The sequence below is a fragment of the Elgaria multicarinata genome, chromosome 2 (assembly GCF_023053635.1).
Source record: "Elgaria multicarinata webbii isolate HBS135686 ecotype San Diego chromosome 2, rElgMul1.1.pri, whole genome shotgun sequence".
Taxonomy (NCBI): domain Eukaryota; kingdom Metazoa; phylum Chordata; class Lepidosauria; order Squamata; family Anguidae; genus Elgaria; species Elgaria multicarinata.
In genome coordinates this window covers 104,763,800-104,907,978 of record NC_086172.1, presented here as the reverse complement: position 1 = coordinate 104,907,978, position 144,179 = coordinate 104,763,800, and the positions used below count along the sequence as shown (strand labels likewise).

At 42.1% G+C, this 144,179-nt stretch overlaps 1 protein-coding gene across 2 annotated transcripts; it reads right to left on the bottom strand.

The window, feature by feature from the left end:
• Positions 1-83,179: 83,179 nt before the first annotated feature.
• KIF18A (kinesin family member 18A) lies at positions 83,180-136,973 on the bottom strand. 2 transcript variants are annotated; one of them, XM_063118789.1, is made up of 16 exons: positions 136,646-136,973; positions 135,777-135,934; positions 133,576-133,680; positions 128,288-128,398; positions 126,804-127,001; positions 124,194-124,370; positions 123,480-123,554; positions 123,078-123,187; positions 116,971-117,133; positions 114,799-114,963; positions 111,728-111,849; positions 109,018-109,256; positions 90,653-91,121; positions 87,991-88,095; positions 86,540-86,643; positions 83,180-83,293 (listed from the first exon to the last, which is right to left on the bottom strand). In XM_063118789.1, exons 1-16 carry the CDS (start codon positions 136,971-136,973, stop codon positions 83,184-83,186), a joined length of 2,739 nt encoding a protein of 912 aa, XP_062974859.1. In that variant the 3' UTR covers positions 83,180-83,183. The 2 variants fall into 2 exon arrangements, with proteins under 2 accessions (XP_062974859.1, XP_062974860.1); XM_063118790.1 differs by having other exon boundaries at positions 83,208-83,293; positions 86,540-86,638.
• Between the last annotated feature and the right edge of the window lie 7,206 nt (positions 136,974-144,179).

The following is a 144,179-nucleotide window of genomic DNA, read 5'->3' as shown; positions in this document are numbered from 1 at the left end:
AAGGGCAACTCTAGAAGGAGACATTCACATTGGGACCATGAAACTGGAGAATGGGGGATTAACCCTTTTCCTCAATTCCCTCAATTGGAATTATACTCCTAACAGTGCAATCCTATGCATGTCAACTCAAAAAATAAGCCCCATTGAGACAATGGGACCTATACTCAAGACAGTGTGTGTAGGATTGCAGCCTAAAGCTGCCTCGCAGAGGAAAACATAAAGGTACCATATGACATCGGCTAGGTTTGTGCCACAGGGCTATGATCCCAATCTGAATCCCGCCTCCGCCCCCAGATTACCTGAGTCACATCTGGTTTCTTTCTAAAATGGTGGGGCCCTGATTCTAAGGACTTGTGTAGTTACAGCATTGCAAGTTACATTGATGTACAGGTATTTGGGGGCTAGTGGGACAAGTCAGGTACATTTTTCAAAATCTCTTTATTCAGGTATATATTTATTTGTTTATTTATTACATTTACATACTGCCCCATAGCCGAAGCCCTCTGGGCAGTTTACAAAAATTAAAACAGTGAACATTAAAGACAAATATACAAAATTTAAAACCATAAAAAGCAGAAATACAGGCAATATCTATTGAAACAACTATTCTGGGGTCAGTTAAAAACTCAGCATATGCTGCTAAACGCTGTTAAATGCCTGGGAGAAGAGAAAAGTCTTGACCTGCCACTGAAAAGACAATTATGTTGGCGCTATGCGAGCCTCATTGGAGAGATCATTCCATAATTGGGGGGGGGGCACCATTGAAAAGGACCTCTCCCTTGTTGCTATCCTCCAAGCTTCCCTCGGAGCAGGCACCTGGAGGAGGGCCTTAGATGTTGAGCGTAGTGTATGGGTCAGTGCATGTCAGAAGAGGTGTTCCATCAGGTATTGTGGTCCCAAGCCGTGTAAAGCTTTGTAGGTTAAAACCAGCACCTTGAATTGGGCTCAGAAATGTACAGGCAGCCAATGCAAGTGCACCAGAGTAGGTATTATATGTTCAAACGTTCTGGTTCCAGTTATCAACTTGGCTGCTGCATTTTGCACAAGCTGCAGCTTCCAAATCATCTTCAAAGGCAGCCCCACATAGAGCACTACAGTAATATAACTTGGAGGTTACCAGAGCATAGACAACTGTAGCCAAGTTATCCCTGTCCAGATAGGGGCATAGCTGAGCCACCAACTGAAGTTGGTAGAAGGTACTCCGTGCCACCGAGGCCACCTGAGCCTCAAGGGACAGTGATGGTTCTAGGAGAACTCCCAAGCTACGAACCTGCTCCTTCAGAGGGAGTGCAACCCCATCCAGAACAGGTTGAACATCCCACTAACCAGTCAGAGGAACCACCCACTAACAGCATCTGTCTTGTCTGGATTGAGTTTCAGTTTATTAGCCCTTATCCAGTCCATTGTCACAGCCAGGCACCGGTTCAGCACATTCACAGCCTCACCTGTTGGAGATGAAAAGGAGAAGTAGAGCTGTGTGTCATTAGCGTACTGATGACAACTCACTCCAAAACTCCAGATGATCGCACCCAATGGTTTCATGTGAATGTTAAACATCATAGGTGACAAGACTGACCCCTGCAGAATCCCATACTGGAGAATCCACAGGGCAGAGCAATGTTCCCTGAGCACCACCTTCTGGAGCTGACCAGCCAAGTAGGAGCAGAACCACTGCAATGCAGTACCTCCCACTGCCACCTCAGCCAGTCACTCCAGAAGGATACCATGGTTGATGGTACTGAAAGCTGTTGAGAGACCAAGGAGAATCAACAGAGTAACACTCGCCCTGTCTTTCTCCCGACGTAGGTCATCATACAGGGTGACCAAGGCTGTTTCCATGCCAAAACCAGGCCTGAAACCCAACTGAAATGGACCCAGATAATCAGTCTCATCCAAGAGTGTCTGGAGCTGGCCCGCAACCACCCACTCAAAGACTTTGCCCAGGAATGGAACTTTTGCCACAGGCCTATAGTTGTTAAGATTTTTCAAGTCCAGGGAAATGAAAGTGTAAGGGGATAAAGATGGAAGGCAGTCCTCTTTCTCCCATCCCCCACTTTTTGTAAATTCTTGCATAAGAACTATCGTGCTGAATCAGAGTAAAAGCTTATCTAGTCCAGCATTAGGAACATCAGAAGAGCCCTACTGGATCAGACCAAGGGTCCATTTATCTCAGCATTCTGTTCACACAGTGGCCCACCAGCTGCCTGCTAGAAGTCCACAAGTAGGACATGAGAGCTATAACACCTCCCAGCTGTGTTCCCCAGCAACTGGTATACAGAGGCATCCTAATTAGTGGTGTGCCAAAACCCCACCTGCCCTTTTGCAACCTCTTTGTTTCCTTGTAAAAGAGACAGTTGTTTTTCTGCCTCTTCTGCAGGTATATCAAGAATTTCTCAGACATTTCTCAGGGCGCAGAGCTTCAGTGCTTACCTAACTGTAAGGAGGTGGCTGAGAAGTTTGTGTGTACTCTTTATATTACCATTTTATCCTCTTTTGTCCTTGCAGCCTCTCCAGCTGCTTCTGTTTTCTGAAAAGCTCCCTAGAAGTAAAGTGACCATGTGAAAAGGAGGACAGGGCTCCTGTATCTTTAACAGTTGTATTGAAAAGGGAATTTCTGCAGGTGTCATTTGTATATATGGAGAACCCGGTGAAATTCCCTCTTCATCACAACAGTTAAAGCTGCAGGTGCCCTGCCCTCTTTTAAAATGGTCGCTCTAGTATAGCTCCTGCAGCTTTAACTGCTGTAATAAAGAGGGAATTTCACTAGGTTCTCCATATATACAAATGACACCTGCTGAAATTCCCTTTTCTATGCAACTGTTAAAGATACAGGAGCCCTGTCCTCCTTTTCATATGGTCACCCTACCTAGAAGATTTAGCCAGATCTACACCAAGCAAGATATAACATGATGAACATAGTTTGAAAACAGTATATGAAACGTGTCGTGGGCTCTACCAATTGTCCATGCACTTCAGTACCGTTATAAAGCAGTAGCTTAGATCCTGCCCAGGACGTCCTCCCTTGGGGCTTTCCATGCTGGTGCCTGCAAGCAGAGCAAGCCATTTTTGGTTTTGTTTTCTTGTTAAAAGTCCTTTTAACAACTACAATAACTCCTCACTCAGCTTGATCCTGGATTTAGGAACTTTATCCTAAATTCTGACCATCCATGAGGGCTAAGATGGTTCCAGGCCCTGGGAATATAGACATTCCCCAACACTAACTTGATCATAAGCAAGTGGAAGGCAGGAGGGAATTCGTTTAGGCATTTTAAATCTGGTTTTATTGTCATTGTAAGACACTTTGAAAACATAGTTTTAGGGTGGCATATAGATGTTTCAAACAAACAAACAAACAAACTTGTCTGCCTGAATGTTTGAGGATCCATATAACAGCAAAAGTTATTTACCTATTCACTCCCATCAAGATTAGTGCTGTTGCTATTTCTTCTTCTCTTCCCTGCTCTTCCAATTACTTTTTGTTTTCATTCTCCACTTCATCCAAATTTTTATCAAAAGCTAATCATCATTTCTAAAGAGCTAGTCCATACACTCTGTATTCACCTATTAAACAAAAACAAAAAAAAGCAATAGCCAGATTCTAGCACCATACCAGTGCATTTGTTGCATTTCCAATGTAATATTTATCTCGTTAGAGTACAACACATATCCTACCTACAGATGCATTAGCAGTATTGTTACCATGGGAATAAAGATGACCTACAACACCATACATGATTCATACCTGAACAGCAATATTGATACTACCGCAGCCTCCTGTTACCATGATTACAATTTCAGTGGCACAAGTAAGTAAGTACATAATGACAAGATGGTAGTTTTGATATTATTGAAGACTACATGACTTCACTTCAGGAGTCATATTAAGTTTTATTCATGTGCTTGTAATGGGAGGACAATCAGCCTTACGACAGGTTATCAGCCTTTTTTAAAAAAACAAAACAAAACCCTTCCCTATGACAGTCACTTTATTTTGACAATATTCTCTGATATTAGCTCATTGTACTATACATTACAGAAAAGTGCCTTATGAAGGAGCAATTACCCAGAGTAAATGGATTTCTAAGCCAAGAAAGATAACAAGCACAGAGTGGTACATTTGCAAAATAAACCTAAAATCAAATAAGGATAAGAGGAAGTTGAATGATGTTCAAATAAAGCAGCCTTGTAGCTGCTTAATTAAAAAAAATGGTTTTTAGACTCCAGAGACTGTTTGCAGTATGGTTTAGTGGTTGCCAGTGCAGGTCAGCATAGGGTTTACTTGCAAAAAATCTTGATCTAGTTGACTTGATCTGTACTAGATACTTTTTGGTTCTAAAACAGCACACAGAATGAAAAAAATAGTCCATAGTGGAAAATACAACGTATTGGCTGACATAAACAAAACTTTCTGTAATATAAATATAATCATTTAAACATTAAAAGCCAGCATTTAATAGGCCTGAATTATTTAAATCCTATTTATAAATTAGTTTGCATTACCCAATGCCAGCTACAATTAACTTTTTAATCTACCACTCAAGATAAATAATAACAAGCTAAGTGATTCCTCAAATAGTAGATCTGGATCACAGTTATACTTCTTCAGTGTTGTCAGAGGTGTGTGTGTGTGTGTGTGTGTGTGTGTGTGTTTGTGTGTGTTAGTTTATAAAGGACCAGATACTTAAATATATTAATTTATTTTGTAAATGTTTTGCTTATTTTAATGTCATCAGACAATTGTCACTAGGGTACCAGATCAATGCCCTGAAAGGGTTTTGTTATGTTTAAGAATGGTACTTTTAAGCTACCAAGGAAGGTAATAGCATCTTATTTATTTATTACATTTTTATACCGCCCAATAGCCGAAGCTCTCTGGGCGGTTCACAAAAATTAAAACCATAATAAAACAACCAACAGGTTAAAAACACAAATACAAACTACAGTATAAAAAAGCACAACCTGGATAAAACCACGCAACAAAAATTGATATTTGATTAAAATACAGAATTAGAACAGTAAAATTTAAATTTAAGTTAAAATTAAGTGTTAAAATACTGAGAGAATAAAAAGGTATTCAGCTGGCAATGAAAGGAGTACAGTGTAGGCGCCAGGCGGACCTCTCTGGGGAGCTCATTCCACAGCCGGGGTGCCACAGCGGAGAAAGCCCTCCTCCTAGTAGCCACCTGCCTCACTTCCTTTGGCAGGGGCTAGTGGAGAAGGGCCCCTGTAGATGATCTTAAGGTCCGGGCAGGTACATATGGGAGGAGGCATTCCTTCAAATAACCTGGCCCCAAACTGTTTAGGGCTTTGAATGTCAATACCAGCACTTTGAATCAGGCCTGGACCTGGACTGGTAGCCAATGAAGTTGTAAAAGGACTGGCGTAATGTGGTCTCACCGGCCAGTCCCTGTTACAGATCTTTAGACAAGGTTTGGATATATAATAATTGGGAATCTTATAGGCACAGGACAACTTACCTTGAGTTAGCAGATTGGCCTTGATCAGAATTCCCCAACCTGATGCCCACCAGATGTTTTGAACTTCAACTCCCATCATCCCAGTCAGCATGGTCAATGGCCAGGAATGCTGGGAGTTGTAGTCCAAAACATCTGGAGGGCACCAGGTTAGGGAGGACTGATGTAGATGATCTGTTAAGTTTCATTCATCTTTGTGATTCCTTTCAGCTTATACCATTCTAAGTCTTTGCTGACATTCCGCTGATACAGGTCTAAATATGCATAGGATGAAATGGCAAGTCTTAATGGGGTTGTTTGTTAACCTGTTTGCATCTTTACTGAATACAAACGTTGTATATCTTCCTGCGTGTAGGGAGAAATAGGCTGGAAAAGGAAGAAAGTAATGCTACTCTTAATGCTTGCCCACTTGAAAATGGTTTCAGATAGTCACCAATGACAGGGCCATGTAAGATTGTGATATGTAAACAGTTCTGATTTATCCATTGAACACACATCATTCAGCTACTGTGTACCCTGTAGTAAGCTTATCAGTCAACAAGAGATGAAGAGTCACAATGTGCTTTACAAAGACTTTTTTGCAATGAAGATGCTCCCTGACTCTGGCCTTAGCTAGACAAGCGTTTATCCCAGGGCATCCACATGATGCATGGGGGATCTCGGGATCAGGGAGGGATCATCCCTCCCTGGCCCTGGGATACAGCCCTACACTTTGGGACTGCTTTTTCCGCAATCTCGGGCTGAGCCCAAGACCGCGGAGCGTGTGGCCTGTTTCCGTGGGCTTACCCGGCTCCGCGCAATTACTCGTGCAGAGCCAGGAGCCGCACACGAGGTGCAGCGCTCCTCAGGAGTGCTGCACCCATCGGGGGTAGGGTGGGGGGAGCAGGGTAATGACTTTATTTTTAAAAAAAGACTTACCTTTGCACATGAGCGTTTGTGAGCTTCATCTTCTTAAAAAAATTAAAAAATGGCGGGCGCAACGCCTATCTTCCGGAGGTCGCCGCGCCTTACGTGTAAACGAGGATGAGATCTCATGTTAATTGCAATGCAAAATCATGCCTCCTCCTTCTAGGATTATCCGGTAGGTCTAGCTAAGGCCTCTGTCAACTGGGGGCTCATCTACACCAAGCAGATATTCCACTATGAAAGTGGTATGAAAGTGGTATATAAAAGGCAGGAGCCACACTGCTTTATAATGGTATTGAAGTGCACTGACAACTGTTAGGGCCCATGATACATACCTTATCCTGCTTTCATACCAGTGTTATATCCTGCTTGGTGTAGTTGTGTCATGGGCCCCAACAGTTGTCAGTGCACTTCATTACCACTATAAAGCAGTAGTGTAGATCCTGCAGTGTACTTCAATACTGCTATAAAGCAGCAGTGTGGCGCCTGTCTTTTATATACCGCTTTCATACCACTTTGACAGTGGAATATCCTGCTTGGTGTAGATGAATCATAGAATCATAGAATAGCAGAGTTGGAAGGGGCCTACAAGGCCATCGAGTCCAACCCCCTGCTCAATGCAGGAATCCACCCTAAAGCATCCCTGACAGATGGTTGTCCAGCTGCCTCTTGAATGCCTCTAGTGTGGGAGAGCCCACAACCTCCCTAGGTAGCTGATTCCACTGTCGCACTGCTCTAACAGTCAGGAAGTTTGAGCCCTGGGTAAAGCTAATCTGTGGTGAGGGAAGCCTGCCCTTGCTGTATTTTATTGGGTGGTGGTGGTGGATAGACTGGACAACCTTTACAGTTGTAGGCCTGGGCACAGGTAGTATAATCCCATTGACTGCAGTGGAATTTAAGCACCCAAACCAAATGCAGGATTGCAGCCTTTGTCCCTGACAGCTCTAAAACTGTCAGGGACAAAGTTGTACGACTGAATCCATCAATTTAACTTTTAATGTTTAAATGTTGGTTTTAGAAATTATTGTAGAAAATGAGGTGTTTTTCTTTTTATTAAAAAGTATTTCAAATGTGATGTTGGTTATTTTTAATGCAGAAGAAGAAGAAGAAGAAGAAGAAGAAGAAGAAGAAGAAGAAGAAGAAGAAGAAGAAGAAGAAGAAGAAACCAAAAATGAAAAGAAAAGTTGATTGCAGGTCCAGAGATGGATGATAGCAAAAGCTAGGCTGGCTCAGTATGAACTACAGTTTATATTTATAAATTAAGAGCAGCACCTTCTGTAATTTAGGCCCACTTGTACTTTGACCAGCAGACAGACTGACATTCTATCCTCTTCATTAAGTTTGCATACAGTATATATTACCATAAGAAAAAAAGCCTACCAGAATACAGTTTACAGTCATCCACATGAAACAGGGTACACAGTAGTTGAATGATGTGTGTGAAATGGATAAATCAGAATTGTTTTGGTTCCTAGAAGAGTCACCTGTGTTCTGTTGTTCAGATATTTGATGGAAGAATGCCTTGTGTGTTTTGCTTATATAATATCACCAAACCTTGAGACCACGCTGATGTTTTGTTAGATAATCTTGGACCAGGACCTAATGGTCTTATGCCGCCACCCCTTTAGATGGCTATTTGAGTTTGTTGCTACTGCCCTAATGAAAAACACATTTACTTGGGAATAAGAACCACTTACAGAACTTGCAGAAATACAAACACACACACACACACACACACACAAAATCAGGAGCTTATGCTGGGCCTATTTGTCACTGCTCTGCGTGGTTATTTGGGGCCATCCTGGGTTGCAGCCAGTGTGGTGTAGCGGGTAGAGTGTTGGACTGGAAGTCGGGAGATCTGGGTTCTAGGCCTCTCTTGGCCATGGAAGCTCACTGAGTGACTTTGGGCCAGTCACACACTCTCAGCCCAACCTACCTCACAGGGTTGTTGTAAGGATAAAACCGGAGAGGAGGATGATTATGTACTGTGCCTTGGGTTCCTTGGGGGGGAAAGGCGGGATACAGATGCAATAAATAAATAAAAAGTAGACTTTGGTCCTGAAGTTCAGCCCTAGCTGCACCACTGTTCGTAACAAAGATGGCTGAGGTTCCTTACCCATAATTGTAGTGTGACATTTTTAAAAAAGTGTCTACTGAATAAAAAAATATTTTTATAAGAGTTGAATAATTTTATGACAGTGTATTGAACTTCATGGGAGTTATACCCAAATTTGTTTAAAAACTAAAAAAGTATGCAAACTTGGCTTTTATGTAGATATGTTAACAGCACATTACAGCTTAGCCAAAGCCGGTACTTCTGACAAATAACCCCAGATCACTTACCATTGCATGTAGCTTTTGTGGCATTGCTATTAGTTTTAAAAAATGTAATTAATCTCACCATCATTAATTTGCCTATTTTCTATGAGTACGATTTTCCCAGGTTGTAAAGTGTGAGAATTTCCAGGGGGCTGTCTATGCGCTCTTATGCGCTCTTATAGCCAATTAACCCTATATTGGCTGTGCAATGGTGCTGCATTGTTTAAATGACACAGCTACAACTCAGCAGGGTTTTACTTTTGCAACTGCAGTGTCCTTTTACCGCAGCTTTTCCTTTTGCTCTGATGCCACCATGTTGTTTCACCCATCTGTCCGTGGTGGCTTCAGCTCGGGGGCGTTCTTATGGGTGGTTCCCAGTGCAGTGTAAGCCCGGGAATGCAGGGCATTGGGCAGGGGATGGGCCCAATGGGGGGCAGGGGACGGGCTTGACAAGCGGGATGGCTGCCCAATAGTCTGTGCTCCCCCCTGCCACCTAGAGTATTGCGTCCAGTTCTGGGCTCCACAATTCAAGAAGGACGCAGACAAGCTTGAGTGTGTTCATAGGAGGGCAACAAGGATGATCAGGGGTCTCGAAACAAAGCCCTATGAAGAGAGACTGAAAGAACTGGGCATGTTTAGCCTGGAGAAGAGAAGATTGAGGGGAGACATGATAGCACTCTTCAAATACTTGTCACACAGAGGAGGGCCAGGATCTCTTCTCGATCCTCCCAGAGTGCAGGACATGGAATAACGGGCTCAAGTTAAAGGAAGCCAGGTTCCAGCTGGACATCAGGAAAAACTTCCTGACTGTTAGAGCAGTACGACAATGGAATCAGTTACCTAGGGAGGTTGTGGCCTCTCCCACACTAGAGGCCTTCAAGAGGCAGCTGGACAACCATCTGTCAGGGATGCTTTAGGGTGGATTCCTGCATTGAGCAGGGGGTTGGACTCGATGGCCTTGTAGGCCCCTTCCAACTCTGCTATTCTATGATTCTATGACTTAGCGTTCCTGCCCCGCAGTTGCGATGCTGTGGGGGTTGGGGGGGAAGCAGCTGCAAACCAGTGTTGTATAGACACTCCTCAGATTATCAAAGAACTGGTAACATTTTAAATAAACAGACTTTCTCCCCAGCCCTCTCTCTCTCCTACTCCCAAATTCAACTCCCAAATTCAAATCATGATGCCATTCCATTTTTTAAAAAATAAATAAAAGTACCCACGTCGATAGGAGTCATAGCAGTGTGTTCAGCATACGTTAACTGATTTAACCTTTGGTCTATGAAAAAAGAAGTAAGCAATGTTCTTATTTTGAGCACTAATTTCTCTATGTTTTACAATATATCTTAGAAACCTTTCTCTAGTAATGAGATATTGATTCATTGTGTTGGTTTCACCTCCTGGTATCAAATGAACCATCCAGAAGCAAGGGGTTGTTGTTTTCTGCTTGACCAGTGAGGTAATAGTAGGTAGATGTGAAATGAAACTTACTCACTGCTCCATCTTGCACTAGAATGTGGCATTTGTTTGTTTGTTTATAAACACCCATCAAAACAAATATTAGTAGGATGATTTAAGGTAAAAGCATAACGTGTTTAAAGTAAAAATTAAACACACACGGCATAAAAGAGATGTTATTATTAGTAGCATTATGATCATGATCATAATTCATTTATATAGCACCATCTATATCCATGACAGTTTACAGATTAGCATGTGGGGGAAAACAGAGCTCCCTTCCTTGAGGATTTTACAGCACACATTCTGACAGTAGAGAGATAACAGAGGGTGGGAGAATGAGAGAGGCCAAGGGCGTTACTAGACGAGGCTCTAGCGCGCGTTACCTTCCGCAGTCACGTCGAGGCTTCCAGATGACGTTCACGAGGATCTGCCGTTATCCTGCGGTGAAGCCTCTTTCTCCCGACTTTAAAAAAGTGAGTTTTAGGGCGCCTTTTCCTGCCGTCCCGCGGTAATTTGGAGTACGTGTGGGAGGATGTGAGGTCACTGCGGTCCGCACTGGGCAGGAAAAGGCGTGCTAAGGGGGAGTGGTCAGCGGCTTCGGTCAAGCCGCCTCCGCCATTTGCGCGCAGTCCGCCAGCTGGGGCAGCGCGGCGGAGCGGCTTTTTTTTTTTATTCCCCCAGTGACAGTTTGCGCAGAAACGGAGGAACGGAAAAGTGGCTAGTGTGCTGCTGGGGTGTGTGGGGGATGGGTGGGGGATGTGCGCCTGTTCTAGTGGGTTTTTTTTTATTTCCCCAGTGACAGTTTGCGCAGGACCGGAGGACCGGAAAAGTGGCTGGTGACTCCTTGCGGTGGGCAGCTACCGTGGCCGCATAATGGTGGTGCTGTACACTGCCTGTTAGTGTGGGTACCAGGCTGGCAGAGGGCAGAGCTGTTTGTGGGCTGCTGCCATGGCTACGGCCAGATGTGGGTTGGCTCCTTGGGATGGGGCACAGGGCACAGAGGCGGTCATCGCCGCCGACACCTCAGAGGCATGATGGGAGATGTAGGCACAGAGTGGCCATACAGACGATTGACCTCGGGTCATATGACACCCGCCACGACCCCCATCAGGAAGTGAGCGCATCAATGTTGACCCTCAACAGCACCAGCAGCACTTCAGCTGGCACTGGCACTGCCGCCGCTGCCGCCGCCAGGGCCAGCGGCGGCATCGCTGACGGCTGCGCAAGTTTGCGGTCTTTCGGACGTGCGCAAACCGTGCAGCGAGCGAAAAAAAAAAGCCGCGGCAATCAGGCCGGTGTGGCTGCGCAACCGTGCTCGCGGCGGCAGCAGCACAACCGGCGCAAACTTCCGCCACAAATCGAAGGCAGGTGTGGATCATGAGGCGTCACGGCTGAACGGGAAAAGCCGCTTTCACCGCTCCTCAACGACGGAACACCCGGTAGGTCTAGCAACGCCCCAAGAGTCACAGGGAATGGGCTTAAACCAATTCAGTTACATGTACAGTGGCTGCATTTCCATTTGAAGTATCATAAGTAATTTGGAAATTCTTTTTATCTAATCTTTATGATTTTTATTTATTGTATTTCATAGGCTTTGCTTTAACACATGGACTAAAACCTATTTGAGAGACCTTGATAACATTAACAATAGTAGAAAGTAATGGCCTGGTTTTCCCGTGGGATTAAATTTACTCTCAACCTGCATTAAGAAACTGGCCCCGATTCTCCTTAAGTACACAAGATATTTCAAATGTTCACCAGTTAACTACGTGATACATCTGCAATGCATTATCAAGAGAGCACCCACAATACAGAGTTCATTTGAAAATCCAGCTGGTGTTTAGAAACTGGTCTCTTATTGAAATACTAGAACTAGTGAATATAATAAAATCATTGAGTGCAGTAACCTGGACGGCTAGTAATAATATATTTATAGAGTCAAGCCCCTTCAGAAGTTAAACAAGAATCAGGTAAAGCCATCTATGACACAATTTGTCTAAACACAAGAGCAGAATTTAACAATAACTGATAGGAACCAAGATCCCCAAGCTCAGCTTCTTTCTATTTGTATATTGCTACCTAACTGTTGACAGAGTTAGGGGGTCTTCTCCCACACATCCTGATCCATTTCTCCTGATTTTACATCTAGAGCCTTGTTTCCAATTCCACCCCCACAGTAGGGATCCTGTGACTCAGAACTAAAACAGACAAGCTGAAACTCATTGTGTTATATCTCTTCCTGGGCTATACCTTTTCATATTACAGGTGTGTGTGAGTGTGGGGTGGGGTGAATGTTTGAATAATCTCTTACATAAAATACTCTAAAAGTAAGAGACTCTTCCCTGCATATCTCAGAGGGCCTGAGCAGCCAGGTGAGCCTCTCATGGCCATTGGCCTAAGTGTTTTGTCCCTAAGCATCGGTGTTGGCCATTGGTCGAGTTGCTCCTCTCCTACAGAGAGGAAGGGCAGGGCAGGTAGAAGGGCCTAGGCAAAGAGGAGCTAATACATCAAACAGAGGCCAAGGCTGCAATCTTCAACCTTTTGGGTCAGTGGGGAACATTTGGAATTTTGAAAGAATGTTGTGGGTCCTTTCACAAAATGGCTGCCATGTGGGGTGCTTGCCCGTTCATGAAATGGCTGCCATGGTGGGCATAGCTGGTCACAAAATACTCAGAAACACCCAAAAAGCCAAATATTGAGGCTAAAAGAAAATTAACTTGAGCAATAAACTAAGTACAACACAGAGGGGGATTCCAAACATCAAAAAACAACACCACTCTTATGAACTGAAATAAAGACGGTGCTGGAGGGCAGCATTTCACTTTGCAGCATGCCAGCCTCACAGCTAATTTTTTTGAATTAAAATTTAACATTAAGAAATAAAATAAAAACCAGAAGGCCCGGGAGCCTTGTGGGTGCCAAGAGAGGTGTCTACAGCACACTGTTGCCTATGAGCACCACATTGGAGACCCTGCTGTACCCATTTACCAGGTGGTGAGCCCCATTGAAATCAGTAGGACTTACAATTGAATACAGTTGTGCTTTTAGGAAAGATTTCCTAGATAGATCATCCTGAATGTACCCTAACTATACAATAATGTACACCTGCAGAGATGGGTTTGTGTGCTCCATTTTCCTGTGGAACACCACATATTAGCCACTGTTTGATTCATGGAGGTTTTAACATTATTATTTTTAAAATCGTCATTTTTAAAGATAAAGAGATGAAACTTTGTACCATGATAGGATTTAGGTAGAGCTTTAGCCACACCAAATTTGAAACAGATCCGTTCATCCATTGATTTTTTTAGGAATTTTTTAAAAAATGAGGTTTTAAAATTATTATTTTTTAAACTGTCATTTTTAAAGATAAAGAGCTGAAAGTTGGCACCATGATAGATTTTAGGTAGAGCTTTAGCCATGCCAAATTTGAAACAGATCTGGGGCCAGTAGCAAACCCTGTTAACAACAACAGCAGCTTGCAATGAGTGAAGATACAGTCAGAAAAGTTATTTGAGGGAAGGGGAGAATGTAACACACAGAGTATAGCAAAAGCTTCAAAGTACAGCAAAACCTACAAAAGTAGGAGTGTGAAGTTAATTTCAGATACATTGAATCTCTCACTTGTTCTTTATTTCAGTGATTTTAACATTAAGATGTTATGTAGAACAGATTTGTCTTAAATGTGTGCTGTAAAATCAGACATGTGACCAAGGCTATGTTCAGGTGGGCACGCCCCCTTGGTACTGGACATGCCCCCTTGGGGGCGACCATGTTGTCCTCCTTTTTGGTTTCCAAAATATGGTCACCCTAGTGTACCAGTTGCTGGTGAACACAAGCAGGAGGTAGCTATTGCATTCATGTCCTGCTAGTGAGCTTCCCAAGGGCATCTGGTTGGGCACTCTGTGAACGCTGGATGAGATGGGCGTTGGACTGATCAAGCATGGCTCTTCTTATGCATCCTAATACAGCATGGCAGATCCCAGATTGCTGTAGAAAACTCACTCTGCCACTATGTGACTTGCTGTCACTATGAGACTCTTGATTTAATGTGAAGAGAAAGTATCAGGGCCCCAAAGAGGGGGAAATATGGAGTTTTAATAGAACATTTTGTATTATTTTTATGTAGGGGTATAAACTTACTGATAATTAAAGCAAAAGATGTAACCTTTGAGGGCAGGCTATTGTGTAATACTGTAGCTTGGAAGAGACAATGAAAAGCCTTTTTAAATGTAGAGAGTGCTTTTTCTTCCGGTTTGTGTGCAAAGACAAGTTTTAAAAGTGTGATTCGTTTCACTATGAGTCATCTCTTGAACATTTGATGGATATGAATCAGATGACCTTCCTCTGGCAGCGTTTGCTGAAAAGAAACAAATGTTTCTGATTGTTTAGAAATCTTCAAAGACAGTTCTTACAGGCATCATGATCAACTTTACCATTTATTGCTTTTCCTTCCCTTCCACATCAACAGTGAAAAAGTAATACTCTGTGGCTTATCCCTCTGGGATGGAGCAAGATATTCTCTTAGTAGGGTTTTTTTTTTTTTTGGTCCTAGTCTGCAAGTAGAAAAACCAAGGGGAAGAATCAGCTATGTGGGTTGATATTTGTTGTGATGACAACTCTCACAAGAGAGGAAGAGTTGGGAACTCCATGTCGTTTTGAGAATTCTCAAGCAAAGAGATGTGACCCAAGTCCAGGTTGACTAAAGAATCGAGTTTGAACCTCAATGGCCTGAGCCAGCTTTGTCAAGAGTGCAGATGCTGAGAAGTCTTTCAACTGATGATGAATTATTTATTTTATTATTTTTTCTCTAAGGAGCCCAAGGCAGGGTACATAATCCTACTCGTCTCCATTTTATCCTCACAACAATCCTGTGAGGTAGGTTAGGTTGAGAGTTAGTGACTGACCCAAAGTCACTGACTGAGCTTCCATGGCTGAGTGGGGACTTGAACTTGGATCTCCAGGTCCCAGTCCAATATTCTAACCACTAAACCACATGGAATTAGTATGGAACCACGAATATTGCAGATCCCAAAAAATCTAACATTATTTAGTTTGGAACAAGGTAGCCAGAGGGCTTCAGCAGAAGGATTTCGAATATCCAGCCACTTGAACTTGGGGAAATCTAGGGTGGCCACTTACACATCCCCAAAAGAAGAAGAAATGTATCACCAAAAAAGAAGAAACTGATCTGCATAACATTTGTATATGCACAGTTATTGGTATAGGTGCAAATTTAGAAATAAAAACTATAATTTAAATAGAAATAGAAGACATATATCATAGTGGAGAAGATTGACCAGGTGACCTGTGTGCCTGCTCAGTTTGCTAATAGGTTCTAACTTTTGACAGCCCCTACTTTCCCTCGTTAGGGTTCTTTGACTTTAAACCAGACTTGGACTGGACACCTCTCCAAATCAAGGGCACCTTCAAATAGAGGACTGTCCTCTGTAAAGAAGGACATCTAGCCACCTCAGATGATTCCCCTAGCAAAGAAAACCTTGGCCAAAGCTGAGGGACAGAATGAAAACCTTACAGAAACTATAGATCCCTGAAAATTCCCCATTGTCTGAAAACCAAAAGCCTGCACTGAGCCAGGAGAAGTATGAGGCCTCTGCCCTCCTTAGGCCCAGTTTAAACATTCCTTTTGTAGCATGTTGGTCATCAAATTGCCACATGGATATAAGAAGTTTAAATGTTCTTCCATGCATATGAGAAAGTAGCCAAACACAGTGTTATCATTCTACCTTAGAGCCTGTTGTTGTGTTGGGTCCACATGGGAAGTGCATTTGAAGTTCTCACAGGCCAGTCTAACTATGTGGCTATGATTTTTAGCAGCAGCAAATGTCTAGGGGAACAGCGGTAAAACACAGTCTTTGTTTTAAAACCTGCACTGGTGCGAATGCATTTTATCAGGCTTTATTTATTTATTTATTTTTAAACAGTGTGATTATTCTAAGTATGACTACATCTAGATCCAACATCATCTTAACGTCTAGTAAATGGCATCATGACCTCCAACTTCTCCCATAACTACAGCACTATACTGTGGCTTGTGGTATTGACCTCTGTTGGGGTCCAGGACACACTTGCATTATAAACATAAGTGAAAAGGCACCCATCCCCTTTCAAACTCCTTCTCCTCCTCTTGCAGTTATGTTACGCATTAGTACGTGCATTTGCTCATGTGATGCTGCAGTGTATTCATCCATGTGTGCTCACAGAGGAGCGATTCTGGGGAGGGGGGAAATACCAGCACAGTCATGCCTCAGAGATGGAAGGGGTTCTTGCAAGCACATTCCACTTTTTTCTTACTCAGATTGTGAGGAATCTGGGTATTGCAGATTCAGGGTCAATATCTACTAATTGACCCTGAACAGAACATCTTCCTCCTTGAACTAGATACTGTATTTCAATAAGAAACTGACTCATCTGCAAGTTGTAACTATGGATTGGATCCAACTTAGTCATGAGTAGACCCATTGAAATGAAAAGGGCAAGTTAGTCATGGTTAAATTAAGTCACATTGATTTTGATGGGTCTGCTTTAAGCATGACTATATCTGGATCCAACCCATCTTATCGTCTAATAAAAGTCAGGACATATCTTCCAAAATACCAAATAGATTCTTAATCCCTTAAAGCGATTGAACTACTGGAGAATTGTACAATGGTGGATTTCCTAATTATTTTTTCAATTCATGCTTTTATATGAATTGGTGACAATAATCAGAATCGTTGAAAGAGCATACAGAGCTGTGTATGAATATTTTTTTTGGGGGGGGAATAACCTAGTATTTTTCACTGCTGCTGTTTGCTGAAATTGAAGTATAATTGTAGACATCAGTACTTACGATGGTTCTTGGCTCTATAGCAAAACTTGTGAATTATTATTATTATTATTATTATTATTATTATTATTATTATTATTTCTATAATGCCAAATAGATGAAGATGATTGGCTAATTGATTATCATATCAATACGGTGGAGAACATTGTTAATTTAAATTATAGCAGTATTTAATTCAAATTAACTGGTACGTTGCTTATTATCTTGAGCATATTTCAGTGCATCTCCATTCAGTAACTGAAATGTCCATCACAGAGAAATATGCAACGTATTTTTCTTGGATAGTTTCCTCTTGTTCTGGCTGACTCTGGCATTTGTGTCTGGTACCTAAATAACAGGAGTTTGTGTTTTATTAAGACTTAACAGTGGGGAGGGGAGTGATTCTTATCAGGATCATTATTTATTTATTTATGTATTTATTTAGAATATTTATATACCGCTCCCCATTGAAAATTTTTGGAGTAGTGTACAAGATAAAATGAAAATAAAAACAGAATAAAACAGTTAAATCAAGATCATAGAAGGAAGGAAAGGGATAAACCTCCCCTCCAGTGTACCAAAGTTATGACAAAAATCTATTCAACCTGTAAATGCTATTATATATGTAATTTTAAAACTTAATACAGACATGGTTGATACTGGGCTTGTTTAGCATCTCATCAATTTTGGTCCTCAGATAGAATACATAGCACAGTTTAGGAAAGGTACAAACAAGACGAGGTCAGGGCCAATGTGCTGAATAAGCAGTCAAAATCCCTGTAGAAGGCAAGGAGGACAGGATCTACACTACTGCTTTAAAACAGTTTATAATGGTATTGACAGCTGTTGGGGTCCAGGAAACACTCCATACAGAGCACCATCACATAGCAGGAGATCATGGCACATTACTTTTTTAAAGAAAAAAGTTGGATTTTGTGGGGTCTATTTGTGATGGGAAAATGAGTGGAAGGAGTGGGAGGTGCACAGGAGGCAGACAACATCGTCTAAAGGATGCACACACATCTGTAAGTGGGCAGTAGAAACCATGTGATAAAATACTCGTCTGATGAACCCCATACAGTTTTCAGACCATTTTCAAAGTGTTATATCCTGCTTGGTGTAGATCTGGCCAAGATTTCCTTTTAAAAAATGTAAGTGTTGTCTAAATGAATAGAATAAAAAGGAGCACAAACTCTGGGAAAACATATGCAAGTTAACAATAAAACAAACCAAAGAAGAGTTTGATAGCCTTCTTGCTAAACAACAACAAACTTTAGGACAAAAAATAAGAAGTTAACACAGAGAGAGAGGGGGGGGCCTTCCACACACAGTCTTCGGGGTGCCCCGAAAGTGCTTCAGGGCACCCCGAAACTCCTAGTGTAGCTACCTGGTCAGAAGAGATGGAGGAAGAGGTGGTGGCGGCGGCGGCAAAAAGTTCCCAGGGCTCGGCGGCTTCCTTGCCGCTGAGCCCAACTCCCCGCCGGCCTCCTCCTGCTGCCGGTGAAAGAGCCACCCGGGTTGGAGAGCTCAGTGGAAGAAGGCGGGCTCTTCTGCCGAGCTCTCCACCCCGGGTGGCTCTTTCGCCGGCAGCAGGCGGAGGCCGGCGGGGAGTTGGGCTCGGCAGCAAGGAAGCCACCGAGCCCTGGGAACTTTTCGCCACCGCCGCCGCCACCTCTTCCTCCGTCTCTTCTGACCAGGTAGCTACACTAGGAGTTTCGGGGCGCCCTGAAGCGCTTTCGGGGCACCCCGAAGACTGTGTGTGGAAGCCCCCAAAGAGAGAGAGAGAGAGAGAGAATGACTAGGGATAGATGTATCTCCCAATTTTGGTTTCTTTCAGTTTTACATTTTTCCAGTCTTACATTCATTTCATCTCAAACCTTAAGAATGTTTCCATCCTTAAGTTCAATTTGCCCTGAATTTTGCGATTCTTCCGACACACACACATGCATATGCATGAAAATTGGAAGACATTTTTGTCTGCATTTCTCCTACTAAATGCATTTTTATATGCAATTTTACCTAATATACACATTTTGCAAAGGATTTTCTTGGTATAATGCATTTTAACAGTATTGTTACTGATATACACATTTTCATATGGATGTTCCCTTAATATATGCATTTTTGTATGCATTTTTGATTGGAGAACTCCATTGAAAAATTTGGAGAAGTGCGATAGGACTTATAGGATAATGGAGTTTTAGTTGGCATATTGGTTCAAAGTGCAAAATTCCGTCAGTTCACATTAAAAGGTGAGCCAAACGAATTACTTCCCCTCCCTAAACATGAAGACAATCAGCCAGTGAAGCATTTGCACTGCTAAATGACAAATGCTGCTTATACACACTTACCTGGGAATAAGTCTCATTAAACTTACTGGAGCTTACTTCAGAGTAGACATGAATAGACACTGAAAGATGTGAAGACTATTGAAAGAGGATGGAATGATAGTAGGGAAGCTGGATTAACTATTTGCACTCATGTTCACTGAAAAAGAACATGGTCTCCACACTTAAACCACAATTTGGGGGAAGAATATCTGAAGAATTAAGTCAAATAAAGATGACAAGAGATGAAATTCCATGGCTGATAAATTAAAAATTCTTAAGTCACTGGGTCTAGATGACTTGCACCCAAGTGTTTTTAAAGAATTGAAGTGTGAAAATATTTATGTTTAACACAAATATGTATATAAGAAGGTTCTACACTTAAAGGCAGCCAAAAGTAATTTTAAATATATATTTTAAAGTATCTTTCTAAAATCACCCTCTTTTCTAAGGGACTAACAAGTTTTTAAAAAGGGTTCCAACGAAAGTCAAGAAAGAATTATTCTATTCACCTAATGTATGTCCTAGATAAATTGATTAAACTAATTATTATAACTTGATTATTAATCATATAGAAGTCTTGCTGTGAAAATGTTAATATAGCACTGTAAAGGGAACACCTAAACTTGCCCATAAATGTTCTGTAGTTGGAGGAGAGCAGTGACTGTGAAGAGCTCCAAAAGAATTTGGGGCAAAACTATTTTTTCTTCACATATATTTATTATTTATCAGTTTGATAAAGTGGACCAATCAATAAATCAATAAACAACATATGTGTAAAGCAAGAGAGAGGGAGAGAGAGGGAGAGAGAGAGAGAATGTGAAAACGAATAAACGTAGTGGAATTTAGTGTGGAACCATGATAGAGGTTTGAATGTTTTGAGTGAAAAAGATCTTGTGAAGAAGGATGAAAGTATTAAGAGCATGGATGGTATTAAATGAGTTACATTCTGTTGGGATCACCTCGTTATAGAAAGCATATTCACATTTTTAGTTCACAGAAGAAGTCAGAGGGAAGAAAAAGCCAGCCTAGAGGGCTCCATGTCCAAGATACTGTGAATACTAAGGATATGTCCACAGTACAAACGTTGCACATCAGTCCTACTTTGTTGGTCCCTGGTTGATGGCTGGTTGGCCACTCTGTGAACAGAGCACCAGACTAGATGGACCCTCCATCTGATCCAGCAGGGCTCTTCTTATGTTCAGTTTATCAATCCACACCCATAAAGAATCAGGGGCTTTTATAGACTGGTGAAGGTACTGAAAATTCTCAGTTTGGAATCCCTAGCTCCCTCACAGTTCTAACCTTCCCATGGGACAGCAAACAGTAGTTAAACTAGGTTAAGTCTTAGGGCCTTGCTAGACCTACCTTTAAATCCTGGAGTGTGGAGGGCTAGAAGTAGCATGGGCTGTTGCTCCCGTCCACACGTGACACGCGGCAGGGTAAAGGAAAGCCCCGTCACGTCGGCCATTTTTTTCTTCACTTAAAGGGGCCATGTGCGCAGGAGTGTACCAACAATAAGGTAAGTGTTTTCTTTAAAAAAAAAAGGGTTCCCCGCTCCCCCTGCCCCCGATTCCCCCCAGCGATGTCTGATCCCCCCATTGCCTGCCCGCCCAGCCTGTCCAATCCCCCCATCATCCGCCCACCTGCCCTGTCCGATCCCCCTCCCCACTGCCCACCTGCCCAGCCTGTCTGATCTTCCCCATCGCCCCTGGCTCCGCTCTTCCGCCCCATCTCTCCTGCTGGGTCCGCGCTTCCCCTCCTGGCCCCATCTACCCCCCCTGTGATTCCCCCCCGGCCCTGATCTCCCTCCCCCCGTGATTCCTCCCCCCTGGCCTGATGGGCACAATGCTCCTGTGGAGCGCTGTGCCCAGTATGCGGCTTCTCCTGGCTACTCACGAATAATCTGCATAGCCGGGAAAACCCGCAGAACTGGCTAGACCTTCCACAGCCCCGGGCTCAGCCCAGGGCTGCGGAAATACCAGGCCACAAACGGTGCTGGTTATCCTGGGCCAATGGAAGGTGTCAGCCTGGGCTACCCCTGGTCTAGCAAGGTATTACTGTGGAAGCCCATCACACATATCTTCCAGTGAATTCTATTGCGAAAACAAAGCTACAGAAATCATATTCAAAGATGTAAGGGATCAATTGAGATCTTTGTTTTGCTTAGCTAAGGACCAAAACAGACAATTCTTTAAATCTGAAGCATTTTATATTTTTACTTTAGAGCAGACCCAGGCCTCCTGATCCAAATTTTTAGGGAAAACAAAAACCCTCTACCTCTCTAGTATGGGAGGTAGTTTTTGTTTTGTTTTGTTTTTAAAAATCCAGATTGGGCTCCCTTCACCTGTTCCAGAGTAAACATAATAATAAAAAAGATGTAGCTGCTAGACACAGATTTAAAGAAATGTCTGTTTGGGCCCTGTATCTTTAGGATGCACATAATCTATCATGAGTACAAATAAGGCTAACTTATGGGAGGTACATAGCAGATGTGTTCCTTGGGAATATTACTTGCAATTTTCAAAAAGAAAAAAAGAAAAAAGGTAGGGACAGGAAACATGTTCTTTTAAAACAGTGACAATCTTTTAAGCCATGGCACAGCATCTCAAGGGAAGAAATGGAAGCTCCACCACATGGGATTGTGATAATTAAGTTAGACAAAGTACCGATGATAACAGTGCTGCAGGGAATGATCATGCATGTGTGCCTGAGAGAGAGAGAAAGAGAGAGGGAGGAAAACGAAGCACACTCTCATCTCTAAAAAGGGAAGAAGGCAAATATGTGTGCGGGGAGGGGGCAGGAGTGTTAACATTTACCTGAAGGAGGAGGAAGAGGAGTGAGAAATGTCAGCTGTGGCCCGATCCTTAGGAAATTGCCAGCGATTTTCAGCTGCCTGCCTGACCCGTGAGGTAACATCATTAGTTATTCATCTACGACAATTAGTGCTCTGGCAAATCCCAGACTGCCACTCTGTTATGCTCCCTCCCCTCCTTTAAGACAGATTCTAGCAGAGTCCCAGCATGTTGCTAGTCACTGATGAGGTCTCACAGGAAGCTGAGAAACGGAGCGCCATCAAGGAAAGGGGGGGTGGGGGAACGCATATACTACATAATTTATAGACCAAATAACACAGAGAGATCTCTTGGATTAAGATTCAGGAAATTCAGAAGAAACAATGTAGGCCATCAAGATAACAGATGAGACCATTGGCTCCTTCTATGTTTTAGACCCTTGAGTCCACTTTGCACATCGTCAGCCCGCTTCCCCCTCCCCTGGCAGGGCTGAATCATGCCGCAAAAGAGATGCGCTTTTCTCATAACTGCAGCTTAGATCATAGCTTTGGAAAGGAAGAAAGCCATGGCTTCATAAATAACAGGATCTGCCCTGTTAAGAAGTAGAAAGTGTGGTTTATATTAAATGGAAGCATTCATTCTTTACTGCAGAACGGACACGGTTGTGAGCAAATGTGAAATTTTCTTATTCCTAAAATATAAAGCACAACCGAATTGGCAGCCAAGGGAAGGAGGATTGGCCATCATCTATGGATTCAGCATTGCATGTGTGAAAAACCATAGGCCCAACACTTTGGAGCCCATCCATGCTTGTCAACTATACAGTATATTACCATTGTTTGGATAAGTCAAATTGCTATGGCTGTAGGCAAGGGGTGGACAACATACATGTGGCCCCTGCCAACTCCGAATTCTGCAGGGGGGAAAAGTGCTACAAAAAAGGTGGCACTTTTAGAATGGGGTCATATTTAGCTAGACCTAAAGCTGAATTTGACCCTTTTAGCACTCCATAACCAATATGGAGTGCCCAAAGGGTCTAATTTAGCTTGTGAACAAGCTAAGTTCAACCCTTTTAGTGCTACAAAGTACTATGAAGTGTTTGCTGCCAAATTTCAGTAGTGACCCCCCCCACATATTTTTTCAGGATGCCCCACAGATTCTGCAGTGCCCCATGGAATGTCCCCCATGGGGGTTTGTCCAGGATACAAAAATGACTCCCAGCCCGCCCACAGTTGCTCACTTCTGCTTAGGCCATAGCTGTCCATGTAGGACCAAGCCTGACCTGACTGTAATTGTTGGGATGCAATTAACATGCAGATTATTTGATATATAAAGAGCATCCAAGGAAAGGCCTGTGCAGCCTCAGGACTGTAGGGATGGGTGGAGAGGGAGAGTTTAATTCTCCCGTCCCCCTTCCCAAAGTCATGAGAAAAATTGCCTCTCTGAAGCTGCTATTTGCATTTCAATGGAAGCCACTACTGGTGACAATGGGTGCTTTCGAGAGGCTTAATTTTTATGAACTGCCTAGAGAGCTTTGGCAATAGCCCAATAGCCAAAATAGCCAAATAGGTATAGAAATGAAATGACTGCAATCCCGGACAGCCACATCACTGATTGAGAGAGGGGGCAGTGTTCAAATTATGTGAGGAAACATAGGGCCCCTCTAATGAAATCTGTAGTCTCCCTTATATTAGTCAATTATCTCTGTCCTCCCCATACCCTTCTAAAAACATTAGTTAAGGGTTGCATCCCTTTACACACAAAAATGTTTGATGCCTAGGAATAAAACAGTTGTTCTAAATCCTCCTTGAGAGTTTAAAAGTCTTGTGACCAATTTTTGTTTCATGTAGTAATGCCTTAATTAGGTATGGGTGAAACTGTCGGTTTCTGTAGATTTCAGTTACTCATTTTTGTAATCTTAAATTCAGTTGATCACAAACTTTGAGGATTTCCCCAAACTTCAGTTTGGTTCATTCTGAGAATTTTTTTTTAAAGTTTGCATGGAAAATCATATGCCTTTTGTATGCATTTCTCCCAATAGATACATTTTTAAATCTATATACCTAATATATACATTTTCCCTAATATAATGCATTTTGAACATTACTTTCGCTAATATATGCATTTTTGTGGGCACCTAACATACATATTTTTGTACATTTTTTAAAATTGGAAAACTCCTTTGTAAAATTCAGAGAAACACAAATTGCAAAAGTGTGAAATTAGGCAAGTTTGCATTAAAATGTGAACCAAATGAATTTTTCTCCCATCCCTACACTTAATAAACAAATAGACACAAACAACTCCCTTTTCTTTTATACTAACATGAACAACTCCACTCCTATAGAATCAATTCCCCATTTTCTGATTTCCCCTTTAATTGCACACAGTGTGTATTTCATGCTGAAATTGCCAGGACCATCCGAAATACTCTAGTGATAAGTAAAAGCATCACCTCAGTCAATTAAATGGATGGAAAACCAGACATGGGTAAAATGCTTAACCATTTCCCTTCAGAAAGTAAACCAATTTTAAATGAACCTTTATAGTACCTGGAGTTACCCTTTTTGAACTAGATTAGTAGCAGCTTTACTGCTTTTGTACTCAATATGGCTAAGCGCATAGGCTTTGTCAGTTGACACCAAGGTTACAAGAGAATTAATTTCCACTACCTCCAAGGATAACTCTCCAGTACCAACATGTAAGGGAGCTTGATCACAGACCTAGAGCCCCTGTACTGCAAGAGGCTTTCAATAATGTGCAGTCAATGTTCTTATTTGGAGGTGGATTGCTATTCCAAGGGGGGCAGGTTATGAAAACTTAAGCAAGGCCAAAGGAAATAGCAGGCAATGTGCCGGATTTCCCCCCAGATGCTTACTGGAGATGTGAGAATGTTTCCTGTTCCTTTGCAGCAAGTGGCAGAAATTATATAGGGTGGCCATGTGTTCTTTGTTGTTGTTGTTTTGTTTTTACAAAGGGCAGTCCTCTATTTGAAGGGCTGTCCTATCCAATTCCAGTTTAAGATAAAGGGCCATTAGAACTGTTGCTCATGAACAGTGTGCACTGTTCTACATTATATTCAAATGCCTACCAATGGAATTCTGGTGATTTTTTTTTCTAAAAAAAAAAGACCAACGATGTGTGTATATGTGTGGGGTTTTGAATGGAGAAGTAGTGGTGAAAGGCCTAATTAGCTCTTTCCCTCCCTGCAGTTCCTCCATTCCAAATCATAACCCAGTATCTTTTTTAGCTATGAAGGAAAGAACATGTATGGCAGGTGGGAAAAGGGCTAACAGCCTGTGCTGTTTCTCCAGTCAAAATCCTCCTGTTCTCCTGCTGCTTTTCTTATACAATAATCAGCATCAGTGCTCCATTTTCGGGAGCCATTGTGGTTTTTGTTTGCAAGGTTAACCATTGAAGCAATGGCAAGGCTCACATATGGGAGAATTCCATTTATGACCTCTATTGCAGTTTTAAGTGCGAAGTACCACAATCTGGAGAGAAGCATTTCCAATCACATTAAAATAACTTCTCATGATGATGATGATGATGATGATGATGATGATCTGTACAAGCTTTTAAACTTGAGGTGGGCAACTTGTGGCCTTTCAGTTTTAGCGTACAACTCCCATTATCTAATGGCTATGCTGTCTAGGGCTAATGAGAATTGTATGCCAAAATATCTGGAGGTCAACAAGTTGCCCACTCTCCACTTTAAACCTTTACCTGCTGTATTTGGGGCTTGTCTATACACCCTATTTAGCCCATTCTGCCTGTGCAGTGGCACTGAGTTCTTTATATGACGCAGCTGCCAACTTCGCAGCTGTATCGGGCTTCTCCCCACAAAAGTGCGCTTTCTCGCAGTGTCAATTTGCCACGATTTTTAAAGTCTTTCCAAGGTCACCATGCTCTTTCCTCCATCTGTTGGTGGTGGCCTCAGTTCGGGTTAAGGCTGTGGGTGTTCATGGTCCAAATACGCATGGGAAGGCAGGGCAGAGGGTGGGCTCGACGAACCAAATGGCCGCAAGCACTGTGGCTTTTCTGGCCGGATACCCACATGCATTCCTGCAATCAGGATTTATTATTCCCACCCCGCAGCTGTGATGCTGGGTTGTTGTTGTTGTTTTTTGTGAGAACCAAGCAGCAAAGTGGCATAATGAAAACACACTCACAGTAACTAATTCTACACCAGAGGGTATGACAAGATACACCTGTCTGCAGTTCCTGCATATATTATAAACTAGAGAATGCACACCAAGCATGCATGTATTCATGACTGTTAATTCTTCAACTCTTTAAACCAAAGTAATGGCCAACTTTGAATTAAAACATTTTGTGTGACTAAAGCTCATCAGTGCAGATAGTTCTGCACATTTGTTGTTGTTGTTTTGTTGTTTTTTAGTAAAAAAAAAATCTAAGGAATCATTGCATTGGTCAAGATAACAGTCTGGGATAGAATCCTAGATGGCTTTTTTTGTGCAATGAAGAGTTAACAGCCAGAATGCAAACAGCCAGAAAGAAACATAATATAGAATACAGAGAAGGAAGTGACACTGGAGATTGTATCAAATGCACTTAAGAGCAGGTTAGATCAGAGGACCCATCATGTTCCACAGTGCTGAATGTTTAATAACAGGAGCCTGAAACTTTGAAAGCATGAAGCAATCACAGCAAGCATCTTCCTGAGGTCAAGGAGTCAGTGTTTATGTCTTAGTTAGCTCTGGAGGATCTGTTTGGGGATTGGCAGTAACTTCACTGTTCAGGCCAAGGACATAATTTCTTTGGCCTTTTTCAACTAACATTGGCGATATTCAACTAACGTTGGCTATATTCCTTACACAGTTGAGAAGATCACTTTGATCCTTGTTTCTTTCATAACTGACTGGCACCTGCAGCTTCCATTCATTCCATCTATTAGCTATAGAATGACAATCAACCTTGCTGCCTGGGCTTCTGAGATAAGGTATTGTCAATGCTTTGAGGAAGTGCAATATCAATAGTATTATTTTAGTTAGTCCACATAACCGCTGAGAAGGTTCATGGATGTCCCAATCACCATGGAGGAATGTTGTGCTAAAACCATTGCAACACTGTACCCACTGTGTGTGTGTGTGTACAATGAATCTTGCACTTTTAGTTGAGTGCCAAAGTATCAAACTAGTAATATGTGATGCTCTTGTGTGAACATCCCCAAGGTGTTGACCAGTAAAAGCAGATTGAAACACATTTATTAAAACATTGCAATACTGATGCACTGTAACCATTCCTATCATCTGCTCTCCGATACCGTATTGCCACATATGCATAATTTATATTGTAAACTATTTACACATTTTTGACAGTTTTGTGTGGCAGGGGCTGAAATGCAGCATGAAGAGAACCATGCAAAGTATTGGCGTAACTCACTTTCTTTTTATTCTTATTCTTATGTATTGATATATCAGCAGATGTGGTGCTTTACAGCACAATATCAACAAAAGGCCTGCCGTTTCACTGAAGCACTTCCAGCCCAAGGGCAGAATCCATTCCCTTGTTGGTGCTGGAGACAACTGGCATGATGATCCATGAAGTCCCCTTTCCTCTTCCTCTTCCTCGAATCATAGAATAGCAGAGTTGGAAGGGGCCTACAAGGCCATCGAGTCCAACCCCCTGCTCAATGCAGGAATCCACCCTAAAGCATCCCTGACAGATGGTTGTCCAGCTGCCTCTTGAAGGCCTCTAGTGTGGGAGAGCCCACAACCTCCTTAGGTAACTGGTTCCATTGTCGTACTGCTCTAACAGTGAGGAAGTTTTCCTGATGCCCAGCCCTTGCTATTCATGCATTGTGCCATGCAGGGACTGTTGTGCTGGCCATATCTTTCAATGGTAAGCCTGTGCACACCTCCCATATATGTATCTACTTGTCACTTTCTTCTCCAGGGCACTAGGGGAAAAGACCCTGGGAGAAGAAAGACAACTTGATGTGTATATGGGAGGCATGCATGTGCTTCCCATTGAAAGTAATAATGTCCAGTGTGATGTGGTGTGCATGCATAGCTGTGAGCAAGCCACAAAAGGAGGAAAGAAGTCTCCATTACTGCCTAAGCCAATTCCTCTCATGCATGGAGCTTTGGGAATGGATTGTGTCCTTACTTTAGACTGTGTGCAGGTCGGGGGCATGACCAAGGGAGAGAAAGAAGACTATACTAGACCAACAAGGGTTGAATGTGAGCAAATGCAGTTACAGTTTCCAAGTGATCTCCATGATATATTTTAGATGCTTTGGTATTCTTAAAATAAAACAGTTGTAACAAAGGTAATATACTCTTCGTACCTACAGCATAGCCTGCATTGGATATAACTGTCATTTATTTTATTTTTTAAATTACTTTTTTATTGTGAATATCAACAAAACAGAACAACAACACCAAAGCATGAAAACAAAAAGAAAATACATTACATATACAGGAATATCTTCATTTTTCATCAGGTATACCAGTAATTGTTGTTGTTGTTGTTGTTGTTGTTGTTGTTTTAAAAGGTAGAGATTTATGTATAGGTTTCAAGAAAAGCAGACCAAATATCCATATACATATACAGTTGCAAGTTGTGCCTATATAACACCCATTCAAATGTTGAGAGCGTTGCTAAATTCTCAGTACATTGCATTATGGGAGGTGAGCATTTATCCTTCCAACATGATAATATAAGTCTTTTAGCTGTCATAAGGGCTGTGGAAATCCATTTGCGCTGATCATGTGTAGGAACCAAAAAAACTAGTAGGTAGTTTAGGGGGACATGCACATCAGTCCATATTAAAGATTATTTCAGCACAAAGTTTATCCTTATTATAACTTCCTCCCAAAAGGAGCAACTACTAGACTGTAGTACAAGAATGTACTACTACAAGAATGTTTTGTTTCCAATTCTTAAATCCAGGTTTCCGCATAAAGTCAATTTTGCGTGAGAGAATGGATCAAACTGTAATTGACGTGATACTATACACCATATCTCTCTAGCAGCCAAAATTGTAAGAGGGGGTTATTTATTCTAATATGTCAAGAACCAAGTGCCATCCATTTAGGAAGAGGTTCTAACCTAAATGGCTAGGGGCCAGGTTATTTGAAGGAATGCCTCCTCCAATATGTACCTGCCCGGACCTTAAGATCATCCACAGGGGTCCTTCTCCGTGAGCCCCTGCCAAAGGAAGTGAGGCAGGTGGCTACTAGGAGGAGGGCTTTCTCTGCTGTGGCACCACGGCTGTGGAATGAGCTCCCCAGAGAGGTTCACCTGGCACCTACACTGTATTCCTTTCATCGCCAGCTGGAGTCCTTTTTATTCTCTCAGTATTTTAACACCTAATTTAACTGAAATTTAAACTTTGCTGTTTTATTTCCATATTTTAATCTATATCAATTTCTGCTGTGTGGTTTTATCCTGATTGTGCTTTTTATATTGTATTTTGTATTTGTGTTTTTAGACTGTTGGTTGTTTTATTATGCTTTTCATGGGTTAAATTTTTGTGAACCTCCCAGAGAGCTTCGGCTATTGGGCAGTATAAAAATGTAATAAATAAATAAATAAATAAATAACTGTAAGAATCCCAAAACTGACCAGGGTGGCAAATCTGAGCATAACTTAGTTATGGTTATGGCATAACCATAACTTTGTTCAAGCCAATAGGTAGGCTCGGTGATACAAAACAAGGTCTGGAAATCCAAACCCACCTTCTTTAATTGGAAGTTGCATCCACTTCAAAGATATTTGAGGTGAGGAAGAACCCCAGAAGAATTTACAAAACAAAGCATTACGTTCTTGAAAATATTTGCCAGGTATAAGTAAAAAAATCCCATGTATAACATAGAGTATTTGAGGGGAAATATTCATCTTCAGTGTGTTAACTTTACCCCACAAGCTCAACTTTAACGGTACCCACCTATCTATGTCTTGTGCAATCTCACCAATCAGCTTATTCAAATTTATTTTAATCAATTGAGATATATCTCTCAGAATAAGTATTCCCAGATAGGTAATAAAATCAGGGCTCCATCAAAATTGACCATTAGCCAACACACTAGGAGATATGCTGTCTCCAATCAGCATCAACTCAGACTTTGACCAATTAATTGAATAACCAGACAGATCCCCGAAAGTATTAATCAATTTCATCAAAGCAGGAATAGACACCTGGAATTTAGAAATAAACAATAAAAGATCATCAGCGTAAAGAATAATTTTAAATTATAAATCAGCATGTACGAACCCGTGAATACTACTATTCTGTCTAATTGCGCAAGCCAGGGGTTCCAAAGATGATATCAATGGGGAAAGAGGACATCCTTGCCTAGTACCTCGCTCAACCACAAAGAAAACTGACAACCAATCATTAGTCATAACTTCTGCTGTTGGGGTGGAGTATAAAATTCTAACCCACTTCAAAAATTCTTTTAGAAAACCAAAATTACTCAGTGTAGCAAGCATAAACTTCCAATGAATTTTGTCGATGGCCTTCTCAGCAACCGAAGAGACAATGGCAGCCTGATCAGTTCTTTCTCTATTTAAAGCTATCAGATCCACAACTTTAATAAATCCCACTTGTCCTGGTCTGACCAGTGTTGTAATGACTTGTTGCAGTCTATTGGCTAAAATTGCCATTAATATTTTAATTATTAGGGAGATTGGTCGGTAGCACAGTTAGCGTGGTCCTTGCCATAAATGTCAATAGAAATGGCATTTTTCAAGAGTGCCGTGCATACAGCTGTGCAGAATAGTGTATGTTCTTAACCAGAGGCCCACAGGAGTATCAACTGGTGATAGGTAATGAGATCCATTGCCCCAGCATTGTCCCACTCTGCCTGCAGTACTGCAGGAAGGTGACAAGCCAAGAGCTAAAATCAAGAACATGTACAAGAGCCGCATTTTATAAAATGAAACGAAACAAACAAAAAGGTTGTAAGGTAAAACTGATCATATGGTTGACACTAGGTGAGTCAAGAACATGAACACCCAAGAACGAAAGCCAAAAAGCTACAGTGAAGCAGCTGTGGGGGTGGAGGTGGGGAAGGACGTTAAGGAAACAGGTAACTGGAGAGGTGCTGAATGCACAATGACGGTGTGATGACAGGCAAAGTGGTATTGCTTACCGTCACCCTAGCGCAGATTCCAGACCTAACAAGCAACAGTATACATAGAGTACATACGGCTTTGTTCAGTAATCTTTGCCTTTTGAGAGCCTTGGATGGAAGGTGCTAAAATACTGCTACCTGTCTGGCAATTGTTACTGGGACACACAAGCTCCGGATTATAATATACCTGTTCCATTTGTTTACTCCATGGCTGCCTGACATCAGACTGCTTTGGCATATTCTATCACAAAGCACAAGAGCCAGAAAGGAGCCTAGCCTGGCCTCCATGGGATGGGAAGCCTTGGGACTGAGTGGCCTGGGTTTAAGTCCTAACTCTGCTTTGGACTAGTTGTGTGGTCTTAAGCAAGTCACCATCTCCCATGGGGAATAGTACTGGCCTGCCTCACAGGGTGACGAAGGAGATTGGTAGTTGGCTTAGTTCTCAGGCAGGAAACCTGTATCTGGGCTGTACCAAATGACAAGTGAGGGGTTCATGCAATTGAATGTCGTCCATACAAAATATTTCCTAATCAAAGATTAAACTAGACTATAAACTTTCACCCTGATATGTGCTACACAATTCCTGTTTGATGTCAACAATTATGGACGTGTCCAGCACATGGTGATGGAAAGAATTAAGGATGGTTGTAGAAGGAGGAAAAGGTATAGAACCCCTGAGACATGAGCTCTCTCTTTCAATGGCCACTAATTCCTTGGAGTACAGTAATCTACTGACTTGCACAAATCTGGAAGCAGTAAAAAAATGAAAACAATAAAAACCACATAGCTTAGTTTTCATCATGTAAAATCTGTTGCCAGATGAAAACAAAATTTTAGCTTATGTTGTGTGTACTTAGGATCATAAAAACTCACGGAGGTATCATAAGATTATTCATCAAAGGGAAAATGTGTTGGAAACAAGGATAGACATAAACCACAAAATTTAGAAATGAAGGAAGGAATTTGAGTTAAATTGTCTTTGACCTGGTGTCTGGTGTATATATAATGTGGCAAACTGCACCAGTGTTAAAATACATTGTGATGTGCAAGATCAGGCAGATGTGGAACTGATATTTCTGAAAATAATGACATAAAAATCCAGCATCTAATGCCAGGAGAGAAATTTTCTTTGATTCCAACAAGTGTAACTGACAGTACATGATGCTCTTTTACTTGCAGTCATATCAAGTACAACAAATCTGTTGCACTAAGAGATCACATAATTGTAAGCAGCTACAGATTTCTGCTTAAGACTTATATGACACTGGATTCTCACTGCACTGAATCAGACCAATAGGACATCAGCAAATAGGATCTCAAATAGGATCTCAAATAGAGATCTGAATTCTTTGAGTCAAGATACCAAGGATTGGCCATGAGACCTTTGAAATGCACAGTACACACTCTACCACTGCACTGAGCCCATCTCTACCAAAGGAAGCCAGAGCCATCACACTTTCTTCACCAAATATTTTCGGGCAGTATCCTATTGAGCCAGTGCACCAACTGGAGCAACTGCTTGCACAACAGGAATTTTGCCGTTCAACAAGCAATGCAAAGTAAGTGGAAACACTTATTCCCAGAATAGGGCAGGTCCCCAGAGCTCACAGAAGGCAGCTCTGCTGACCTGTCCTGAGCTGGAAATGAGTGTTTCCCATTATTTCTGGGGTTACTTTTAGAACCACAAAATCCCCGTTGCACTAACACTTGCTCCTGCTGACACAAAAGGAACAGTGGGAGTGCAGCAGCAGTATAGGATACTGCCCAACAATCCCATGGGTTAGATCCAAATTTAGTCCTATTTAGAGTAGACCCACTTAAGGGCATAATCCTATGCAAGTTTAGACAGGAAAGAAGTCCTACAACTCTCAGCATGTCCCAGCCAGCAACTGTGCCCTTGAATTAATTAAATTAGCTCCCACTAATGTCTAAACATGACTAGATCTGGACCCAACCCCATGACTTGTTTGAGCGTAATTATCCCAAATCCAAAGTCTCTTTCATGAGGAAAAGAGCGTACCACAATCAGCCAACACATGTCAATCCTATATCAGACACAGGAAGCAAACAAGTAATTAATCTACAATCATTTAAAAAATATTAACCTTTTGTTTGAGGGAGGAAACCACACTAGCTTTTAACTGAGGAAGAAGGCACACTAATAATAATAATAATAATAATAATAATAATAATAATAATAATAATAATTTTATTTGTTACTCGCCTCTCCCTCCAGATCAAGATGTTAGATTTATTTATTTATTTATTTATTGCATTTCTATATTGCCCCATAGCCAAAGCTCTCTGGGCGGATTACAAAGATGAAAAAACAGTGTAACACAGTATACAAATTTAAAACACACACCCATACTTACATAAAACACACAAACTAACAGTATACACAGAGACAATATATATCTAAAAACGACATTGAGCAGTCAACCATAACCACAAGACAGATCCAGGATCAATTAATAACTCATCATATGCTGCCAAATGCCTGAGAAAAGAGAAAGGTCATAACCTGAGGCTGAAAAGTTAATAATGTTGGTGCCAGGCAAGCCTCATCAGAGAGATCATTCCACAGTTGGGGGAGCCACCCCTGAGAAGGTACTGAAGTACCCAGGTAGCTGATCTACAAGACCTTGATTTGAGAACTTAGATTTTATTGTAGTTTATCTTTACTTTTCTTGGTGGCCAAAATAGATTATGCTCACTACATTAATGAGACTCTGCAACAGCCTTCCCCAGTCTGTTGTTCCCAAGATGCTTTGGTCTTCAACTTTCTTCAGCCACAGCCAGCAAGGAATGCTGGGAGCTATGGCCCAAAACATCCAGAGGGAACCAGTTTGGGGAAAGCTGCTTTATAATGAACCACCCAGAGAGCTTTGGCTATTGGGTGGTATAAAAATGTAATAAATAAATAAATAAATAAATAAATAAATAAATAAATAAATAAATAAATAATAAAGCAAGAAGAACACTATTACTATCTCTCTTTAAAACTGAACAGCCATTATTATAATGCAAGCTTATTTCACTATGTAGTGCAGTGATAGTTGGCAAAGACCATCTAGACCACTTCAAAGGCATTCTGGAGGGACTGGACAGGTCATCTTTACCTGCAGGAGCACTTGTCTGTCTCTCTGTGAGCAGTAACTATCCATTTGGGTTGCTCTAAAGGCCAATATAATTATATTCCTTGATAAGTGCCCTTTCTGCAAAGCCCTCTGTCTTCCCCACATGTTTGGAACCAAATCCAATGATTCCCCCACCCCAGTGGAACCAAAGATCACACATTCAGCTGTGAATCTAACAAGAAATAGATGTATATACACATGTGAGCTGGCCTGAATCTTCATTATCTATCATTTCGGGCATGCTTTGTTCTTCTGCCTGATCTTTACTGTTGCTTCTAGCCAAGTCCATTTCCCCACCTTGGGTGGTATCCCACTAACCCCTCTAGCTGATGGAATAGCTTCCATCAATGGATTTCCCTTACTGCAGCCCCCCTCCCCACCCCTACCCATAGGGACCATCTGGAGCAGATGTGTGTGTGGGGGGGAACAGGGGTGAGAAGAGGAAGGGAAATGCCTGATGCTGAAGCCAAAGCCCACTTGTGAGATGTTAGTCCCTTCCCCCGCCCTATTCCTGAATTAACTATACTTTTCATGCCTTGACTCCTTGGCACACATTGGTTGCCTAACTCTCTCATCCTGTCATGATTCCCAGCCCTCCCACTGAGATATGAGACAATAAAAAGGTCTGCCATGAATTCCACAAAGCTTTATTCAGTAAATAGACATCTCTTCACACCTGAAGGGTGTGTGAACATTAGGAGCTATCTTCTAGCAGCTGCCTATCAACTAAATGGACACTTTCCTGACATGCCCAACAGGCTTTTAATGAACCCCTCCTTCAGGCACTTCACACTGTAACCTCTGCTGAGTGGCTAGCCTAGCAGGCCACCTCCTACCTCCTCTCAACTCTGCCCACTTGACCCTGTGGCAGACTCTGTGATCTGTCAATTCTGATGCTCCCTCCTCCTCTGAGTTCCCAGGGAGGGGAAAGATGATCTTTGTACCTGGGCTTTCCATTCAATAAGCTCCTGGGAAGATTACTCCTTAACAGCACCACATTGGTGCCACATTCCCCCAAACCCTGTGGTTTCCCTCCTGCAGGGTTGCACTTGGTAATCCCCATGCCAAAGAGGGAGTGTGGGGTTTCCAGCAGTCATTTGGGTACTGGAGCTGCCCCCCGCCCCCACTTCCTGACTTCCGGCGAACAATCGCTGGTCACCATCCTCCCAGAATGCCCCTTAGATCGACCACGGAGCTAAGTCAGACAACAGAAGAACCAGGGTGATCTTGCTCCCATTGAAAAAGTCAGAGTACATCCCCGACTTTTTAACTGTGCAGCTTTGAAAAAAAAGCCCTGTGGTGGTTGCGAATCTGAGGCTGCATCATATAACTGATGCCGCATCGATTCGCAGTCATGGCAGGGCTTTAAGCACATATAGACAGCCCCCTGGAGAGTCTTGGAGAATTTCCTCCCCTGCTTCCTGTCTTGGCTGATTTCCCTGATACACACCAGGGAGATGGAGCTCGATCATGTCACATCCTCACCCTGACCCTCCTGTGCTTTTTTTATGTACCTGCCTGTTAATTTCAGTATTGGACCAGTCTTGCTCAGGCACCCTGAACATTCCCTCTCTGAAAACATGTGCTTGGCAGCCATCTTATTGTTAGCTCATCTCTACGCTACATTTTAATCTATTTAAGACCCGGTCCAAGCCTCTGTAATTGCTGCATCCTTTCCAAAAGAAAACTAGAAGTCATAAAACTACTCCTACACATTGATGGAGCTTTTATGTCAGTTGTTTTTATCAGGTCCAGTATCCAGTGTGCTGCTTTAAACTGTTTTAAAATTTTGTATGTTAAAGATTATATATTATGTTTTTATTATCTTGTATTTGTGGCTTGTAATTTTTATTGGGTGGTAAAAAAAAAAGAATAATAATGATGTATGATGATGCTTGGGTGGTTCAGATATTTCCCCCATTTAGTGAGCCCCAGTTTCTACTCAAACTGACTAAGGCCTTAGCTAGACCTAAGGTTTATCCCGGTATGGTCCCGGGGTCATCCCTGTTCATGTAAATGACACACAGGGGATCCCGGGAGCAGGCAGGGACGACCCCGGGATAAACCTTAGGTCTAGCTAAGGCCAAAGTCTCATGTTCCTTGCATGGAATCAAGTCAGTGAAATACGTTTGAAACTGGTGGGTTATCAGCCTATTAATAGAGCACCTGCCATCATGCTTTCTGCGTCTCTTTTTTTTGCTGTTTTTCTTAATGAAAATACAAGTCATTAAGACTGAAAGCTTATGTTTCAGGTTATCAGCTGGAGAAGTGACACCAATCAAAAGTCCATTTTTCTCACATAGGTTGGAAAGACGAGGGAAAATATCAGTATGAAAACTAAAACCTCCTACATTCATGTTTATTTACAAAAGGGATGGGCAACATGCCCCCCCTTGCAATCCCCACAGCTGCTGCCCCCTGCTGAATTTCTGTGGCAGCAAAAAGGGCCAATTTAGCTTTAATACAAGCTAAACCGGCCCTGTTTTGCTGCTGCCACACCACCAAATTTCTTTGGGAAACCACCTGCCCCTCCTGCTGCCAAATTTCAGTAACCAATGAGACGGCATTGCACAATGCACGGTTGCCTGGAGGGGGGCTGAATTGGCCCCCAGACCTCCAGAAATTGCCCACTCCTGATTTACAATATAAACAACAGAGAGCTCTCAAAACATCATTTAAAGCTGACCATTGAAAAGGACACCTCTTAGTACCTTATTAAATGCAGCAAAAAGGGTTAAGCTCACTGTGCTGTTTGCAATGTGCAAGAAAATAAATATGCTACAGAGTGCTAACTGCAAAAGAAATGAGATAGTGCCTGTTTAGCTATCTGGATAGTATCAAATGCTAAGGTGTAGTAACTGGCAATCAATACCTGTAATTTGATGAGTGGGTAACTGTATCTTCCTGTCTGAATCTGATCAATTTTTTTTTCAATGTAGTTTAGTGGATTATTATTTTTTAAAGCAAACTTTTCATGTCTGTACAATTGCTATGGATTAACCAGTCAATCAATAAAAAAACATGCCATGGTTAATGAGGTTAGGCAGTGCAGTTTGGAAATAAATGAAGACCTTGCAATCATTTACGTAACAGCTGAACAGATTGTTTCTTGTTTGTTGGCTTTACATGCTAGCTCCCTCTACCAAAAAGTACCTGAAAGCAATAGAGAAAGTCACAGAACAGAAAAGAACTATGAAATAGTAACATATCACCCCAATATTGAAACAATAGTTTTCTGGGTTCAGTTCAAGATTTAATCGTTAAAGCTCTTAACAGTTTAGGGCCCAGATATCTGAGATCAGCAGGAGATGTCCTTTTGTGGATGCCCCTGCTTGCAGAGGCTTGATTATTAGGCACAAACTCACAAATGTCACTCCCAAACTCTGGAACACACTCCTTTGCGTAGTCAACCTCGAACTCATGGTTTATGCTTGAACATAAGAGCAACCATGCTGGGTCAGACCAAGAGTCCATCTAGTCCTGGCTAAGTGATGTTCAATTTGTTCTGGAGGGGGTTACACTCCCCCTAAAGGATCAGCTTCATAGTTTGGGGGGTGCTCTTGGATCCAGAACTGTCACTTTAAGCACAGGTGGCACAGAGCATCTTTTATCGGCTTAGGCTGATACATCAACTGCACCCTTATCTTGATAGAGATAACTAGGGATGTGCTCCGCTCCGATTAGGAGCGTAGAAGCAGTAGCGGATTGGCCTGCTCCGCCTTACCCAGAGGCGGAGTAGGAGCGGACCGCGGACCCCCTAGAAGCAAGGCGAAGAGAAGCGACCATTTTTCGGAGCTCCGAGTTCAGTCGGAGCGCTCCGGTCGCCATCTTGAAAACATTTCGCCATAGGATTGCATTGCGGCAAATAATCGCGCATAACTACGTTGTTTTTGAAGCTATCGTTCTGGAAATTCTTGTGCACAGAGAGTCGTGGATGGGGGTCATTTTGAGACCACTCTCACCTCTCTGCGTGCTGTGGTTCACGTGCAATATTTTTTTAAAAATCGGGTCAACCGCGGGGCTCAAACTGCGTTTCGGCTTTTCGCCCATAGGATTGCATTGAGGGAAAGAATCGGGGATAACTGGGGGGGGGTTTAAGCTATCGTTCTGAAAATTCTTGTGCACAGAGAGTCGTGGATGGGGGTCATTTTGAGACCACTCTCAACTTTCTGCATCGTACGGGTCGCGGGCTAGAAGTTTTTTAAAAATAGGGTCAACCGCGGGGCTCCGTTTCGGCTTTTCGCCCATAGGATTGCATTGAGGGAAAGAATCGGGGATAACTGGGGGGGGGTTTAAGCTATCGTTCTGAAAATTCTTGTGCACAGAGAGTCGTGGATGGGGGTCATTTTGAGACCACTCTCAACTTTCTGCGTGCTGTGGTTCACGTGCAATATTTTTTTAAAAATCGGGGTTTGGGTTTTTTTTTTTTATTATTATTATTTTTTTGGAAGCGATGACAGGCACATTCAACTCCCAATCCTGATGAGAATTCATCTCCTCAGAAAGCATCCTCCTCCAATCCCAGCGTTGGAGGGGGGACTAAGGCAGACCCACCCTGAGAACTTTCTGTTTTGTGTCTCTTTGTGGGTTGGCGTTCGTGGAGGGAACACTTACTTAGCTAGTGCTCCTGCTTTGGAGATAGATTAATTTAATATAGGTTTAGTTTGGCGCGTGTGTGTGTTTGTTTGCTTCTTTCTGACTTGTAGCTTAGTTTGCCCTGTGTTTTCCCCTTACTTTGATTTAATATAAACTTTATTTTTGAATTTTGGAGTGTGTGGTTGGGTTGGTTGCCCCCCCCCCTTCCCTGTATTAAAGCCTGACTGTTCTGCTTTTGTGAAAGCTTTCTTTTGAAAGCATACACACACTTTTTGTCCCATTTCCCTACATTTATATTCTTAAACATATTTTATTATATTCTTTCACATAGTCCATTAGTATATATTCTCATACATATTATATTAGTATTCATATTTTGTTCTTCTTATAGTAGTGGTTGGTTCTTTTTCCCCCTCCCCTCTCTTAAATCCTGATTGTGTTTCCTTCTATCTTCTATATACCAAATATACCAAAAAAATTGGATTCTCTTTTTCTTCTCTGTGTAACTTCGACGGAGTGGGCTGCTTTTGTCAAGTTCAACAGGCAGCCACAGATTGAGCATTTTGGGGAAAGCATACGCACACCATTTCCCTATTCTTAAACATATTATTATTATATTCTTTGACATAGTCTTAGTAGTCTATTAGTATACATTCTCATACATATTAGTAGTAGTATTCATATTTTGTTCTTCTTATAGTAGTGGTTGTCCCATTTCTTGTCCCATTTCCCTACATTTATTAGTAATATTCTAAAACATATTATTATATTCTTGTAGATATTCTTAGTAGTATATTCTCATACATATTAGTAGTAGTATATTTTATTGTTCTTGTCCCATTTCCCTACATTTAAACATATTATATTCTTCTTATACATATTCTTAGTAGTACCTTATACATAGTATTAGTAGTATTAATATTTTGTTAGTCATCATGAAAAGAGAAAGCAGGCGTGCTGAAAGCAGCAAGGCTCAGTCTGCCAGCAGGGCTTCCTCTCCTCCTGTGAAACTCAAACGGGCAACTCCTTGGCTGACTGCTCCAAAACAGAAGCAGGACAAGCAGCAGGCAGAGCCACTCTCTTCTGCAACTTGTGCCCGGCGTTCTCTTTTTGAGGGTGGGAATGGGAAAAGTGCCCGTTTGCAAGAGGCACGTGGCAGCAGTGCCATTAGAGGAGGAGGAGTATCCCCAACTCCTTCATTCTCCTTTCAGCCCACGAGCCCGCTGATGGACCTAGACGAGGTCCTCAGCACAGTGGAGGGGGGGGAGGAGGAGGAGGCGGTGGGCCTCCAGGATGTGGGGGCTGAGGAGGAGCAGCAGCAGGCCGAGGCTCTCTCCCCAGTCTCATCCCACACCCCTGTTTCTGTGGCAACACCAGAGAGCTCAGGCGGGCAATTGGTGGTGTCACCACAGAAACGAAAGACAAGCATCGTGTGGGACCACTTTGAGTTGGGAGCGGATCCCCGCTTTGCTGTCTGTCGCCACTGCAAACTCAGCCTAAGCAGGGGTTCATCGACAGGGCATTATGGAACCAGCAGCATGAAGATGCATCTTCATAGGCAGCACCAGGCGATCTTGCTGGGGAAAGAGGCGGGCAAGGCGACTGGTTCCAGGGGAAAGCCGAAGGCTGCTGCTGGCACTGCCACTCTAAGCTCTCCATCTCCCATCCCCACAAGGGTTAGGCAGGCAACCCTGCAGGACATGGGGTGGGGGAAGTATTGACCCACAAGATGGCGTTTTCCAATGCCCACCCAGGGTGCTACTGTGTTGGGGCATCTGCCGGGACTGACTCCTCCCCAATACTAGATCTATGACATGTCACTCTGCCTGCCCCTCTGCTAGCCTGTCCTCCTCGGTGACCGACTCGCTGGGATGGTTTGCGTTTGCAATGCGTGACTAACTGCAATGCTGGCTTAGAAACCAGCCATCACTTCCTTGTGCCCCCAGAAATGCCCGCAGCCTGCCTGCCTGCCTGCCCGCCTCCCCCGGGGTGCTGCTGTGGTGGGGCATCTGCCAGGACTGACTCCTCGCCTACTCTGCCTGCCTCTCTGCCCGCCTGGTGCCTGGTTTGCTCCCAATCGTCCTCCTCTGTGCCCCTCAAGGCGTAACTGCTGGCTTAGAAAGAAACAACCAGCCATCTTTGCCTCACTTTGCGCCCACTTATGGGTTGGTTTGCTATGCGTTAGTGCTCAAGCCATCCTTGCGGCACTACAATGCATGCTGCCTGCCTGCTTTCCATTGATGGTGCTATATAAATAAATAATAATAATAATAATAATTCTCCCCTTCCCGCCTTGCAGCGATGGTGTATGTGTCTTGCTTTGACTAAGGGGAGAAGTCCTTCCTGCGCTCACTTAGACTTTATCAAATTCAATAATCCCTTTTTCAAATGTGCCAGAAGATTTAGGGTTATCTCGTGGCATGTTGGGATTGCCTTGGAACTGGCCCCATTGAGCTGTCTGCAATTGCAACTTTAAATCCCTGACATACTGGAGTGTTCAAATTTCAAAAGTTCCCCTAACATCAGGGGATGATGGGATTGCCTTGAAACTTGGTGTCCATGGGGACACATGGGTAAGCTGTCATGGGACCAAAGGATAGGTTTCTAACGTGCAAATTGACGTAGTTGTAGAATGGGACTTGATTTGGGGTGAGTTAAAAAGTTTAAGCCGCGCCAAAAATCAGGGGATGATGGGATTTGCTTGCAACTTGGCGTGCATGTGGACACATGGATAAGCTCTCCTGGTGCCGAGTTTGAGGTTTCTAACATGCAAATTGACGGAGCTATCCCAAGGGGTGTGAATGGGGTGCCCGATTTTCATAAATTCCCCAAAAATCAGGGGATGATGGGATTGCCTTGAAACTTGGCGTGCATGTGGACACGTGGATAAGCTATCATGGTGCTGAGTTTGAGGTTTCTAACGTGCAAATTGACGTAGTTGTAGAATGGGACAATTTGGGGTGAGTTAAGCCATGCCAAAAATCAGGGGATGATGGGATTTGCTTGCAACTTGGCGTGCATGTGGACACATGGATAAGCTCTCCTGGTGCCGAGTTTGAGGTTTCTAACATGCAAATTGACGGAGCTATCCCAAGGGGTGTGAATGGGGTGCCCGATTTTCATAAATTCCCCAAAAATCAGGGGATGATGGGATTGCCTTGAAACTTGGCGTGCATGTGGACACGTGGATAAGCTATCATGGTGCTGAGTTTGAGGTTTCTAACGTGCAAATTGACGGAGCTATCTAAAGGGGTGTGAATTAGGGTTATGGGAGGTGCGTTAGAGGGTAGAGCCGCGCCAAAAATCAGGGGATGATGGGATTTGCTTGCAACTTGGCGTGCATGTGGACACATGGATAAGCTGCCCTGGTGCCGAGTTTGAGGTTTGTAACATGCAAATTGACGGAGCTATCCCAAGGGGTGTGAATGGGGTGCCCGATTTTCAAAAATTCGCCAAAAATCAGGGGATGATGGGATTGCCTTGAAACTTGGCGTGTGTGTGTATACGCCCATGAGGTGTCATGGTGCCAAACGTGAGGTTTCTAACTTCAACGGAAAAAAAGTTGTTTACTTTTTTAGCTTTCAATGCAAGCCTATGGGGGGGCAAAAACGGAGCTCCGGATCCGATCCGGAGCTCCGGGCGGAGCGGAGCGGAAGTGGGCGGAGCGGGGGCGGGGCGGAGCGACCCGCTCCGAAAAATGGCGGATCTGCAAGTGAAGCGGAGCGGGGGGTCCGTGCACACCCTAACCTAGCTACACTTATCCATGCTCTGGGAACGTCTCCTTTGGATTGCTACAATGTGTTATAAGCAGGGCTGCCTTTGAAAACGGTCTGGAAACTTCAGCTGGTCCAAAATAGGACAACAAGACTATTAACAGGAACGGGCAAGTATGATCATATTATGTCAATACTCTTTCATTTGCGCTGGCTGCCAGTCGATTTCCGGACCCAATTCAAAGTGCTGATACTAACATCCAAAGTCCTAAACTGCTTGGGGTCTGGGTATTTGAAGGAACGTGTCCTCCCATGTTCACCAACCAGGACCTTACAATCAGTTTCAGCAATCCTTCTCTGGGAGCCCCAACGAAGGAAGTGAGGTGGGTGACTACTAAGAAGAGGGCCTTTTCTGCAGTGGGGCCTCAGTTGTGGAATGAGCTTCCCAGAGAGGTTTGCCTGATGCTTACATAGTGCTCATTTTGGGCCAGGTGAAGACTCTTTTCAGTTTGTTTTATATGGTATTGTATTTCACATCTTTGCATTGTTGCTAGCTTCTGTTTGATTATGTTTATTTGGTAATTTTAAACTGAAAGAAATAAAGAAATAAAACCAGCCACTTGTAGAAAATCCACAAGTAGGGCATGAGTGCAACAGCATCCTCACATTCATGTTCTGCAGCAACTGGTGTATATATAGACATAGGTCTGGTTCAGACAACACACTAAACCATGCTGCTTAACCACAAAATGGTTAATGGAATGCTCCTTAACCATTTTGTGGTTAAGCAGCATGGTTTAGCGTGTTGTCTGAACCAGGCCATTCTGCCTCTAATTCTTGTAGCTTGGCCCCCTATATCCCTGCCTAGGCACTGAAATCTGCCTTGGAAATCCTGCTTCATCACCACCCATTGGGAGATCCTTTGGAACAGAGGGTGGGGACTGCAGGGCAGAGGAGAGAGAGGGGGGGAATCCCATGGCATGAGTGGACTTCTGCTCACACAGCATTGGCTCCTGTACATTGCTATCAGGTGTACTCTACTACAGCAACTCTCATGCTATATTCTATAATAGAGCATATCACTGTGTGTTATATATTAGTTGTGATTTTAGTACATCATAGTATATGCCATATACCATGTAGTATGCTTTTTCTTCTATGAGTACAGGGATTTGTACACATGGTAGCCACCATATGTTTCAGCTTCCCAAAATATATATTTCCAGCAGCAAAACAAACCCAGAACCCATTAATGCCCTACTTCATCCATTATGGCATGCACCTACTCTTTGATACATGGAAATCACATAAGAAACAGTCTTCTCATATTTCGCAATGGGCTTGTTTTAATGCTGAATGCTGACGAATATTAGTTCTTTAAGTAAATCTAGAATAGAGCTGTAATTTATGGCATGACTCTTAGATTGCAAATGGAAGCATTTAAAACAATTAAGTTTATATTCCATTATAGAACAAGCAAAACAACCTGATGGCATAATGCCTAGTAGATTAAAAAAAAACAACCCACATTCCTTTCAATTACTATATATGTCCCTTCTAGAATAAAATGAATACAAATCATTCAACTCGGGTTAATAAGATGTTTAATTTAGGTGATCCTTATGCTGTAACGAGAGAACCATTCCCAGTAAAATCTTTTACATTTGTGAATGTTTACTTCTCTAGGTCAGGCAGTCTTGACCATTGAATCTTGACATTGCATCTATTACATCTCTTTTGCTAACACTATGACTCATTAGAGCTGAAATATGGGGCGGTTTCCCCATCTTGCTTGCAGCCTTGGGAGCCTGAGAATGGCTTCTTCTGATGTTACATTTTGTGATGGTGAAACATAGGAAGTGGCCTTATGTCAACTTAGATCATTGGTCCATCTAGCTCAGCATTGCTGACAGTGGGACTGGGCAACACATAGGCTCCTGACACGCTGCCAAATTGGGCAGCATTGGCAACAAATATTATTTTTAAATCCTGGCTTTAGTGCAAAGGAACGCTAAAAGGGTACATTTGGCTAGAACCTGACTGTGTGCTCCCAAAATCTGGTGGCAACCCACCAATTTCTCCCCTACGGGGATGACCTATGGAGTGTGGCCCATGGGGAGAGGGGTCCATGTGTGTGTGAAAATGGCCCTCAGACCCCTCAAAGTTGCCTGCCCTTGACCTAGAGCATCATGGGCAGATTTCAGGATGATGATGATGATGATGATGATGATGATGATGATGATGATGATGATGATATGAGAACCTCTGGGTTCACCAACTGAAGCCAGGTATAAAATAGTAGTTTGTGGAGTGGGGCAGACATACATCTAGAAAATGGGATGAGGAATGTATAACCGTCCAGACATTGAGGGGAGTTGCAGTCTAAAAAACAAAATAGGTTTTAAAAAACTGATATGAAACAATGTTCTAAAATCAAATGGAGCTATACATACTAAAATAAAATCATATATCCATAGAAAATATAATTACCCTTTAAACAAATATATACACACTTAAAATAGTCTTCAAACATACAACTAACCCAAACACGTTTTGACCCACATGATCTTCATCAGTGGGAAAAATTTAAACAATTTTTTTTTGTCCCAACTACAAGAATTTCCATTAGGAACAAAAATTGGCTCCTATAAATCTTCTCTCTGTCTTTCTCTTTCAAGGATACACCAGAGAAAGCGGGGGACTTAGCGTCCCCTCCTGTCTCTGAGAAACATGACTCCCAAATTGTATCTGAAGCATAGATAAGGTCCTTAGTTGATGCAGGCCTTCAAAAGCATATGCACTTCACAGTGCTGTTGTAAAGGCTCCTCAGATTGTGATTCTATATGCAAAATGCACTGAACACTAGGACCTGATGGAATGTACCTCCCAACATGAACCTACCCACACAGTACATTCAGCATCTAAGCCCCCCCCCCACACTTCCAGGTGCCACCTCTGAGGGAGCTTGGAAGGTGGCAACAAGGGAGAGAGCCTTTTCAGTGGTGGCCCCCCCAATTACCGAATGATCTCCCCAACGAGATCACCAACATAAGTTATCTTTTTAGCGCCAGGTTAAGATCTTTCACTTCATCAAGTATTCAGCAGCATATGATGAGTTTTAATCAGGTCCTGAATTTGTGTTACGTTTGATTGTTTAAAAAAATATTTTAGATATATGTTGTCTCTGTGTCCGCAGTCTTGTTTTTTGTTTTTATGTAAATGATTTTACACTTTGTATAAAGTATTTTTAATGGTTTTTAATCTTGGTAAACTGCTTAGAGAGCTTTGGCTATGGGGCAGTATAGAAATATAATTAACAAAAACAACAACAGCTCATTGTTTCCACACAATAACGCTCTTAATTTCTTGGAAGAGTTGCTTTATTTCTTCAGTGCCACAACCTCAGGTAGATTCTTCACACCTAATTCTATATAGACAGGACAACCTGTCTTGAACAGTTTGTGAATAGAATTTTGAAGCAAACATTGGTAGTACTTAAAAACATGTCCACTTTAACTGTATGAAAATACATTCTATTTGGAAACAGAGTTTATGGAGTAGCAGACTCAGTCACATGATTCCCCCACTGCCCAGCTGGGATTCACCATACATTTTGGAATAAGAATGCTTGTTGAGAGCTCAGGTGCTCACATTCCATCAGTTCCTATGAATCTGAAAACATCCTCTCAGTGATTAAAATATGAATATTTTGGAAAAGAATTTCTGGGAAAAGACATCATATTGGTCAGTAAACACAATCCCACATTACACGTTTGGTTTCATTTACTGTTTCTTTAGACTACCCAGGATTTTGCTTCAACTTCAGATTAACTTACTTACTGGCAGTACTGCAGGTGTTCTCCCTGTCCCAATTCCAAGTGTAACATTAAATACACAATTGACTTTATGAGCCTTCCTCTTGTGTCATATCTAAAGAGCACATTTAGATGCTTGTAATTCAGTTGTTACAATGTTGGTCCCAAAGATTGTGAAAGAGAATCATAAGAACATCTGTTTTGAGGTTTAGACAAGCTTTCCAATTCATTGGGGCCTTTTCCATTCTAGAAAAGGTGAGCCTTATTTCAAAGTAAATTCAATGTCATATTGAATGCATTCATAGATATCACCTGCTTGAAGTCTCGAGTGCAGCAGAGTAGCAATGCTTCTACAATAAGTATTGATTTACAGCAGGTTAGGGAGAATGATGAGATGACTTGATGGAACAAAACATAAGACAAAGGGTTGCATCCAGACTTAGGCCTCATCTACACCAAGCAGGATATTCCACTATGAAAGTGGTATGAAAGCAGTATATAAAAAGCAGGAGCCACACTACTGTTTATAGTGGTATTGAAGTGCACTGACAACTGTTGGGGGCCATTGACACATACCATATACTGCTTTCATACCACTATATCCTGCTTGGTGTGGCTCCTGCTTTTTATATACCACTTTCATAGTGCAATATTCTGCTTGGTGTAGATTAGGCCAAGGCCTTTGCTAGACCTACAAGATATCCCAGGATGGAGGAAGGGTGATCTCGTGTTGTCAATAACACGAGATCCGCCCTCGTTTACACATATGGCGAGGCAACTCAAGAAGAGAGCTGTTGTGCCCGTTTTTTTAACTTTTAAAGGGGATGATGCGCATGAACGCTAATGCACTAAGGTAAGTTTTTTAAAAAAATAAATTGATTTTCCCGCTCCCCCCCACCCTGCCCCCGATGGGCGCAACACTCCTGGGGAGCGCTGTGCCCAGCTCCCGAGTCGTGCGGAGCCGGGAAAAGCTGCGAAAACAGGGCTCAGCCCGAGACCGTTGGAAAAAGCAGGCTAGAAGGGGTAGGCTATATCCCGCGGCCAGGGAGGGTTGAACGCTGCCTGTTCCCGGGATACCCTGTGCGTCATCTGGACACACAGGGATGATCCCAGGTATCACCCCGGGATATAGCCTGGTCTAGCAAAGTCCTACGTCATACTTATGGAAATCCAGTTAAATGAATGGAATTTGTTAGCTATGACAAATTTAACTCCCATTCATTTCAATGGGTCTCCCCTAAGTATGACAAGGGCAGGAACTACGCTACTGCTTTATAATGGTTTAGAATGGTATTGACAACTGTTGGGGCCCAGGACACTTCCATATACCATTTTCAAATCGCTTTCAAAGTATTATATCCTGCTTGGTGTAGATCTGGCCTAGGTCTGAGTGCAACCCATTGAGTCTTATGGCCAAAGCTTTTGTCAGCTAGAGTCTACCTCACAGGATGCATAAAAAAATCAGTTGCATGCAACTGAGGAAGTGGACTTTCATCCACCAAACGTATGCCAAATTAAATCTGTACCTCTTTAAAGTGCCACATTTGCTGCAACAGACTGACATGGCTACCCTCTGAAGGTCAGCAAGAGGAGGATGCTATGGCCAAGACAATGCTATATTTGTCTCTTTCTCCCCCCCCTTCTCCTCTTTCCCCTGTTATTTTCTCCAGAATCCTTAGATTATAGAGCCATACTTGTTGTGCTATGTTAAGGGTGAGCCAGATGAATTCATCCTGCCATTATATCCAGAAAATTGGGTGGGGGGAGTAGATTCTACAGTTTTTGTTCCGAAAATCGCTCTGAGGATCACACTGAAACTTGGCAGTGGACTAGAGGTTAGGTTGAGGATGGTCTGTGCTGGTTTGAGGCAGAAATGGTAAGAAATGGCTTATTTAGAGGAGTTCAAAGTTTTATGAGTGACCACCAGCAGTTTGACAAGTCTTGTCTGTTTTCTTTTCATAGACTTTGCTAGGGCTGATTTCTTTACGGGCTGATTTCTCTGTTTGTACAGCATATTTCAGACTTTATGTACTTCCATAGGATAAAAAGGGCTGAAAATCTGAATTTTAAAGAAAAACTACATTCGTGTTGCACTGCTACGAGGACACACGGCACATGCTAGACCTTTCCTGTAGTTGACACAACTGTTTATTGTGTTAGGTATGGGGAAGGTCTAGCATGTGCTGTGTGTCCTACTAGCAGTGCAACATGCTTATAGTTTTTCTTTAAAATTCAATTTCTCAGTCTGTTTTATCCTACAGAAATATAAGGACTGTCCCTGGGAATGCCCCAAATGATCCAGCAGGAGGGAGGGAGTATGCTGCGTTTGAGGGGTTATTTTGTTTTATTTTTTAATTGAATTGTAAGCTCCTGGAAGCAGCGATGTATCTTTATTAAATACAGGGATGGCATTACTTTATTTATTTATTTATTGCATTTCTACACCGCCCAATAGCCGGAGCTCTCTGGGCGGTTTACAAATTTAAGACAATTCAAATATAATACAACAGTATAAAACCATAATATAAAATACAATATAAAAGCTCAACCAGATAAAAACAGCAGCAATGCAAAAATACAAATTTAAAACACCAGTTAAAATTTATTTATAGACTGTTAAAATACTGGGAGATTAAAAAGGTCTTTAATAATGATTATTATTAAAATGATTATTATCATTATCATCAGCATCATCTCAATGAACACATTTTATAATGGTATTTATTGATTTATGGATCAAAATGCAAGAAAACTAGTGTTACTTATAAAGAGTTTTATAATTGTCTTTAAAGGGATTATAACATTAGAACTAAAGCAACTATCTTCAAACCACTTATTCTAGCGTGACCCTACTGCAGTTAAAGTAAGTCATTTTATTGCTCATTTTCTTTTCCTAGCAAGTTTAACAGCACAGCTATGCAAAATACACAAAACACCCCATGTACAAGGAAAACAACCATTAATATTGAAATAAATAATATAAACCACTACAGAGGTTCTTGGTACCCTGATACTTAATTAAATTGAAGAAATGGGGACCTCAGCAGCATTAACAAGTCATTAATCACAGCCCAGTGTAGATGCTGATTAGGATATGTATTATTTATGCAAATTCATTTTACATGAGAAAGTCCTTATAACAATGAGATAATCTTAATTAATATCATGTTTGGGACTGGGTAGATTTGTGTTAAGAGTATTTCGTTTTTAAAGGAAACAAAAGGAAACTGAAACACAAAATACTACATACCATCCAAAAAAAGGAGGGTGGGGGGAGAGAAAGTAAAATAGATCCCATCTCAGCCTAAATCTACAACTCAGTCAGTAGGGTTCTGCTCACAGAAGTATTACAGAAGTGTTGATAGAGTATTATAATAATTAGAGCCCTCTACCGATTAAAGAAATGCTAGTTCATCAATCATCTGCCCTTTACCCAATTAACTGATTAAATTTAAATACATTTGCATCTTACCAAAATCTCAATAGAGAAGCCTTTTCTGAGATAATTTAATAATTTAATAAATGGTACTGGCCAGTAATTTCCAGAGACAAAGTCCATCTTTAGTGCGCGCACGCACCCCCCCCCAACAGAACCCAAATAGTCTCATAAAACAAACATGTCTGCCTTAGCTCTGTCCCTCCAATTAATTAACTAAAGATTTAATGTATTCATCTATCAACTATACTGATTAAAATGTGAAGCCCCAATAAATAAAACAAGAATGAATTATGTACCCTCTGTTTTCAAGAGGGAAGGCATTCTACTCAGGGAAGGGTCAAGGGTAGTAATAGTTGGGCCCCTGCTGAGAGCCCATACCCAGCAGGGGCCCACTGACAAGAGCCCTCTGGAGTTGCTCCTCCTACTTGCAACCTGCTTGTTCACTTGCCTCTCACTCTGGCCCAGACAAAGTGCTGGTGATGAGGAGAATCAGTAGATGCCACTGCTTACTGGCTCTCTACCTGTCAAACAAGCAAGTGAAAGCAATGAGCATTAGCAGGTGATGACTATGATGGGGAGGAGACAGATTCACTGAGGGAGTGGGCCCACTGAGGGTGGCTTGTCCTAGGGCAATTCAAAACTTGCAGCGAGCAGTGAGTCTACTTCCCAGGCTCTGTCTGCCTAGAGTGTTTGAGAGCCCAACTTGGACTAGATGACTCCCATTTGCAGCATATTTTACGCTTCATGCCTGGAAACCCCTTTGGATACATTTGTTATAGCACACTTCCACAGTTGAAAATGGTGGCAAGCATCACCTAAATGGTCTTACCAGGGATCACTGCCCAAGACAGTCCTCCTCCATGGACATTTCTAAGACTCTACTCCTGCTATATGCTGTTCATTCATGTGTTCAGCACTAGCCCTGTCTTCCATTGATTTTAACTTCTTTTGGTTAAAGATATACTATGAAAACATAATTGGCCTCTAATGGATCTACAATTCAGAACATACCTTCCCAGTGGCAGTTGTAAAATGGCAGGTTGTGCATTGCATGGTGTTCATGCGCATGCATCCACATGGATATGAGTTAGCAACAAGATGTTTAACAAGAAGTTTAACTTCTATAGAGGCTGGGGAGTGAACTAAGCTGTGAAAATGGAATGCTCTAGCAACTCATACTAAGAAGGCATCCCTGGGCCAAAACAGGGAGGGAGATATACTAGGCCCAGCTACCTGAAAATAACGATTGTTGCTGAAAGCTGTGGGATCCTGTCTCTTGGAAGCAGATTTCTTGGACTTGGAAAAACAGCCAATACTAATATACCCTCCATGATTTTATACCAAGTCAGGAACTTCCATCTCTTTGATTACACAGTTGTTGCAGTTGTTATTCTTACATTATTATTTATTATATTTCTATACCGCCTCATAACTGAAGCTCTCTGGGCAGTTTCCAAAGACTAAAAACTTAAACGTTAAATGACAATAAAATACATTTAAATACAGTGTAAAAGTTTTTTTTACATAAAACACACAAACGAACAGTATACGCAAGGACAACATATATCTAAAAATAAAACCACCCCTCTCTTGACCCTAACAATTGGCAAACAGCTAAGCTCCCAATTCTTCCAATAGATACAATACAATGGTTAAAAACTCTGAACCTAGGAGTGCACAGTGACTTCCCTCCTTTCCCCTTCCCATAATCACTAATAAAACTCAATTATCTGGTGTTGCATTCTACCAAATGCCTAATGATAGGAGTCGGGATCTTGCAAAAATTAGGAATCTAAATTGAGGCAAAAAGTCAAAGAGGATGAGTGCAGGAACACACTTACCTGGGAATAAGTTCTATAGAATACAATGGAACCTACTTTTGCATTGACACACACAGAGATAAGATTGTAGAAGGTGCAACTTAGAGAAGAATCATATCCACCATATTTCTGCTGTTTAGGGCCACTAATTAAAAACAGAATATAGTAATAACTTCTGTATGTGCTTCTGTAATGGCAGAAAGGAATACGAGCTAGAATCTGAATGGTTGGTTTAACTTTTGTTTTTTGTATTTAATATATAACTTTAGCACAATGTTATTCTAAATCATTCAAAGCAGATGGCTATTTCAACAAATTCACTGCCTAAAAATTGATTTTTTAAAAATCATAATTGCAGTTAATATTGTTTGATTTTATAAGATGATGTCAAAATGACTCATTTTGAAAGTATATAGAAAGACAGACAAATCATCTACAGCAATAATGCCATTCCAAGTAAGAAGTGACAATTACTAAAAAAAAAAAAAAACACCACAAAAACACCTCTGTGAGGTGGGTGGGGTAATAAAGGAAGTGAATCATTTGAAAATGTTTGGGAGTTATATATGGTTCTTCTTACCCCAATTCCCCTTTAATAGGGGGAAATGTTAGGATTCCTACTCAATTTATTTCTTCTGTTGTTCAAGGAACTGTGACTAAGGCCTAATGAGCTATTGTGAAGCAGCATGAATCTTCAACTCACCCTCAGGTCACAATTAAACAAATATTATGAAAACACCATTAATTGGAAGCAAATCAAGCACATCTCACTGCACATGTATGAAGGAAGAGGTGGTTTTATTTAGAACTCTGTGACGACAGTTGGTAATGACTACAGCTTCCCAAAATGGATGGAAGAAACCACCCCATGACTCTCATGGGAGACAGGACTTTTGACTGCTTAGGATACTGGAAATTGTTTTCTAGGTCTGGTGATGATGTAGCGTTAGCTTCTGGCAACCCATGGTTTAGAAATTGAGAGCCAGTTTCACGAACAGGCATTTTCTTTCCTTCCCCCCTTCCCCTATCCGGAACAATTTCCCCACTGCCTTCCCTTTCCACAGCTAGCCATAAGTTCATGTTACATGAATGCACATGTGTTCACATGGCTGGTTCCCAATTTGGAAACCATGTTTTTCTGGGAACCCTGGGCCATATCATTGTTTTGATAAGAAAAAGTCAGGTTGCTAGGAGTCCTTCAAGATGTTTTATCTCAGGCTGCAGAACCTCAGGCCCAGGAGCCAAATCCATCAAGCCTGGAGTCCCAGTTTCCCAGATAGCCACACACCCCTTCCCCGAGACCCACACTCTTCCCACCAACAAGCAATTGTAAGATGGCTTTCCAGCTTTTCTGCAGTTCTTCCCATTTCTAAAAGGTTGAAATTCTTCTCTTATGGCTTAGTTATTGGCAGTAAGAGCTTTCCGCTAAAAATCGCTGATATTCTTGGTATTTTTGCCTCACCTCTTTGACCTTCTGTCCCACCCACCTCTGGAATTTGAGTCTCTGGCCAAAAGAGGTTTAACACCCCAGTTTTAGCTATACTTCTGGCTCACTCTTAAGTCTCACCCAGAAAGACCATTCTTATGCATACAGTGCTTTCTCCCTCACCTTTATGTCTATGTTTATGTAGATTCTGCAGAATTGTTCTGTATAGGAACAGAATACAGGTTTGGGTGCAGAACTCATAATTCTGAGAATCTCAGTTTTCATTCGAAAAACAAATTTGCAGCCCCCAAAACTACAAAGAAAAACATGGATGTACAAGGATAATGCTGAGAGAAATCGAATTTAAAAGAGAAGCAGTGCAGAATATGCAGGTGTCAATACTTCTCTGTGCTAGAGATGTACAGATTTTGTAAAATCTGTTCTGCCTGCATTTTGCAGATTGTAAGGTGCTTTTCATTGACAGAATTGGTTTTTTTTCCAATTTCCCACCAATACAACATATATGTTATGATGGGACAAGGGAGAGGGCTTTCTCTGTGGTGGCACCCCGACTGTGGAATGCCCTCCCCTTGGAGGCCCGATTGGCGCCAACATTGATTGCATTTCGATGCCAAGTAAAAACATGGCTTTTTAACAAAGCCTTTGATGGTTAAACTCACTGGCACATTGTTTTATCTGTTTTAACTGCATCTATCGCTTTTAAATTATATATTGTTTTAACTTGGATTATGGTTTAATTTGTTTTTAGCTGTGTATATTTATGGTTTTATACTGTATGTTTTTATCTGTAAGCCGCCCTGAGATCTTAGTGATGTAGGGCGGGATATAAATATTTTAAATAAATAAATAAATAAATAAATAAATAGGACTACTGACATTGTTTAGAATTGTAAAACCAATCAAACTGCCTGGGCTGCATGCAGAAAACAGAAAGTGAAACTCCACACATGCAACACGGATTTCCCAACTCCTCCTTTCTGCTGCAACCTCATGATCATTGACTGCTACTGCTCAAGGAACCCTCTATAATGATATGGAATAGAGTGCAGAGGGCTGAAACTGGGGGTGGGTGAAGTTGTTGGAAATCTGAGACCCCCTCTTGCATGAATGGAAATATACCATACACCCTCTCAGGAGGCTGTCTGGACCTTCCTATCCTGTTCACTGCCAATGTTAATGGAGGGCTGGTGAAAAAGAAAGCTCAGCTTATGGTACTGGATTTTGTCAGGGCAGCTGCTCCCTGTTTCTGGGTGGGATAATTCATTTGTCACAAGCGAAATTGGCAATTTTGAACATTGCCATGAACATCAACATGGGCTGACTGTCGATGTGTCAGATTGGCAAGTTCTTCATGAATGAATCCAATGGTCCATTCACTGCAGCCTTGGGTGGGTTGCCATAGAACTGTCTCTGAGCACTAGACATCACAGAATAGGTTCTAGATAGCTACACCTTAACACAAATCCAGAAGCATCTGGTGTCACTTCATTTCAAGCACTTTGCTCTTTGATAAAACAATGGGCCCTGGGCATTTGCTCCACATTTTTCTAAAGTGACTGTCCAAGGCCAATCAGCACAGAGTGACTCGGGTTTATTTAGTTGGGAGGCCATTCCCCTGAAGCAATTTTATGACATTTAAAAGTGGCCTTAGTGGGCCTCAAGGATGGTAAGATGGATATCATTCTTGTTCTGGCTTTTGTAAACCTGACTCCCCAAGGACTATGGAAGTCTACTTCATTATCCAGACAATTGTTTCATTATGAATATCTGTCTAGACATGAAAGAACACTACAAAACATTACTCATGGTCCAAGAGATACCATGACAAAGGAAAGAAAAATCACAGTGGCCTTATCTAACCCTTGCGCATGTGTGTGTATGTGTGTGTGTGTGTGTGTGTGTGTGTGTGTGTGTGTGTGTGTGAGTGTGAGAGAGAGAGAGAGAGAGAGAGAGAGAGAGAGGTGGGGAGGAGAGAAATAACCACTACCAGAATGGGAGAGATTCATCATAATTCTCCAAGCAGGGTAAGCATCATTTAAAAACACACAAAAATCATAGCTCTCAGTGGTAGAACACTTGCTTTACATGCAGTATATCCCAGGTAGAGCTAGGAAAGATTCCTGCCTGAAACCCTGGAGAGCCACTGCCAGTCAGTGTCAAAAATACTGGGCTAGATGGACCAATTATCTGACTCAGTAAGGCAGCTTCCTATGTTCCTAATGAAGACGGTAGATTTTAATTCTTCTAATTAGTTAATAATTACGGCAATTGATTTTTAAAGTAGGAAGAATCAGAACTAGGTGCCTTATTAGAGCAGTCAGCTGACCTCTTGTTTTCAATCTGCTGGTGAACAATAAGTCATAAATTAGAGGTAATGGTATATCATAAGTGGGAAACCATTATTACATTCTTCAAGTGGTAACATCAGTCACGTTCATGCTTTTAGCCTTCATCCTGTGCATTCGACAGGAATTGCAGCCTTGTTTGCCAGTAAGCCTTTGCTCATACAAACATTACTGAAATATTTTATAGAAACAGTTGTCAATATTTTTTTTTTCCTGGTGCGGTTCTCATTCCATCATGCACACCATTGTGCTGGTGTTATTGATAGCATGTCAGGATTTACATCATCTGTATGTATCTTTCTGCATAAGAAAAGCCAAGAAACAGATGACTGGGCAAACTCCCATTGAAGTGGTTATACATGTAAAATCGATCAATCGATCGATCAATCAATCAATAGAATCTAGATGTAGAGCAGGCTTGCAAAACTGGTGACCGAGTGACCTGAACACAGCCCATCAACCATGCATAAACAGCTTCCCTGCTTTTACATTTCAAAGCAGGAAGAACACATCGGAGGACATCCCAGGGTGGGATATGTTCAGCCCAATGTAGAGTTTTCCTGAAGTCTAACTCCATCTGCTATTTAAGAGAATGGATTATATTCTCAGGGCTGGTTTTCACTTGACTGTGACCTGTCTACCATGAATAGTAAGGCACAATAAGAGTGATAACACTCAACCACAAAAATTCACTTAGAAATGTAAAATAGACGCAATATATTAGAGATATAAATGATATGTACAACATATATATAGTTTGTAATCAATCTACAGAACAACTTCTCATAGCTGGTAGGTTCTGTAGATTGATTACAAACTGTATATATGTTGTATATATCACTTATATCTCTAATATATTGCGTCTATTTTACATTTCTAAGTGAATTTTTGTGGTTGAGTGTTATCACCCTTATTGTGCCTTGTTATTTTCAACCACAGCCTTCTATCTACTTTACCATGAATAGTAGACAGATGTGGGAGCCAGTGTGGTATAATGGTGAGAGTGTTTGACTGGGAGTTGGGAGATCTGGTTCTCATCCCCACTCAGCCATGGATGCTCACTGGGTGACTTTGGGCCAGTCACAGACTCACAGCCCAACCTACCTCACAGGGTTGCTGTTGTGATGATGAACTGGAGAGGACGATGATTACGTGTGCCGCCTTGGGTTCCTTGGAGGAAAAAAGGTGTGATATAAATTAGGGTGACCATATTTGGGAAACCAAAAAAGAGGACACCTAGTGTGTGTGTGTGTGGAAGCAGCTTTCTGAGTCCTGCAGAAAGTATGTTATTCCCCCACCACCTTAAAGAACCCGATTGGAGTGGAGGAGGGGAAAGGATTTCATTCTGCACCACCACCATCCACTCCAATTGGGGCCTTTTCTATAATGTCCACGAATGACCCACTTTCCCCTTTAAGACCTCAATTGGAACTCGGGGTGGGGGAATGATGTGCCTCAAGAAAGCATGTCATTCCCTCCTGCCATACTAATGGCAGCCTTAAAGGGGAAGGTGTGTCATTCCAGGACATTATTGAAAATTATAGAAAATCCCCCCTGACACTATGGAAAGAACAAAAACCAGGACAAATCCGGGGAAATCCTGACAGTTGGTCACCCTAATATAAATAAAATAAATAAATAAAACATGTGCAAGCATGTGCATGTACATGTGAGTGTGTTTCATCATTGGGTGGGGGTGGAGAGAGAGAACACTGTAGTGTTTGTATTTGTGTGGGTGGTGGAAAGAGAGAGAGAGAGAGAGAGATGCCTATTCACTTTTGATTTGATCCCACCAGCTGCTGACAAGCACCCCTGACTATTTTCCCCCAAGGGAATACGACCCTCTTGAAGGTTGTGTGTGAGGCACAACTAAGTCCATGATATCAGCCCCCTCACAGGTCTCAGCACAATGTAGGTTACAACTGTGTCACAGTTGTAAAACTATGTGAAACAGCAGGAAATAACCTATATGCAGAACAGGTCATTCAAGAAAGTGAACGAACCTGCCCCCCATTCAGGTCAAGTGGGCATTGCATGGTCCAAGAATCCAGAGGGTGGCCTCTCTAACCAACACCACTTTAAATCCACCATCTCGAACCTGAAAACTCTTTTTATATATCATTGCTTCAGCAACTTCACTCATTACAAAAGGGACTTTGGGTTAAGCTTTGGTGTTGCTGTTCCATTTAACACTTTGTTTTCTGCTATTCCTCTCCTCTGCTCCCAGCCCCTCCTCATTGCTTTTCCAGATCTCAGCAGAAGGAATGCTGAAAGTTTCTCATTGCTTTATGAATAAGAAACACATACATACATGCCCAAGGCAAAAACATCTGCTAAACAAGGGAGAACTATTTGGCAAGGTTTCCCGTAGTCACCCCTAGTAATAATGGCAGGTAATGCAGAGACTTTTAGAAAGTATGGGGATAAATCAACTAGATCAAAGGAGTGCTTTAATCATTAAGTATCAATTTCAACGACAGTGGCAATGGGAGAAAAGCTTATCAGCCTTACTAAAGAAAAATTACTCCACCAGAGTTATGCAGGAGCTAACATTGCTCTTCATGAGTAGTATATTACAAGAAATGACTGGAAACATATGGTTTGGCTGCACATTTGTGGGAGCATAAAGCATATAAAGAAATAGCAGATGTGACATAGCAAATCTCATCTAAATGTTCTCTTAGGCCTGATTCTCTTGTTACTTCACGGTTGTATTCCACACTGCTCTAGTAATAATGAGTACTGTACCTTGTCATCTCTATGCTTGGGACAGACTAAGCCCTCAGCACACGTAAATTAAGAAGGGCCATTCTACCTCTGGAAGTCATCTATCTGGGTAAAACATTTGGGCATGCCAAACTGATCTCCCCCTCTACTTTTACCTCAGGGGTGGCCCTCCATATGTTTTGGCCTACAACTCCCAGCATCCCTCACATTAGCTATACGGAAGGCCACAATGTCTGGAAGGCCACACGTTGTGCAGTTGGCCACACGTTTTATAGTTGCATGAGTTGGTCACAAGTTGTACAAGCTGTACACTTGTACCCATGTTTTACTTCCACATTCTTTCTCTTGTGTTTTGTCTCATATTTTAAAAAATCTGGTGTGAACTGCTTTGGGAGACAAGAGTCGTCTGAATAGTAGGGGGCGGAAAAGCAGGATTTAGTAGTAGTAGTAGTATATGATTAAACAATAATGTGACAGGTTGTGAGCTCTCCCAAACTAGAGGCATTCAAGAAGCAGCTGGACAACCATCTTTCAGGGATGCTTTAGGGTGGATTCCTGCATTGAGCAGGGGGTTGGACTCGATGACCTTGTAAGCCCCTTCCAACTCTGCTATTCTATGATTCTATGATTCTATAATGTGACATTAGTTTAATAACAGTAAATAAATTATCGTCTTCCTGAGTCACCTGAGCAGTGAATCTTTTCAGAGCCAACACTTACCTGGGTTTGGTTTCCTTTGGAAGGAGAGTTCACTGGAGGCTTATGGTTTTTTTGTTATAACACAAATACACAAGTTGATCATAGGTGGAGTCAATGAACAAACCACACCCCAAAAATGGCAAATGTATTGCCCCAGCAGATCCCCAGAAAGACATACCCCAAGATGCTCCCAGTCCTCCAAATGCTTTCAGCTTATAACTCTGTTTTCTCTCTCTCTCTCTCTCTCTCTCTCTGACCTTTCTCAAACCTTTGTTCCTGGTTACGTATGCACACATACATGTACACACACTTAGCTGCCCCCCTCCCTTCTCTTTGGGAAGGGGAAAGAATCAATTTCACCACTATCACTCTGACCTTATCTAGCCACCCATTCTGAGCCATTGTACTTTAATTTCCCTAACAAATGACTGGACCCTGGGCCACTGACTATTAAGTAGTCATTCTGGCCTCCTTAACCCACTCTTGTCTAAACCTCAGACTCCTTCCCAACTATCAAATGGTAATCCTAGAACACAATAATGTCTGAATGCCATTTTGTTCCTGGAGCCTGGGGAATACCATCTTTTACCCTGTCCCAGTAACACTGCTGCCAGCAACATTTAAAACAGGAAAACAATGGGGACTGGGGGGGGGGGATCTACACCACTGCTTTTAAAGCGCTTTAAAGCACTTTGAAAACGTTTTGAAAACTGTATATGCAGTGTGTCCTGGGCCCCAACAGTTGTCAAAACTGTTATAAATTTATTTATTTAATTACTGCTTTACTGCAGTAATTATTTAATTACTGCTTTAGCGTTTTAAAGTGCTTTAAAGCAGTAGTGTAGATCCCCCCAAGGATGGATGAACAGTAGGACCATATGGAAAGGAGGACAGGGCTCCTGTATCTTTAACAGGAGTATAGAAAAGGGAATTTCAGCAGGTGTTGTTTGTATGTATGCAGCACTTAGTGAAATTCCCTCTTCATCACAACAGTTAAAGCTGCAGGAACCCTGACCTCTTTTGTAACTGGTCATTCTAGCTATACTAAAAATCCCCAACAGTTAAAGCTGCATGCATACAAATTATCCCTGCTGAAATTCCCTTTTCTATACAACTGTTAAAGATACAGGAGCCCTGTCCTTCTTTCCATATGGTCACTGTAATGAATGAGCTACTTTGGCTACCAATAATGTCAAAGCCCCAGGGAGGGATGGTGCTAATATGGACAGAAACCGTATTATCTCCCTCTCCCTGATCTGAACAATCTTATTTATGGGCCAAACTAGATGTTCTTTTAATCATGCATAATGAAGTTATGTGTGATATGGTCCTTTACTCCAGTGTAAATGCATGCAAAGTGGATTTGGAGCAGGGCCGTGGTGCTCTGGGAGGTATGTGTGTTAAACCTTCCACCCCTTTTTCATCCTGAAATTCAACCCTTTTGGAGGCGTGGGGTTCAAAAAAGAAAAAATCTTCCATTAGTTCCTGTGGAGACTTTTTTTCTTGTTTTTCCTCTCTTGCAGGGGCGGGGGGGGGGGATTTCAAGATGAAATCAGACAGGGGAAAGGGGGCATGTATGCTTACCCTGCCATAAACAAGTCTATCTTTCATAGCTTTACTATGTGTGATTTGAAGAACTGTATGTTTGTCCTTTAGACAACTTTTAGGATAAGAGTTGTCAACTCATAGCCCACTAGATGTTGTTGTTCAGCAAACCCCATCATCCCTCACTATTGGCTACGCTGATGAGGGCTGATGGAAACTACAGTGGAACAAGATCAGGAGGGCTACCTGTTGCTCACCCTGCTTTAGTACCTGCTTCCGGCTGCATTCACATAAAGAAGTAACCATGTCACTAAATAATAGGCCCATTATAATATTGCTAAGAACTGCCTCCTTCTGTATGAACCTCCCAGAATTTGTGTTCATATCTGAAGCCCTCTTATGCGTCCCACACCCCTCAGAGAAGAGAGGTGGATGGGGACTTGAGACAGGGCCTTTTATGTAACAGCACCACACTTGTGGAATTCCCTTCCCAGGGAGGTTAGGTTGACTCCCTTATGATGGGCCTTTAGGCAGATGGTAAAAGCTACACTGCTCTGCTGAGCTTTCAGTGCTTAAAATTGCTGTTTGATTTTAGAGTGTTCTTGTTTTTCTGATTGTATTTTATCCAATTAGTTTACAGTTTTCTGCAATTGTTATTTCTCTTTAAATTCATTTTATGGTTGAAATATAAATCATCTCAAGTACTCGTTGAGTGGAGGGGCAATTAAAAATACATTCAATATATAGAATGAGAAAGAAAGAAAGAAAGAAAGAAAGAAAGAAAGAAAGAAAGAAAGAAAGAAAGAAAGAAAGAAAGAACGAACAGGACTTTAGTTGTCTGGCAGGGGGCTACTATTAACAATGGATTCTCCTGCTGTCGCCATGGTTTCAGTAAGCAAGATTTTTCAGCTTATTCAAAGGATGGTGACTGAATAGTCCAGCACTGGTTGTTTCAGCCTCAACTGTAAATTCCCTGAGGGCCAATTCATGCTACCAAACTGGCATGTTGAGATTGTACAACTGCTTCATCCCATACCTAGCACAGAGTTTAATTGGGTGCTTGCCCTAACATTAGGCAGAGTCAGATGCCTGCCACAGGTAGCAGGTTTGGAGCACTATCAAACAGCAGTAAATTATCAATTATTGAAGGAGGGTTTCCTGCAGGTCGGGGTGTTTTGTTTGTTAGTTTTTTGCCTCAGGTGCCAGAAAATCTTTGAAGAAAGCGAAGGGCTGTACCCAATCAGTTGTTCAAAAAAGGGGAAGGGTGAAAAACTATGCATCCGCTCCCCTCCTTTTTGTGCCAAAATGTAGGGGTTAAATCCAACATTTATGAGGGTTCAAGGGTGGCAGCTGCACAGGGATCACTCACACTTCCCAGTTCCACTTCCATCAGTGTAATGACACAGTTGGATAAAACCCATAGGGATCAGCCTTGAACTTACGGAACGGTGAGGTTTTAGATAGGGAGGAAGACTTTCTTCCAATTGGACAGCAAAGCAAAGTTAAAAGTGCGATAGATAGATAGATAGATAGATAGATAGATAGATGATAGATAGATGTGCTATTCACACATGAAGAAAGGGAGTGCTTTAGTTTCACCACCACCTTTGTCATATTCATCACCCTCTTGTGGAGAGTGACTTGTGGAGAGTGACTTTCTGAAGAGTGGAGTATATCAGTGAAGGCTTCCCACATGATCAAGAACACTGATTTTCCAACATTCCCATGGACAGAGGAGGTTCTCCTCTTCAGAAAGAGTAGAGAGGGATGAGTGTGGCAACCCAGAAACAGGGCTAGAGCACATCCTCTCCTCACACATTAACTTTTACCTCTTTTAGAATGTCTGAATAGAGCTACACAGATAGATGTGCATATGTGTGTGTACCAGGTACATTTTGAGCAAGCCCAAGACGTTTGTATACTGTTTGTGCATAGGATAATAAATATAATCAAGTTTTGCTTTATACAATAATAAAAGTAATTCAATTCTCTTTCAAATGTTGACTTCCTTTCTCTTAAACATATATAGATTGTGTTTTTTGCCAAATTAATAACTTATGCCTGGATTCTGAAAGGTACGGGCATTTTATCACACTCTCGCTACTGCCCACTCATGGTTTTTCATGTGTCCTTTAGATGGCACCGTCTGCCTCCCACATGCTTCCCACTCCATCTTGCCTTCTTTCCATCACAAAACAGACCCCCCTCCAAAAAAAATCTGACTTTTTGTGTGTGTTTGGGAGAAATGGCCCTGAATGGGTCACATGGTCTTTGTTTACTTTCACTTTCTTCTCTTGGAAGAAAGAGGAAGTATAGTGGGACAGGAGCGGGGGAAGAACTGTGACCCCCTCCCCCATCTGATGATGCTCTTTGACTCAGGGAATGTGCTCTACCTAGTGGAATTTTTCACTATTTTTTTTCTTCAAATATCTGACTCCCCTGTTATATTCCAGAGTGGTTTTGAAACTCCACTCCAACTCTCCAGTTTTTGCAGGGCAGAATGAGAGGGATGCTTGTTTGACAATAAAAAAATCCAAGGATAAATAATAATAATAACAACAACAACAACAACAACAACAACAACATTTATATACTACCCCATAGCCGAAGCTCTCTGGGCAGTTTACAGGATAAAGGCTCACTCTATCTCAATGACCCTGTTCAGATGACATGCTAAGCCATGGTGATTAAGCATTTTGAACTAAACATTATGTCGTGTGAACATGACTTAGCATGGTGGCTGCATAACCACAGCTTAAACTTGCTCAATAACACTTTACTGCAAAAAGGGTAACAGCCTAACCATGGCTGAACGTGTTGTTTGAACAGGCCCATAAACTAGTTTCTTGGTTCTTTTGATCTTGGCCTTGCATTTTTAGTCACAGGACAGGAGCAGAATATAGATACTCTGGGGTCTACTGATCACTACCTGCAGTTGACCTTAGCTTCAGCTGTTGTTTTATATGTGAGTGTGTTTTGTGAAGAGGGAGCTTATAGAAAATAATATTAAATTTTTGTAGATGTTTGGTAATCAAACAATTCAAAATAGCTACGGCTAATAATGCATTTTTTAAAAAGAAAAAAAACCTTTGCTCACTCAAGAGAAGTCATATTGATTGGGCAAAGAGGATGCTGTTGAAAAGCTGTGAGTCAGAGAAAAAGCACAGAGGATTTGTGTACCGATCAGGTCTCAAGCTGGTTTGTCAAAAGGTAAGGAAGAGTTAAAAGGAACACCAAGGATTAGCTTGCGTTTTTAAACAAATGAACACACACTCTTCTCAAAGCCTGTGTTCTGCTGTAGTGGAGCAGGAGATGGAGGGGGAAAGCTCTGCACTTTCGGCAGCAACAAAACGTGGTACATTGACAGACACCCATCCTCACCTCACCCAGGTTTGGTTAAAACAGAGTATTTTTTGCTCCTTCAATAATTGGTAACAGAGTTGAAATGAGAGGGGGGAAAAAACATAGCTCATTTGACACTGATTTGGTAGTCTTTGCCATTTTGAATCAAACACCAGAGGCAACTACAACATGAAGAGAACAGGTGGAAAAGGGTGCCTAGGGAAAAATGATTGTCTGAAGAAGAACAGCAAAATGGGTGGGTGGATGCGGAATAGTGCAAAATTATAGGCAAACATCAACAAAGAGATGATGCAGGGGGGTGTTCTCATTTAGTTTTTGTTTTAAGGGTCTTATTTTGAGAGGATGAGAGGGGTTAGATCCCACCACCACTTTCTGTTTCAGTTCACCTGCAATTAATCCTCAGGAGAACCAATGGGTTAGACCCAGAGTTGCCGTCTGCTAATAGAAGACCATGTCCACATGCAGAAGGCCTTTTTCTGACTTAGTGCAAAATCCTCATGTGAGAAAAGAGAACTGAAATCCAGAGGTGTCCTCAATGGTACCATTGTGTCCAGACTACAGGGCACTGATCCAGGACTCCACAGCCCAGAGAGGGCCCCAATGATAAACATAAATTTAAAACATAACTGTACAACATTAAAAACAAGACCGTTAAAATGGTAAAAACAATAAAACATTAAACAGCACTTTCAAATGTGCATTTCTTTCTTTTTTAAAATAAATACACATTTTCAGACTTTGGACAATGGGGAAATGTGCAGATTTTGCGAAATATGCACAGAACGCACATATGTAATGCACACTTCTCCAGCTCAAAATTAACTCTTCTCCCACCCACCCACAAAAAGGTCAAAAATGAGAATGTGCACCCTAAAAATGTGCTTCAAAATGATTTTCAGAGAATTTAGATGACCTTGAAAATAACTGGTTCTCCCATCCCTACTCTGCAGGAGGGATATAGCATTACCATATTCTGATCCCTCACCAGGCATGCTACTTTTCCCTTCTGGGAGAGGATGGAGGCAAAATAGGAATTGATCAGTTTCAAATTCTCTTTATTACCTGTTAACATTTCCCCAAACTGTACTGACCAGTAGGCCTACTGCTTTCTTCTTCTTCCTTTGAATATACTTGCAAAAGGCTGTGTGTGCGCGTGCGTGCGTGCTCATAGTATCCATTGGCAAACTCAGGTGGTTCTGTGTTTTAGCTTTCATGAGACTGTTCCTATGAATCTAGACTACTTATCAGTACTCATGATTGGTGACCTGTCTTTATGTATGTCATTAAAAAAAACCAGTTCATCACTAAGCCTTTTCTGCCCCCACACTGTACTTCTTAGATGTCTTCCATTTTTCTTTGTCATTGGAACTGTTTGTGATTGCACCTTTGGAAACTGCTTCTTCATGAACTCTCATCTGACTTAAGCCATAAGTAGATGGGGTGATATCCCAGGGCAATCCCCGGGATCAACCCTGTGTGTCCACATGACGTACAGGGGATCCTGGGAGCAGGGAGGGATGATCCCTCCCTTTCCCTGGGATCTCGCCTTACCCTTTGAGCCCGCTTTTTCTGTGGTCTTGGGATGATCCCGAGACTGCAGAACGTGTGTGCGGGCACAGAGCTCCTCAGGAGCTCTGCGCCCATCGGGGTGGGGTGGGGGGAGTGGAGGAAATTGTTAAAAATATTAAAAAATATACCTTTTGCGCACAAGTGTTTGTGTGCTCTGGTCCTTTAAGGAAACAAACGAACAAAATGGCGGGCACGATGTCCTCTCCCTCTGAGGTCATCATGCGCCCCGTGTAAACAGAGGGGGAGAGCTTGCAATAAAAATATCGTGAGATCCTCACCCCTCCGTCGTGCTAGACCAGGTAGGTCTAGCTGAGGCCTTAGGCTTCTTTCCCTGTATGTAGCCATAGAATCTTACCTGCTTATTAAAATAATCTTCCCTGAAATCCAAGATACATGTCTGACTACAGTCACCTTAAGCTTTTCCTAAGATCAAGAATTCCATAATTACGTAGTCTCATATGATCTTACGAGGAGATTAGAGAGAAAAAACAACTAATGGAGTATAAGTCTATCAATGGCTAATGTTCAAGATGATTATATATTATCTCCAGTATGCCTCTGAACTCAAATTGCTGAAGAACATAAACTGAGGGCTGGAGTCCATTGCATCCATGTCTTGCTATGCGATTCCTGTAGGTATCTGGTTGGTCACTATGAAAACAGGATGCTGGACTTGATTGGCCTTTGGTGTGATTCAGCATGGCTTTTCTTATGTTCATTTCCCCAAGGTTCCTGCTACTTTAATCTCATTGACCAGCTCTTCCCTATTAGTTATTACCAAGTCAAGGATAGTCAATGCCCTTGGTTGTTGTTTCCCCCCAACTTTCTGAAAAAGGAAGTTGTCCGCTTGGCATGCCAGGAATTTGTTGGAGATTCCATGCTTAGCTGAGTTTGTCTCCCAGCAGATAAAAGAATGGTAGTTGAAGTGCTCCATTGTGACTAATCCTTGATTCCCTGAAACATCTGTAATTTGTTTCAGAAAAGCACTATCCACACCCTCTTCTTGGGGTGGTAGTCTCTCATAGACTCTGACCACAATTATCCTGTTATTTTTGCCCAGATGCTCTCCACAAAACAAACTTGTTCATTCTGTAGAATTTCTGTGCAGGTGTACACATTTTTAACATCTAATTCTATTTCCCCCTCCCTTTTATTACATCTATTCTCTTTAAGCAAGTTATATCCTTCAATTGCTACATTTCAATCAATGGAAGCATCCCACCAAGTCTCAGTTACATTTATCAAGTCATATTTAAGCTCACCATATTTATTTCCCGTACTCTGTGCATTAGTTTATAGACATCAAAGCCTTGGATATTCTGCTCCGAAGTTTCTCCTACTGTTTTATTGGGGGATTTACTAGGCAGCTACACACACAGCTGCCTAGCAAATTTTTTTGTAGCACCCATCCCTATCTTAAGTGCTTATCTTTATACTTATCTTTGGGCTTTTGTCTCCATTCCCCACATGATTTTGTTTTAAACCTTCTTGATCAAGCTTGTCATGCTGACAAACATTTCCCCAAGTCAATGTGAGGTGCAATCCATGATGCAAGTCATCCTAGACCCTGTGGAAACACGCTACACACAGCACTCACCACATAATGTTTCTAGAAGTTTCCAGTGGCAACTGTGCATAAGCCAATGGGGTGTAGGAGAGCCATTATGTGTGGTCTAGTGGATAGTGTGTTAGACTTGGACTGACAAGACCTAGATTCATAATCCCTATTCAACCATGAAGCTTACTGGGTTACTTTGGGACACTCATTATCTCTCAATGTAATATGCTTGCAAAGGATAGCTTATTGTGATCATATGAAGGTGCAAGAAGAAAGAAAGTAGTAGTCCAGTTCATAGCCACTATGGGCATGGCTAGACGAGGGTAGTTGAAGGGGATGATCTCATGATTTTATGATCACGAGATCGTCCCCCTCTTCTAAACACAGCATGCGACATAACGCCCGCCATTTTGGATTTTTTGTTTTTAAAAGAAAAGGAGCACACGAGCGCTCAAATGACATGTAAGTTGTTGTTGTTGTTGTTGTTGTTGTTGTTGTTGTTTTTAAAAAACTTGCCCTCACCCCACCCCACCCCACCCCTGATGGGCACAGAGCTCCTGAGGAGTTCCATACCCCATGCCCGGTTCCTGGCTCCTTGCGTTTACTCATGAGGAGCTGGGACAAAACAGCGACAGTGGGCCACATGTTCCACAAGATCCTGAGACGGCGGAAAAATCAAAATTAATGGGAAGGGTGATATTCCAAGCCGGGGGGTGGGGATTGTCCCTCCCTGCTCCCAGGATGCCCTGTACGTCATGTGGACCCACAGGGACAATCCTGGTACGATCACTGGGATATCGCCCCATCTAGACATACCCTATGTGTGTGTGTGTGTTTTTGTTTGTTTGTTGTTTTGGTAAAGGAAATGATAAAAAGGCGAAGAAACTACTGACATAACAAGGAAGAGAAACCATAGGTAACATTAGCAGTTGTTAATGTTCTCACAATAGATGCCGAAGCTGAAGATAATCATAACCAAAGAGGTGACAGAACCTCCCAAACAAACAATGGCTTATTGATTGATTGTAACCCAATAAGAGCGAAGACTTCTTCTTTTTTAACAACCATTTGTCTTTGCAGCTTGCCACCCACAAAGGACTCCCACACAGCTCGTTACATAACTTCTAGACAGGATAAAGTAGGTACTGCTGATTTCTACTGCACATGAATCAAAATGCCAGCTCGCCTGTCCCCACCTACAAACCCCAGGGAAAGGTGCATCAGATGCTTTGTTTCCTTAGGAAATGTAATTAGCAGGGAAGTGCACACATACACTAAGAATGTTCATTTCCCTGAAACTGAAAGAACAAAGAGAATATCCCACCACCAGCTTGAAAGGTCCAGCAAAGGAGAACTTTTTTGACTTGAGTAGAGAAAAAGAGATGCTTTGTATCTACCTATAGCAACCAACATATTATTAGACTGTATAGGCTGGGCTAGCTGGCCTGCCACAAGATCTAAAAGACCCAAACGTTTTAGCATTCAAGCTTCATGGAAACAGAATAGAAATCCCAGGCGAGGAAGACTGCAAGCATAGGTTGAGCAGAAGAGGGTTTATTCATTAACATTCTCATGGAGGAATGAGAAATGCAAAATACTGTTCCAAATTTTCAACCCAACTGGTGGACTTTTGTTCCATTAAAAATCTATGTTGCTTTGTACAGCACATGCAAGACAAAGGTATGGCATAATGGGTACATATTTCTGCTCAGCATACCTCAAGAGTGTTGAACCTTTTTCTAGTGAATTCAATTTCAGAGAAGATCTTGGAGGGCACACCCCAGTAGTGGGTGGGGCAGAAGACTTTCCACTGGGGAATGGGGCATTCTTGGGTCATTTTGCGATCCAGAAAGAAAGAAAAAGTGGTGAGCGGGGAGGAGGTTGTGTGCTCACTCACTGCCACATGACCCTAACAAACTAAGTGTTGTTTAACCCATAATTCATCATTACGTGCAAATGGGGTTTAAGTATCGATCCCTGGATGTTCCTTATATCACAACTTATTCCCAACTTTGACCTCCATCCACTAGGCCAACTAATCTAATATATATATATGGAGAGAGAGAGAGAGAGAGAGAGAGAGGAGATTATGGTTACACTCTCTGGTTGATTACCCTTGTTTCTCTTTCAGGAAAACCAATGCGAGTGACTTCAGCCTCTATAGCACATTTCCATTACAGATAATTATTGTCTTTATTTAAGGACTCCCATTTCTCCGTAAAGTGCAGATATACCAAAGTCTCTCTTTGCCATTGGATCCTTCCTCAGCGGGGCAGAGGTGAGGAGGAAGGGTGTACTCCTTTCTTCCTCTTCCCAATGGCCACATTTATGAAGCAGGACACCACTTTAGCCTGCTGGGTGGTGAAGTACCAGACGTGAGCCCTTCAAGTCCAGCTCCAGCAGCCTCATTGGTTGTAGGCCTGCAAAAGCAGCATCTGATAAGTTCAGCTTGCTGCTGCTTGAAGTGACCAAAGAAAAAGCACCTTCATTTAAAACAGTGCGCTGCGGGGCTGCAGTATTGATTGGCTGGCCACTACGGCACCTTCCTTTGGCAGGGGATCAGGAAGAAGAGGAAGAGAGGTGCCACTGCCCCACCCCAAGGTTTATTTATTTTTAAATAGAGCTAGTAGGGTAACAGGCAGAGGCTGTTCAGGAGAATCCATTGGCATTGAAGGGCTCAAGTTCAGCATTTCATGCAACAGGCTAAAACTTGTTCTTTCTCTGCCCTGCTGACAAAGGATTCAATTGTTGTTTGACATGGCTGAAGAACACTTTGGGGGAAGTATGCCTTAATAAAAAGAGAAAATAAAAAGAGAACGCTAATTAGGATCAGTAACCCGGTGATTTCTGAGACAACCTGCGGCGCTGCGTAGTGCTGATGGACCCTAAAAAATCTACCCTGCCAGAGCTATTGCTCTCTCTCAGCAGTCCTAAATGTTACAAAACCGTATTGCTGGCATGTGTAGGGCCTATTCCCACCGGTGGTTTTAACAATCCAGTATATTCTCCTGTTCTAGGCTTCCTGAATCAGGCAAGAGCTCAGGAAAGCCATGAACGATGACAGCCGCTTTAAATCTGCTTCAACAAAGCTTACTAATGTCACTATGATAAATAATAGGCAGTCAGTTTAACTTAAATAGACAATATTCATGCTACATTAACCTTAAAGGCTTCATAATTGTAGGGAAATTAAAGTTGAAGCAATGATTGTAATAGATATTTTCTCATGAAACACCAGACTGCTGTGAAATAAAATGGCTCATTTACCATTACAACCACATACATTCCCCATTAGACAGCCTATCGGGATACCCCGTAGGATAGATCCAATCTGTTTCATACAGTTGGTGAATTAAAACTGCCAGACACTAGATGGGTATCAGACCAGGATTTAAGCAATCCACTGTCTGAATGGGAGCACAGGCGACCACAATCCTGACATCTCAAGTAGACGAATTAAGAGGAGACAGAGAGGAATGGCATGAGCGGAGGGCTGTATTGCTGCCCATGGAGATCCCAACTGCCCTGGGGCCTGTCTTGACGAGGGGTTTGCCCCGGGGTGGATCCACAGTGGCGGCAGGTCATCTATATGATGCAGCCGCCATCGCGAAGCCATCCAGGGGCAAACCTCCGAAGTTCCGCTTTAAAGAAGTCAGGGACTTGTGTGGCTTTTTTCTCTTGGAGCGAGGTGAAGACAGCATCTGCCATCTGTCACCTTGCTTCGGAGCTGGGGCGGAGGCGTGCCCCAGCCGATGGTGACCCCTGATTGGTCACATTAGGCTGGACATCCCCTCCCCCTTGTTTTTATTTTTTTGTGTTTATCTGTAAATGTGAAGCTTTGCATTTACAGGTAAACATCAAAACAACAACCCCAAAGAGCTGCCCCCTGTCTGTTAAATATTAAGTTTTTAATCATCATCATCATCTGCAGCCTGGTCCTCCTCCCCCTTCAAGAGCAGCTGGGATGTGAGTGGGTGGCAGTCTGTATCCCTGGCTCCCTTTAACTGCAACACTTTGCAGTTAAAGATTAGTGTAAAAAAAGAAGAAAGCTGCTTCTCGTCCCAAGAGCCACAGGCATGTTTTTTTAAAAATGAGCAACTAGCCCTCCTCCCCGGTAAATCGCACATTAGCTCCTTCGTGTGGGGTCAACACAAAGGAGTGCAAATGCAGGGGTTTCAGTGCCCACAGTACTAATGGGCCACCCTCAAGACAAAGCCCTGGTATTCCCATCCACTGAGCAGAAAATACTCATGACTTCTTAGGTAGACTTACGCTCATGGGAAGGGTTTGGTTGTGTGTGGGTTGGATTTGCTGGGTTGGATTTTTCTTCTGCAAGAGGAAGGGCTCTAATAACAGAAAGTTCCTATGCCCGCTTTTTTGGGGTGTGTGTATGTGCCCTGATCCCTCTCCACAGGCACACCCCCCACAGCTCATCCTATTCAGCAATGTCTTCTGATTCTCTGCATAGCATATTCAGAGGGCTAGAGGGGCTGGAGAGGTCCACTTCTGTCAGTGCAGTTGATCCAGCGTAAATCTGGATCCAACCCTCAATTATTGTTATGGATTACCTCTAGGCTTGTTATGTTGTATTCTGAGATTTCCTTTTTTAGCCATTCAACATGCTGCTGAATTGGGAGAAGCTACAGCGTCTCCAATCCATGTATCATCATTTCCTCCCCTCCCCCTGCTGTAGTAAGCAGGTCTTTACATGTGCCACATGTAGCAAGCGGAGAAGAAGATGCACATGACTGGGGAGAAAATTGATGATTGATTGATTGCATTTATATACCGCCCCATAGCTGAAGCTCTCTGGGTGGTTTACAAAAGTTACAGACAGTAATCATTAAAACAAATATACAAAGTTTAAAAACATAAAAAGCATAAAAACACAGTATCCTGATAAAAACAGCTGTTCTGGGGTCCCTTAAAAACAAGCAAATGGATGGAAGAAGCAACTATTTCGTCTCTCAAAATTCAGCATTTGTTTTAAAGGGAGAAACTCTAGGTTGCACACTGGCAGTCATACTTACTACTGAACAAGCTACAGTTTAAAGACTTTCTTTACATGGCACATAACTGACTCTGGGAAATCCTTTGATACAAAATGTGGTGATGCTCCTCACTTGGATGGTTTTAAAATAGGGTTGGACCAATTCAAAGGATATAGATTAGGAGTGTGTTGAACCTCTTTCAGCCTGGCAGGCTAATTTGACTTCAGAGCAGCTTTGGGGGACTGCATTGCACTGGTGGGTGAGGCCAAAGGAAAAAGGGGCAGGAGCAAAAGTATCTGGCATACTTTAGCTTAAAGTTCTTGCTGCTGCCAGTAACTAAACCTTAGAAGAGGCATTTCAACAGTTTTAAAATCAGGAAAAACACACCACAAATGTGAAACCACCAAACGATCGCTGATCAAGGAATGGGGTGTGGCCATCTAGTGAACCCAGAGGGCTGGATTGGGCCTGCATGCTTAAAGTCCAGTAACCCTGGCATAGTCCTATCAACAGCCATTAGCCCTGATGTGATTGCTAAGAATATCCCTTTCACCACACCTAAACAAAGGATATTATAGAGCTAGAAAAAGTGCAGAAAAGGGCAACTAAAATTATTAAGGGACTGGAGCATCTCCCCTGTGAAAGGAGGTTACAACAGCTGGGATTGTTTAGCCTGGAAAAAGGAGGCTAAGGGGAGACATGATAGAGGTATACAAAATTATGCATGGTGTGAAGAATGTGGATAGGGAGACTTTTTTCTCCCTCTCTCAAAATTCTTGAACTCTGGGTCATCCCATGTAGCTGGTTGGTGGGAGATTCGGGGCAAATAAAAGGAAATACTTCTTCACACAGGGCATAGTTAAATTATGGAATTCAATACCACAAGATGTAGTGATGGCCATCAATTTGGATAGCATTAAAAGGGGGTTGGATCAATTCCTGGAGGAGAAGGCTATCAATGGCTACTACAATGAAACAGCACCCTCCCAGCCATGTTCCCCAGCAACTGGTGCACACAGACTTACTGCCTCAGATATGCCTTCAATATCTAAGGCAGTAATTATGGTGAAATAGTGGCGGACAGAGTTGTGCCGCCTGTGCTCAAGCAGAGGAACTTCAGTGTCCACACTGACTTCTTTATCTAAGCCTAACTCCACACACTGACAACTTCTTCCCAATCTTCCTAGCCATCCTTCATGGTCTTTTTCCAATCTTTGCAAAAAGAAAACAAGCAGGCAACCTTCAGAAAATTTTAAATGACCTAAGATAACTTTAACGAAATACATTGTGGAGAATGCACAGATTCATTGCAAAACTTCAGTGGCAGAATTTTGAATCTCCTTGGTACAACATCCAGAGTTTTCCTAGTCCAGAGGGCAGAGAACATGATTACTACAATGGCTGAGAGATTGTGCCTTACAACATGTCAGATAAGTCTATGGCTGAGTTGTGATCTGAGGTCATCCAGGATCATGTCCCAATGCATACAAGTCTTGCATAAACACGTTACTTCCTCACATCGCTACCACTTACTTGCAAAGGTCTAATTTTTGCTTTATTGTGATCTATGTACAAACATCTAAAAATGAAGTAAGGTTGACTCTCTCCCCCACCTTCTCTTTGAGTTGGAAGTAGAAACTTGTCATTAAAATGTGTATTTTCAGGTATTTGCATAACCTTTTAATAGCCTTTTCATTATGTGCATGCTCCTGATGAGCACTATTCTGATCTTTTGTTCACTTATTGAGACTTCAGCACACACAAGGCTTATTAAAGAGCTTACCAGAACTCCATGTCGAAGATGACAAGCAAGTTCCAGTCCGGAATTCCAGGAAGCGCTGAAGTTCAGGAGTTGACTATCTTTTAATAGTCAAGAAATCTGCGTCAAATGCAAATGCCAGATATACAAAGATCACACCAGCTAACACACCAAACAACCCACACATAAGAACACATTGCTGTACTTCTCACACAGCCAGAAAGATGAGTCATTTACTACCCATCAACCTTCAGGTATCTACGATGTCATGATCAAAACTATCTGAGAACAGCATAGGAGATTTATTATAACATTCCAATATATATTAGAGGGATCTAGATAATTTTCATACTCTTCACATTCTGTTCCATGTAATATTGCTATATGCTGTCAACTTTGATTAGGTTATATATGCCATAGCATAGACAAGAATTAATCTTTGCTTACATATATAAACAAAGACAGAAACAAACAGTTTTATTTTTAGAATGAATGGTGTCAGTCTACATACCTTCTAAGTAAGTTTGTTGTGTTTCATATTTTAAAATTTTCCAAAAGACTAGCATATTGTCAGGGCCAATAATATAGGAATGCACTGGTTGCAGGGACACTGAAGAGGATCCTTCTGTTTGGAGAAAAACTAGGAACTGTGGAGCATGGAAGATGTAAAGCTTATATATACCATTGGCCTAAAAACTTGCTATTACCGGTCATCTTTTGCCTTTCATCTCGATACAAGCTCTCCCTTGACCCTGGCTGAACCTCTATGAGATCATGGGGTATTTGCCAATATGAGTTGAAATGTGGAGTAGTAGAATGTCAGAGGCTTTGTAGTGAGGCCTAACAAGACTCAATTTGACCTTACACAGGGCTCAGGGAGACGAGGGACTGTATGCTGCAGCACCCATGAGGCAAAAACAGAAGCAGGGATGTTGGTGAGGAAGGGAGAAGAAGAACTGAGAAGCTGAATGCCCAGGAAGCAGGGCAGCTGTCGGGAAGAGAATGGAGTAGATGGTGATATGAAGAGGCAGAGGTGTGATGCTCATTGGAAATTAATTTCAGCTGCCAAAATCACATTCCTTCATTTTTGGTGGAGCAGTACTACCCAAAAGGCTGCCCTTTCAAGTTTCCTATTACATCAACTAAGGCCACTGAACAAAGGGCCACTGGGAGGCTGTACTGCCTGCCTCCCAGGATAAACATAAAGGCCTGGCCCCATACATCAGCCAGAGAAGGAGCAGCTGCACTGAGCTTGCTTCACCCTTCCCTACCAGAAGGAACACAGAGCTCTATCTGGCAGGTCCGTGGAACTGCAGCCTCTGGTGTCACCCATCAGCCAGGGAACCACTGGGAGGCTGCAGAATGAATATCACAGCAAGAGAGTGACCAATCTAGCCTCATATATTGGCCAGAGAAGAAACAGCTACAGGAAACTCATTTCGTCCTTCTGACCGGAAAGAACACGCAAAGGAACTTTGAAACTAAGAACTGGTGCCTGAGTTTTGCGTCCCCCTCTTCCCTCCTAATCCCTTTTCCTTTTGTGTTGTGGCTTTTAGACAGTAAGCCTCATGGCAGGGATGGTCTTATTAAGTTATTATATAAGGTGACCATATGAAAAGGAGGACAGGGCTCCTGTATCTTTAACAGTTTTATAGAAAAGGCAATTTCAGCAGCTGTCATTTGTATGGATGCAGCACCTGGTGAAAGCCCCTCTTAATCACAACAGTTAAAGCTGCAGGAGCCCAGATACAAAAGAGGTCAGGGCTCCTGCAGCTTTAACTGTTGAGATGAAGAAGGGATTTCACCAGGTGCTGCATCCATACAAATGACAGCTGCTGAAATTGCCTTTTCTGCCACTGGCTGTAATCCTATCCCCACTTTTCTGGGAATAAGCTCAGTTGAACTCAATAGGACTTACTTCTCTGTAGATATGTATAGAATTGCACTGTAAGAGGTCTGGAAACTACCATTTCTTTTTTTAAAGACCAGGTTTCTCTATAATTCATTCCCAAGTTCCATATTTTGTGTTGTACCCTGCCTTGATCCAGATATATAAAAGATTCACTTGGTTTACCCTGGCGTATAATTGCATTAGCACTCAACTGGGGGCATTGTGTATATGTTGCTATTTGGTTTTAATAGTTAATTCTGATGTTCTGGGATTTTTATCATTATTTCATTATGTTTTATGGTTTTTAAGTTCTGTTATCCATCACCTTGGGATGATGTATTGCACACCCATTATACACAACTCAGAGTAGTATCTTTTTATATATACCAATATTATACAGGCATCCACTGTTGCTCTTTATGCATTTTGGATCATGGTTCAAGAGATGACGATTACATGCAAAAATGTAAACCTATGTATATCAAGTTTTTTCTCACCCAAATACTTCTCTCTCTCTCTCTCTCTCTCTCTCTGGAAAACCCCCACACCTTTTGGCATTAAAATAAAGCATTTGTTATGTTTTTAATATTTCAGTACCAGCTAGTATCTGGAAAGTGTTCTTGTAAAGGTCTGTGAAATATATCAATAGCAAAAATGTGTTTACGCTTTGTAAAAGCTTTTTAATCTTGCCATTGAAACTGTGCAGCTTTAAGTATGGAGTTCAAACATGAAAGACCCTCCATTTTGTTTATCGTAGTGGAGCTTTTGTGAATAGGCTTAGCAGTTCATATCCCCCTAGGTAACTGATGGCTTAGGAGGACATTACTCTCATTTCCATCAGACTTTATATTGCCTCCTTGAATAATCCTTGCTCTGGATGTCATGGACCCTCCATCTCTCAAATTATTAATAAATAAGCTTGCAGCACCCATTAAGGTATGATCTGGGGAGGGGGCAGTAACATTGCATAGCTATGACCTGCTAAAAATGGCCAAAGCTTTTATTGGCTAGAGGTTACAGAGTTTTGGTGTGGCATAGGGCCAGAATCCAGTCATTGAGCAGTCCCACTGCTGGCCAGTTCCTCAACCCAACCTGGGGGCAGGGGCAACATAAGGCATGACAGGTGATGTGGCCCCACAATAGGAAGATTTCTATCAACATCTCAATTCACTCCTGTCAGAATCCTCCAGAAAACCAGGAAACCTGACTCCAAGGGCCTTTATGAGGAACCCGTCTCATTTGGGGGAACAGGGTGCAATGCCCACTTGACCATGAAATGGATCCAGCCCACTTAAAGCAACTGGAATGGACAGTTGTTTTAAAGATAACAAATGAGTTAAATATAGCAAACAACAGTGTTGCTATGAGGAAGGTGTGTGACCCAACATGCGTGGCTGACTACCATTCATGACCCATTTGCACAACACTGCTGATTGGTTGCCTGTGGTATTATTTATTTATTTATTTATTTTATTTATTACATTTCTATACCGCCCAATAGCCGGAGCTCTCTGGGCGGTTCACAATGCAGTATGCAGTGTAGCTGCAAGGCCTCCTTGCCTGTTGGCTGCACCAGACCAGGTAATACGGAATCAGCCACCCTCTTGCACCTGCTCCCCCCCCCCAAGCAACACAAACAGGATCCTATGTAACCGGGCGCCCACCCCAACCACATTTTACCTCATGATCTCTCAGTTATGAGCAAGGCTATGCACATTCTGTGTTTCTGCATTCATTCTCTGTGCTGTCATGGGTCACGGATGTGGCTACACTATCCATCTTCCAGAAAGGCTGACCTTTCACTTAAAAAGCAAGTATCTAGCCTTTAAGGCAGCAAAAGACACACTTGAAAGCATACAGACAATGATGGGCAAAATCTGAGAAACTGGACAGGATCACACAGCTGTTTCTCCTTTGTTATCACTAATAAATGCAGGCTGAAGTATACAAATCAAAACAATGTATGCAAGTTGGCAACGTTTATTCAGATTGCATGATTTCACTTTTGTGTGCTGTAATTTGGGGTACATTGGAACAGAATGTGGGGCTTCCAGATTAGTATTATTCACCCACATCACTCAGCCCTTTAAAAAAACACCAAACACCAATATTAAAGTGATTGTTATCTTTTGAAAACCGCATTTCTCCTAGTTTTCAAGGATATTTCTCAGTGAATTATTGTCTAAACCACCTGTTACCTCCTTTTCCTGCTCATCGTAAGCTTTGTCATTGGCATTCTTGCAACATTTGCCTTGAATTCTTCTCCTCCTACTCCACCTTCACAATTTACTTTTATTTCCTTTCCCTTTACAATGCCTCTTTGAAGCTTGCCGAGGTTAGTCATACCCAAACTCATGACAAGCTCTCAGGTTCATTGCAATAATTCTCTCCTAATGACATTGTGGCAAAAATACAGGGGAAGGGGGAAATGCTTATATAAGAGCTCTGTTACATTAACCCATTTGCGGGCATCATTCTGAGTCCAGGTGGCTGCTCATCAGGCATGATGAGAAGAGCCCATAGAATCTAGATAGCTAGCCTGCAATGTAGATGCAAGGCACTCAACGTCCATCATACTGCTTTTCGGAACACAGTCCAATCATTCTGTGTGCCCATTTGTATATTACAACTCTTTCCAACTTTTGAAAAACATGCTTTTATTTGATTCTGGTGCACATGAGAATCCTTTTTCTCTGGAGTGTACCCAATTTAGTCTAACTGAAGTCCCATTCATTTCTATTTTAAGTAGAACTAACACTGAATACAGGCCTATGTTTTCATTTGCATTAGCAGGAGTATGGTTAGTTTTGCTTTGCTGTACCTCCATATCCATAAATGTGGTTTGGGCAGTGTTCGTTAAGCAGTACGATGTGGAGAGATCAGGAGTACGCCTTGATCTAGAAAGATTCTGCCATCCTGAACTAAGCATGTTGTCTTCAGCACTCAAAGCTAGGTCTGTGTTTAAGGGAGATGACACTTTATACGCTCAAAACGGAACCCTGAAAAACATTTCTCCTGAAGTTTGCTTTGAGGATTCAGAAGCCACAACTTAATTGCTACGAGTGATTTTTATCACCCTTAGATCCACACTACTTGGATAAATATTCATCAGGACGGATACAATGTGGTTTTAGATCTCCATGTGGAATACAAAATGGGTGCGGTAACCTGCCACTTTAGCTTCTTTTTATTTAGTTAACAAGGTGTCTTTAACCAGCTAGGATATAAATAACTGGTAAAATAGTGCCGTTCTCTTTGATGCCAGTGTGGAACATAGGAAGCTGCCATATACTGGGTCTGACCGTTGGTCCATCTAGCCCAGTATGATCAACACTGACTGACAGCAGCTCTCCAATGATTCAGGCAGGATTCTTTCCTAGTCCTACCTGGAGGTGTGAGGTTTCAATCTGGGACTTTCTGCTTGCAAAGCATGTCTAGAACTGTGTTATGCCCCCTCCCTTCACGTGTGAACACTTGTACAAACTACCAGTCTACTACAATTCTTGTGTATTAAAAAAGAGCAGGCTTCCTGAGCTCAAATTATTTTGTGGGAGGATTGAACAGAAGAGTCAACAGCTGTGGGTCCAACTTTCACCCTACTATCCTGCCCTCAGCAGCAGCCCCATGCACCCTCCTGCAAATCCGCTCCAGATGGCCAACTCCAATCTTCAGGAGGGGCATTTGAGGGGGCAGCTGGGAGAGAGAGGAATCAGATAAAGTCCTTTGCATGCAAGGAAGTCATCCTGCACTACTTTAGATTCAAGGAGTGCCTGCATGCCATTTTTCAAACTTCTATTTCCCTTAACACTTTTCAGTCCAATCTATAGCTTCAACAGGAAACTGGAAATCTTTGTCAACTTTGCTATGCTATGTTAAGTAGGTGGCCTTGACACATTAGAATTATAGAATAGCAGAGTTGGAAGGGGCCTACAAGGCCATCGAGTCCAACCCCCTGCTCAATGCAGGAATCAATACCAGGTATATAATAGCAACCATATAATTATCTCAATACTTTAACCCAGGGATGGACAACTTCTAGGGCTTGGAGGGAGGTGCATCCCACCCTCTGATGGGACCTCACCACGGGCTGCACCCCTTGCCCCGCTGAAATTCAGTGGCAGGGGAAAAAAGCCCCATTTTAAAAGAAAAAAACCCAGTGGTTTGCTGAAAAGGCAGTGGGGAAAAGGGTCTTCTTTGCCACATTTTAGCAGCAGTTTTTTCCTTTTAACGGGGCCTGCCACACCATTGAAATTTGGTGGCATGGTGACAGGGCTGCAAAATGGGCTTTTGGAGGGGAATACACACACATGCAGCCTACGTGTTGCTCACACTTGCTTTAAACAAAGGAAAACATTTGAACAGCCAGTTCAGCTCTTCTGAACTGTTCAGCTCTGTCTTATCTCTGCAGGTAATTTGTCCAGCTTCTGCTCATGACTAAAGAAGCAGGCTGTCACTTCACTTAGTCTTCCCTGAACAGTGATCCACTTCCCAGCCTAATGATTTTAGCTTAATCAGTAGCGCTGTGATTTCAACCTGGAAGAAACTCAGCATCTTCTCCAACAACGCTTCCATTTGCTGCCCAGGGCTGGTAGAGTTATGATAAGGTACAACTATAGACCATCTCACTAGAAAGCTGAACAATATTCCACAGATATCAGCTGCAATTTTCTAAAACAAATATGGCAATTTACTCTTAAACAGGTATATAATTGCTTCCTAATCCATGTGTCTCTTGCATTCCCCTCCCACAAACTGATGCAAATGAAGCCCTCCAGAGACTGGATTGCATGCAATAACTATGTTCTACCTCTAGCTGGTCATCACTCAGATTGTAACCTCTTTTAGTCATTGCTGCCGGATATAAACATATAGAAATGGAAGTGTGGCTGTTGGCGCTATTCCACATCCAAGTTTGAAAGGGGTGCCTGTCAACCCAGTAACTGCTCCATGCAACTTAGATGCTGATATGATTGGAGTTCCAAATTATCTAGGTGCTTCTTTACAGATAGTTTTATCTAGGAATGCATCCAGAGCTCTGGATAATCCTATTTTGCTGGAAAAATTTAGACAGCTGTTGAACAAGGATGTTTGGCAAGTCCAGCCTGCCATCAGTATGTTCAACGCTCGCCCCTTTGGCTCATAACATCAAGCAGAGAAAGATTGGCTGGCAGGACCCAGGAACTGGCAAACTCCTCTCAGGATGGGCCAGTTCCAGCCACATCTAAGGAGGTCATGTCGAGACCACTCTCGAAAAAGCCCTTCCTGGACTCAGATTATACATTGCTGGGTTGGGTATTGGGGTACTGGTTTGCAGTGGTTCTTCTCCTATGTGAATGACTGATTCCAGAAGGTGGAGCTAGTGGACCACTGTTCATCTCCTTGGCATTTCTGGTAAGAGGTCCTGCAAGATTCTATCTTGTGCCTCATGGTGCTTACGTGAAACCACTAAGTGACATCATTTGTGATTTGAAGTTGGGTGTCATCAGTATTCAAACGGCACTCAGTTCTCTCCCAACTGAATCTGACAAGCAGCAGAGGAGTTGAATGATTTGGCTGATAACCAATAAACTAAGCTCACTACAGACAAGATGGAGGCACTGTTGGTAGGCGGGTCATCTGCCTTGGAAGGTGGAATTCAAACTGTTCTGAATGTAGTTGCATTCTTCTTAAAGAATCAGGTTTGCAACTTTGTGATGCTTATCAGTCTAGATTTGTCAATAGATTCTAAAGTGGACTCCCTCTGTGGTTTGGAGTCCCTTTCACCAACTGAGGCTGATGTTTCAGCTGCAACCTGAACAGAGGTAACCTGGCCTGTTAACCACATGCTCTGGTAACCACTACTACAATACATGCATGAGAGGCTGCCATTGATGTATGTCAGAATATTGCTGCCTGGTGCCAGGATCACATTTTACCAGTGCTTAAGTAGCTACTCTGGCTCTTGGTCCATCTCCAAGTACAATTCAAAGTGCTGGTTCTTTCCTTCGAAAGTTCGAGATGATTTAGGGCTGGGGTACCTGAAGGAGTGCTTCTTTCCACCTCGTGTCCCAGCCACCTGAAGTGCACTTGATAAGAGGGCCTTCTCAGTGGGTGCAGCTCTGGTTACATAATGCTCTCTCTAGGAGGCTCATCTAACACCCACCCATCTTTGTGGCATCAGGCAAGCCTCTTTTTAATTTCCCTTTCAGAATATGTTTAATCCCTGCACTAGTGAAGAATTCCTGTACAAATAAATTTCCTCCCTTAATGTGCTTATATTTGCATCAACTGTTAAGCAGTTGCTCCCCCACCTTTCATCTTATTGTAGTAGCACAGCTTAGGAGCTAAGCATCATAGTGCAGATTTGTTTCTGAGAAAGCACCAGGCCTAAGTCTGGATGCTGCTACCCTTTCACAGAACCTAGTGCTAAAGACAGAATTGAATAACAGACGAGGATACTCCTTTGACCAACCTCAATTCATTGGAATTATTCTACATTCTCTCCTGAGCTGGGAATTGGCATGCCAGTGTTAGAAGTAAGAACTTTTTAGGTCTAGGCATGAGATAAACATCACACATCAAATAAAGATTAAAGTAAATAATTGAAGGAGCAAGATAGATACAGGGTGATACACATCCATAACAACAGTTCGGATTTACAGTTAGTAAAACTTTATTTACAGTTAGCATACCTAACCTATCTAAAACACATACACACATATGAAAACACTAGAGACTGTAGAAAGGCTAATTATACAAGGATATATTTTTACATTCAAGTTGCCCAGGAAGTTTGGGAAAAGTTGCAAACTAAATACTAGCTACCATTTTACTTTTAAAAAAATACATACTTCCAATGCCTTATCCTGCAAATCTTTAGTGGCAAATAAGAAAAAAAATGAACAAAGGGACTTGACATCTATATAGTTATTCACTGTATTAGTAAGAATTGACATTTGCTTGCTTGTTTGCTCCCCCCCCCCAAAGGAAAGATTGATAAGTACAGGGATTTCAGGAGAAAGAACCTAACAGGGCACGAAATCCATGGACACAATCTCCCCACCCCACAGCAAGTGTAGCTCACAGCTCTGCATGGAGGAAAGGAAAGTCCCATGGGATATTCTTGAGCCTCATTCCTGCCATGCTAACATGGCATGTGTTATTTGCCCAGCAATTTAAGGCAAAAAGACATCAAGCTGCATGTGAACCTTCTACAATGGAACCCACCAATCTTTTCGGCCATATTTTTATTGCAAGATATTATTTCACGGAAACATGTTGAAAGGCAAAGAGGTCAAAGCGATATTTGTTAAGTTCAATGATGTTCCAATTATTAAGTGCTACTGAATGATAAACTATAGTCCAAATGTGAGCATTAAAAGTAGTTATTCGTACATTAAAATGGATGCTTTTATTTTAAATGCTTACTGAAGTAGCATCCTAGTGCCGTACATTATCCCAAGAAATAGAGTACCACAACAGATAAGAGAGAAACAGGCAGAGAGTAAATGCAAAGTTCACCTCTCTCCTCCTGCTAATAAATTAAAATATGTACAAACTATAGTGATATGCCATTCAAAATGCTTTTTTTAATGTTTTCATGCCCACTGCTGCATTTTCCTTGAAATTACTTTTGAGATGTTTTCTTAGCCCATCATGTTGCTTCCAGCTTCTTGTTCTAATTCCTATGGAACAAAGAATTAGCCATGTTAAAAAAAGAGAGAACGACAGACACTGCTATGGTGAGAAAACAAAACAAAGGCACTATAAAATGTTACAGTTAATGTTAAGTTAAAGAACAGGACAGAAGTTTGACTATTACCACTATTTCCATTTTCTCTTATAATAGAGGAAATCCATGCGCTAGTAACATGTGCTGTACATGGGGGCTGCCTCTGACGACTGTTTGGAAGCTACAGGTAGCGCAAAATGTAGCAGCAGAATTGTGAACTGAAATGGGTTGTATGGAGCAATCCATGCCGGTTTTTGAAGAGCCACAACTGATTCCCTGTCCATTTCCAAGCACAATTGAAAGAGCAGGTTTTGGGCTGCAACCCTATACACAAGCCTTCCCCAACCTGGTGCCTTTCAAGATGTGATGAACTAGTCTGTTGTTGTTTTATTGGCTGTATTTTTTAAAAAACGCATTTCTTTGTAAGGCCTCTGAGAGCCAACTATCGTTACAAAGAAATAAAACAAAGAAAATGTACTGATAATGTACGTTAAAGAAAGTTTTTTGGGAAATGTACTTGCCCTTGTCACCAGTACTTGTTATATTCATTCAGTTTCTGGCTTAAAGAGTTTAAAAAAACAAACATGCAGATTTCTTCAAGCGAGGTGAAACAGACTGGATTATGCAACCATGTTATATTCTGCTGCTGCCGTTTTACAAGGGGTGGGCAGCCGTCAGGCTTGCAGGCTGACCTTCAATTTCTACTAGAACCCTATCAGGCTGTGTGTGGATCACGCAGGGATCTACTGGTAGATGCTGATCTGTCTTCTGCATACTGCCATTTTATGGAAGGACCCATAACCGCTCAGAGAGCTTCGGCTATGGGGCGGTGTAGAAATGTAAATAAATAAATAATAACCAAAACTATATACCCATGTGGTTCCATTCTTCTCCCCACTCCCATCACTTTTTCACAAACTGTGGAGGGGTGGGGAGGGAAGCCATTTAAAAAATTTTTTTGCTGAGAGACTATAACTAAGGTTAAGCAGCTCAGGCTTCCCTTTGCCTGCTTTTAGATCGTAAGCCCCTGGGGGGAGGGGGACCATTGGAACCTGTCCTTTGCAAAGCCCCAGGTATAGAGACGGTGCTGTAGAAATAATGAAACAAGTGCAAGACGGCCCAGACTTTCAAGGGTTACAGAGAAACATTCTGAGAACTCATAATCGTCCATGGTGACTCTTCACAGCTCTTATGTAGAGAACGGGCCCGAGCTCATGTATCTTGGAATATTGATGCTTTTTGAGATTCTCAGCATGTCTGCTGTGCTGCGGCTTCCACATTAGGCATTCAGTTCCATGATTCTTTTAACAATACAATTACAGTAATTGAGGCTGGTATCCTTTGTTAGCCAACATTTAGTACAAATAATTAACAGGAAGACAGCATTGTGCGGAGCACTGATAAAGCCGTAGTCAAGCTTTTTTTTTTAGCTTGGGGAACACCACATGCAATGCTTCACTCCGCCAGGTCTAAGGAGAACACTGATTTTGCCTGGGGGAAGAGCAATTAGAAGTCCTAGTTCTCTGCTGCTGACACTGTTCTTGTTTGAAAAATATAATGGGAGTATGATTGGCCCCAGGCAGGTGGAGGCACCATAGCAGAGATGCAGAACCTCAAGTCTGTGGGCCAAATCCAGCCTGCCTGGGAGCCACATCGGTCCCTCTGGGGTTTCCCTGAAGGCCATGCCAGTTCCCCTGATGGTCCCACCCCTTTCCCCTGACCAGTGGGTTCCCAACTTTTGCAATTTTTTTTTTTGGGGGGGGGTATGTTTAAAGCTTGAAATGCCTCTCTTTAAACTTAATCTACATGCAGTTATAAGCTTTAAGCTAAATAGGTTGGCCTTCTTCCTTTTGCCTTTGGCTCCATGCCGCCACTGGAATGCAGTGCCTGAGAGTTCTTCTGAACTTGAATTCGATCCTCAGGATGAAAGACGTCCAACAGGCCTGCAGAGTGCTGCACTACAGGCCTACAGTACTGGAAGCTATGGAAGGACGGTTTCCAGAAGCTTCATGATGCACTGAGGATATGTGGAAGGGAATGGCTAAGAGCTCAGCCTTTAGCCTCAGTGGTAGTGGGAGCCTTCTCTGAGCTACCACAGGAGCAACAAACAGGTTCAAAGCATGTGCCTCTGCCCCCACTCCAGTGGATGGAATGCTAGAGAATATCTGGGCGTTCCAGCCCTGAGGTAAGGAAGAATGTGTCAGAAGAGCCCTGATCAACCCCAAAAGTATATTTAGTCCAGCATCCTTTCTCCCACAATGGTTAACCAGATGCATCTGAGAAGCCCATGAGCGCATTGGGTCCTAGCAGCTGTTGTTCCCCAGCCAGTGGTATTCAGAGGCATGCTGCCTCCGATCCTGGAGGTAGTATATAAACATCATAATTTGAGTTTGTCCCATGAGTTTGTTGAATGCCCCTTTAATGCTGCCCAAGTTAGTGGCCATTACCACATCTTGTGGAAGCAACAATGTGTTGTGTGAAGTACAACTTCCTTTGGCCCATCCTGAATCTCCCACCATTCAGGTTCATTGGATGACCCCAGGTTCTAGTACTCTATCCACTTTCTCCACATCATGCATAACTTTACATGCTTCTATCATGCCTCGCTCTTATTGTCCTTTTTTTCTAAACTAAATAGACCAAAACGTTAACTTTTCCTCATAGAGGAGCTGCTCCAACCCCTTGATTATTTTGTTTGCTCTTTCCAAAGTCTACAATGTCCTTTTTGAGATCTGGCAACCAGAACTGTACACAGTATTCCAAATATGGTTGCACCATAGATTTGGGTAGAGACATAACAATATTTTCAGTTTTATTTTTGCCCCCTTTCCTAATCATCTCTAACATGGCATTTGCATATTTTTTTAAAAAAAGCTGCTGCACACGAGACTGATGTTTTTATTGAACTATCCACCATGACCCCAAGATTCCATTTTACATATACAGGTCCTATTACTTGCCTCCTCTTTGCTTATATTAAAAAACCCAGAACTGTGGGGTTCCCAAGGTGTAACCTATTTACTCCTAACTGAGTGGCTACACTATATCAGCCAAATTGCACCTCTGAATTATCATAGGCAAAAAAGTCTATAAAAACGACAAATTGAAAATGTCAGCTGGTAATCTTGGACCTTCTATGTAGTCACCTGTTGCTTAACTTTGGGTATAATTACTGAAAATTGTAGATTTTGACACTTACCTGTGGTTTTAGGTACTCTTAGAGGTTTATTATTTAACACAGGGTCTTGTCTCATACGTTTTGCAACTGTATGATCTTGTATTAATCCAGTGCTTGATCCTGAACTGAGAGAAAAAGTTTGAACATTTACTTTGGGCACAGTTATGTTAGACCAACACACTGCATCTTGTTTCCTCAGAATACAAAGTTAACTGGTCACATGTCATGCTAAACGAGCATGCCTCCCGGCTCCCCAGTATGTGGCCCCCACCTGACTTTTTTTGCAGCCGCTACTGGGTGCCTCCACTACTGGAATCCCAGTGATTCTACAGGGAAACAACGTGTGTGCTTTCCCATGCGCCCCATATGCCCCAGTGGAATTGACATTTCTCTGCGATATTGCACGCCTCTCAGTCTGCCAAACAATTGTTTGGCAGGCTGGAGAGGAATGCAATTACTTGTTTCCCAGCAGAATCGCTGGGATTCCACCGCCATGACCATTTCCAGTGGTGGTAGTGGGGATGGGTACGGCTGCAAAGGTTTCCTGGGGAGCCAATGTGCCTCCCCAACCCACCAAAGTTGGCCACCCCAGTGCTAAAGCAGAATGTAGTGCAAAGAGAATGTGTCGGAGCAAGGCTCAAGCTTACGCACTCCCCCTCTCCTTCTGTATAGCTCGGAGAAATTTGGAAGACTTCGTTTCTAGTTTTATTTAACTGTGGTTTATCATGTTGTCTGGACTGACAAACTGCTAACAACAATAACTATGGTTAGTTTCGAACAACCTTCAAACTACAGTTACTGGATTTGGCTTGCTTAAACCAACCATGGGTAATGTTAGTCACAGTTTTCGGTCTGGACAACATGGCAAGCTGGTTAAGCAACAGTATTGGAGAGGACAAGGAACTGTGAAAGATGGCCAGAGTTCTGGATTCCCTGTAGCTTCAGGCTCATTGGCAGATATGATTTTCACTTTCTTAAAGTATTTTAAAGCTGCCTTGAACACCATTTTCTTGGTGGAAAGGTAGGGTAGAAATCAAATACATACATACATATCTCAACCACACAAGAAGTAGAAATGTGCTCACTTTAAAGATGAAAGAGCAGAGTGGAAGAAGGACTTAAATTTCTGCCATAATTTTGGCCATTCAGAAAATTGACAGTGTAGGGAGGTAAAAATGGCAGCTACCCAAGCTCTGTTTGTTTGGCACCTAGGATGAGTGACTTGAACAGGCACCCCCCCCCCCAGCCCTTGTTCAATACGTGATCCTGCTGCATGACCCATCTTCTCCCCCAAATCAGCCATCAACACCTGCAGGCAGGAGTCCAATGGAAGAAGTTTGACTGGGGATATACACGATGCTCATCCAGCTCCTCTAAAACCCCACTGCACGAGCATACTGCCAATACCTACTTCTCTGCTGGGAAAATATTACATTGACAAATGTAGCACACCAGCTTGAAGCATTACAGACCTTAACATCTTCCTTTTTCTCTCAGCAGCAGACGTCATGGCCATATAAGATGGCTTCTCATGTATGGGGCCCGGCTGCCTATTCAACAGTGAAGGAAGACCAAGCCTGAAAGTATAACATTAGTAATCAACGTCACAAAAACTCCCACAGGTATTCCACTGAAACCAAGACGATACATTTTAAGACATTATTCTATAATCCAAAGCAGTGCTGGCAATAAGGCAAGATAGGCAAGTGAAGGACAGTTGGCTTGCACTGATTTCAACAGTCAGAAATTGCAAGCATTGACCCTTGCATGACTGTTTTCATCAGGGGATTTTTGCAATACATTAAATGGACAAATCCTACTTTAACCTGGGAAGGTAAGTGATCTGTTGTTGTTCTTCCAAACATGGGCCATGCCAAGTGAGTGCAAGCAGTTGCTCGAGGAAGCAGGAGTCAGACCAGTTTTTTGTATGAATGGATTAAAGCCAAGACGTAGCGTATGAAACTGCCACTCAGATCAGTGCAGTGGGAGAGAAGTATGGGCCTCTCTTCTATTTGTTGGTCGTGCTCAGGGTCAGAAGTGCAATCAGCAGCTTAGGTCCAGCTCCAGCAGCGTTCAGGGACAGGTAGAACCAGCACTGAGACTTTCTATGGGACTAGGTCAGGGTATGAAACTTACAAAGGGTCGGTGGCATGGTTGGGCACCTGCCAAGGCCCACACAACAGGGGACTCCCTGCCAACAGTTGGAGAACCCTGCCTCTGCTACTCCACCTTGCTGTTGTTTCCTGTTTGCCCACTGTCTCCAAACAAATGAGCGGCGGCAGGAGCAAGGAGAAGGAGCAACAGTCTCTGCTTGCCTTGTCCTCTACATCCCTGGACAGCAGTGCAGACTGGGCCTAAAGGGAGAAGTGAGGTGAACGAATAGTGGTGACAGCAGTGTGGAGGGAAAGGGCCCACTGAAGAGCGGGGGCACTGAGAACGTCTTGGCCAAGAGCCCCCCAAACCTGGAGCTGGCCGTAGATTTACAGATGGCCTCTGCAGTATGTGTGCTGCCATCAGCAGGAAGCAAGTCACACACACAAGCACCTGAGACATAGGGCCTGCTGGATCCACCAAGGGTCCATTCTAGTCTACTGTTCTGTTTCAACCAGTCAACTAAATGATTCCAGAAGCTCAGAAGCAGCAGTCGAAAGCAACAGAACTCCTCTGTATTTACCGTCTCCCACCCCTGAAACCGAAATTCAAAAACTTACTGCTGGTGAACCTGGAAGTTCCATTTCTCCATCAAAGCTATTAGCCCGTGGCGTACCTATCTGCCACAAATTTATCTAACCCCCCTTTAAAGCCACCTAAGCCAGTGGTAATCACCACATCTTGTCTTTGTTGAATTTACTCCAATCCATTTCATTGGGCGAGCCAGAGCTCTAGCATTACGAGACAGGAAGAAAAAATAATGATCTCTGTTTATTTATAAAATGTGCCTCCTGTCCTTCCGTTGCAGTAACAATGCTCAGGGCAGCTGAGACTCCTCTCAGCCTCTCTATCCATTGTCTCCACATGTGGCACAATTTCATACATGTCACTTGCTCCCCCGCCCAAACTAAACTATTATTATTATTATATTTATTGGAATCCCGCCTTTCCTTTTAGCAACACTTTGGTTGCTTCTCTGAACTTTTTGCTGCTCTACAGTATACTTTGTGAGATGGGGCAGCCTGAGAACTCTTTCCTGACTACTTCATTTTGGAAAGACCCCATCGGTGCATGCAGTAAGGATTTTTTTTACAAGTGCTAGCACTAAACCTCATTTGCTATTTTGTTACCTGTTCGTAGTTTGAAAAGATGCCTTTGGGCAACATCCAAAGTCGCGTGAGCAGAAGTCGGCTTGCACATTGGAACTCTCCTCCTCCCACAAGTGCCCCCCAAATCTGCTCTGGAGATCCCCCCAATCCTCCTGAATAGATTTTAGGGTGTGAGGATGCAGGAGGAGCCCATTCTGCCAATGTGGCCCATGTTGCTGGCAGTTGGGACACTGTGGGATTTCACCCTTTGGAGCTTTACCAACCTTAATAAACTTAGTGCCATTTATTTTATTTATTATTTATTTATTTATTACATTTTTATACCACCCAATAGCCGAAACTTGCCTACTCCAATGATCACTGCAGTAGCAGCATTCCCAGGATAGACCCTTGGCGCACCCCGGAGCTTCCCTTCACTCCACTGTGAAAACTTTGCTTCTGCCCTCAGCTCCTTTTTCACATCTTATTGCTGTTTCTCCCAGAATTTGTGCTCATGAACTGCAGCTCAGTAAAGTGAAAGGAGAGGAAATGGGGACAGGGCAAAATGATCTCTTCACCAAGGTCTTGGCCCTGCATAGGTTATCAACCCAGGCAGGAGTTTCAGAGACTTTATACCACCCATCACCAACCTGGCACCATCCGGATGTGTTGGGACTACAATTCCCATCATCCCCATACTGGCTGGGGATAACACATCTGAAGTGCACCAGGTTGGAGAAGGCTGCTTTAGACCATTGTCATGAGTTTACCATCAAACCACAGAACTGAAGCTAAACTTGTTAAATAAAAATAAGCAAAAATGTAAAAATGGGAGATTACTAGAAGGAAAAGGAAAAGAGAAAGAGGATTTCATACCCTCTTCTACACAAAATACCTTTGTAAAACACTGCTGCTGCTGGTTGACTGCTGCTTGTTTTCAGATACATTGGAGGGGCACTCTGCATCGTAAAGAATAATGGTTGAGTTCATGTTGTCCGCAGGAGTCATGGTATAGGTAATATCCCCAGGGCTGTCCTGCTTTAATGGCTCCTGAATTTGTGCAATACAACTGTTCGTTTCTTCAAGATTTTCTGAATTCAATACTTGCTTTGCCACAGTCTCTGTATATAGATTCTCCACAGGCTTCCTGCAAACCTCTGGTGTATACACAATGGGATGCAGTTCTTTGCTGAGAGAATCCACTAGGTGATTAGGGCTTGACTGACTAGAGGGTTTAGGACTTTGTACTGTCAGGGGAGACTCCATCAATTTCCGCCTTGCCCTTTTGTTAGGAGGTAGTCCATATTCTGCCTCACCTTGTACGTGTGTCTTGACTTTTTCTGATGGCATACCTGAAGGTGTACCTAAGTTCAAGACAGGCAAGACCACTGAATTAGTTGCGCTAGACTTTGAAACTGAAAACACCTGACAATCTGTGAAGGTAGCTGTGACAGAAAAGCCCTTTTAAAATAAAACTAAATGCAAGTTAGCAAACAAACAAACCAAACCAAACACCACATGTCTCTATTAGGGAGGCAGTTTGATAAACATGCCTCCTTACGTCTCAATCCTGCAGACTGGTAGATTTCCCTCTCTCCAGTAATCATCACCTCTGGGGAAGTTGGAAATGACTTAAAAGTTCCTGAAATATTTGCCCTTATTTTTCTTGATGGCCTACATGTACTTTTACAACAATAACCCCTGCAAGTTGGAGAAACATTTTAACATATTAAGCGACACTTTGTTTTAAAGAAGTATTCTCTGTAGCTCTGGGAGTATTGTTAACTTTGACAGAAATTAAGTGAACACCTTAAATTGGTTCAGCGTATGAAGTTGACTAGGAGGATAGTAGCTTTCCACTACTCCTAGGAGGAGGAGGAGGAGGAGGAGGAGGAGGAGGAGGAATCTGCCCAGGGAAGGTGAGAGGCTTCAGCCATTTCTTTGGGAACATGTCACTCATTATGGTACCAATGGACATGCAATAAATTGAGTCTATTATTTGAATTATGGGTGGAGAGGTAGTGGGGCTCTTAATGAAATCCACGAGTTTTACAGCCAATTTCAGCCACATCACTCCCTTCTAAAAACGGTAGCTAAGGGGCTCATCACAAAAATGTAAGGAGGTCAAAACCTCTCTGTTACATGCTCTGCTGGACATGGGTGTGGTTATGAATAGATAACCTGAGAAAGCTGAGCAATGCAGAGTTGGAAGGTTTACAGACAGAGGGCTCCTAGCACCAGCAAGCAGAAGGCGTTGCACAACTACTCCATCTTATCTTCCTGAACAGTTTTTATTTTCTGGTTAGGAAAAAAAAAGATGGGGAAAAGATAGAAAGGCTACCAATTAAAGGTCATCTGGCTGGGCAAATGAAGAATAAAAGCTTTGTCTGGAAGCACCCTTGGAGACCAGACAGCTTTCCTCAACCAGGCCCATAGCCGCAGAGATACATAGGGGAGATTCAGGTCGGAAGGCTTGCCTTAGGCCTGCCTATAGGTGAGCTTTCCTGATATAGCTTTTAAAAGCAGTAGCTAAGAAGGGCCATCACAAAAGGCAGGATGCGCCCCCCTCCCACCCTGTGTAAGTCAAGCACTGATCATCTTCTAGCTCATATGTATTAGAACCATCTCAGCATAATACCACCAATGTGAGCTAACAGAAAAAGTCAGAAGGCTTCCCCCCACCCATCCTTTTTGAGCAGCCTATTCTGTTTGATGTTACCTTATCTAACATTTCATTTCTATACTGCCCAATAGCCGAAGCTATTGGGTGGCCTACAAAGTTTAAAAACCATTAAAAATACATTATACATGGTGTAAAAATCATTTAGAAACTATCTGATCAACAAGCCCCACACACATTGCCACACATATATCTAAAACAATTATAAACAATAAACAGTAAGAAAAATCCAGGATCTGATTAAAACCTCATTTTATTTTTATTTATTTATTTAAGGATTTTTATGCCGCCATTCAGCCAAAAAAGGCTCTCACGGCGGCTTACAAAAGTATTTCTTGACATATGCTGTCAAATGCTGGAGAAAAGTGGAAGGTCTTAACCTGGCACTGAAGAGATAACGCTGTTGCTGCCAGGTGGGCTTCGTTGGGGAGATCGTTCCATAATTGGAATCAATGACAAAAAAATCGAGTTAATTGCTTAAGACTGCAGTGAACCAGTAAGTTCCAAAACTTCACTCATATATTTATGGCCCTGTTCAGAAGACACCTTAAACCATGGCCTTAACCACGGTGAATAAGGAAAAAAGCCTTATTCATCTTGGTTAAAGCCATGGTTTAAGGTGTCTTCTGAACAGAGACAACGTTACCTATGGAGGCAAGTGGGTACAAGGGAAGGTGGTGAAAAGACTCTTGCACTCAGACCAATTAGGGTGGTGGCAGGGAGGAAGTTGGCTCTCTTGCCCAGGGACAAACCATCCCTTCACTAGCAGGCAAGGGCTTCCTGGCTGGGGACATTATCTGATTACAGTATCTAAGAGCTGGTGGATGCTGGAGTAAAACACCCAAGGCCTGCTCCACACAGGTAAGCGTTGTTGCAATAGGCAAGGCCATGAGTAAAAGGGAGTACTCCAAACCCCACAGAAGAGCCAAATCTGTGACAACAATGCAGCCTTCCTCAACCTGGTGTCTAGCTCCCACCGTTCCCAGCCAGCATGACCCTGTTGGCGGGGGACATGCGAGTTGTAGTGCAACACACCCGAAGGGTGTCAGGCTGGGACAGGCTCTTGTAATCCTTTTATCTTCCAAATCAGTTGTGTTGGAGCACTTTGACCAGGTTCAGACTGCTGCTTAGCCACGAACCTCACGGGGTGAGTTGCTCTCCAACAGCCTAATCTAACTTAATGGGTTGTTAGGATAAAATATGTGAAGGTGCATATGTGAAACATTTGTGCCACCCTGACATCTTTGGAGAAGAGGTAGGTCTAAAGATATTAACAGTAAATCAATAAAATACAACAATAAATCAATAGCAACCACAAAAAACTACTATCAATAATGTTTCCCATTCTGTGAAACATTTCCCCATTAATCTTATGCTGTCTGGAGCAGGACTGGAACCACCTTTTCCCAAGGGTTGCACTGATACACAGCATAGCAGGCCTTAGTCCGTTTTACAATATGGGTTGAGACAAAGAAGTGCAACAGCAGCAGTGTGGAAGAGAAGGAAATGGGGGACTAATATACTAATTTATCAATGCATAACTCTACAGTTGCTGACGGCACCAGCTTATACACCATAATTAAAAGCAGCTGAGCCGGTATGCCATATAAAAGAGCCATTGTAATAACGGCTGATTTACAGTAAGCATCACACAGTCAAGGAGTCGAGGGCAGCAGGGAATAGAACCAGCAGAAGAACTCAAGGAGGCAGCATTAGACATCATGGGAAGTGGGAATGGACTATTACAGGGGTCTTCGTAACTTGTTCCATCTCACAAGAAAGCATTAATTTTCTGTTCCCATGGTATTTCAAACTCCTGTGTCTGTAAGTGTAACATCGTTGTTGGTTCAGATGGCTTTGTTCAAGGATATTCTGTGATTCTTAAGTGAACCCTAAACCAGCACGCCTTTCATAGAATAAAATACTATGCTAACTACTCCAGCCTAGAATGAGCTGTGAGCCGGAAAATCCTTGGTTTAAATCTCACTTCACTCCTGAATTCACTAGTTGGCTTTAGGTAAGCCATACTTTCAAGCCCCCCTCCCCTGCTAATATCTTCAGCATGGAAAAACAACAACGTTGACCTATCTTACAAGGTTGGAAGGATGACTGAGATAATGTGTGTGCTGAAAAGCGTTCCTGAAATACTAAAGCTCCTTTTTAATCTTCTTCTCCACAGTTTCACTGAGAAAGGAGAAGGGTTGTCCATTGGCCCAGCTCCTGAATTCTGCATGTAGAATTCTAAGTCTCGAAAGGCAGACAGGTCTATGTGAATGGATGCTTCATATCAGTGAAGGCTGGTGGTTCCTATGTCAGTGGAGTGGTGAATCCGCCCTGATTGAAACCCTCAGTCAGGACTCTAAAGGAGCTATCCAAGGTGCTAAGGCCATTTTGGGGGTACAGTTCAGCACTTTCGACAGCTCCTTTAGAGTTCTGACCGGTTCTTATTGAAAACCAGAGCGGATTCAGTGCCCCATTGACACAGGAGCCACCAGCGTCCACTGCTTCATGCGATAAGGCCTCCAATTGAGCAGGGTTCCCAAGCATGTCACGCATCTAGGCACACAGCTGTATGGTCACCCTTTTAGCCCTTTGGCTCTACACATGGAAGTCAGAATTACAGCCGACAAATCACATTTCTCCTACATTCTGCCTGCTAGAATCTCAAAACTGTAAGTAACAAAAACCTGTTCAACAACACCTTTGGAATGTGGAAGATGAAAGTGCATTTTGGTTACTTATCTGCTTAAATGGACGCTTTGCACTAATTTTCACCTCTATTAGGTAATAAAATTAACCTTCCCCTATAATTTAGTCAACTACCATTCCATGACTTTGATAGATTAAGCTTTGCAGGGATAATATGAAGATATGTACAATCAAAAGTGAAATGTTACGTCTAGCACAGTAACAATGGCTTAACTAAGGTAGGGCAGGGGAACCTCCACATACCGTTGGACTCCAACTCTCTTCAGCCTCAGCAAGCATGGCCAATGAATATAAGTGCATAAGGAAAGCCATGCTGGATCAGACCAAGGGTCCATCTATTCCAGCATTCTGTTCCCACACTGGCCAACCTGTTGCCTGTGGGAAACCTACATGTAGTACATGAATGCAGTAGCATCCTTCCAGCAACTGGTATACAGAGGCATACTTCCTCTGATACCAAAGGCAGCATAGCTGATCAGGGAATCCCCCCTAAACTAGGGTAACAAGGGGCTTGCTTGCCGTTGTGGTGGAAGCTACAAAACAAATGGAAGTTGGGATATTGGCAGAAGCAAACAAGATGCTGGGAAAAATAAGATCAGAGATGACTGACAAACAATAAAACACATATAAGACCTAGCAAACAGGGACTCAGTGGACACTGCTAGCTGCAAGAAAATCTTAGTAATTTAGGAAATACTATACTACTATCTTAGACAGGGCACCCAAACAAGGTGCAACGATGAATGAAGAATAACAGGCTAAAAGCATCGACATGATATATTGCCTGAGGAAGGAGAATAAAACCAGATCTTTAATCTCAAGAACAATATGTTCTAGAATATCAGGGAAAATGCCATCACAATGCCATAGGCCTCAACATAAAATAGACAGAGGCATGAGTGCATAGTCACTGTAGCTGTGCCGGCAGTGTTATCCTTATGGGTAACACTCTGGGTTCTTGTAGCAGTCAGGTTAAGACGGACGGTTACTGTGAATATGATTAACTTTTACAACTGGCAATTCCTATCTTACAAGGAACAAGAGCAACACTATTATTATATTTATTTATATCCCACCTTTTCCCCAGTACTGGGACTCAACAGAATTCTACCCGTGAGACACTGCATGCACATTTATTCAAAGTTCTGCGGGCCTGAGACAGGTTCTCTTGCCCTACCCCAGCTAATAAGTCAGACTGATGCTTAGCTAGAAATAATTCCATCACTTCCCAATTTATACATTTCAGTCTTAACCACGGCACATTGCATTTCTAAACAACAACAAACTCACTCTGCATGCTCAAAATATTTACTTTCCAAAACCCTACAGCAAGCAAACTCAGATTTTAGGAATAGTGATCCTCCTGTTGTAACATTTTAAAGAGCCACTATTCTGAATGTCAACAATAAGCCTTGCCCGGGGAATCCAGTTATAAACTTCCAAAGAGCTATCCATTAAACATTTTAGGCAACATTTTAAAATATTAATTTATGAGGCGTTGCTCTAGCTTATGCATCTGAAAGTGTGTGTTTCGGGAAAAAGTAGTGGTTGGCGGCCCCATTGGTCTACGTTTATAAATTATAGCAATGAGGTTTCACTTCCAGAAGGGGAAAAAAGTTTGTTTACTGTAAGGCACTGGGGTTTTGCAAAATGTCCTAAGAGCAACTGGGAAGGAAGTTTGAGAGAGAGAGAGATTTTGGTGAGAGTGCCAAGTTTTAGAAGCTTCTCCAAGACTAAGTCCCAAAACCACTTTTAAATTAACCGTAAATGTAAGCATTTAAACTATAAACCAGATAGGTAGAGAACACAAAAGATATTGCCAACATTAATAATTTGTTGAACTTCATCACAATGAGCCATATTTCATACCGTACTACAAGTACATTAATAAAAAGCAGATTGCAGCAGTTCTATGTAGCACATTAGGAAAAAGAAAACCCCAGGCCTTTAAAAATAGCTACTTAAAGTCATCAAAACACAATCCAAAGGAAAGGATACCTTAAAATATTTTTTTAAAAAAAGAGAGTGTCCAAGTGTATCCTGCCATTAATGTAACCCTTGCCAACATGCTGGATTTAGAAAGGGCTGTCTCTGCATTAAGTTGTTTATTGGAATTCATTAATGTGGACCTAACTGAGTAAAAAACCCAAAAAGATATCTTAACAGCACTGGTATGTTCTGTATTCGATGTACAGTGCAATTCTACATAAGTTCATTCAGAAGTAAGTTCCACTGTGTTCATTGATGCACATGCCCTAGGATCGCAGCCCCAGCTTTCATTCCGTGGAATCCAGCAAGAATTAGAAGAATACCAGAAACTTTGTATCCAAGTGCAGAATGTCCCTGCATTATATTAAATACATGTAAAATTTCAGCCTCAAAAGGTGGACAACCATCTGTCAAGTATGCTGTAGGGTGGATTCCTACATTGAGCAGGGGGTTGGACTCGATGGCCTTTTAGGCCCCTTCGAACTCTACTATTCTATAATTCTATGATTTAAGAGATGAGTACTGGTCTCTGTGTGTGCAAGAGTTGCACACTTCTGATCTTTCTCATGGCTACCCTGAAGAAGGGACAGGGAAATCTGCAAGCCCATGATGCTCCAGGTTCATTCCTATGGTTTAGCATTAAGCCTGAACACAGCCAAAAAGTGTAACACTGAGGCAAATTTTGAACCAGACTTCTCAGCTCACACCACAAAGCCACAATGCTAAGTCAGCCTTTTGATGCTATCGAATTCATGCTCTGAATAGTAACAAACATATTTTAAAATAAATAAATAAAGCAGATAGTTCAATAAAAGGGAACCCCAAATTATTTTATTAGATTATAGAGTATCGAATAGGAGAAAAATCTAAATTTAGTTTTAAATGGTGTGCTTCATGGGGCGGGGGGTAAAGCTCTATTAAGTGCTGGCCTAAATGCAAAGATGAATATCAAAGATTATTTGAATACACAGTCAGTCTAGAAATGGAAACACGTTTGCTCTTAGTGGGTACCACCATATCCTTTTACTTTGTACCACAACATGAGTGAAGAGAAAGAATCAGCATTTCTACACCCAGTTTCATAAACTACCAACTAATTGGACACAACGCTAACAATACAAAGGATGTAAAACCTACCACGCACACGTCTCTCTTATTATCAAGTGAATGTGGGGAAAAGCAACAATACCTCTACATTAAGCACATCTATCTAGGATTAAACCCTACTACATGCAGTGGGGTTTACTTCTGAGTACACATGCATAGGATTGCGCTGCACTTGCTGGATAATATTTTGGCTTGCTTTCAGATTGCTGTGCAAATTGGAGTTGAATATGAAAGTATTCAATTTAAAAAATTCACACTTTTTCAATTAAGAAGTTTTGCACAGCCTTGGTTATGCCATGCCACTCCTCCAGAAATCTCCACCAATAAGGAACTAATTTATCAAGGAGTGTACAAACACGAGAGTTAGCACACTATCAAGTAATGTGAAAAGCGTGATAGCAGGATTTAGCAAACATGAGTCACAGCCCACAAATGTCAAGTTCATGTCAAAAAGACATTGATGAATGGAGCTACTTCTAATTGGGTTTGGGACAACGTAACGGATTGGGATTTTTCTTCTTCCAGAACTCATGTTAATACATGCATGAGGGGATATTTCTGGAATCTGTGCTAAATTAAGTCTGCTAGGTTGTTCGGATAAAGTGAAATCAAATATTAATGCATTCATTTCAATAAACATTTCTGGGCTCCCAGTGATTGATCCAATTACTCTACTAATCATAAATTTTGATTCTTTTAACAGCTTTCTGACTCACGGAATTCCAAGCTGCAAATGTTGCCTAGTGAATGAATTTCAGATATTTAATATTCATGTGACCCAAAGGCATTATTATACTGGGCAATTTAATGACATTCTTAAAGCAAGAGATGCAATGTGAAGGCAATGTGAAGAAGCTACAAAACAGCTTGCAGTCAAAAGAATGGCAACATGGTCATTAGTGCTATGCTATTATTCAAGATGAAGAAAGGAAGTTGTAAGAGGACAGCTTGAATGGAAGGGGCTCTCTCGGACATGATGAGAGTGCAGGTGAGAGAGTGAGAAACAGACAATCCTGTGTTTTAAAGTCAATATTTTTACTATCACAAATTCATAGCAATTAGCTCTCCCCCACAGTAATAAATTGGCTTTGCTTCTGGCCGCTAGAGGAAATAATGGACACTTCCCTCTACCTTTAAAAATGGATTTCCCCTCTACTAATGCACAGCAAGGATTAAAGAAATGGGATACCTGAAACTATGCCAAGAACCTTCTCCTTCACATAAATACCAGCAAGTGCCTGGCTGCAAGTGGAGCTCTTGTGCACATCTCACATACAGAGAGGGCATGGATCACGCCATCAATCAAACCCCTACACAACAAGCCATGAATGTCACTCTTAACTTAGAGCTTGTGTTTTACTTGACTTGTATAATAATTTATGTTGCACTCAGTGGCAGGAGTTAAATATCACAGCTGCATGTGATTTTGCAATATTATAAACTCACACTAGTTGTAGCCAAAAGATAGGTCTGTCTCTCTCTCTCTCTCTCTCTCTCTGGACAACAATCTATTTGAAATTAAAGATGTTTTAAGAGCAAAACATGTTATTTGATAGCCAAGTTTCAAGCCTATAGCAACAAGGATTTGAAGTTTCGGGAGATCTAGGAAAGTAAAGGCTTTACAGATTGTTAAAGAGCCACCCCCATTCTCCCCTCCCCTACAGGGTTGGAGAAATCTCAACTACCTTGAACATTTTTGGAAGCATGCTATCAAAATAAGTATTGGAATTCAAATTGCTATGAGATTCTTGTTTAATTACAGGGGCACGGCAATTTGGGTGTACAGTTCACAAAAGCTGAGTTTTACAAAAGGTGGCCATTCTCAATAAATTTGGCCAGAAGGATCAGTTTGACTGATGGTTTCCCTTTTTAGAGCTCTCTTCGTCAATCTGGTAAAGGCATGTATAGAAATCTAGGGGGAAAGGAATGGAGGAAAGAATATTCCTTTTGCATTGACTGCTAAAGCTTAGTATGCTCTGCTCACTCACATTTAAAATGTAAACTTTTGACCTTGCTTGACTTTTACTCTACCAGTTTCTTTGCTCCTCGTCCATTCAGAACAACTGTTAGGATTGCTCCCCCAGCACATAGCCTGCTCTCTTTATGGCCATCTGGAGTTGCTAGTCCTCTCTATGATCTCTCCTTCACTATGTTCTCCCTCAGCTAGACTAACACACTTTCTGCCACCTTTCTTCTTCCTTCTCCTTCCATCTTTATTTCCCTTAACTAGAACATAATATCATCTATACATTGTGATACCAGCAAACTCTTCTATGTCTTACACATAGTCCACATTTCAGGCCCTACCTACTCTACCTCTAAGTTACTATAATAAGTAAGCCCTCTAGATCAGCCCATATGACTTCTATACAACATTCAGCATTTTTCTGGTGACAAAAAGAAGATGTAAATAGAAATGTTAGAATACTTGTTATAAAAAAGGAATCAGAATTAGCAACGCAAAGCAGGACATAAAAGTTGTACAGAATCAACAGGACAAAAAGGTAACAACTACATTAGGATGTTAAAATGTGTTATATTTCAGCATTCTAAAATTATTATTTTTTGGGGGGGGGGACGACGACCCTCTGTTAAAGTGGTAACATTACCTTAATGTTTGTTTGGTGCTTAACGTTTTAAAAAGAATATGGTTTACAAACTTATGAAAAACTTAAAACATTTTCATTTATTGATTGCATTTTAATACTGCCCAATAGCCAAAGCTCTCAGGGCAGTTCACAAAACCATTCAGACCATGCTCCTTCCTTCCTATAAGTGACAGACAGAGATCATCATTTATTCTGAACAAGGATATACAATGATGGCAGCCGTGAGGTCCATGTGTTTCATCACTAGCTAGCAAGGCACCATAATTTGACTAACTAACATGGATAGTATCAAAAGAGAGGGAGGAAGGCCTTATAAAATCCTGGAAGATGAAAAAGACTGTGAGAAAAAGTATGTCTTCAATAAAAACAGAAAGTGTTGGAAAGGAATAAGTTTAAAACCAAGGCATTTTAAATGAAATACACATGGGCCCATTCAAGCTGAGCTACTAATACAACCTATAAAACTTTGCCATTGAGAAATGTTACATGCTCTCTTATGGGATAATATTACACTTTGCACTCATTACCCCTGGAAACTCTGAAAGACCAAATCCAAATCTCAGGACAACCATTTTGAAATGTATGATTTTGTGAACTGGAAAGTCATTTACACATTTTTATACCTTGGTAGGTCTGTGCTCTCTCTCTCTCTCTCTCTCTCTCTCTCTCTCTCTCTCTCTCTCACACACACACACACACACACTCACACACACACACACACACCTTTACCAATGTGAAAGTACATGAGTATAATGATAGAATCAAGCTCCAGTATTAATCATACAAGATCACGGCTACAATTAATCTCAAGGCTCTTCAACATGGCTAATGGGATTCTGTCTGACCACTGGAAGATTTAGACTGCAATCCTACACACACGTACATGGGAGTAGGTCCCACTGAACTTAATGGGGCTTACTTCTGAGTAGACATACATAGGATTGTACTGTTAATCATTTTCTTAACAGCACCCCTTGCCTCTATATTGCAAGTCCTTTTCCATACCCGCTCAAGTTTTAAAAAGCAGCTTGTGATAAAACACCTGTAAAGAGGGCTGCTGTTATAAGCACTGTGAGACATATGAAGCTAGTTATGAAGTTCCTAAATTGTGCTTAATGTGATCCCTTCGGTATAAAGACATGGGAGCAGTTCTCTTTTCATTTGAGCTTTAAGAACACCTGTGTGACAAAAGAATTGGAGTTAATGTAGCCTTGGAATCAAGTCTATAGCAGTTACTAGCCATAACATTATTTTAATAGCCAGCAGCCTGACTAGCCTCCTCCTGCCAGGAATTGTATGTGGTGCATCATCAACCTGAAGAACCAATTGTATTTAGTTAAGATTCTCACTTTGGTTGCATAGGTGATTTGTCCATAGACTCAAGCTTTATTACTGAAGATTGCTCTTTTTAGGTTGCTACATATACCAGTTATACAAGTGTTTCTCTTCAAGTATTTTTTAACTTGTTAGTTTTGATTTAAAATGTTTTTCAGTATTATTCTTCCTTCTTCCTGCAGACTTCAGAGCAACTTCACACATTGCTCTAGGGGTCCCCCTATTTTTCACATACAATTTTGGAGGGCATATGGAGATGCAGGGGTAATTTGTGTAAAGCACCTCTCCTCTTCTGCCAGTGAGATCATCCAGTTTGCATTCTGTGAAACTTAAGAGCCAAGTCATAAATGGTTTGCAGCATAGCTTCAGACTTTACACGACACAAACTCCTGGAAGAAGAATTTGATTCAAAACCCATTGGACTCAATGCAATGTACTTGGAGCGCTCCTCCTTCTTTTCCTTGCATTTGGTGCCTTCCTTTTCTGTTGCAGATACTGACTGCCCCAAGCTAAGCTCCAAAAAGCCACCCCACCTCCTCCAGCTGTAATTAACACTGCAAGAGCTACTCTACACAGGGGGAGAGAGAGACATCAAAAACAGCTATACTGAAAAACTTTGACATTTGTGTTTACATAATAGTAGTAGGTAGAATATTACTTTGCTATAATTGTTGAGCATTTAAATTATATCACAGCCACCAAGAACTATGTTTGGGTACTTATTTGGGGGTAATTGGTCTGTGTTCCAAATCATTGACAATTAGGTAGGTGCCTAGCTGGTGGGTGAAGAATGGCTGTGTATACTTGGGAAGAGGTGAGCGGGATCTCCCACTCTTCTTCCTCCAATGGCCTCCCACCTCACTGCCTTCACATCAGCATCATATCAACTTTGGCTATTGGGCGGTATAGAAATGCAATAAATAAATAAATAAATAAAATTCTATTCCAAATGCCACCTTGGGAAGAGGAGGCTTCCAGATGGAACTGGATTCTAGTGCATCCCTAGTACATTGCCACGAAAGAGGGGATCACGCAAGAGGAATAGCCTAATCCCTCAAGTTTGGCACCAATTTAAACAGCCTCCAATTCTGAGTTGGAGCAATGAGAGAAGAGCTGTACAGAGACGAAGGGGGTGGAATTTCTCAGTGGTTCCCTTTCCCTGGTGGTGCTTGAACTACTCATAGCAAGGCCCTACAAATTTTGGGCTGGTTCAGATGGACAAATATTGTAACTGGGAAGTGAGTCTTTCACATGGCTTCGGCTCCTCCTAGGTTCAGTCCAGCATAAGAAACCTCCTAAGTTCTTTGTAATTTATAGAGAAATCTGGGGAAAGGAGCTGCCTACTGGAAGGAGCTTCTTCTGGTGATTGGTTGTTGAGGCTCTTCTACTCTTACGCTCCGCAAAGAAGAAGCCACCAGTAAAAAGACCATCGGGGGCGGGGCGGGCGAGGGGAATGGGCCAGTTCTTCATTTCTATCAAGCTTCAGCATCTCAGAACCAGAAACAATGAAGCGGAAATGGAGGATTGGCCTAGACAGACATGTCAGAGTTGATTGTCCAAACTTTTTCGTCTGACTCGGCAAATGCCCAACACTATCATTATCTCCTTTGTGTGGTGCAAGTTTGCTGAACGTACATAAAAGCAAATAAATATTATAAACATGCTTAGAAGAAAGCCATCGTTCACTGATGATTCACAGTAGATGGCTTTATTGGTACTAGACAGTATAGCTAGCATTTGTAGGCATAATTACACTTCATAGCTTGAGGAAGACATTAGCACACACACACACACACAAACCCTTTCAAAATTACTTACTCTTAGTAATCAATCTACATTTAAGAGCAAAGTAGTATACTACATATGCTAGCAAGCTGAACTAACATATACACACACACCCTTCCTGTTTGATTCCCGAGATGCATATTTTATTAAAACTATGCTGCGTACATACTTCAACTTTAACACAAATGAAACAATATGATTACCAACTTATCCAAAAAGAGATTTTTTTGTAAATCCTCTAACATTCTCATAAGACTATATTATAAAATATTGTGTGTGTGTGTTTGTGCAATATATATGAAGTTAGTGTCCCACAATCCATAATTGTATTGAAAACCAAGAGTCTAGTGCCAAAAATGGAACTACATTGCTGTTATGTTGACAAGCAAAGCCCATGCAATTATGCTGCATGTGAAATATGGATTTTAAAATAAGAAATAATGACCACTGTGTAACAGGTGGCCAGTGTTTTTTCAGCCTCTGTGCACAAAAACCCATTTCCTGTCCAACATCTTGAAGAGATTATTAACCAGGGAGGGGTGGGGGAGAGAATCAGTGCACCAAAAGGTGCGATGGGATCTGTATAAATCTAAGTTTGAAAATTTCCTTATTAAAGATCTAAGATAGGAAGAACTTACTTAACAGCAACAAAACCTCCACCCCCACAAGAATGAATTCTCCCAGGAAACCATTCATATTACTAATAACATTTTTATGTTGGGTTTTTAAGCAAAACCAGAATGAATATAGATTAATTTAAACTTTGTTTTCAGCGTTCTGTTTTGTACAAGGGTATTTAGTTAGTTAGTTTACTTATCCAGGTTTAGACAGTTGTTCCGTTCATGGACGGCTCTTTGATCCAGCAGAAACATCTAAGAACGGACCAGAAAAGAGGCAAATTTCTTTGATTTCTCTTCCCTCCACAGTCCCCACATGTTCCATAGAGTTGAGGGATACTCTGGGAAGTGGCAAGGGTGGTCTTGTAAGATTATTTCTTCATTTGAAATTTTACTAGATATGTGTAAGATTGGGGTTATAAAAGTTTGTTGGCATAGCATAGAGAAATAAGCTTTTGGGGCATAGAATGGATTTGGATTGGTGTACAAGTGATAGGGTAGTGCTTTAATATTAAAGGGACAAGTAGGCATACACACACAGAACACTGTATCAAGGGTTAGATTATTTAGTTTGGGTAAGGCCTGATAGAAAATGGTTTGGAAATATGATTTGATATTGTTCAATGACGTTATTCATGAGAACTTGGAAATTGGTATTGCTCAAAAGACATTAGTCATAAGAATTTGTGACATGTACTAACTGTAACTAGGGGAAGGGTCCAGGGTGAAGGACCGGTGAGGTTCAGGTTAGAAAGATCCACATGTACCTAAGAACAGTGAAGAAACCCAGACAGATTAACCACAAGAACAGGGAACTTGACCTTTCGTTGTCATAAACAAATATGTCAGAAAGGGGAGTAGGTTTTCAGGAGAGGATGGTCTAAATTATGAGGTGATCCAATGGGTTTAGGAGTTTAGAAGACGTCAATAGGACAAATTGATGTTGTCCAATTGGGCATTTAAGGCTGAGCACAGAGGGATAAGATGTCTTCCCTTTCCCTCTGGCATGGTTTGGTCTTGCCTGGGAGAAATGGAAGTCCGTCTGTGGAGAAGAGTTCCTTCACAGAGTCTATGTTTCTCTGTCTTTATTTGTGTTTGTCTAGATTTGTCTTGTTCTCCAGAAATCTGTTAGACTTGTATGTTCTTTTAATTTGCTTTGCTGAATGGAGGTTTGTGTGACCTTAACTTTCTTAAATTGTTTTAATAAATGTTTTAAAGTTATAACAGTTTCATTGTGCTGGTGAGTGAAGTTAGTCATTCTGGATGTCTATCTCAAGATCTTCTTTACACCTACTACAGTGGGGAATTTAAAGAGTACTGTTACAAGGTATTGCAAGAACCTGTGCTCATGTTCAGTACCTCTTAAAAAACCACCAGAAAATTCATCTTACAGTCTGCAGTAGAGAGGGGGAGAATTTATGAAAATCTTCTTCCTCCCTCTTCAGGTCATGGAAGCTTCGGCTGGATCAAGCTTCAGCATAGCACATCACACTTTGGTTTCTGAGAACATTAGTGGTTTGCTTAAGGCAATGGCGTTCAAGCTTTCTACCTCCAGGGAACTTCTCCCACATTAGTCCATGAGCCTCTGAATTATCATCAACAATTTTGGGACATGCTCCATGGGGCCCAGCAAGTTTATACAGAGTGTTGACAAGATCTGTTGGGACTAAGGATTGATTCATGCGAGTTGAGCATGCATTATAGAAGACAAAATCTCCTGCTTCTGTGAATTGCTGAGCAAGGCTCAATAATGGGAATCTTTACCAACATTGATTTTTCATTGTCTCCAACCCCTCCCAACACTTGAAAACCACTGGCTTACAAGGACGAAAACAGCAGTAACCCTCCCGCTCCCCCATAACAACTGTATAAAAACATCTTTTTATTCTCTCAGTATTTTAACACTTAATTTTAACTTAAATTTATATTTAACTGTTCTAACTCTGTATTTTAATCTTATATCAATTTTGCTGCGTGGTTTTATCCTGGTTGTGCTTTTTATACTGTATTTTGTATTTGTGTTTTTAACCTGTTGGTTTTTTTATTATGGTTTTAATTTTTGTGAACTGCCCAGAGAGCTTCGGCTATTGGGCGGTATAAAAATGTAATAAATAAATAAATAAAAATAAATAAATAAAATCATTGTCACTATTTAATTTGCATCTTTCCTACTGCAGTGTGCCTGGGAAAGTAGTAGTCGCATGGGGTACACTCAATAGAAGGGCTAGGCAACCTTTTTTTGGCCATGGGCACATCTGGCAATTTGAGAAACTGTCCTAGGCACCACCACAAAATGGTTGCCATGGGAGGCAGGACAAAGAACAAGTAACCTGCTAAGAAGACTGAATACAAGACGGGTAGGGGTTGAGTCTAAATATGCTAAACTCCTTTGAATCCAATTTTCAGCACAACAGAAACCTGTTTCACAGCAATCCCAGCTGCCGCTAAGAACATGTATTAATTTTTTAACAAACAAAGTAAATTTAGGATACCTTGGCGGGTGCCAAGAAATGTGTCTGGGGGCACACTGGTGCCCATGGGAAAGGAACCACATTGCCTACTCCTGGTCTATACATTATAGGTGGCTGGGGAAGGTATTGGTAGAAAACTGTAACATTAGCATTCACACTTCCAACAGAAAGCAACACACAGAAAACAGTGCTTCCTAAAGCGATTGAAAGATGCCGTACTTCAATTTATGTCTGAAATTGTTATAGCATAAGGTAGTATCCGATGGTGGCAAAGAGCTAGCGCTAATGATGTTGCACTTGCATTGGTTTACGCTAGCGTAATATTGCTACTATATACTAGTGTTGCACTACCATTGGATACGACCAACATATTTTTCTAGTACTAAATTGACGAGATCCATCAAATCTAGCACATCCACAAATGTGGATATTATTATTATTATTATTATTATTATTATTATTATTTATTTTATGGGGTAGAGTCCAACTGAAGTCCTACTTAGAGCAGACCCATTGAAATGAATGGGACTTAAGTCAGTCATGGATAACTTAAATCTCTTTCATTTCAATGGATCTAATCTTAAGTAGGGTTTTGGCTGGATTCCACCCACGGTCCACAAGCTAAAAAACACCTCTAATCCACAGAACCTCTTATGCATGTGCATAGAGGTTGATCTCCCTTGCCATTCCAAAACGGCCTCTGCCTCTCAGCTATCACGTCACAGGCAGATTTTTGAACTCCAGAGGAAAGCAGAAAGGATGCTTTTAAAAAAAGCTTGATTGTGTCAAAATCACTCTACACAGTTCTCTGGATCAAGGCTTACATCAATAGTTCCTGCTTCCTTTGATGATCTGGAACAAAGCTACATACAGATTCACTTCAATGCCTAGCCTAGAACTGACATTTTTATAAGGCACTTCCAATGTTAAATTTGTAACTGCTATATAAGAAAGATTCGCTTGCTTTATGCTGATGCTCCCAAGATCAAGAAGGGCTCATTTTGTTGGCTTACACCTTAGTTACTACACCAAATAAATGGAGATATTCCTAATTTAATGGAGGTTCAAATGAGATTTCTCTCAGTTTCCAGTATCAGCCTCACAGAGGCGTTCAGGTACATGTTCATCAGATAGAGGAGCAAGAATAGTCACTGTAGCTGTTAATTTTCAAGAAAATGTACGTCGAAGTTAGCCCAGCAACAGTAGATATTGAAAAATCCCCACATTGGCTGACACAACTATGATACCACTGTTTTGTTCACCCAGTCAATGCTGAGGAGGTTTGCAGTTATTCTATTTTGTTTTCTCTATAGTCCCTGAACAGGCCCCAAAAGCTTGTCAGGCCCTTACACTGCACATGTAGAAGTCTTTTAGATGGTAGGAAGATGGGGACTGTTTCTCCAGCTGTTACTAAAATAGATTTTTCACTGCTTCTCTCAAGCCTTTGCTGGCCAATCTGCTGTCACTTTTTGTAGGCCACAACAATCTCGCCTTGACCCAGCAGTCCTTTTGAGAATGAGAAGCTTGCAGACCTTATTTGGGTGGAAGATGTAGGTGAGGAGCGGGGGGCACTGAAGAAGTCTATTTTTCCCCACCTCCATCCCTAGAAAACCTGGGAAAGGTGGGGAGATCAGAATGCACAGAAAAGCAACCAAGAAGAGAGATTATTAGATCAGAATGAAAGGAGAGGCCACGAAAGATGAGGACTGCCCATGGTTTGTTAGCATGATTGAGTTCACACAGCACAGCAACCCACGTTTCAACAACAAGCCACAGTCAACGCGTACTCAATCCTGAGTGTAGGTTGAGTATGCTGTGTGAACCCAGTCAGTGACTTCTGAAATACAGAGAAAAATCCCCATTATTTAGCTATGGCCACATTATAAATCTATCTCTAAATTGAAAGTTTTCTATGAAAGGTAAAACATTTTATCCAAAAAAGACAGCTATTTACTTACGGCAAGGAGTATTCCGATAGCTCAAAAGTTGTGGAAATGCCATAAGAGCAGACATCATTGGCTGATCATTTTGTTTCGGTTCTTCTTCAACCATCTGGTCAGCCCAAACTACAGCTTTTTCTCTGTGAATCAGCTGTTCAAACTCCTTGAAGTCATCCTCAATGGCACCATTGGCTAACCCTGCGGTTTTCAAAGCGACATACTGTTTCCGTAAAACTGGAAGCAAAGCACTTAGTATCCTGTAAGCAAAAACATGAGTCACAGAAATATAAATACATCTAAGAACAACAGTGTGTGCTGTGTATCTCAAGTTTTATTTAAGATATATAAATATAAATAATACCTGGAATTTGCCACAAGGAGAGGTGGTGAGGCAACTTAGGTGGCTTCAAAAGGGGATTTAGACAAATTCATGGAAGATAAGGAAATAGATAGTCATAATAGTTATATGCTACCTCCAGTATTGGATCCACCATGCCTCCAAATGCTGGTTGCTGAGGAACAGTGGGAGAGGACTATTGCCCTCAAATCCTGCCTGCAGGCTTCCCAGCAGCATCTGGTTTGTCACTATGGGAAACAGGAACATAGGAACATAGGGAGCTGCCTCAAAGTGAGTCAGCCCATTGGCCCATCTAGCCCAGTGTTGTCAAAACGGACTGGCTGCAACTCTCCAGGGTTTCAGGCATAAGTTTTCGAGCCCTACCTTAAATGTGCCAGGTTCGAACCTGGGACCGTCTGCGTGCAAAACATGTGTTCTGCCATTGAGCTAAAACTCTTCTGTAGGGTCTGGTCCAGCAGGGATCTTCTTTAGTTTTTTTAGGAGGCAGGGACAACCCACCAACCCTCAGTCACAGTGCCACAGAAGGCTGTGTGGCCTTTTACGATCAGTGCCAACGGAACACCGCTCTTTCCTTTTCAATAACAAAAGTTCAAGCTTAGTTTTTCTCTCAGGTTCCACCCACGGGGAATCTTAAAGCATGCTGCGATCACAAGTGTTCTTATATATTTTATTTTATTTCCTTTTGCTCAGTACAAAAGCGAATGAAGATAGTCAAACTACCTAAATATATTGGTTACACTTGAGGAGGTGAAGAAATTGTTTTCCTCACTTGGTATATGCGTATACATGTGTGAGAGTATTATAAAGTTTCAGAGACTGTGCCCTAGCTTATTCATGTTCCCCTCTAAGCTTAATGGCCTTACATGTAAATTGTCAGGATAATTTTTAACCTACTCTCAACCCCATAAATCTGGTTTAAGGATTGTGAAGGTTACTGCTGCGCCAACACTCTAGTCATAGTGCTATTATTTTGAATCTCTTTCAGGTTTGTGTTAAACGGTTCATCTTTAGGCTCTAATTACGCATTCTAAATTGTGTCCATTTTCCCCTTATGGTTGATTTGATTTTTGTGGAGTTTAGCTACATGTTACTGAGTGTTTTCAGCAGCCTCTTTTTCATGGTTGATACTCTTTAGCTGCTCATCTACATTTACAACAGGATTCATGCACCTGAAAGCAGCCTTCCCCAAATGGTGGTCTGTCTGTCTGCCCTATTCACCCCTTGGTGGCTGTGCAGTGACACTGCATCAGTTATACGACGCACATGCCGACTTGCAGCCACCATGGGGCTTTCCCCTAAAGCTGCGCATTTAAAAAGTCAGGGACTTACCCCAACTTCTTGCTTTGCTGCTAGGTCACTACTGTATCTCCTCATCTGCCAGTGGCAATCTCACTTTGGCTTCAGGCTGGGGCTGTTCTGGGGATGGATCGCAATCTCTGACAGGTCACCAAAAACGTGGAAAGGCTAAGCAGAGGCTGGGCTGGGCGGGCCAAAGGCCACCAGAAAGCCTGCACTCCCTCCTTCCGTGGGGATTAACTGTTCCCACCCCACAGCTGCAATACTGCAGGATTTTAAGGGAACATGGGGCCGAAGCAGCACCGTGAAGACACTCCCCTGGTGCTGTCCAGCTGTGTTGGATTTCAATTTCCCCAAGCCAGTATGGCAAATGGCCCAGGGTGATAGTTGTAGTCCACAACGTATGGATGAGTCTACGGTGGGGGAGGCTGCCCTAAAGAGATGCCTCTTTCTGTAGGAATCCTAGAATAATTTCTTACGAAAAACAGTGAAGTACAGAAGGTTTGACTACCTTTACTTTAAAAGGCAATTGCCAATTTTGAGCATAGGACCACAAGTGGTACAGTCAATGGTGATGGTGGGGAGGGGGATTGTGAAACATCTGGACACGAGCATGAGGACCTATGGGCCTAGCTATGGTATAGAAACATGCTTATTTTGCCTGCCAGCATCTTCAACGTCTTCTCCCCAGTTCAAAGAGACAAAGCTTCTAGGTCACAATGGGTCTACATATGGACTGTAACGCACAGTAAAAGGGCATGTTTTTATGTTCCGGTCTTGACTAGCAGAACGCTTGCTAAAGAGGTCGGCCACATGTGCATTCAAAAGGTGCAAGAGTTACCATAGAGATATTCTGAAAGAGCTTAAAGAGATCTGTTCGGTTTTGTGGAAGAGATGAATGAAAAACAAACACCGTCTGTTTTGGCTTTAGATTTTGTGTGCAAAAGCGGGCCGCAGAAAGTTTAGTCAAACATACTTTCATGTAAAATTAACATGATTGCAGTTTCTACATACATCGAAAATAAGTGTTAAATAGGTAAGATGATCAGCTATGGTATTTCAACACGGACTTACTTTTCAGTCTGTTTATTGTGCTGTTCTTGCAGGGATGCTAGAGTCCTCATGTATTCAATTTGAGTTTTCAAATCTTTAACTTCTAACTTCAAATGACAGCACTGCAGGTCTCTACAGAGCTCCTTGAAAAGAGAGGTGAATTTAAATCAAATGTGTGTAGGTCAACCCTGGAATTATAGGCCTACAAGTATTTTGGAAATAACCATGTAACCCATCTAGTTCAATATTGGACATGGTTCAGAGCCTTGCCAGGTGGTGAAGAATGCTACAAGAGATGGGAAAAAATAGTCATGGAGAGGACAGGTAGTGACATGGGGTCAGAGTTGACTGCAGTGAATACAACAGCATCAAGGCACTTCCAGGTAAAATACAACCTGAACGTCCTGAGATATCTGATTGTAGGAGCCCCATCTTAAGTTAGGGATTGCCAGGGCCAAAGGCCTGTGTGGGAGGTAGAAGAAAATGGATGACTAGATGCAGGAAGGCTAAGAGAACAAGCACAGGAAGAAATCTTGTGCGCTGGTGCCTAGAAAACATTTAGGCAGGAGGAAGAGGAGGAAATAGGTGCTGGAAAAGTTCTTGCAAACTGAGTTCAGGTCTTGAAAAGTTAAAACTTAGAGAGAAAGTAGTACAGAAAGAAAGATGAAGTCAGCATGGTAGCATTTAAAAGGTGTGACTCTTATTAAGCTATTTCCATATGCTAAGAGCCATTGTCAACAGTAATAAGATGTATAAAACTGCATCAAAGACTATTCCAATGGTAGAGGCTGTGGGAAGAATGCAACGACACGGGGTCTGTTTTATTTAAATATCTATTTCGAAAAAGAAATAAAATGGAAGACAGGCTTTCTTCCCTTCCTTCTTTTTCTTCCCACATATCACACAAAGGAAGATTTGTTCTTTCAATACGTTTGGTGGTGATAGGGCCAGCACAAGGTCTCCCTTAAGTCCCACCACCGTCTTTCCCATCCACCCATTGCCTCCCTTCATTTCCACCAATCAAGCTGCTGGGTTATGGTCAAGAACGTGGGGAGCCTATCAGCCCTCTTTGTCTTCTGCCACAAAGTAAGGTTCCAGGTGCATTTCCCTCCCTCCTCCCCTCTCTCCAGCATTCCAGTGTTCAGTCACACTCAAGGACGAGTTTACACGACACGACAACCTGTCGCGGGTGACAAGGAAAGGTGGAAAAGGGCTCAAGATCATCCACTTAGCAAGGGAACCCTCAAGATTTAAAAGGTTGCCACCACCCATGAGGGTGTTCTCCTCACAATGAACCTTGGAGGTGCCTGCTTTGAATTCCCGCTCGCCTTTCTTGTTCATGGAGATCTACACACAGACACACACCTTTTGATCTCTCAAAGGCAGTAACAGCATTTAGTTTGACAACTGTCAAACTAGATGTGATTACTGCAATTCGGAGATAAAAAAGGGGGTTATAGATGTGATTACTGCAATTGGGGACTCAGGCAAGTGGGGATTCAAAGCAGGGCAGCCCAAAGGTTCAGGGCAACCCTTTGAACCATGGGGATAGCTTTGCTAAGGGGGTGATCTAAATCCCGTTTCCCCACCTGTCAACTGTCTTGCCTGTTGCCTTATATGTCTGAGAGCTCAAACACACAAGGTTCCAGTCAAGGTAAGGCTGAATATTTCTGACAGTCAGTTGTAGAAGTGTACAACTCCAAAATTACGCCAGTCCTTTTCCAGCTTCACATTACGCCAGTCCTTTTCCAGCTTCATTGGCTGCCAGTCCAGGTCCGGGCCCAATTCAAAGTGCTGGTATTGACATTTAAAGCCCTAAACGGTTTGGGGCCAGGTTATTTGAAGGAACGCCTCCTCCCATATGTACCTACCCGGACCTTAAAATCATCTACAGGGGCCCTTCTCCATGAGCCCCTGCCAAAGGGAGTGAAGCAGGTGGCTACTATGAGGAGGGCTTTCTCCGCTGTGGCACCCCGGTTGTGGAACGAGCTCCCCAGAGAGGTCCGCCTGGTGCCTACACTGTACTGCTTTCATCGCCAGCTGAAGACCTTTTTATTCTCTCAGTATTTTAACACTTAATTTTAACTTAAATTTAAATTTTACTGTTCTAACTCTGTATTTTAATCTTATATCAATTTTGTTGCGTGGTTTTATCCTGGTTGTGCTTTTTATACTGTATTTTGTAATTGTGCTTTTAACCTGTTGGTTGTTTTATTATGGTTTTAATTTTTGTGAACCGCCCGGAGAGCTTTGGCTATTGGGCGGTATAGAAATGTAATAAATAAATAAAAAATAAAATAAAAATACAGTGTGTGTGTGTGTGTATGGGACATTTGTGCACATTTCCTAGGCCCTGAAAGTAATATGTAATGTGTCCCGTTTCGTGCAGATAAAAGAAAGGACAAAAGAAAAAAAGAAGAAGCGCCGACTGATGGGGGTCCCAACTGGAGCAAGGACAGGGAATTTGGCAGCAGACAAGATGGGTTCTGTTGCCAGGTCCCCTGGGACATCAGGTGGAGCCAGTTGGAGGACTGAGGGGTTGGGCAGAGAACAACACACACTGCGTATCTTATTACACAAGGCGGGTTGTTGTGTCGTGCGAACTCACCTAAGGGCTGCATAGTCTAGCCCTGAGCACCACTGGAACTACATGCTGTCTCCCCCTCTCCCCCGATGAGTGTCCATTGGACTTGTAAGAGAAGTGGTTCTCAGCATGTACAGATGTACGCATGGCAAGTTCCTCCATTCAAGGAGGGATGCTGCCGCATCAGGGCCCCTCCTCAAGTGTAGGTGCTTTACACATTCAACTGTCTATGCGGAGAACTCTTTCTCACAACTGTCCTCAGGAAATATGATGCACAATTCCAGTAGTGGGCAGGGCTAGGTTGTGCGGCTCTGAGAACCCCTCCACACATTCACTGAATGTGACATGAACAGGAAGTTGGGAATTTAAAAAAAGATATACGCTTACTTTTACAGTAGAATAAAGAACAATCCATCTGCTTATAACTTTGGCAAACTTTTCTGACTTTAAAATAAAAGATCTTTCTCAAGAACAAAAAGTTTACCTCAGGAATTTGAAAGACATTTACCTGAGGAATATGGCCATCTTGACCCAGGAGGCGCATTTCATTTTCCACCCGATGCAACCAATTAGTGTTGTCTTCAAAGCATTTAATCTCCTCCTCTTTTTTCTTCTCCATATGCAAACGACGGGTTTTAAGTAAAGCAAGCCGATGATCGTGTTTTCCCGTTGCCTGTAACAATCCAAACTTAACTTTGTAGTACATGTTTTAAAACTACAGAGAGAACTAGATAATATGGCGAATGTGTGGTTAATATTGAAAGCAATAGCCTGGCATCTCCTCGTAACATCCTGTAAAATAACACACATGCTATGACATCACATTTTTTTCTCCACCAGTGGCACCTAGCTTATTGGCTGCTGCATTCGGGAACAGGGAAAGTCTCGGCATGATGTCATCATCTAACAGACTGTTGTTTTTTAAAAAATTTAAGACGTTACCAGGGAAGAAGCGGGTTGCCGCTTTAGGGGGCAGCCTTGTATTCTCTGTACCAGCTATTTTAGGTCACCTCCTTCCTATCTATTAGTAACAGGGTTAGTTAACACAATTCATTCAGCTCTTTAGTTTGAATCCAAAGGGGTGGATGTATGCAAGTTCTGCACAGGCACCCAGTATTTCTCCTCCCAGAGCTAGCTTTGGAAAATGTGGCCCCAAAGTGCTCTTTGAACTCAAAGTTCAAGACACAGTTTGGCTATTAAGAATGAGGGCTTTCCAAAGGAAATGCTTCCAATGTATGTATACTAGTTCCATTCATTTCAGCTTTTAAAATATTCCATACTCAGTTCAGCAACAGAAAATATAGAAAGATATAGTTAGGTTTTAGGTTCAGAAGGCTATTGCTATGCTCAACTGAAAACAGATGTTGAGAAAAGCTAGAAGTTATTTTACAGCAGGACTTCAAAGATTGTCATTGATGGTTAACTGCTTTGTGAGGGAGGTTTATAGGTATATGTATTAGACACTTGAGCCGAAACATCTGTTAAAAGCAATATACAAACAAAATATGATTAAAAATCAATAAAATGTACAAAGCAGGACACACAAACACACAGAGACAGAGAGTAAAAACTGGCAACTAGGTCTCAAGCCCCCTTTCCTGCAGTTACTGAAGAGCTGTTATGAAGTCATGGAATGGAGTAACTGCTGAGGTGATAGACTGTAGAAAAGCTGTTCAGGTCGAGGGTAGCAAAAGGTCAATTTGACTAGGGGATACTTTACACTGGCTCTAGGGCCAGTAGCAGCATTGATGGGAAAACTTACAGAGAGGGAAGAAAGCCCAGAAAGGGAACTAAAGGGGCAGCGGAGTCTAGGGGCAGAACAACTGAAGAACTGTGAAGGAACAAGAAAAAGGGCCTGAGAGGAAGATAAGCAGAATAGTCAAAAAGCCTAGACAAGGGCCTACAGGGTGGTGGGACTAGAAAAGGATCTACCTACGGACAGGAGGACAAAGAGATGGATTCCAATTTGCAGCACCATAAGGGTGTTCACACGAGCCCCTTTATGTGCTGAAAGTAAGTGTGAGGGTAGTGCTGGCTAGCCGTGTCCCTGTTAACATGTGCACTGGCTCAACTTACCCACTGTGGGCTCAGGATTCGGCGGCTGTGAGAAGCAGCTCCACGAATGTACAGATGAATGTATGTACTGCTGATATATAAGGCTGCTAAGCTGTGTGGGTGACACATATGCTGTCATCGGGGCTAGGGGGACGCTAGTGGAGTTGCAGCTCTTTCACCTTGAGGGCAGAATTCAATTTCAGAGAAACTCTCAGAGCCACATTCCAATGGTGGGTGAGGCTGAAGGGAAAGTGGCGGGGCCAAAGGCAAAAGTGGCAAGGCCAACATTTTAAAAATGCCCCTCTTCCTGCTAACAACTAGAGGCATTCCAACCTTTTAGAATGGGGGGGGGGTAGTACAAAAGCCAGGAAAGCTCCAAATAATTGGCAGTTGTGGGGAAAGGCGGTGTGTGGCTAATTTGGGGAACCTGGAGTGCCAGGTTTGGCCTGTGAAGCTGTGGTTCAATGCTCCTGATGTAAATGAACACAATTAGTATCACGAGACCCTGTATGACTGCAGCAAGCAGCCACTCAGAATAGGAACAATGTGGCTTTAGTAGATCTTAAATTTAACAGCACCATGTAAACATGGCAGAAAACACAGAAGTGTCACACAAACTGCTTACCTTTTCCAACCTCTCTGGAGAACACATCATTTCAATTTGTTCATGGCAAAGTTTTTGATGATGGGTTTTAAGGGCGTTTTCTTTAAGTCGCACCTCCAGCTTGAGGAATTCTTTCCTACTCTCCTCTCGATTTGCGAACAGACGCTTCAAAACTTCTCTAAACCTGCCCCAAACATTTATATTAAAAAGGACAGAGTTACATAAATGGCACTTAAATGGAAAAAAAAGTATTTTTGACAATTGCTTTACACTGCAGTAGGAAGGAGATTCAATTTAAAAAAAATGTGAAGAGGTTAAAACAATAAGCAGTTCATTCAAATATTACAGTGACTTGTGCAGAAATGTATAGCAGCTATGAGCAGACAGAAATTAGTTTACTCAGAAGACAAAAGCATATGACTGTATTAGTTAGCATGTTCTTGACAAAAAATCTTACTTTTTCCCACTGCTAGGAAAGTGCAAGTTTATCAAAAGACCAAATTATTGGGCTAACTAGCATAGTTGCTCTATTTTGTTGGTCCAGGTCTTGTATGAGAGAGAACTATGTCAGATCTCATTCAGTTCCACACTTCCAAGAGAGTAAACAGCAAAGGTAAATCTTTTAAGTAGTAGTGTGCTTCTTAGGGCTCTCCATCCCAACTTTAATCAAAAGGACAGGGATTCTGATAGCCACATGGCACATGCTTAAATCAGCCTTCCCCCAACCTAGTGCCTTCCAGATGTGTTGGCCTGCAACTTCCATCATCCCCAGTCCATTTGGCCTGGCTTCTAACTTATCATGAAGAGCAGGAGTGGGCAACAACACATGGTCCTCCAGATGTTTAGTCTACCACACCCATCATTCCCCAATAATGCCTATGCTGGCCAGTAGGCCTGATGGGAATTGTAGGCCAAAACAACCGGAGGGCCATATAGCACCAACCGGAGGATGGTGCTATATAAATAAATAATAATAATAATAATTGTCCATTAATGCTGTGGACTTTACCATTTTGGGTGGCAGCCATCCGTAGCATGCCATCATATGGCTTAACCAAGGAGTGGCAGTGGTAAGCTCAACTGTGGTAGGTATAATACAGGAGGGTGATCCTGGGAGCTCCAATGAGAGCATCTGGATTAAAATAAATCGATCAAGCAATAAAAGGAACATGATAGTCAGAGTCTACTACTGACCACCCCATCAAGGAGAAGACGAGAATGAATTTTTTGAAAAGCAAGAGTACAGACAGGTAGCAAAGAAGTGCAGGAATGGCATCAGGAAGACTAAAGCTGAGAATGAGCTGAGGCTAGCGAGGAATGCTAAAAGCAACCAAAAAGCTTTATTCAGGTATGTGCATAGTAAAAGACAGAGGAAAGAAATGGTGGTTCAACTGCTTAATGAGGATGGCAAATTGATAACAAACAGCAAAGAAAAGTCCGAAATTCTCAATTCCTACTTTGGCGCAGTCAAAGTTGATATATTACCCCCCTGGCAAAAGTGAAATACAAGCTGAAGGGGAAGGATTGCAGTTTGAGATTGATAAACAAATGGTAAAGAAACACCTAATTTCTTTGAATGAGTTCAAATCTCTAGGGCCCGATGAACTGCATCCTAGAGTAATAAAGGAGCTGTCAGAACCACTGTCCATTATCTTTGCAAAATCATGGAAGTTGGGTGAAGCGCCAGATAACTGGAGGAGGGCTAATGTTTTCCCTATCTTCAAAAAGGGCAGAAAGGAGGAACCTGGGAACTATAGACCTGTAAGTATGACATCAGTCCCTGGGACATTTTTGGAACAGATTATAAAGAAGTCAATCTGTAAGCAACTTGTAAACAATGCAGTGATTACAAGAAGCCACCATGGATTTGTCAAGAACAAATCCTACCAGACTAATCTGATCTCATTTTTTGATCGGGTAACCTCCCTTTGTGGGATGTGGGAATGCTGTGGACATAATATAGCTTGACTTCAGCAAAGCTTTTGACAAAGTACCACATGACATTCTGATCAGCATACTAGTTAATAGTGGGCTAGATGGAACAACTATTAGGCGGATCCACAGTTGGCTACAGAATCAGACTTAAAGAGTGCTAAGGAATGGTACCTTCTCAAACTGGGGGGAGGTAATAAGCAGGGTACCGCAGGGCTCAGTCCTGGGCCCAGTGCTCTTCAACATTTTTATTTATGACTTGGACGAGGAGGTGCAGTGAATGCTTATCAGATTTGCAGATGACATAAAATTGGGTGGGACAGATAATACCGTGGAAGACAGAAGCAAACTACAAAGTGATCTTGATAGGCTGAAAACAACAGAATGAAATTTAATAGGGATAAAAGCCAGGTTCTACTCCCAGGGCTAATGGGAGTTGTAGCCCAAAATATCTGGAGGACCACATCTTTCCCATCTCCATTTAAGGCATTGGCCATTAGCTGATGGAAAGGTAATATCTTGTCCCAAAAAGGATTAAACCTGCAGAAATGGTATCACCTTAGTTTCCTTTCCCCAACTCCCACAGCTCTCCCCTTTCCCAACTCCCAACAGAAGTTCTCCCCTCTTACCATGGTTCTCTCCTCCCCCATACTGCCAGGAGAAGCAGAAAAAGTGTGCTAGTGTAAGTGATCTCTACTGCAACACCAATAGGTTTAGCTGGCATGATGGGTTTCCTTGGGAAACCCATCATGCTTGCAAATGCTATTGGTGCTGATCTAGGCAGGGGTAGGCAATTTTCTTGGGCTGTAGGCACATTTGGCAATTTGAGAAACTGTTCTGGGAACCACTACAAAATGGCTGCCATTGGAGGAATGGTAAGGGACAAGCAACCTGCCCTACAGACTTGAGTACAAGTCAGAGGTGGGGTCCTGAGCCCCAACAAGCTAAACAACTAACTCATTTGAATCCGTAGTTTTCACAGCAACAAAAACGTATTTCACAGTGATCCCAGTAGCTGATAAGAAAATGTGTTAATTTTAAAAAACGTGGGTGGGGAAGGGAGCCTTGACAGATGCCAAAAAAGGTTTCACCAGGGTGGGGTGGGATTGGTGCCCATGGGTATCACATTGCCAATCCCTGTGCTAGAGCAATGTAATTTATGTAAGCACTAGTATCGAACTGGATACTACCCAAGTATTTTATTTTATAAATCTAGGAGCTTGTCAACACAGGCTCTAAATTATTAGAACTTAAGTTTTCATGTGATTTAACAATTGTGCCTTCCTTGACTGCTTTTAGTAGGAAGGTTAAAAACTCTTTAATTGGAATATTAAAATTCTGGTTTCCATGGGAAGGTTTTATTGTAAAAACTGTGATGGTTCACACAGTAATTGCTACCTATGATTCTTCCCTTGGGATCATTTCTATATACGGAGTTACCAAAGCCCCAGTTTAACCATACCAGAGATAGGAGAAATATAAATTACTTAATGTGTTTATTATACGGCAAAAAGTGATAAAAAGTTGTCTCACTATATTCACAGTTCCACAACTAGTATTTCCAACTTATTTTTTTATCTTTATGCCAGTAGTCATTGATTCTCTCTTTTAATACTAAGGGTGTGTGCACCTCTACCTCATAGTAGCATTGTTAAATTCATGTTTGAACTCTCATTTTATCCAAACTAGTAAAACTGAGCTGCAAAAAAATAATAATTGCTCTAACACAAAATCTAGGGACTCAAACTTCCACCCTTATCTTCACATAGCATGAAACAAGTTCCCGAATTCTCATTTCCTAGCTCCTGGCTATAAGACTGCAGAGTTAGAATCCTACCAAGAAGTCTTTAGCTTTTAGTACGTACATACACAAGTCACACAGCCACACTTTTAACCCTCCTATTGTCCTTGCTGCAGCCCTGGTGATTCCAGAACACCAGATTGCTCTAGAACTTCAAAATACAAATTATGGATTTCACTAGCCACTCATCATACCTAACTGCAGCAATATTTTTTTGTATTTGAGCCCTAGAAATTCTGATTTATTTACAGAAAACATTTCTAACATGTCATTCCTCAAAAGTGTCCAAGGAGTCTAAAAACAATTACATATTAAAACATAATATGAAAAAATACAAAGACAACAGCAAAGCAAAGAACAGCAGAATGTGAATAAAAGCATTCCTTTAAACCCATTTCCAGCTGAGCTGCAATCCATTTAAGGTACAAAAGCCTTCCTAAAAAACGAAGGTCTTAACAGCATGATGAAATGTCAGCAAAAAAGGGAACATCCACTGAAAAGGAGTTCCAGAGCCTGGGCACAGCCACTGAGAAGGCCCTCTCCCTGGACTCAAACATATACTTCTGGGGATCATGGGCATACAAGAAGTCCTCTGTAGATGACCTTAGTAAGTGGGCAGGTTCATATGGAACAATAAGGTCCTTCAGATGTCCTGGTCCCAAACAATATTGGGCTTTAAAAAGTAACCACTAGCCCTTTGAATTGGCCTCCAAAACAAATCAGAAGTCAGGTTCATTGTTTCAGTCAAGGAGTCACATACTTTTAATAGGAGGACCCTGGTAACGATCTGGACTAGGTGAAATTTTTGGATACTCTTCCAAGGCAGCACCATGTAGAGTCCCTAACAGAAGTTCAGGCATGTATTATTGTGGTAGATCTGCTGTATCCAGGAACGGGTGCACCAGCCTAGTCTGTCCACAGGTATATCTGTTCATAGCCAGCACCTGACCATCCAGGGTTAAGGCTAGGGTCAGAACCACCCCAGACTACAAACTTGCATTTTCAAGGGGAATGCTACCACACCGAACACAGGTTGAATCCCTATCTGCGAATCAGCATTGGTGGTATTTAAGGGACGTAGGAAGCTGCCTTTTAGCAAGTTAGACCACTGGTGCACCTGGCCCAGTATCGTTGACACTTGACTGACAGTGCCTCTCTAAGGTTTTAAGCAGGATTCTTTCCTAGCCCTACCTGGAGACATGGGAGATTGAACCTTGGACCTTCTCCGTGCATATGCTTTACCACAATGAACTATGGCCTCTCTCATAAGATAATACTATCACATGGGTCACAAAAAGCAATGACTATATTGTACACGCTTCAGGAGGATCACCATCCCCGCTCCTCCTGTGTTATAGAACACTTTACTCAGCATTAAAGCATGATCCACCCCTTCCCTTGTGCATGGGAGTCCATTCCTATGGGCATTACTCCTGCAAGCCTTAAGAACTTTTGTGTGCCAAGCCAATCAAGCTTGTGAAGCACTTTTTTACTGTATTTTTAAATGTGTAAGGTATTGTACCGTATTTCTTCAATTCTAAGACGCACTTTTCCCCCTAAATTAACAGCTCTAAAAATGGACTGCATCTTAGAATCGATGGCGTCTTAGAATCGAAGCAATACGGTAAGAGGAAAAGAGGAAGCTCCTGCAGCAGCCTCGAACCATGCCAGCAAGGAGGAGCTGGTTGGGTAAGCGCCTGGTTTTTTGTTAGGCAAATTTATTCGTAAGTCTCATCGATTTCCATGGGACTTACTCGCGTGTCGTCGTCCCCTGGTGCAGAGACAAGTAAAGAGAGGGACTGGAGAGTTAAGTTTACTCTTTGTTTCAACGCCCCCCCTTCTTCCCGCGCAAACGGCAGTTTCTTCTCTCACAGAGGGAAAAAAGAAAAGGACACAACCATTAGAAGAAAGCGCGGAGGGGGGGAGGAGGTTGGCTGGGCAGTGAGGGAAGTATTTCTTTGATTCTAAGATGCCCTTTTTCCCCCAAATTAACATCTCTAAAAATGGGGTGCGCCTTAGAATCGATGGCGTCTTAGAATCGAAGAAATACAGTATATTGTAAGTGCCCTATAGTCTTGATTGTATATTTCATCTAATTTTACTATAAAATTTTGTTGAAATCTATCACCTTAACTTCCTTGGTTTTCTACTATGTCATTCCTGCAAGCCTTAAGAACTTTTGTGTGCAAGGCTGGAGAAATAGCGGGAACACTGGACAGCACTACAGGCAGGGTGGATAGGGCGTCAGTTATAAGGAATGGCCCAGCACATCATAGCACATTGGTTGAGAACAAAGGCTGTCCAACGAAGAAGCACTAAAGTGCTCGTACACATCCAAGTAGGAAAGGATCATGCCATAAATTTGCCCAAGAGACCACAACAAATAAGTTTTTACCTTGCTATCTCCACCTGTTGTTCACTTGTAAATACAGCTGTGTCATGATTAATGGGAACAGATGTTTTTTCCAACTCATATACTCTCAGTTTCTCTTTCAGCATTATGATCTGAAACAATACAACAATGTACGTTTGTTTATTTTATAAAAAAGGGGGAATTGCTTTGTATCCCATTTTTAGTTTCCCATTTCTAAAAAAATAAATAAAAAATATCACCCCCCCAAAACCCCACACCAATTATCTACATTACACTTAAAATGACACGGAAACAACAGGCTCTCTGGAAATTCAGAGTACAAATTATTTTGCATGCAGCAATTAACACCTGCACTTAGTTACGTTGCTATACTTTACGCATACGTCAGCAACATTAACTAACAGCTACAAGTAACTGACATACCTCTTTCTTTTGTTCTTCACAAATCTTAACATATTGACTTATATGGCTGTCCAAACTCACAACATTGCTCTTCAGCTGTGGATGGATAAAGAAGTTCAGCTTCAAACACTTTGTGGCACAGTATACCTACCCTTTTCCTACCATAATTTAAGAATAAATCAATAAATCATCACATCATCATATCAAGGACCTCAGACCGGAGTAGCCAGAATGGCTCTAAGTAAACATAGCAAAAGACAGTAAGTGGCATCTAAGTCTGCCCTCATGCCAAAAGGGAGTCCTCCCACCTCCATCCTGGCTGCAGCCCCCCCCACCCCCCTGCCAAGTGCAACTCAAGCCTCTCGTTCTTGGGGGACTGCACTCAAGAGGTGAGCATGAATCAGGTGAAGATCCAGAGAATCAAGTAATTGATTTCCTCTTCAAATAATTTCATGAGAGTTAGGATGGGAAGATGGGAAAAGGGAGGCAGCAAAGAAGGAAATTCAAGTAATTTCAGACACTTCAGAAGAACAATGATATTTCTGTCTTTAAAGGATGCCATAAGAATACCACAATAACTATTTCAAAATATGAAATGGAGAGAGAGAGAGTCTATTAAATTTTGCCTGTCGCAATGATCTTCGCAGTTATAATTAAAAACACACACACACACGTTTTTATAATTTGCAAACATCCGTGCAAAACTTTTTTTTAAAAAAAGGAAAGTTTACTTACAGAGGATTTGATGTCCTTGGATCGGTTGGCATATTTAAGAGTGTTATACGTGTCATCATAAAACAGAGAAGAAGGACTAACAGCAGCTATAATTACAGTGCGGCAGTTTCCTCCAAGAGAATCCTTCAGTAAACGAGTAAGCTTGCTGTTCCGGTAAGGAATGTGCTGCTTCTTACTCTGGAAGAAAAAAAGGAAAGAGGGGGAAAAACCCACCATCCGGTCAATGATGGGTATTTAATGGATTGCAGAGATTACTCTACATCTGTGGCAGGTGATAAAACCTTGACATCTTTTGTCTCCATTAAGAAGCTTCTTGAAACATCTAGCCAATCCCCAACGTGTCCTACCCCAATCTTGACTTCCAATTAAGTCAGAGCCTAGCCATTTACATTCGCAAATCCTTGAAAGGAGGAATGGACTAAAACTGCCACTCTGTACCTCTCTTCTTGCACCCTCAACCCCCAGCCACTCGCCTTCCTATCACTTCACATATCAGGAGCTGACAGCCTGGTAAAACCAATTCAGGCTCTTTCCTAAAGCCAGCAGTTGTTAATATTTCCAGCTTGCAACAAACACTGTTTTGATTGCTGGAGGAATCTCAGAAGGGACGCCACTGGTAGGTGTAGCAGCTACCTTAAATTCAACTACTTCTTCTTAAGTTCTGCAAATGATTTGTGCCAGCTTTGAAGAGCTGGCGACTCCTATTTTCATCCAGGTTTTACCAAGTCATAGACGGCTCTGCTGACACAGGCTCTGAGTTCAAAACTTAGATTACAGGCTGCAGATGACCGGGGGGGGGGGGGGGGGCAGGGGGAGGAAGTGACACGGAGCTGGGGCTTGCTCCTGCCCGCCCATATAGGAGCACAACTATAAGGGGCTTCAGACAAGCTTGCAGCAGAGCTTCAAAGCATTCAGTGGTGAAGCAAACCAGGGATCATGGGATACAGCTGCTTCCAGTTGCATAGCTGGAGTATATTACACACAGCCAGATCTAGAGTGACATTACCTGCCCCTATTCTAAGTAATATCACTTCTTCAAATGATTCACAGGACCATAGACCTGGAAGTCATCTAGTCCAACCCCCTGCTCAATGCAGGATGCAACTACAGAATTCCCAAAAGATGACCATCCAGCTTCTACTTAAATACCCCCAGTGAAGGTGAGCCTAACACCTTCCATTATGGTTATGTATTTCCCATCCAACGAATGGGGGACAATGGCTTAATTCAGGAAGGTCAGGATCAAATTTGGAAGTTTTTTACAGGAAGATAGAACAGTAATGTCTATTTAGCTACCTACTTCCAAGGAGTCCCCACCCCCATCACAATTGTCCAGTTAAGCCAAAATGCTAGTCTTTTCGAACACCATTAAATCAGTAGCAGCTTTGTCAAACTTTAGATGTGTTACGGTTGATATATGTTCTCAGATGTGGCCTGCTCATCTAGATATCCGTGTGCTGTGTAGATCAGATTACCCATTTAACCAGATAACAAAAGTTCATTTGATCTACTGCAACTCCTGCTCAACATCTCAACTTCAGTCCCATCTCTCCACATTTCACAATGTTAATATATTCAGTGATCTAACAGACAGGCTAAGTCTATTCTCCATTTATATTCCTAAGAAGGTATTAAAAATAATACATACTAAAAGATAAGGTACTTGGTGACCTGACCTGCCTTGAGGCCTTAGTGGTAAAATAGACAAATACACGTTGGGCATCAACACACTAATAATGAGCCAAGGCAGAGTAGAGTACCAGATAAGGCGATGGACTGGGACCAAGGAGAGCTGGGTTCAAATCCCTTCCAAGGAATAAAAAGATAATTGGATGTTTGCAGTCCTTACAATACCCCTGAGTTGTTCAGGATTATTATCCACAATTGCTCTAAGCCTACTTAGTGAGTGAACTTCACAGGCAGTATTTGAAATGAGGACTTTCCAGTTTATAGCTCTGTCTCACAAGGGAAGTCCATATGACCACTCCTCCACCCAATGTGTTAAAAGAATGTGCCCTGCCCTTGCCACTGATGTACATTCCATGGCATACACCCCTTCACACAAGAGGTGGTGGCTGATTGGGCCAGGTTCCCCATGACATAGAGGAGCCCTACGCAAGTACGGTGATACATGTATAGAGCCCTTTTCCATACCAGCCAAACTCAAGAACAGCTGGGAAGAATTTATAGCACAGGAAGCACTCAACAGCAGAGGATGTGGCTGTAGTTGGGCTAGCCTGTGCAGCCCCGTAACCCCTCTAACACATTCTTTTTAGAAATGGGTGTGTGTGTCAATGAACCTCTCTTTAGCCACCATATTTTATAGCTCTTTTCCACAGTGGAATTTATTTTAAAGGAACAAGCAAATGTAACTCAGCGCTCTGCTCTCGATTATGAAATGACCCAAAGTTTATGAATACCCAATAGAAAGGGATTACTACAATTCCATTATTTTCTTCTCCAGATACATGCCAGAGAGTAAAACCCCACTGGAGAGAGTGGGATTTGGTTTCCAGTAAACAAGAGAGCGTTGTGCGGCACATCGCGTATTGATCAGTATGAAACTTGACAAAAAAAGTACTGGGGGGCTGGGGAAAAACTGGCACCTACCTTTGGGTCTGCCAAGGCATTAATGACATTGCCAAGAGCGAGCAGTGAACGATTGATATTTGCCCCTTCTCTAAAGCGAGCTCCTTTGGCCTTTGTGGCACTGACACGTTCCGATCCGGCCAGGTCAATGAGACACATTTTGGCAATACGGACGTTTTGATTGATACTTGCCGTCTTGTCTTGTTGCCTCAAATAAACCTGCAACAGACATGCAAAGAAAGAACATGTTTTGAATAAAATAAACAAGTGAAGCAAAGATCCAGAAAAGAAAATCCCCCCTTACCCACCATGTAAAGTACACAAATTTACATGGAAAGCACACAGATGTAATAAACACTTTCTTAAATAGTCATGCAAAGAGTGGAAAATCTTAGTGAGTAGACAGAATTAAAATATGTATCAGATATTCTTGGGATTAAAACAACTTCAAAAAGGAATTCTATTTAATTTTCTCAAAGCTTTGTCCCACTTCTCATCCAGGATTCCAAAAGCTGCTTAGAAACAATTAAATCCAACATGCAATACGAACAGTATACAACTTCGAAGGTGGTATGTGTTTTTTAAAAATAAAACCTTCCTCGGGATCCTGTGCATGTTTACTCAGACGCAAGCCCCACAGATTTCACTGGGATTTATTCTCTGGTCACTAGTAAGACATGATAGCAATCTTCAAATACTCAAAAGATTGTCACACAGAGGAGGGCCAGGATCTCTTCTTGATCCTCCCAGAGTGCAGGACACGGAATAAAGGGCTCAAGTTACAGGAAGCCAGATTCTGGCTGGACATCAGGAAAAACTTCCTGACTGTTAGAGCAGTACGACAATGGAACCAGTTATCTAGGGAGGTTGTGGGCTCTCCCACACTAGAGACGTTCAAGAGGCAGCTGGACAACCATCTGTCAGGGATGCTTTAGGGTGGATTCCTGCATTGAGCGGGGGGTTGGACTTGATGGCCTTATAGACCCCTTCCAACTCTACTATTCTATGTACAGGATAAATCGTTTGGGATGTAATTCTATGCACACTTACCTGGAAGTAAGCCCCATTGGAACTTTCTTCTGAGTAAATATGCATAGGATCAGGCTCTTATGTACCAATCCAGCCAGTTTAATGGGAAACACTTTTTTTAAATTAAAAAGTAACAACAAAAACAACAAAACAGAACACACTGAGCTTGAAAAGTTATGCTAAATGTATATCGGCATGAAGCACATTTATTTCTCACAAACATCTTCGACACCTCAATAGATTACTTATCTGAAGACTAATGACAGCATAGACCAAGAGAGCTCCTCTCTTAAATGCTATTTAGCACAAAGGATTTAAAGCAGGCAAGTCTGCGAGCGGAATCTCTCTTCCCAAGACCAAAGCTATTATGGCTGGAGTGCCATAATCTGAGGGTTCTCTCTCTCTCTCTCTCTCTTAAACAAAGCTTCAAAGGTTATCTAAGATCCTCAGACATCTTATCTGCCATATCGCCTTACCTGAAAGACAGCATGGGACCGAGATGAGGAGGCATTCACATCAGTGGGATGTTGTGTTCTGTTTTTGTTTCCATAATCCAACATTTGCAAGATCTCGTCTGCAGATTTGGGCTACAAAAGGTTGAGGAAAGAGCCAACTGAAATTAGTAAATCTTTGCTAGATTTTAATCAGGGAGTTCCATTGTCACGGGATTCAGTAATAACGATAACATCATAGCTTAGGCTTTTGTTGTCATCTGGGTCCCAGAGGGTGAGAGACACAAAGCAAGAAAGATGATACCTTTTATCAAACCAGCTTCTGTTGGTGCACACAAGCTTCAGCGCCTGCCCAAAGATTATGTTCAAGATTAACTTGCTTGATATTGCCAAAAAGATGTCGGGTCAGAAAAAAGAAGTTGTTTTACTCATTCCAAAACCATCTGCCCATTCAGATCAGGCTAGCTAGGTTGTTTGAGTACATGGTAATGTGAGTGAAAAGTGTGCATAATCTTAAAGCATATGAAAAAAAAAAGAATATTCACAATCACAGAGCTAAATATGTATGGGGGGAAATCATATAAAAGGTTTAAACAATTCATACCAAGCCTTTTCCAGGGGAACATTCCCATACAACCAACATCACTTCTAATAATGTAAGTGCTATAATCTCCACTTCTTTGGCATCTTCTTTCAACAGCAGCTGCTATGTCTAGCTCCCCTGAAAGTCTCCATCAATTCAAATATCTGAAGAGAAGGTTTTCTATTTAATTTTATTTATAAATGTATAAGTCGCCTTTTACAAGTTAAAAATGGCAACAATTAAATTTTATTTTTAAATTAAAAAAAAACAATTGAAAAACTTTAAAACAACATCAACAGCAGAAACTGAGAGCAGGGTGAAATTTTAAAAACAAAGTGCAGAGCTACAAGATTCACGGCACAATCTTATACATGTCGTAAATCCCATTGAGTTCAACGGAGCTTACTTCTAGCTATTGGGTATGGTATTGCAGACTTAAAGCTACAATTCTATTCACACTTACCTGGGAGTAAGGGCTATTGAACTTAATGGATCTCACTTCTGAGTAGACATGCATAGGATTCCACTGTTAAAAAACTAAAAAGCCATATGGAACAAAAAAAGGTTTTAATAGCCTGCCTTAACCCAGTTAGCTGGGGGAAAGGTAATAACGGCCGGGGAAGGCAACAGCAAACCACCCCGCTATAAGGCCTGCCAAGAAAACGTCAGCGAAAGCTGGTGTCCCTCCTAGAGTCAGTAATGACTCAGTGCTTGCACAAGAGGTTCCTTTCCTTTCCTTAACCTGAACAGAAAAGACTATCTAGTAGCTACAGGATTAGCCAAAGAGGTAGATACAAATATTGTCCTCATTTCAGGATAGACACTTCAGAATAAAGCTGGAGAGGCTGTGTAGCTCTTTCTTTCCTGTTGGTACGATCACATCACCCTCCTCTTTAAGTCTTTAGGTTCGTTCCCCATCATTCTTTGCAACACCTTGAAGCTTCAAGATCAGCCTCTCTCCACCAGGTGCCCTCCAGATGTTTTGGACTACAACATCCAGCATTCCTGATGAGTCCAAAATATCTGGAGGGCACTAGGTTGGGGTAGGATGATTTAGTATGACAATTTATAAACCAAGGGGATAAATTGCCAGTGGAACAAAATGGCAAAAGTAGATACACACAAGAAAGCAAGTTCTTGGGGGTGGGGGAGACATGTTTGGAAGGCCCCAAATTGGGGTAGGCTGTTCTATTCATTTTTTAACAAAATCTCACCCTTTACCTCCCTTCTCCTTCTCTTTGCAGCTCAACACAAGCTCATACCCTTGTTGTTTCCATCTTCCTCTATGCTTTTTCCTCTGCCACAGAAAGTGTCTGCCACTTCAGACCAACATCCTAAACAAGGCCATTTTCTGAACCACTGCACTACTTCTGTACCTCAACCCTACAATGCAATGGCTCCCAGTAAGGCAGGGAAATGGGGCGACCCACAGACAGAACTGGAGTTTCTGCATGATCTAAAATGGATTTATGTGGACTGAGTGTGTCGTACAGGAGGCACAGAAAGTTGGTCCACTGGAACGGGTAAAGAGAGGGAGAATGAATTGGTCTTAGCTATCTTCTAAGAGCCTATAGGGTAGATTGTGGGTCAGTGGGATGCACATTATGAACCACATGCAAGCCCAATCCCTCCCTCAGTTCAGCTTCCTATAAGCTTTTAAGGGTTCTGCGCCTCTTTGAAACTAAAGGATTCCAGGGGCAGAGGGAGAATTAATTAGGAGCAGAGAAAGGGCTTTACCACTGATCCTAATTAATCCTCCCTCTGCCCCTGGAAAGGGCTTGACCACCTCCTTGCAGAACTCTTTCAGTGTGAAGGGTGCAGAGCCAAACAGCTTAAAAGTATCCTGGAATGGGTGGGGGGAAACAGTCAGGAATAAAGCGCACACGCTTGGCCCCATTTTCCACCCAGCCACCATAGGAGGAAAAAAATGCAGCCCTTTTTGTAACACCCTCTGCATACGCACCAAGACCTGGGGCAGGAAGAGCAAGGCAGCTGTCAACAGCTGAGGTTCAGGGCTAGGCAAGCAGGAAGCTGCTCATCTAGCTATCATTCTAAGGGTATTACACTACTATTGAGGGAGGGACTTCCCGATTATTCCCCCCCCCCAATGTTTTGCAACCCCCCCAACTTATTTGAGCCACTATATATTGGTTGCCATTCCAGCATGGACCACCTCACCAGATACAAAAGAGGGCAGGGCTCCTGCAGCTTTAACTGTTGTGGTGAAGAGGGAATTTCACCAGGTGCTGCAGGCATACAAATGACACCTGCTGAAATTCCCTTTTCAATACAACTGTTAAAGGTACAGAAGCCCTATCCTCCTTTCCATATGGTCACCCTAGTTTGGTCGAGCATGACTGACAGTAATACATTAAGTAGTAGTACCAGTCCCATAAGCCGCTGATATTGTTGGAGCTCCGTGCTATACAAACGGAGACAATGGCGTAAGTAGTAGAGGAGATTGCCTGGAAGGAAGCTTCCCCCATTCCTGGAACTCTTAATGAGCCGGCTGCCAGCTTGTCTCCGAGCCTTGATTGCAGAAGCCAAGATGCACCATTGGGGTGGCAACCATGGAAAGAAGCCAGGGCATGGGGGAGGAAGTGAGAGGGCAGTGCATGGTGGGTGGGTTATAAATTAAAAATGTATGCAATCTACAATACCGAGAAGGGGATGTGATTTTGTGTTTGATCGAACACTGCAAGCCCCAAGCCACTCTGCCCAGAATAACCATTTCAATGTTGATAGCGGAACTTTGGAGTGCAAGGTTTGAAGAGCCCTGCCAAGCTCTTCAATTGGATTCATTTATGTTTGGGCTTTAAATAGTTGTTTCGTAGCAACCACCTTTGCTAACAGGCCACTTGGAAGCTGGTTAGTATCTTAAGTGTCTTGAGAAGGTGGTGCAGTAAAAATTTTTTGCACACTATTTCCTTGCGAGAAAGGAACGTTGTAAGTCTTTACAGCAAGATTAATAGGAGCTAAAAGTTAACTTGGCTGAAAAAGGCCTGGCTCTTCCACAATATACCAATCATGGTTTTGTTGGATCATCAGATCAGTTCTCTTCATTTGACTTCACAGTGTCCAAAGAGGACACATCCCTGAAAACGTCTCAGTTTATCCCATTAATACCGATATAGGAAACTGTCCTGGATTTTGGACATAAAGCTGGAGAGAGGTTTGCTCATAGTAAATCAGGATAAACTTCACAGTTACTGATATTTTGTTCAAGACGACCAAAGTGTGATTTCTCCAATTCCACCATGTCCTCCTCCCCAGTATCATTCAAAGCAGCTTGCAGCACAGAGTGGCAACAGGCAGTCCCAAAGAAAATTCCAAACATCAATTTTGTCGAACACCAAAGCTTAATGGAAAGATTGTGAAAGTCAAAAAATCCTCCCTCTCCTCATGAATTGATACAGGGAGATTCCGGGCAAATTGTGTGATAAGTCCCTCTGCTCCTGACCCGCTCTTACTGTTGTTGCTTTTTTAAAAAATGTGCACCTAAAACTGACACAATTACAAGGGAATAGTAGGCATCGTCAGAGGGGCCATAGGACTGTTCAGATCTCCCCTTCTGAGGTCAGAGACAGTACTCCAAACCCTGAAGGGGGAGACAGAGATCTGACCCCCACTTGCAGCCGATGGGAAAAGAACCACCACGGCTGCTCTCAGAGGTTGGAAAAGTGACAGACAGAGGGAAAGGGGATGTTTCAGTAGGCCAGGAGCGAAGGAGAATGGAGAGGACAGGGTATGAGCTATCCTGAGAACTTTCTAGCCTTCTTCCCCCGCCCCTCTGAAGTGCCCCAGCTAGGAGAACAGGGAGGTGAAGATTGCTTCCATTGCTCCTTCCGCCTACACTGGATGATTGGAAGCCTCTGAGTTTGGGGGCTTCCAATAATCAAGGACACAATCAATAGGATTGCACCCTTAATGATGTATTTAGCACTTTATACCAGATGCTATGAAAAAGGGCAATAAGTCCTTGTTGGAAAAGCTAACAATGTAAAAGGCCACAAAAGGCAAAGAAGAGGAAGCAACGAGGCATATAGAATTCAAATAGCTCACTTAAGAGTAAAGATGCGGTAAAAATTTGATATACATTTTGTTAAGTACAAAATGAAGTTAAGTATTTTGTTTTCTACATTTTTACTCAGAAGTAAGACCAATTAAGTTTAATGGGGCTTACTCTCAGGTAAGGCACAACAGGGGTGGGCAGCTTCTGGTGGCCAATTTCCCCCCTCTCTGATCACACCTCTGTGCCCACTGCTGCACCACCAAATTTGCTGCCAAAATGCAAGAGTTTTCCTAAATAATGAAAAAAATAAAAGCAGCTTGCCCCCAAAATTTGCTGGCGTGGTAGCAAAAAACCCAGTTTAGTTAGCTTTGTTTTAACACTAAATGGGCTTTTTTTTTTGCAACTGCTCTACAGAATTTTTGCAGCAGGCCAAGGCTTTTTTTGCCAGAAAAGTTGCCCACCACTTGGGGGGATAGGATTTAAGTCTCATTTTCCTTCTCCTGAGAGCTACAGATCTCTCATCCAATTCTGTCCTGGCTTTCCCCCTTTGAAACGTCTTTAGCGTGAAGGCTAAAATTGCTTTACTGCATTTTGTGAGCTGTCCTGAGACTGTTGCTACAGGGAGGTCTATAAACACAGTAAATAAATAGAATTAAAAACAAACAAATCTTCAGTTAAGAAATAATGTAGATAATAGAGGTATAAAAATGTGCATACCTGATGCAAAGTTAACCCATGAACCAGTACTCCTTTCTGAGGATCTTCTCGAACAGCTAGTGGTCCTGAACTTACTAATAAGTCACGTATCTGCTCGTTGTAGACCTTAGAAAGGGCCAGGATGGGAAGAAATAATCATAAACAGGGCAGATAATTAGACACTTACAAATGCAGATTTAGTATCCAAAAGTGATCTGAGTGTAGTAAAAGATTACAGTGTAATCTTTTAGTAAAGATAGTGTAGTAAAATTACAGTGTAGTAAAATTACAGTGTAAAAGATGGATAATACACAGGATTGTATCCAATGTTAGTCTAACAAGTCCCATTCATTCCAATAGACTAAGCTGGAGCAACACTGGATACAACCCATATACACTTCGCTCCTTCTCATCTTCATCAGGTGAGGTTGTGGATGTGCTGAACCAGTGACCGGCTGAAACAATGGACTGGCTGAGGGCTAATAAACTGAAACTCCATCCAGACAAGACTGAGATGCTGTTAGTGGGTGGTTCTTCTGACTGGATGGAAGATGCTCAACCTGTTCTGGTTGGGGTTACACTCCCCCTGAAGGAGCAAGTTCGAAGCTTGGGGGTTCTCCTTGAACTATCTCTGTCACTTGAGGTTCAGGTGGCCTGTGCGGCACAACATGCCTTCCACCAACTTCAGTTGGTGGCCCAGCCATACCCCTATATGGACAGGGATAACTTGGCTTCAGTTATCTATGCTCTGGTAACCTCCAAGTTAGATTACTGCAATGCGCTCTACACGGGGCTGCCTTTGAAGATGGTTTGGAAGCAGCAGCTTGTGCAAAACGCAGCGGCCACATTTATAACGGGGACTGGGAGGTTCGAACATATAGGACTGACTCTGGCCTGCTTGTATTGTCTGCCTATATGTTTTCCAAGCCCGATTCAAGGTGCTGGTTGTAACCTATAAAGCCTTACACGGTGCGGGACGCTACTTGATGGAAAGCTTCTGCCTACACGAACCTACTTGTACACTATGGGTGCCTATTCTGAAGGCGGCTTGGAAGATGACAACAAGGGAGAGGGCCTTCTTGGTGTCCCAATTATAGAATGATCTTCTCAGCGAGTCCCGCCTGGTGCCAATATTGCTATCTTTTCAGCACCAGGTCAAGACTTTTCTCTTTTTCCAGGCATTTGCTGGCATGTGATGAGATTTTAATCAATCCCTGATCTGTTTTTAGGTTTGGCTGACAGCTTAAAGTTGTTTTTAGATGTATGTTATCTTTGTGTATACTGTTTTACGTTTTTTATGGTCTTAAGATTTGTATATTGTTTTTACCTTTTGTAAACTGCCCAGAGAGCTTTGGCTATGAGGCCATATAGAAATGTGTATTATAATTATTATTGGTATTGATATTATTATTTTATTTATTACAACATTGCATACAAGCATTCTTGGATTCTTTTTCTTCTCCAGTTCTAAAGTTAGTTAAGACTACTTTTTTGTCCAAATATCCAGATCATTGTTTTAACATAATGGAGTGAAGGAAGAGAGTGGGCAATTAAACAAGAGGCATTCACCAATGAAGCAGAAATGTGGGAACACCCCCAAAACTCAGTTGCATAAGCTGTCATGCAGCCCAATCCTATGCATGTTTACTTGGAAGTATACTCCACAACATTCAATAGGAGATTCCCAAGCAAGTCTGCAATCTTATACAAACATGCCCTTGGCATTTGGTATAATAGTGAAAACCTTTATAAAACACAACTTTATCATGAGAGGCTTAGTTATTAAGTATTATTAGGAAACAATCCTATGCATACTTGTAGACAGAAAAGAAAATCCTACAACAGTCAGCATTCCCCAGCCAGCACTGTTGGCTGAGGAATGCTGAGAGCTGTATGACTTTTTTCCCGTCTAAACATTATTAGGATTGCTCCCTCAGACAGTTTGAGGATATGGAGGGTAACTATGTCCGCTTCCTTCTTTAAAACACTACAGCCCCCATTCCTGTACTCACACAGAGATTTGGAGATGCTTCTGGGTAAAATGGAAGGAAAGTTGTCAATTGGGTCAGAGAAAGAGCCAGATGATTAGCCCTGCCCATGCAGTTGGGACTCCTCAGGAACAAGGGAAAGTGTCTCTCCTGCTGCTGTTGGTTTGGTCATGTTCCACCATAACGGGTATTTGGGAACAACCTTTATTGTGCAAAATTCTTTTAGCCACTTACCTCAAGGTATGAAACTGCAATAGCACAATGCTTCTCCTCTTTCATCCGATCAATGGAATTGTAAAGCTGCATCATGGTCAGGTACATCACCCCAGGATCCTTCGGGGAGCCCAGCATTGTATAAGTCTTTCCAGCTCCAGTTGCACCATATGCAAGCACTAAATTGCAAAATGGGGGTGGAAAGGGACAATGTTAAGCAGTGCATCAAAGGAAAGTCCACATTTGAAATAAGGAAGTCTGGCTACTCAAGAGTGTTGAGATGGCTTTTGCCTATTTGCAAAAATGTAATAAATAAATAAAAATAAAAAGTGTGTGTGTGTGTGTGAGAGAGAGAGAGAGGGGAGGGAGACAAAGTAGTATGATAACCCTGCAACCAAGGTGATAAATCAGCAATTCCAGCCATAACACAGCAATGATGTAGATGCAATATGCTGAGGTGTACAGTTGTTCTCCCCCTGTGTGATAGCAGCTAACTCAGAGAAGTTGGAAACAATATCTAGATCCAGAACTGCCAGGAAGGAAAGGTGAAGAAAATAGATTGCTCTTAATGCTCTTCATTAATATCCAGCTCTGCAAATGAGATACAGGAAGTTTCAGCTTTCGTTTATAAGATAAGGAAGCTTAATATATGGGACGCAAAAGCCATAAAACCGAACCAGAGTCTCCAAACCTTGACTTGTTCTGCAACAGCTTTAAAAACAGCAACAAAAATAAGGACGTTTTAAAGCTTTTACATACTTTACTGCAAACTTCAGTAAAGAGACTACGCTTTTTTTCCAGGTAAGTACAGGAGTTTTCTACAAATATCTTATAGCTGCTAACACAGCATCATTTTTATAACTCATGAAAGGACAAACACTGAACGTTACCTGTGCAGTTGTAGCCATTTAAAAAGCCATCCAGCATGTTTTTGGTAGTATCTTCAAAGACCTCCAGCTGTGAAGAATTTTCATCAAATACAGCATCAAACACGAATTTGAGGTCTTTGTTTTGCCTTTTGGTAAGGTCACGGTATGGAAGTTTCTTTCCATGAAAGAAACTGACTTCTTCCACTTTGGGATCAAAGACCAATATATGCTTATCAACAACCTGGATGACTTTGCTGAAGTTGCCATCTCTCTCTTTTTGACTCTCTGGACGAACACGGACTACTACCTTCACATGATTGCAGACATCTCCTTGAACGGTAGCAGACATTACGAAGTGGAGTTATGTTTTCCAGAAAGTACTTCTCATATAAAGTAAATGCAGGCACTTCTATTAGAGAGGAGGAAAATTAAAGTGGTTTAAATATCATCAACAAAGGTTGCAATCCTGTGCTCATTTACCTACACCTAAGCTTCATTGAATGAAATACAACTTCTGAATAAACATACATAGGATTGTATTGTAAAGCAAGCAAACAAATGTAAATTGACTGGTCAAATTTTTAAAGCACGATTTTGTAGAGTTGTACCGAACAACTCTTACAAAGCCCATGAGCAAGCTATTATGAAACAAATTTTACACGATTATTATTATAATATATATACACACACACACACACACACACTTGAGGCTAATATTGTTATACTAATATAAATACAACTGATACACTATTCAAGAATTTTTTTTGTTTTTATTTGGAATCTCGAGAATTGCTTAAACAGCTGTAAAACTTGTTTTAAAAGAAATTATACTGTAAAACACAGAAGTTAGCTTTTAACCATGATTGTTATTATAATGCTGAGCAGGGAGCACATGTTCCTAAATAGTCTGCAATTCCAATGCACAATTCCAATACAACCCTTTGCATGTCTACTCAGAACTCAGCCCCAATGAAGCTTACTGCAAGGAAAGGGGGCATAGGAGAATAAGCCTTGCTGAATACTGTGGGACTTACTTCTGAGCAAGCATGCATTGGAGTGTATTGTAAGATCTGTACCCAGACTGCTACAATGGAGGAGCTCCTTATGTCAGTCTTAGCTATTAAGATATATAAATAGAATTAAGAAGGTTAGACTGCCAGTATACAAATCTATTCTTTGCACCATGGAATATTTGACCATGGTCAAAAATAGTCATTTTGAGTAGCATGACTGGCATCCCAACTTTACTTTGAGCTTAGAATACAGATATTCTAAGAATACAGATATTAGCTTAGAATACAGATATTCTTACTTTGAGCTTAGAATCACAGTCCTAAGCAGTATATGATGCAAGATATTAGGTCTACTAATGCCACCAGGGATGGAAAAATCCCAGACACCTAGAGATTTGATGCTGGTGCTTTAGGAACTCAGACATATTTAACTCGAACCAGAACTTACACCTAAAAAAGATGACATTAGTTCCCCGACAAATTGTCATAGGTATTAAATCTGTTTTTTTAGTCCTAATTCCGAAACAATTTGAATTTTAACTTTGATCTTTGAACCCCCTAAGATTGAGTTACATTTGTACAACTACAATTTGCAATTGCTACTTTGGTTTCCCAAGCAGCAGCTGATTTGCAAAGCATGTATGCAGTGTTTACACAGGCTTGGGTATGTCTTAGACTGCCATACCACTTGTTTGCCAATGCCCTTTATCGTTGTAATGAGCTTATAGTTCATTAAATGTAGGTTCATTTGCTTCAAGGCCTCATTCTACGGGACTACCAAAGGTACCAATACTTCTGAGGCTTACCTAGGAAGCCTTACCAATATTTCAAGTAGACAGTAAAATTTGTCAAAATGATTTTCTCAATCACATTTCATCATAAAGAGAGCAATTACTCTTGTTCTGGATTATGAGTTGGAAAGATTCATGAGCTTTAAGTTATCTCAAAAGGTATAGTTCCTAACACACTCCAAACATTGTTCAACTCTGCAATATTGTACAACACCCCACCTCGGCATAGCTCTTTCAATGTTACATCAATTCTCAGAAAATATATTTTCTACTGGTGGACATAACTGATTTACCCTAAGACACTCGGTGGTTCCTTTGTTACAGTGTAATCCTAAGCATGTCTACTTAGATGTACCAATAGGGCATACTCCCAGGTAAATGGGTATAGTTTTACAAACCTAGAAGCCAAAACTTAAGACTTGTTCATACATTTGTTTCGGGCAGCCTTTTTGTATGCACCCTGAGACAGGTTTCACTCACCTGTACACGAACAACTCACTGTCATTGTCAACATGGCTGCCAGTCAGTCAGAGGAATAAGGACTGCCCCTTTGATTTTAATCAAGAACAAGTCCTTCGGATTTTAATCAAGAAGGATTTTAATCCAACAAGTCCTTGCTGCTGCCAGACTTCCCATACAGAACAAGGCAGTGACAAATTATTGTCTTCATGAATACAGAATGGGAACCTCCAGGTAAGTTACAAACATTACAGAATCATGTAGCACCTTAAAAACTAACAAAATGGATGCAAATCCACAAGGCAGGGATCTGTGGGCACATTTGGAAATCTGAGAAATGGTCATGGACACAACCATAAAATTAGCTGCTATGGGTAGGCACAGCTAGACACAAGGGACAAGTAGATTGTCCAGAGGTATTAATGAGAAATTAAGAAGACAGCAACTAGAGGTTCTCACTTTGCTTTGTAGCTATCCCAGCTGCCAGTAAGAAAATATAAAAACATTTAAGTAAAGTTTGGGAGGACTAGGGCATCTCAGTGGGCACCAAGGAAGGTGTTTGGGGGCACATGAGTACCAGTAAGCACCAAATTGCCTACCTCGGTTTAAGGTGCTACAGGACTCCTTGTTGTTCCAACGGGACTTGTTAGTGCTATTTTGTCACCATAGCCATGCAAGATTAGCGATCAATAGGGCTTTACACTGCAACCCCATACAGGGCTACTCATAAGTAAACCGCACTGGAGTTAATAGAACTTGCATCCAGCAAGGTATCTACAGGATTGCTTCCTTACTCTCTAGTAAGCACGCACGCAATGGACGGATTCTTCTCCCTCCCCCGAAAGCAGCTTCCCTGTGTTCAATGGGAGTTACTTTCCAGGGTGCATAAAACTGCATGCTTAAAGGGGGAGGGGAGGCTTTGAAATACAACACAAATTTCCTTGAATGGTATAAAAGTTCCTGCAAGGACACCGACAAGCAAGTCGAAGAAAGTCGCGCGTATAAACAACGAAATCTAGCCATCACGATCCCTTCCTGCTATTATTTTATAGGAGGTGGGGGAAGGGAACCGTCCCTCCGGCAATTGTAGGCAGTCCATCCCCCACCCTCCTCCGGTAAGCCTGCAGAACTAAATGCACGCTCATCCGCATATTACATGCTAGATTGTAGAATCGGGTCCCTCTTTGCCTCACTGAGTTCCACGGAGCTTGACTCTCTCGTAAGCGTGCGTCTGATTACTCACCCGGGGGCATCGGGACCTTCTCTGCCGACCGCCAGCCCGCGCCGCTTTCTCGGGCGTCGCCGCTGCCGAGCTCCCTCGGTTGAGCCAGCCACCAAATTCAAACACAAGCGGCTGGTCGTTCTGCGCCTTCCGATTGGCTCATGTCTGCAAAACGTCATAAGCGCCGCCACGCCGCCGATGGGCTGGGGAATGTATTTTGGTCTGAACGAGGACCCGTCTCTCCTCGAAGCCTAAGAATGGTCTTCGCGGTCTTTTAAGTGGAGGGGAAGCAAAAGTTGACGCCCGAGTTAGGGCGTGGTGTCAATAGGAAGTCGGATGGATGGGCTCGCTCGCTCCTAAGGGTGGATCAGAGGGGAAAGGATCAAAGCAAAGGAGAGACGGCTTTCGACTGTTTTTGCAACGAGATGAGGATGGGGAACACCTGGCAAGAATTCGTGTAAAGAACGAGCGGAGGGCGGTGGCATTTTGCGGGGGTTGTGGGGAAATGCAATAAATCTTTCCCCCCCCAAAAAAAGTTAGATGAAATAACGTTATAGTAGTAGACTGGCATCACATGGGATATATGAATTTGGCTGTAGCTCAGAAGTAAGGCTTGATCTCACTTAATTCGTTCAAGCCGCACCAGTAGCTTAAAGGTAGCGACTCAAACATAAGCCCCCTTGAGCTCAATGGGAATTACTCCCCAGTCAGTGAGCGTAAAGCGCATTGCAACGTAGCTCGCCTGGAATGGCTCCCCTTTCCGATCCAGCACGTCCCTGACGCCAACTCCTTAGTGCGTGGGTTAGCTCCCTGGTCATAGACGGGGATGGCTTGGATTTTATTTCAACCACGAGCTGAGGTTGTTCCCAGTGCTTTAGGATTTAACGTGCCGGACTTCGGGATGCTACATCACCGTAAAGGGGGGACCCGTTAAGTAGCGTGAAACGCATACAAGCAAGTTTGATCCTTACTTACACACACACACACACACACACACTAAAGCTTTCTGCCTCTCTTCTCTTTGGGAGACTCGTGGATCACGTATTCTGAAGGATGTCTTGTTTTTAGAGATACAATGAAACGTAGCAGCAGGAGGCTGCGATTAGGAGAGGAGGAATCGCGGCAGCAAGTCAGAGATCGTTTTCCCTTTGCCCACAAATACTTTTCTACCGAGGGGGTGGGGATAGTGTTCGGTAGAAAAACAGTTCCGATGAATGGTTATTTTTGTGCTGAAGCACTGAATAGCATGAGGAAAAGTGAAAGTTTGTAGACCTTGCAATTCCTCAAGTTTATTCCAATAAACTACAATTCCCCTCAGGTTGGTGCAAAACCGGGAAGGAATGTAATGAGCCCTTTTAAAACAAGTTGAAAAGCACTACCAATACAGATCCCGGTGGAACCTCACTGTTACATCCATAAGAGGATCTCTTCTTATTCTAGGAGTACTAAGTTTGATCAGCAGTCCATAGTGAGGGTCTTTGTCAAAAGCTTTTTGGAAGTCCTAGTAAAAGTGTCTATTGGATCAGTCCTGTCCACATATTTATTGACACTCTGAAAGAACTCTAAAAGTGATACAGGACTTTCCTTTGTGGAAGCCACATTGAATATTTTCCAGCAGGGCTTCTCCTTCTATATGGTTACTAATTTTATCTTTAACCAGCAAATGGACTCAGCTTTGCAGTGGTGGGTCTGTCAACTCCTAAAGTTGACATACTGAAGCCTTCAAACCAAACTTACACAGCTGTCAAAATTGCACACATTGTGCAGGACCCATCTGAGTGAAGCCACACCGTCAGACACTCCTTAGCATGACCCCTGTTGTGGTGCCCCTATAAAGCCTCCTGAGAGAGGAGTTTGAGGGCAGCTGCCCTCAACCTACAAATGTGTTACAGCTTCAAACTATGGAGTGCAAAGCTAGGTGCTAATTAGTGAAATCTGCTCTTGGTGGCTGAAAATGTAACTGCAGGCTTCAACCTCATGGATACACTTAAATCAATTAGAATTAATGCATTTTAAAAACCAAATTACCCTGAAGTGCACATTATTAGGGTCCCCTTAATATACATGGCACATTTTAGGCGTTTATCTTTTTTGGTCTTGGAGCTATGGTGTTGACAGACCAACAGACACATCCTCTTTTATGATCATAGGTAATCATATGGTTAAAATGTATGATTAAAATTTGTTGACTGCATAGCTGAATAATCATGCCAAGTTTGGCTGAAGTCAATCAAATGGTATTGAAACTAACATTTTTGTTTGGGTGCTATTTTGTTTCAAGATAGCAGACCAAACTTTCGCTATGCCTAAAACCAGCCCAGATAGTGGTAGAACAAATGCTAAAAGTTTCATAATATATGTATATATATTTTTAGTGCATCCAGGACATACAAACAAACTCCCTTATATGGATGATAGACAACCATGCCCAAACAATGGTATGTTTTGGAAACATTTGAGAACAATATTTTAGGACAGAAACCCTTGCAATATAGTATTATTAACCCAATAATGTCCAGAACCCATCTGGAAAAAAAATGGAATGGCTTAGAGTGAAAGGTCCAAGTGAACCAAACCCACCAAATTCAACAGCCACACATGACTTGATGGGAATAATGTTATAAGCTATGAAATTTTCACATAAACATGTTCCAGTCCCCATTCCGGGCAATGAACTGTATTTTGGGAAATGACCTGTAACACCAATTTCTGAGTGAAGTGAACCGAACCAAAAAATTCACAAGTCATACATAACTGCATGGGAAGCAAGTACATTGCTAGGTACTCAAAAGATTCGAGGCTCAACCCTATAAGATACAAATCTGCATATGCTTATATATACACACAGATTTAAAAGGAATTACAAGGATTTATTTAAGTTTTACAAGGGGCAAAGTCAGACAATTTCTCATCCAAATATTCTCAAATAAATTATTAAATTAATTTTCACCCGTTCTCAGATCATCCCAAACCAATGGACCCCTCTCCCAAGTTTAGCTGTCTCTTGAAAGTTGCCCCCTGCATGGCAATTAAGCTGAAGGGAAAGAAACTTCCATTAGCATCAAAGGACACTGTGGAATAGGTCCAGGGCCCTGGGAAATAGATTTGGGACTGGAGCCCCAAGAACCCAGGCCTAGCAATGCTCCTGATGGAAGGGATGTCAGAAGCTATGTCAATTCCACATAATCCACATTCTTCTATCCATTCTAGGCATAGATGGTATCCAGGAGAAATGGCCTAGAATACCAACTGTTGAATGAGTCAAAGCAACGAAATTCACCATGCACACATGACTAGATGGGAATGATGCAATTAGACACAAAACATCCACAGAAACCACGTTTCAGTATCTGTTCCAGGCAATAAACAATATTCTGGGAAAATGGCCAGGAAATGCCAATTTCCCAGCAAGCCAAACCAAATTCACCTGCAATGATAAGCCACAAAACATCCTCAAAAACCACATGCTGGTATCTATTGCCAGCCATAAACCATATTCTGGAAAAATGATCTGGAACACCAATTTCCCAGAGGGTGAAACCAACCATGTTTATACAATGGAGTAAACTGAAAATTATCTTCTATGTTAAATAAAATTGTTCTGGACAATAGTAGTTTATAATATTATAATAGTCATAATGTCTATTTCCTATATGTCCTTGTCATGAAAAATGACATGCTGTATTAAATCAAATGGGAACAAACAGCCACAAATGTTCAAGTTTAAAAGGCTCTGAAACAATTAAATTTACTACTATTATGCTTAGATACACAGGGAAAGATTGGGGCTACATACTGCAGTTGTTTTCAATGGTAAATTAGACAAATATATATTTGGATGGTTTAAAAATAGCTGTCATTTGATGATGTCAAATGTTACCTGGTAGGGCTAAAAATAAAAGGCACGTATCTGTAAATGTTTTAGACTTGATTCTATAGTATCATTGTAATAGACATTAAAGATGGCTTTTCATTTTAACTATTAGTGGTAGTGGCTACAGTTTATTGCATCATTAATCTAATCATATGTTACTAGTTAATTTACTTAGTTTTGGCTCACACAGAAGATG

Coding starts and splice junctions, on each gene's coding strand:
- KIF18A (XM_063118789.1), bottom strand. CDS start 136,973: ATGTCTGCTACCGTTCAAGGAGATGTCTGCAATCATGTGAAGGTAGTA. Junction 91,122..109,017: donor CTATCGGAATACTCCTTGCC/GTAAGTAAATAG, acceptor TCTTGAACTTAG/GTACACCTTCAGGTATGCCA. Junction 86,644..87,990: donor AGAAAAAGGAAGATGTTAAG/GTCTGTAATGCT, acceptor TTTTTCTCTCAG/TTCAGGATCAAGCACTGGAT.